Source organism: Pinus tabuliformis, chromosome 3_1, assembly GCF_031772625.1.
Source record: "Pinus tabuliformis cultivar Carrire ecotype Pingquan chromosome 3_1, CPIR1, whole genome shotgun sequence".
NCBI lineage: Eukaryota > Viridiplantae > Streptophyta > Pinopsida > Pinales > Pinaceae > Pinus > Pinus tabuliformis.
In genome coordinates, this window is record NC_142301.1 from 308,833,587 (window position 1) to 308,977,765 (window position 144,179).

The window sequence follows — 144,179 nt, forward strand, 5'->3', positions numbered from 1 at the left end:
CATGCAAGGTATATGCAAGGGCACGGTTATGATTTGTCCTCAACCAAGGGTTCGTGATTGACAATCAAAACATTGTTGAGACAAAAGTAAAACTCAACTGCAGAATGTAAAAAGGTATTCACAGTTATCTAAGAGATCTGTAGTAGCAACAAGAAATAAAGATAGCAAACAAAAAATACACACAACACAAGGAAACATGTAGCACCTGATCAGAAGAGTGGGCCCAGCTCTCTGGTCAGGGCTGCATTACTCACAACGAATGATAGATCAACAAAAGGGTTATATCTTATTAATCTAAATAATGCTGTTACAATGTCATACCAGGGTCCCCTTGATATAGGAATGACCCGTCTTTTATACAATACAAAGGAGAATAATTATCTTCGAAACCTGGCAACTCTATGCCCAAAGATATACATCAGTTGTATCGCAGCACTAGAGCTGGGAGAGCCAAGAATAGGAATGGTCAAAAATGGGTTGAGAGTAGCTGCAATTAGTTATGTTTTTTTGTCACGGTCAATCAGCTATTGTGAATCATGGAACTGCTGCAATATGCTACGCAGTCAACACCTATGCTCCATAATATGCGGTCATCACAAGTTTTAGTGGTTTGTATAGGTAAAAGCCTTCATGACTCTACTTCATTATTAAATATCCCAAAAGAAGATAAAGGGGAATTACCTCATAATGTTACACAGTAAATATGTGAATGAATGCAAAAAGGGTGAAAAGAGGAGTGGAAATGCAGGGAAAAGATAGGCCAATTTGGTTGCCATTAGTACACATAAGGATAGCTTTGATGGATGGCAAGATTACAAAAGGATGATGAGGTTACAGTTTGGTAGTCCTAGCACTCGATTGACTGAGAAATATGATGGGAGGGATGATCAGTGTGATCACCTAGCGAAATAGACTAAAGTTTATGGAACGAAGCTGCAGCCAGAGTGGGTACACTTATTTTGCCATACTTTGGATACAAACCCTATGAACTAGTATCTAGAGATGAAGCTCCGCCATGGTATTTCAAAGTGGTATATATTGAGGGAAGGATTCTTATTAACCTTTAGTTTTGAAGATGGCTTCACGAGCATCGATGAAGCCTTATAGGAAATCAAGGCAGTTATCTTTAGAACACCGCACGAACCTCTGGAATGGGTCCAACCAGATTGGAGCACATAGCTGCGCCATGCACTGGAATGTTATAATGTGACCACTAAAGTCAAGGATGATGGCCCAAGAAATATTAATATTCCAGAGGCTGAGGGGCATCACAAAGTCGAAGGTCCACAAATAGAGAACCCAGACATCACAGCGTTGTTGAAGAAAAACAAGTCAACATTGGTACCAAAGCAGAACTAAAGTTTACCAAGATTGGAGATTATTGGGACGATGCCACTGTGGATAAAGTCACTGAGTTACTCCGTGAATACCAGGATCTTTTTCCTACCAAGTTTTCAGACCTAAAGGGCATAATAAGCGATTTGGGCGTTATGAATATTACTCTGAAGCCAGATGAGAAGCCTATTAAGCAAAGGCCGTATCATCTTAATCCAAAATACAAGGAAAAGTTTCATCAGGAGTTGGATAAGATGCTGGAAGCAGGTGCCATAGAACCCGTGGAGGAATCTGATTGGGTAAGCTCGATGGTAGTTGAGGAGAAGAAACGGAAGGGTGAAACAAGGATTTGTGTAGATTTGAGGAAGCTTAATGATTCCTGTGTCCATGACCCATTCTCGACGCCATTTACAGATTAAGCATTAGAAAATGTTGGAGGGAAGGAGGCCTATTCATTCATTAATGGATTTTCTAGGTACCATCAGATCAAGATCGCGCCAGAAGATAGGAGAAAAACAACCTTCGTGATGGAATGGGGTTTTTTCTAGTATCCTATGATGCCGTTTGGACTCAAGAATGTTCTTGCAATATTCTCTCACGTATTTATAACAGTATTTAAGGAATTCATTCATAAGTTCTTGGAAGTATACTTTGACGACTGCACAATGTTTGGATTAGTGAAGCTCCATGTAGAAAGTCTACTCTTGATGTTGGATATATGTCACAGGTACCAGATCACGCTGAATTTGAAGAAATGACTATTCTATGTTCCCTTTGGAAATTTTCTAGGTCACGTGGTGTGCAAGCAAGGGTTGATGGTGGACCCTACAAAGATTGTGGTGATAGTAAATTTGGAGGCCCCAAGGAGTGTTAAGCAGCTGCACGCGATGCTGGGACATACTGGATATTACAGGAAGTTCATCAAGGCTTATACTCAGATTACCACGCCCATGGAGAAACTGTTGAAGAAGGATGCTACATTTTGTTGGGATGAAGAATGTGAGCACAGTTTGGATGTATTGAAAGAGAAGATGGTCACCGCACGGATCATGGTCTTTCTTGATTAGAAAAATGAATTTCACGTACATGTTGATGCCTCGTGCATTGCGTTGGGTTTAGTACTAACACAGGCCAGTGAGGGAGAAATGGACCATCCTATAGCCTTCGCGAGTAGGAAATTATCAAAGGCCAAAAAGAATTACTCAACAATAGAGCGCGAAGGGTTGGCTATGGTGTACACGCTTAAAAAATTCAAGCACTATCTGTTGGGTGGACATTTCAAAATGTACATAGATCATTTTTCCTTGAAATACCTAGTCGACAAGCCTGTGTTGGGGGGGAAGATTTGTTGATGGTTTCTGCTATTCCAGGTGTATGACTTTGAGGTTATTGTGAAGCTAGGGAGGTTGAATGCAGGACCTAACCATCTGTCACGGATCAAGACAGGAGAGGAGCCTAATAATTTGGAGGAAGGGTTGCGAAAAATGCAGCTCTTCATGGTGTGCGTAGTGGATAACCATTTTGTAGATATTATTCACGTTTTCGCTATGGGGATGGCACCGGAAGGGTATACAAGCCAGCATAGAAGGAGCTAGTAATGCATGCATCATACTTCTCGGTGATTGTGGGGCACCTATATAAGATGGGTGCAGACAAGATATTGCGACGATATGTGCCATATTTTGAGAGGGATAGCATCCTCGTTGAAGCTCATGGGGGGGTTGCAGGAGGGCATTATGCAGGAAAGGGGACTATATAGAAGATTTTGCGCACATGTTTATGGTAGCCTACGTTGCACAAAGATTCCAAAGCATATTGTAGGACATGTGATGCATGTCAAAGAACTGGTAGACCATTGTGGAGGAACGAGTTTCCACTGCATCCTCAAGTATCTTTGCATCCATTTGAAAAATGGGCAATTGATTTAGTTGGGGCAATTAAGACCCCAAAGAAGAAAACTCATGCATACTATAGCATCACCATGACAGAGTATCTAACCAGATGTGCAGAGGCACAGCCAGTTAAGGATTGTACAGGGGCTACAATGACGAAGTTTTCTTTGAGTATGTCTTAACCAGATTTGGTTGCCCCAAGGTGTTGATGAGTAATCGAGGTACGAACTTCTTAAATGAGGCAATCAATGTGTTAACATAAGAATTCCAAGTCTACCATCAGAAGAGCACTCCATATCATCCACAGGATAATGGAGCAATGGAGGCTTTTAATAAGATTTTGGAGAATGCACTAACGAAGATTTGCAACGTGTGGCAAAATGACTGGGATGTGTGCATACTCATAGTGCTATGGGCTTACATGACTACTTGTAAGAAGATGACAAGGTAGACACCTTTTTTATTGGTATATGGTGTAGAAGCTGTAATGCCGTTGGAATATATTGTGCCTAGTCTATGCATAGTGGCACTGACAAATATGGCGGATCGCGAGGCCTTCGAGAAAAAACTCACGAAGCTAATGGAGCTTGAATAGGATAGATTTTTGGTCGGATTCATCAACAAGTACAGAAGGAATGTGAAAAATCATTGCACGATCGACACATCAAGCTTCGCATGCTCAAGGTAACTAATCTGGTTTTATTATATGATAGTAAGTTCACTAAAATTCCAGGGAAATTTCAAATGCATTGGCTAGGGCCATATATTATCAAAGAAATTACAGATGGAGGCGCAGTTTAGCTCGCGAAGATGAATGGAGAACCTTTTCCGGGAAGAGTGAATGGAAGCTGATTGAAGCTATACACAGGGGATCTTGTGCAATGACTACATGGTGACAGGACAATCTTAGTGCTCTAGGCAGTTGCAAGGGAGCGCGGGACTCTAAACTACACTGCTAGGTTTGGAGTACTACATAGAAGGCAAGCTATGCAAAAAATGGTGAAGTTGCAACATATGAAGCTACATGCAGGAAGCTGCACCATAGAGGGATGTGTCACGCAACGCAAAAAGAAAGTGACCATTCAAGTCATTGTTCATGACTTGACAGCTAGAAGATGGTTAAGAGGAGTGGACTGGCGACATTTAATGTTAGTAAATTATGTATTACGGAGCAATGGAACACATAGCATATTGCAGAAATATAAACACAGAGAATGCACAAAACAAGAGAGACACAGATATATGTGGTTCACCCAGTTTGGGCTACGTCCACCCCGAACAGCCAGTCCTTCCTTTCTATTATCCAGCAAAATGAAGAGACACAACCTACAACAAATCCGCTGTAATATCCTCTATTTTCTCTCACAGTCTCACCTCTCCATTTCCCGCTCACTGAATACACATCTATCACACAGCCTCAAATACAATACCCTCATACAAAGAGAGGGGTTGCCTTCTAGGGCAAAAAACCCTAAACTAAACATAAGTTCTACCGTCAGATCATCCACCTAATGAACGGCCCAGATTGACTAGAAATTACTATACTTTTACAAGGCAATTTTACAGTTGTTTTTAGCTTCGGGGGCGCTGCCCCCGAAACCCCCCGCCAGGGGGGGGGGCTCCCAAAGGTCGCAGCCGCCCCCCCCTGGACCCCCCCACAGCAAATATTTTACGGGCAACATTGCCGCCCCCATTTCGAACTGGGGTCCAATGTGGCGATACCTTTGAATATAGAAGATAATCAGGCTCCACACCCAACATTTAAGGCCAAAATATTTGAATATCTGCAGCCAAAAGAGCATTAATTGTCAAAATTTGGGGGGAACAGTCAAATTTTAATTCAAACACCCCTATAAATTACGCATGCCGGTCCAACAAAGAACACTTTGTACCCTTAGAGTTTTTCCTAAAATGTGCAGTATGTCGATGAGCTAAGCATTTTGGGAGTAATTCTTCACCCACACAGACATGTCTCTTGAAGTCGTGAGTTGTTTGTGGAGAGGATGACTGCCACCAACCCCACTGAAGATGTGAGTTTGGAAGCCACTATATCCGATTCCCCATGACTTGAAATCTCTAGTGTTGAAGCTACTCCTCTGGTACCCACGGTGCCAAGGTCGCCAAGACCGAAAAAATCCATGGCAAAAGAAAAGAGACCTATAGCACGAGAAAAGCAGAAGAGGTTGATGCAGGTACGTGCTTCCCCAAGGAAGCATACCATGACACCAACATAGAAGAAAGACAAGCAACCAACAAAAGGAAAACAAAAGGTTTTAGACCTGGATACAAAAGAAGGAAAAGGAACATAAGACGTTGACACCGAAGGAGTGGAGAGCATCATGAAGCTCCCTTAGTATATCCCTCCATGGAAGGGAAAGGAAAAGATTACTAAAGACCCAGACTTAGAAAAATTCACCATATCCACACCCTTTCTTCCTGATCAGGTTCCTTTTGAAGGTCTGAAACTTGTGCGAGTCCCATTATTGAAGATGGAGTACTGGGACCTAGTGTATCACGCTAACTTCTCACACTTAGTGATGGATAACTTCATGAAACAAGTGTATTATGAAGACATGGGTGTGACAACACTGGAAAGGGAGGAATGGGTCTGCGGTGTTTAGAAATCCACGTTGCTCAACTTTCTTTGGCTTCCACATTACCACCGCACCCCAATTAACACAATTTGCATACGCCAGCTGCTCACTCTGGTGCACGATGATTGTTTATGGCTAGGAGGGCCTATACCCATCATTGACATGCTTATTCATAGGATTACACACCTACCACGTGAAGGTTCAAACCCAACCAAGTGGTTTGGTGGACTGATGGGGGAGAAGAAGCTTACTGAGCAAATGAAGAAAGAGATTGAACTCGTGAAAAAGTCACGCGGGTATTCCATTTTTTATATCACAGACCCCAGAGTTCAATTGTACGTGCAGATATTGGACAAGAAGGTAATGAGGAAGTGCCACGCAGATGAAGTTCCGATGCCGATAGTGTACCTGGCTGCTCAGTGCATGAAGAGTGTATTGTTCAATTAGTCCAGATACCTATGCCAAGAGTTCCTCGCGAATTACCACGAGACCCAGGATGAAAGCAAGACATTTCATTATGCTTGGTTGTTGCTCTCCATTATGTTGGTTACAGGGAGCTACCAGAGGACAACCAGTTTCCTCCATTAGAAGAAGGATGGAGGCAGCACAGTTTGCCTCCCTATGGGCTATGAAAGACCCCACGCGTGTCACAGAGACGAAGATCTTTTGGGTCCTAATGGAAATGATTTTTCACATGGAAATTAACCAGCGTCCAAGGTTGTCCCCAACCTTATACACATAGCTATCAACCTACACCATATTCAAGGTTGACTTCCACTGAGTATACATCCAAGCACGGAAGGATCCAACACAGAAGTGGCATGACTTTCCCTATTTGGTAACGGAGACCGATGTGTAGGAGGTAGTAGCGCGATGGCCAGCAGACTGGTGCGCTCCTTCAAATCTAGCTGATGGGTTGAGCATGGTTGTTGGGAGTGATGCTACGAAGAAGAGGATGGATGAAGCTAAGCAAGCTAAGTAGAACCTGGCCACGTAGAAAAATAAGGATGTTGTAGAGAAGGCTCAGGTTGAGTAGGAACACGTTGCCAAGAAAAAGGCAGAGAAGGAGCAGCGCGAAACCCAGAAAGGTGACAAGTCACCTTCATCATAAACTAAAACCAAAGAACTTACAGAGAAATGTAGTGGAGGTGAGGAAGGGTAGTGCAACCCCTTCATTCTGAAAAGGTGAGAATTGGAACAGCAAGCTAGATTAAGGAAAAAGAAGAAGGCTCAGAAAACATAGGTTTATCCCCTGGTGTGCATAGAAAATGATTTGGATGAGAACGGTGATAAAGTCAGTGACGTCGCCATGGAATTAATGTAGTAGTTGGAACAACAATTCATACAAACATTGGGAGGAGTCTTAAAGGAGCTTCGAGAGTTGCAGCTCCAAGCAGATGTTGGGAAAGTGAGCGACGTGAGGTCAAAGTACAGGCGTAGAGATAATTCTGTGGTCGTCGTAGGATGTGCAAGTCTTCCCCTTGCCTGTGTTAGGGCCTAGATCTACCTCTGGCTGAAGGAAGGCAGGTCTAGGGTAACATCAAACCACGCTTAACCTGGTAGCTAGCCCTACTAGGTCAGGAGAGGGCTCTCTCCTTGTCAATCTCAATTAGAATATTAGCGACTAGGGCTTGAGATGACTAAAATGAATGCTGATTTTAGGCTAGGTATAGTAGCTCAGGGTTTCTGGTTTGATTTTTAGGTTGTGGTTGCTGGATTAATTGGAGAAGGTAGATCGGGTCCGGGAAATCAACTCAGGGATACAGTCATGTTCCGTGGGGCGAGGTAGACAAGGGTTTATGTACTAGAAATGGATTAATATTGTAGATTAATATAGCTGAGGAGTTGAGGAGGGCATAAAGAAACTATGAATCCTCTTCAAACAGTTGAAAACATTGAAAACCAAATGCATTCCCAAGGCAAAGCACTGTTATCAATGTATTTTTCCTATTAACCTTGATTCATTTAGTTTTAGAAGAGAAAGATGAATTTGGATACATATCAAACATAAGAAAAACTCATTACAAAGAAGAAATAATACATAAACTCACTGTCACAAGAATCCCACAAAAATAGCTGTGAAACTTGGTTTTATTCCTTGCCAAACTGCTGACACAAATGTTCAATGAGTGCCATCACTTTCACCAAAGTCCAACCCTTTCAAATGATTAAGAAAAGGCATCATATAGACCTCCAAAACATCTAAGCTATCTATCATGGGTCGAATCCATGAGTTAAGGAGCTGTTTCAACCATATCTAAACAAGGAACCAAAAAGTAGGCAGTGGAACAACTTGCCCCTAAAACTAAGGAAACTGATATATTCAGTTCAAAACCACCTATGCTTTGATGTATCTACCTCATCAAGTGTTTTACATCAATATTTACATCATGTTACATCATTTACCATGCATACATTTACCTAAACAAGAAGAAAATTCAACCACTGAAGAAACTGGGCGAAATTTTGAGTTTTAGGCAAAATTGACAAAATCTTCCTAATGCGCAGCGCCCTGAGCCTGATGTGAAATGCCACTTCAAGGCTAATTTTGGAGGCCTTCCACTCATCCAAATCAGGCCCAAGATAGCTTGTTGGAAAGCTTTTCCTATCTAGTTTCTGGAACACTTTGAACTTTATGATTTGGAGTTGATTTTACCCTTCAAAAATGAAGTCTCCCAAGACTTCTTCCTGTGGGTCCAAAAAGTGGCAGAGAGGGCATTTTTTGAGTGTTTTTTGCCATTTTGGTGGATAATATCTTCTCCAAAATTGATGAAAATTTTTGGGTTTGCTTATTTTTTTATGCTGAATCTAAATGTATAAGCCATTTGTCAATATAATTCACCAATTCAATCCGCAACACTAGTGGCGCTACGCAACAGCCAGAATTTCTTGTGTTGCCTAATTCAAAAAATGGAAAATAACAAAATTGTTTCAAAATTTGCCCAAGTTTGGCTCAAAGCTGCATCATGGGTTACTTAGTTGGGCTAAAGTCACATCAGCCAAAATGTTGAGCTTTTCATCCTTATTTTTTTCTTTTAAGGCCCTCCTTAATCTTGCCTTAAGGTGCTTGATCCTCTTGTTGCAAACTCGATTCCAGGTCAAATAATGATGTGCCATATGCCTTAGCATCTTGTTGTCTCTATTTGCTTTCTTTAGAAGGCCCTCAAGGTGGATATTTACCCTTTCAAGCCATATCTCTCTATCATTTACCACTTCTTGTTCAATTGGGGTCAAGGGAACCGGATGCTCTTTGTTGCTTTGTCTCTGAATTTTTAGCATTCAGGATTGATATCTGAAACATGTGGTGGCTAGAGGGCAAGCAAGGAGTTCACTCATGCTGATAGGTTCCTCCCTGATGATTTTTCCACCTTTGTGAGGCTTCCTTTGCTATGAATTTCTTTCTCTTTAGCTATCACTAAGCGTGTCCTTTTCAAAATCTAATTCACTGCCTCTTTCCATGCTTGTCCTTATGAGATAATGTGGTGATGATATGGTAAATAATGGATAATAGGTGGGAACAAAAAGGTGAGTATGAAGAGATTTTGTAAATGGAACAATAGTAATGAGATGAGATAGGGGAATGAAGGGAAGGATTTAGGGATCTAGGGTTTTGATGTATGAGGGACTTAGGGTTTGATAAAGGGGATTAGTTTCTAATAGGGAAAAGGGGAAAGGGAATATGAGTGAAGTGAGATAGTATTAAAGGGTAGGTTTAGGGCAAGTGAAAATAGGGATATTGAGACAAGGAAGAAGATTTTGTAGTGGTGACAAATAAGATAGGAAAACACACTAGGGTTTTGAGTCTCAGGAGAAAAAAATATAATTGAAGCATAAAAACCCTACCTAGGCTCCGAAGTGAGTGTACTTACTTGTTAAGAAGGAAAATGAAGCATTTGGGAGGATTTGAGATGAATTTGTTTGGTTTTGAAGCCTCATTGGCCGATGTGCAGTGCACTGAGACCAATGTGCAGTGCCTCTTTGATGCACAGTTCCAGTGTAAATTTACACTCGAGAAAATAGCTTGATGCACAACGCTCCTCTGATGCGTAGCACCAACCTCCTGATGCGCGGTGCCACTATTCCTATGCACAACACCAACTTCAAGGTGGGTTTTGACTACCTTCCTGATGTTGAAATTGGACGTGTGATAGCTCGTTGGAAATATTGTCGAGTATACTTTCTAGAACATCTTGAATTTTTCAATTTCGAGTTCATTTTCCCTGTCAAAAGTCAAATCTCCCAAGACTGGTCAAAATGTGCAAAATGAGGCTGCCTGAATGCAGAGTTCTGTTGCAGTCAACTTTTGAATGTCTTCCTCAAATCAAAATTGAGCTCATGATAGCTTATTGGAAATATCTTTGTGTATAGTTACCATTTTACATATCAAGAAAGTCATTTGGCCAACTAGGCTAGGAGAAATCTTGATTTTCCCAAGGTCACTCAAGAGGTGCATCAATTCTCCTGAGGCCAATGATGTTTTCGACATTTCTCCCAAACCATTACACCTACATAAACATTGAAAGACATTTTTCTTCTTGGGTCAATGGTGGACAAAAACCTCTCTCACTTTTTTCAAATTCATCTTTTCTTACTTAGAAACATCATTTGAATAAAACCTATCCCGATGCGTGGAACAGGGGGTTTGTGGAAATGAAGGGAAGCGAAGGGGATAAGGGGCTTCTAAATTCTTGAGAAAATTTTAAAAAGTAGGGAGGGATGTTAGGAATCATGGGAAAGTGGAATTTCAAATATTGAGTGAGGGGAAGGGGTCCAAAAGGTCAAAACATAGGCCTAGCCTAGAAAATTATCAAATTGTAGCAATAAACTAGGGTTTGTGGGAAAATGATGAATTTGAGGGATATGAGTGATAGGAATCATTTAAGAAGGTATATTAAGGATAGGGGAAGGTGTATGAGCATCAAGATACAAGTTTTTTTGATGATTTTACCATCTAAGAAAAATTACCTTCAAAACCCTAGGAGATGGAAATGAGGCTTACCCAAGTACAACTGAAGCACGAACAACGTGTAAAATGACCCATTGGAACCTAATTCGATGATGAAAACTCTTTGAATGATGGTACACTCAACTGAATGGTGACATGGACTGACACTTGGAAAACTTTGAAAGGAGTGAAAACAAGACCTAGACCTAATACCTGGTGACAAAATTTTACTTGAAGACTCACTGAAATGACAAAATTTGACTCAGACACCATAAGACCACTTTGTAAGAGCATGTTTGATCACTGGTGGAAGGCTTCAAAGACTAACACTAATAGCCTGCAGGTTCATTCCATGCCGATAACGAGGAACATCGCGCCCTCCTTGATAGAGTCCTGAAGATGGGCCTGAAACTCACCTAAAGATGAGCCTGAAATTGGAGTCATTGCATGCACTATTACAGGGAGTCATGGAAGAGCTTCGCATCAGCGAACAACGAGCATTCAATGTTATCAACGAAATCAAGGTTAATAATCAGCAGATATTCACTGAGAAGACATCAATTCTGAAGGAAAAGGAGGCGCTCCAGGTGCACAACTCACGACTAGAGTCAGCAGTCACAGAGGCATGCAAAACGGTACCTGAGCTTCATATTCCTAAATATGCACAACTAGAAGCAAAGATCAAGAAGTTAGCCATTGGTGTGCGTAAAACAAAGACAGAGGTTGGCCGAGTTCAATTTGAACTCAACATGAAGATCACCGAGCTGAAATTGAGGATGAAACCATCGACTCCGCCAGAAGTTGTTAGAAAATTATATATTATGGAGCAATGGAACACATATAATATTGTAGAAATATAAACACAGAAAACGCACAAAACAAGAGAGACATAGATATACGTGGTTCACCTAGTTTCGGCTACGTCCACCCCAAACAACCAGTCCTTCCTTTCTATTATCCAGCAAAATGAAGAGACACAACCTACAGCAAATCCGCTGTATATCCTCTGTTTTCTCTCACAGTCTCACCTCTCTATTTCTCGCTTACAGAATACACATCTATCACACAGCCTCAAATACAATACCCTCATACAAAGAGAGGGGTTGCCTTATAGGGCAAAAAACCCTAAACTAAACATAAGTTCTACCGTCAGATCATCCGCCTAATGAACGGCCCAGATTGACTAGAAATTACTATACTTTTACAAGGCAATTTTACAGCTGTTTTTAGCTTCAGGGGCGCTGCCCCCGAAACCCTCCACCATGGGGGGTTCCTAAAGGTCGCAGCCGCCCCCCCTGGACCCCCCCTGTAGCGAATATTTTACGGGGGGCGTTGCTGCCCCCATTTCGAACTGGAGTCCTATGTGGCGATATCTTTGAATATAGAAGATAATCAGGCTCCACACCCAACAATCTCCCACTTGGAGACTTATTGTAGCAACTCCACCGCTGCTCCATTTGCTGGACAATGACTCCTCTTTGGACCTGGCTGTTTCTAATCTTCATCGTCATCCTTGAAGACCAACTGAAACTGAGCATATTCTCAGTTTCTCCCTGGTTACAACTTTTGTTAGCATATCTGCAGGATTCTGGCTAGTGTGTATCTTTTCCAGCTTCAACTCTCCATCTTCCAACACTGATCGTATGAAATGGTACTTGAGCTGTATGTGTTTAGTCCTGTAATGAAATGCTGAGTTCTTTGCAAGATGAATGGCACTTTGACTATCACTGTATAACGTGCCCATATCATGCTCCTTACCCAATTCACCCATAAACCTTTGTAACCAAATCATTTCTTTACTAGCCTCTGTAGTAGCAACATACTCTGCTTCTGTTGTTGAAAGTGCAACAACACTTTGGATTTTTGAAACCTAACTAACAGTTGTTCCTCCAACAGTAAATACATATCCTGTAGTGCTCCTCCTGTTATCTCTGTCACCTACCATATCTGCATCAACATATCCTTGTAGGGAGATGTTTGAACCACCAAAGCATAATGCTTGATTTGTGGTACCTTTCAAATATCTGAGAATCCATTTCACTGCCATCCAATGTTCCTTTCCTGGATTGTTCATGTACCTGCTTACAACTCCCACTGCATGTGCAATATCAGGCCTTGTGCAGACCATTGCATACATTAAGCTTCCAACTGCTGATGCATATGGAACTTTAGACATATAATCCATGTCTTCTTGGGTCTTTGGGCACATTTCCTTACTAAGTTTGAAATGGCTAGCAAAAGGTGTACTAACTGGTTTTGCATTGTGCATGTTAAATCTTTTCAACACCTTTTGTATGTACTCATTCTGAGACAATGTTAATTTACGATTTTTCCTGTCTCTAGTTATTCTCATACCAAGGATTTGTTTTGCAGCTCCGAAATCCTTCATTGCAAATGAATTTGCCAATTTTCTTTTGAGCACATTTATTTCCTGCATGTTAGATCCTGCAACAAGCATGTCATCTACATACAATAACAATATAATATAGCTGCCATCATTTTGCTTTTTCAAATAAACACAATGATCAGAGTGACATCTAGTATAACCTTGTTCAGACATAAACTTGTCAAATTTTAGATACCACTGCCTTGGAGCCTGTTTTAAGCCATACAAGCTCTTCTTCAACCTGCACACTAGTTTATCCTTCCCTTTCACCTCATATCCTTGTGGCTGCTGCATATATATCTCTTCCTCCAAATCCCCATGGAGAAAGGTTGTCTTTACATCTAACTGCTCAAGATGCAAATCTTCAGCTGCTACAAGACTTAAAATGGTTCTGATTGAAGTCATTTTAACAACAGGAGAAAATATTTCATCAAAATCAATACCTTTCTTCTGTGCAAACCCCTTCACCACAAGTCTAGCTTTATACCTCTGTTTTCCTCCATCTTCTTCCTTTATCCTATAAACCCATTTATTCTTCAATGTAGTTTTTCCTACAGGCAACCTGACTAAATCTCAAGTCTGGTTATGCATTAAGGAGTCCATCTCTTCTTCCATGGCTACCTCCCACTTCTTCCTGCTTTCAACCTACATTGCTTCTTCATAACATTCGGGTTCACCGGAATCAGTCAACAATAAATAATATAATGAAGGAGAGTATCGTTCAGGGGGTCTACTTATCCTGGTAGATCTTCTAACACCACTTTCAGGTGTTTGGGGTGCTTGTCGTTGTTGTGGTAATTGCTGTTGTTGTGGTTGTTGATTATTATTATTTTCACGCACCTTTACCTTTTCAGTGATTTCATCAAGAACTGCATATTCCTTGTTTTCCTTTTCCTATTTCTTTTCCTGCAACTGATTCTTATACAAGACCTTTTCATTGAATATTACATCTCTGCTCCTAATGATTTTGTGATTTTCGTAATCATATAAGCGATAACCAAAATCATTAACACCATATCCAATAAAGGTACATTTCTTTGACTTTGCCTCAAGCTTTGTTCTATTTTCTTTATCAATATGGACAAAGGCCTCACAACCAAAAGGCTTTAAAATAGAGTAGTTTACCTTTTTACCTGTCCATGCTTCCTCTGGAACACCACCATCCAAGGAACTTGAAGGCCCTCTGTTTATTAGATAAACAATAGTATCTACAGCATCTGCCCAAAATTGTAAAGGCAATCCTGCATGCAATCTCATGCACCTTGCACGCTCCATGATTGTTCTGTTCATCCTTTCTGACACACCATTTTCTTGTGGTGTTCTTGGAACTTTCTTCTCTCTGCGAATTCGATGTTCTGAACAGTACCTATCAAACTCTTTGCTGCAATATTCACCTCCATTTTCTGATCTAAGACACTTCAATTTCTTTCCTATCTCAATCTCAACCAAAGCTTTCCATTTCTTGAAAGTATCAAATACATCAAATTTATTCTTAATACAATAAATCCAAGTTTTTCTAGTTGCATCATCAATAAAAGTAACATAATAACGAGAGCCACTGAGAGATGATACCTGAGCAGGTCCCCATACATCTATATGCACAAGCTCTAATTTTTCATTCTTCTTTTCTTTCCCAACTCTAAGAAATCTGACTCTCTTCTGTTTTCCATAAATGCAATTCTCACAGAAGTCCAAATCAACATTCTTCAAACCTGGCAACAAATTCCTTGAGTGAAGAATCTTCATCCCCTGTTCACTCATGTGTCCGAGCCTATGATGCCATAATGCTGCATCTGCTCCTTTGGAAGTTAAAGCATTAATATAGTTAAATACCATTGCATAAATACAATGTACCAACCTTTTCGCCTTTTGCTATTACCAGGGCTCCTTTGGTGACCTTCCAAGCTTTATCTGTGAAAGTTGTCACACAACCTTCACCGCCTAACTGCCCTATTGAAATCAGATTTTTCTTTAGATCTGGAACATGCCTTACCTCCTTTAATAGCCATGGGTTTCCATTCTGCTGTTTTACAAGAACCTTACCCATTCCAACGATTTTACAGGGTTTATCATCACCCAGACGAACTTGTCCAAAATCTCCTTGAACATAGTCATGAAAGTATTTCTTATCAGGTGTGGCATGGAATGAAGCCCCTGAATCTACCACCCAGGAATCAGTAATATTTTCGAAAGAAAGAATCAAAGCATCTTGTAACACCTCACCTATCACATTTGCTTCATGATTGTTTTCTTGCTGTGCATCTCCTTCTTTTCCCTTCCGAGATCTATAACCTTTCTTTAGGTGTCATTTCTTTCCACATTTCCAGCACACTATCCCTGATCTGGACTTGGATCTGCCTTTCCTTGATTTACTGCAATATCCTGAGCTCTTTCCCCTTTCCATTTTTCTTCCTCTAGACTTTGCACTCAAAGCATTTCCCGATGTCTCACCGGAGCTTTTCCGTCGCATTTCCTCGCTAAGGATAGCACCGACAACATCATCAAACTTTAAAGTACTAGATCCAGAAATGGAATTACTAATGGCCATTACTAATGGCCATTACCAAACCATTCCAACTTTCTGGTAATGAGCACAAGAATAGCAGAGCTCTAACTTCATCATCAAATTTTACCCCTACAGAACTTAACTGACTTGTAACTGTATTAAAATCATTTAAATGGTTTGCAACAGATCCACCTTCTGACATATTCATATTAAATAACCATTTCATAAGAAATACCTTGTTTGAGGCCGAGGGTTTTTCATATAGTTTCAACAACGTCTGCATCAAACCCTCTGTCGTGGTTTCCTTCGAAATGTTGAAGGCGACTGACGTAGCAAGGCACAACCGTATTGTTCTGAGTGCCTTTCTATCGAGAAGGTTCCATTCTTCGTCTTTCATACCCATCGGCATCTTTGTTTTTCCGCCCAATGGTAGGTATAGATCTTTCTGATACAGATAATCTTCCATCTGCATCTTCCACAGCGAGAAGTTTTGGTCGTTGAATTTCTCGACCCTAAACTTACCATCTTCTGCCATTGCTCCGACTCGAACCAGGAACCCTTTTTTCCTGCGAGTTTATCAGCCAAATAGACCTTCGGCTCTGATACCAGTTGTTAGAAAATTATATATTACGGAGCAATGGAACACATATAATATTGCAGAAATATAAACACAGAAAATGCACAAAACAAGAGAGACATAGATATACGTGGTTCACCCAGTTTGGGCTACGTCCACCCCGAACAACCAGTCCTTCCTTTCTATTATCCAGCAAAATGAAGAGACACAACCTACAGCAAATCCGTTGTATATCCTCTGTTTTCTCTCACAGTCTCACCTCTCTATTTCTTGCTTACAGAATACACATCTATCACACAACCTCAAATACAATACCCTCGTACAAAGAGAGGGGTTGCCTTCTAGGGCAAAAAACCCTAGACTAAACATAAGTTCTACCGTCAGATCATCCGCCTAATGAACGGCCCAGATTGACTAGAAATTACTATACTTTTACAAGGCAATTTTACAATTGTTTTTAGCTTCGGGGGCGCTGCCCCCGAAACCCCCCGCCAGGGGGGGGCTCCCAAAGGTTGCAGCCGCCCCTCCCTGGACCCCCCCTACAGCGAATATTTTATGGGCAGCGTTGCCGCCCCCATTTCGAACTGGCGTCCTATGTGGCGATACCTTTGAATATAGAAGATAATCAGGCTCCACACCCAACAGAAGTCTAGGAGTAGAGCAGAGCCATGATCAAGGAAGGAATAGTTACTTTGGATGCCATAGTTGTAGACTGCACAATAGTATTCGAGCAGGCCGTGGAATTGGTAACAAATTTGCAGGAGGATCCAAACCTACAGACACTGAATGCTGAAATCAGGGAGCTACAACGACAATACGATGAGGTCAGGGAAACAACGTGCTCCATTCCACTGGTGTAGCGCCTAGCCAAATTATAGGATGGGAAGCAACTCCTCGCGCATATAGAAGCAACACAGAAGATAGAGGCCTTTCTTAAGGCCAGGATGGAGCCATGGTTAGAAGAAGCTTATCAGATCTCAACAACCATCCAGGATAAGATGAAGGGATTACAGCAAACACAACAGACAATGAGGCTGGCTGCAAAAGGACTAACTACAGAGAAGCTAGTTGAAGAGGTCAAGCAAGCAACCACTGAGAGTGCTATGAAAGTAGTTGTAGTTTAGGTGGAGCTGGGGGATATTAGCATCAAGATCGCAATGCCAGCTGAGTCACTTGAGGGCGAGTCACGATCTTTGTATTGGGGGCCTCTTGGGATGGGGCCCCCTAGGTTAGTTTTGGGGTTAATAAAACCCAAGTTTTAATGTAATTTTGTAAATTATGTAAATTCTCCACAATTTGTGGATGAAGAGTGTGTAGATGGTTAGGAGTGAAAGGGATTTTAGCCCTTTGTTTATGTCAAAGTTGAGTCCGTTTTGAGATCCACCCATGGTGCATGGACCATGGGGTTGTATGTAAAAAGCTATATGTAGGTGTGTCTTAGAGAGTCTAAGACAAAGATCGAAGGACATGATGGATAATGAATGAAGTCTTGGAAGTCTTAGCGTACAGAAGTGTGTCATATAGGAGAGAAAGGCTCTACAACTGTTGCAGAGGCCTAGTTAGAGCCCACAACTAAGTGCGTGGACCCCTACAGCTGAGTGCACAGGGTAGTGTCGAGTCTGTAAACGTGACTGAAGATCAACAAAGAAGAATACTGAAGAAATTCTGTGTATATCTATTTATCATTGTTTATTTCCACTTTCAATATATGATGTGAAGGAATATTGTGTGTATGAAATATTGATATAATGATGTGTGATTCGATTGAATAACTATTAAATGATGTACGCAAGCATGTTTGTGTAATTCCACGAGGACTGTGTTCAATTCTGTTATGTTTACTAAATACCTTAATTAGATCTACAGGAACACTAATCTAGGTTTGTTCTCTGGTGCACATAAATGGATGAATAGACTGTTAAGGCTCCGCAAAGACCAATGGTAGACCTTCGCGAAGGCCTGAAGGATATTTTAATAGAGTTGTAGTACCGAGCCCTAAGGGCTTATAAATTTGCATGAAGGTAGATCTAGGGTGCTAAAAGACATCACACTGATCTCTAGATGCAGAAACTTGGTTCTAGAATACCCCCATACTGCTTCAGGTGAGACTGTAGCCTGCACTACGCAAGTTGTTTCCGAAAGGGCCAGTAGTGTAGGGTTTTGTTAGTTGGTGCAACTAACTCTGAAATGGGTCAGGACCCCCTAAAACAACATTATGCTAACATGAAGAAATTTCCTACCAAAATGTTGGCAAGATGGAAAGGTGTTCGAATAGTTTTCAACCTAAATCCAAGGGATCATCACCCAATCAAGGCCCTAATTAGGCCTTTATCTGTTTCATGTGGTAATTCGTAGTAGTCTATGGGCTCGACTGTTATTAAGGGAAAGATTGCTCTTAGAAAGGAGACTTTCATTGAAGCTCTTCTAACTCATAAATTTGGTCCTAAGTTATTATGCAAAAAATAGAACGAATTAATCTATGTCTTCTCTATGCCTAACCTATATCAATTGGGATAAGAAAATAGTTTTTTATTCCATTTGGTAGCATGTAGAAAAAAAACAATTGAACATGAAATTGTAAGATGAATTATCGAATTATAGAAATAGTTCATAAAACTTAATAACAATTATTGCAAATGTACAAGTATACAATTACTCTATTAGGAAGAAAATTTTGATAACACAAATTCCTTCATGCAAATGGCTCGATCTCTCCACCTACAAAATCTTCAATGTTTTGGTCTATCCTCTGAAATCCAAAAGTCCTTCCAACAATCTATTTTCTTCAGAAGTTTCCTCTGCATCCTCCATTCGTCCAACACTTTTAAATAATACATTAGACCATAATTGGAGTCTGTTTGGAAAAATCAAATTTGGATCTCCATTTGACTTGAAAATCCTAATTATGGACTCTGAATTTGGATCTATCTTTTTCAAGTGAAAGTTTATTTTTTTTATTTTTGTCTTTAGTTTGGTTCTCTAGCGAGGTCATTATAGGAAATTTTAGTCAAAAAGTGGCCTCCTAAGGAAAAATAATAAAATAATAGTTAAAATAATAAAATAAGAGTTATGAATTTTGGAGGGAAAAAAAGATAACTACTTTTTTTTTTAATTGTATTTTTTGCTTATCTCCTTATATATTTACTCAAATTTCAAGTTTATACACTTGTTGGATGCATAATTAAATTGCACATCCAATGAGTACCCATTATGTATAATTTTGAGAAGACCCACGTTGATAAAAATTGAAGATACATTGAAAAACATATTCAACATGCTTTTTTAATGTATTTCAATTTTTATCAATGTGGGTCTTCTCAAAAGTATGCATAATGGGTACTCATTGGATGTGGAATTTAATTCCGCATCCAATGAGTGCCTACACTTGAAATTTGAGTAAACATATAAGAAGATAAGTAAAAAAATACAATTAAAAAAAATAGTTTTTCTTCTTTTCCTCCAATATATTTACATGTACTTCTTTTTAAATTTAATGGATTTTTATTGGTTTACATATTATGACATGGAAATTACATGAAAATTTCATGGGCACTTTTGGGTTAAAATACCAATTTTTCCTTATTCTATTATGCATCAAAACTACTCTGATTTTGGTCTTGATATGTTTTTTTTCTTTTATTGCATAAGGATTCTATTTTGTTGGTGGAAATGCTTGCCCAAAAGTCTATAATTCATTTAACAAGATTGACAAATGTCCCATTTTTTCACCTGCAAAAACATATTCAAACATTAATAAGAATTTTAATTGTTAAATTGCGAATATGATAGTGAATTTCTATTTCAATATAAACCAACTAATAGATGGGTGGATCTAGGAGGTAAGAGGACTTTGAACATATTTCATTTTATTTAAAAATGCACAGCCAATTTCATTAAATGCTTAGTAATAATGGGCATGAAAACGACCTTTCTGAGACGAGTAGGAATCAACATTTATTATATATGATTTATAATGTATTTATAAGTCAAGTTAATTTGAAAATAATACATGCATGGAGTTATCATAGTTTTGAATGGTTTATATAGTTTTATGGGTCATAGAAGTTTGGGTGAACATATAATAAAACCATATAGGAGATCGAATATGGAGCTTAGGTGTAATGTGACATGAAGCTCATAAAATAATAAAATAAAAATATCTAACAAATAAACCATGTAACATATAAAACATTCTTTAATCGTTTCACCGCCTTCTTGGACTGTGCCATCATGCCAAAACAATTGGAAACTCATTCATGTATTTCAGAGAAAATCATGGCAATAAACCCGTTAGGGTGTAGTGTGGTGGCACCAAACCATGTTTAAGGTGTAGTATATTTTCTAGTGAATGTGGAAGGCATAATCAATTTAAATAATAAAAATAAATCATGAATGTTATATAACTTTAATGGATTAAAATATTGTACCGTTGCAACATCCCACCAACCTACCTTGTGCCCAAAAATTGAGAGACTCATTTTGATTGTGTTGATCCGATAAACATAAGTTATGCCTAAACTCAAACCCAAAAAACCTTATTTAACATACGATACATGGTGGAACCCACATAGAGTGTGAGGTGGAACAAAAAATAATATAAAAATAAGCCTTTCCTTCCCATAATGTTATCACGGCATTTACAAGAAATATAAATGGTTTTCACCGAGGTGTTGATGGGCATGAGGAGTTGGAATCCCCCCACATCAGTAAGAATTTTGTTGACATGAATAAATAATTTTGTGTCTTCTGTATAATAGTGCCATTTGGCAGGTGAAAAATCATGCTTGGATGTTGATTTGGATAAGATGTAGTGAAATGTGGTGATGATGTGGAGGAAAAACCTATAATTTTTTTTCCATGTGACCAATTCCCAGTTAGTGATGCCACAAAATGACACCACGTGTCATGTCACCTTATCAAACCAGTGGAAAAACACAACTTCAATTGGCTATAAATTTTGAATGGGGAGCCAAAATAGGTAATTTTAATATCATTGATAGGTAATTTTAATATCATCAAAAAGGTTTCAATGAGAATAAGATGATGGAAATATAAAATATATAAAATTAGGAACCCGAGAATAACCAAAAATAGGAAATGAAAGGAAATATAAAGAGATATTTTCAAAATTTACATGGGGTCTCCCTTATTTTTGAGAAAAATTAAAAGAATTTGTTGAGGCCTCAACAAATGATGACATATTAGGATGAACAACTTATCTCTGGTTATTAATTTTATGGGATTAAGTTTATTAAAAATCAAATGATAAGTTTCATAAGATTCTCAAACATTGCATCACCTTTTATGGAGCCCAAATAAGACAAATCAAATAATATATATTCTAAAATTTTGAGTACATAGCACCTACTAAATATTTAGTCAATGAATCCAAGAATAGGGAAATTTATTTTTCATATTCTCATACTATTGAATAGAAGAAGTAGAAATCGTGGATTTTTATGATTAGAAAACATCCATTATGTGCATAGTTTATCTCTTTTTCACAAAATTTCTTCGCTGCCCACAAGCATCCATAAACTTGATGAATATTTTTCGTACCATAAAAGCATAGCCCCACTCCCAATGAGAATCCATACCCCCGACAAGTTTACTTGTACTTCCCACACTTTTCAATGCATTCAACTCTCTTGTGTTTACACCCTTTAGATTTTATTGGTTGAGAATTGCAATTTTGGAAATTGGGTGAAGAGAGTGGAGTAATATAAGAGATGATTTTATTCAAATAAAGTAGATGTAATACTTAATAGAATCGACTTCTCAATCCTTCCTTGAATATACAATTGTAAAGTAATTATTCATATGTCAGGATAAGGGTGGGATTGAAAGGAAATGACTAGAGTAGTCCCTTTCTTCTATTAAAAATGAAATATAATCTTTGATCACGTCACAGTGTTCCTCGATAGTTACTGGCCATTGTAAGGGAATGAAAAAAAGATAAAAATGATATTAAGATAAATAAAGTCCCATTATAATGATAGAATATAGATTTCCATAGCCAACAATGAGTGTTGCTTTAGAGATATTCCCCATATAAAAATTTGAAAAAATCATGACATAAAATTCTAAACTAAAATCAAATTTAAGTATGGGGGTTTTTACGCAGTGCATTATATTAGATATCATTTTGGGATTCAACTGCGTTAAGTAAGTCATTCACGTATGACCATTTCCATGAGAGGTAGTCGTAACTGACTAATTTCTCATGATTTTTGAATAGTTCACTTAGCACTCATTGCATCGGGTGATGCTCACAGGGGTGAAGAAGTGGGATTGAAACTAGTGAAATAAATCACATAGCATCACTCATCACTTCCGGGGCTTGCACCCGGTAACCAGGACTTCCCTGGAGGTCACCCATCCTAGAACTCCTCTGGCTCAAGCGCGCTTAACTGTGGAGTTTTCCCCACAATCAAGCCCACTTAGCTTGCTACCCCATTTGCAAAACCCTAGCAAGTATCGTGCCTCATGAACCATTCAAGTAGAGATCCCTTGACTCTTTTTGAATTTAAGTATGGGTGTTTTTACGCAGTGCATTATATTAGATATCATTTTGGGATTCAACTGCGTTAAGTAAGTCATTCACGTAAAATCAAATTGTTTTCACCAAAAAATTGATCATCTAGCCTAATTAACTAGATGGATCGAAGTACACCATGTAAAGACAATTTTACCATAGTAAAATTGCTTTCACTGTGAGAAATTACTTAATAAACCACTTTTGTTAAGTAATTTATAGTTAAACCCATGATGAATAATTAAATAAATCACTATTTATTTGATTTTCTTCTAGGAATAATTAATTAAACCATTGTTCAATTATTATTCATTGTCATATTTGACCCAATCATAAAAATTAAATAGATAAATCATTAATTGTCTTATTTTTCTCTAAGAATAATTAATTAATCACTAATTAATTATTATTCTTTGTCAAATTTTACTAAATCCCTTACGAATAATTAAATAAATCATTATTTGTTTATTATTCCTTAACTAATTCCTTTAGATGATAAATAAATCATTATTTATTTATTATTTCTAAATAAAAGTTTAAATATTTTTCCCCTCCTAAACAAATATAATAAAATATTCTAGGTGGTTACTCCAAGAATGGGATCAATAATATTTTATTATTGCTCGTTATTCGAGGATAACTCAATATTTTGTTCTAAATAGAAGGGTTTTCCATTCATTATTCACTTTTGATTATTTTCATTGTTGCACTCATTGTTGTAACTCTGGTTATTTTCATTGCTGCACACCACATTTTTGCTCGGTTTACACATTATAGAGGAGAGAGACTCTACACAAGCTAAAGACATTTGAGGACAGCCAAGAACCCATCCCATAGAGGGGGACTAGTAACATCTATTTGTTCCCTTCACAGTTGTTATAATAAAAACTATTTTTTGTATATATGGTTTCCATTGGATGATTGGAGTTATTACTCTTTCTTTGTGTTGTTTAACTATGATTGTGGCATAGATCTGGACTTTGGCAAGGTTTTGTTTCCATCAGTTGCTGTAGATCTACAATGTTTAGCAACCATTTATATTGTTGAGATTGTTTGTCATCCACAATCTAAAGTGGATTCTTTTCATACATCATTGAGAAGAAGACACTATACCAAATCCAGATCCAGAAACCTGGGTGACCTTCGGTTTTCAGCTTAGGGTTTCTTTTTTTTTCAATTCTCTTAATGTTTCCTAGTTTTTTAACCCTGGATATATTAAATTTATGACTTCCACAAGCTTTCTAGTCTTTTCTGTAGGTCAGAGGAACCAGCTGCGACAAGGGCAGCACCTTATTCCGAGATTTTTCGACCGAGATCCATAGAGAAAAAATCACACGCTTTGGCCCAAAAAGTGTGATTTGGAGGCCAAAGTGCACTTATTAGCCCAAAAATTGAAATCCCTATAGGAAAATAGGTTAGTACCTACCCCCTCCTCCTCCTCTTCGTAAGAGGTTCCGCCAGCGGTCCATCTTAGGCTCCTGTGGAACCCCATCTTGGATCAGCACATCAGGATAGATAGTGGGTATCTTCTCAAAGAAAAACACACATAGTACTATACCAAAACGGCAATAACGGTTCAGCTGCCTCCTGCAAAGACTCAACTATCATTTCACCGATGAAAGCGTCATCTGAGCCTACCCATAGTAGGTCCCGACCAAAACACTCTCAACCAACATCATCTACCCACCAGTGATGTGGTGGAACGTCTGGCTGCCAAGGACCCATAGCACATCTTCGGAAACAACCTATGTCTCTAGCCTCTCTAGATCAACAAGCGGGATATTCGTGCCCTTGACATGAACACTGTTACAGATCCATTTGTGTACATCACTCCCATCATCTAGATTAGTGTTTTAGGGCTCATCAAACCCTAATTTCAGTTGCTACATGCCTTAAACAAGTCAACCTATTGAATGCCTCCTTCCCAGATAGTTTCATGGCCTGAAGACATCTTGAAATGACTCCTTGAAGGACCAATGTAGGTAGGCCCATGTAAGGGTGCTCTATAGAGCACTTAGGCCCATGCAAGGGTGCTCTATAGAGCACTTAGGCCCACTTTGACTTGCACTGGGCAAGATTGAGCAAAATTTTCATAGGGTCTGTGAATATTCCTTGGTTCTAGATGATTCTATAAGGATCCCACCCCTCACCCCTCCTATGAGCTCGAAATTGGATAGGCTAAGGATCCATTAACCTCCTATCATCTCATCCCTTCCTCCATGGAAACTAACTCTATGTTTGGAAGGCCATTCAATACCCTCATTAATGACAAAACCTCCTCCATCTTCTTATAATTTGAGCACTCATCTAAGTGATCAAGGGCTGGACTTCGATGATTGTAAGGAGATAATGTTAATTTGAGATTTGAGACTATTGTAAGTGTCATTATGTTGTCGAATTGTCATTCTTATGATGTGATTTGGATGGAACCAAAGCTAGAGGAGTGACTTCAAATCATACATGATGGTCGTAATTCCTTCTTCTATTCAATAAAGTATTTGAACATTTTTCCCATATGATTATCTTGTTATATGATTCTTATATGTGTGAATGTATCTGATTCCATTTACTTGTATTCAAATAGATCTTTTGCCTTGATCGGTTATTTTTCTTCTGTTGATGTTTACAAGTACTATTCAAGCGTGTTAAGTATGGTAAGGAGCGACATGATCGATACAAAGGAGACAAGAGGAAAGCGAAACTACAAGTAGGTCTTCTCATGTTCTTTGTCTTATGTATTGCTTATAGGAAAAGGCTAAAGTTCTTTAAACTGTTGTTATAGATATGGCTACTTATCTAGGGAATTAGTATTTATCTGTAGACACCAAATTCTTCATAACAAATTGGCGACCATACTGGGGAACGATCATCGTTCCATGTATCTTATCCACATCCTAGGACACTCTAGCAGACCTAACTTCTTTTCATTGGTTGTATTTCGACCTTGTTGAAGTGTTTTTTAAGTCAAAAAATTGAGGGTAGATGACTCTTGAGTGGCCTCTTAGGAATCAATGTAGGCTTGTTCAGGGGATAGTGCTATGCAGAGCACCCTTGAGTGAGAGACAGTGCTCTGAAATGAAGTTAGGCCCTCTTTGACCTGCGCTGATGCACCTTAGGGAAAATTTTTACCTTTGGATTGGGTTTTTTCTCCAAATTTCCCTCTGTTTATGCTTGCTGAAATATCAATGATTATAGTATGTCTTTGAAATCAACCTGTATTTCCTCTTTCTAGCCCTAATTTGACTTGATTGATTAATGTTTCTTAATTGTTTTCTTTGTCATTATCAATCCATAGTCAAAGTTAGATTATAGTCTATTAATCTTTGTTCGAAAAAAAGTGTCGTAAAAGTCTCCTTTTCCTTTGAAACATAACTATCATAAAGTCTTCATTCTTGTTAAAGGTTGATTGATTATATGTGTATTAGTTTCATTTTTTTTTCATCATAACATTAAGGGAATCAAAAAGAAAAACTTGGATTGTTCATATTGTAGTTTGTGAATGCTTGAAAGGAATAGCTAGGGAAATTGCATTAGATGTGCTCTTTGTTCTTTGTTAAAGATATGATTGCTCTATCCCTACTAGCTAAGGTTTTCATTGTTCACTTGAATGAAAATAATGCTTATCATATTAGTTGCATTTTAGGAATTGCAAACATACATCACATGGTAAACCTTGAAAGGAAAATTCTAAAGAAGATCAACTTAAAATTTATCTAAATTTACCTAATCGAGCTTTGTCACCTAACGAAAAACATTTAGTGGTTATAGGCTAGAGACGTGTTCCGGCATCGTAAAACAAAGAAGTTGTTGCTAACTTGTCTGCAATACATCTCAAGTGTGATACCTCATTCCACGTACGTGAGTATATCGTAGCTCGTCCATGTACCTTCAGGTATATAGGGCGGTGTTATAGTACGTAAAGTATATGGGAATGCTCTCACTGTGCAGTTTTGCATTAGACAACGCTTATACAGATTGGGCCTCCACGTACTTTCGGGTATATATGGGAGGACAACACTAGGTTGCTATCCATCCTTAGGTAACCGAGTCGGCCACCTTGTACATTGTGATACACCGAACACAACATTTGGGGAGATTGCCTGCCTATACTTCTTGGTTCGCCAAGAGGTATTCTGCAGTTCATAGTTGCTTGGTAAACCTTTTGCCTAGATTATCCCTCTTTTGTTTTGTTATGTTACTTTGATTAAAATAAAATTAATTAACTACAGATAACATCCTACACGCTCACTCCTTAGTTGATCTTAAGTTGAAACATATGGCAACAAATCTAGAGTCCACTGATCAAGGAATTCCTTTTGATGGGAATCCTAGTCCTTTTCCTCCATCCGGAAATATTGGCGCTCCTTATATGGCTACATTTTCCCTTTCAGGATTTACCATTGACTTGCCAGTATGGTTGTTTTTAACCTCCTTGGTTCAAAATGTCATGATTTCTCCGCAATTGATTACTCCTCCAAATGGAAAAAATCAACCTCAAGTTGATCCTAAAGTTGACCCTTTGCCTTCTTCCTCGGTTGTTTCTTCCACCCCTTCTTCCTCTTTGCCTGGTGAAAGTATTAGTACTAGTACCCAGGTGGCTAAGAAGAAGACAAAAGGGAAGAAGAAGAAGAAGAAGCAAATTCAACGGAGGGGCAACTAAGAAACCATTGCTTTGAATGCAACATTTGATGAGAAATTGTTTTTCAAGCCTCACAAAGTTCGATATCCATGCAAACTTTGTGTAGGAGACCATATTCTTTGAAATTGTTCTGGTATTCCTCAGATCTTAGGAGAATGGTCTTCTCATTCAAATCATCCCATGTCATCCACTTTTAGAGATCATGTTGGTGACACACCATCAACTAGTGGTAGTAGAGTTCATGGAAAGAAGGGTAAAGTTAAGTTTCCCTGTAGGTTATGTGAACAGAATCAACCCATTCACCTTTGTCCCTATCTAGATGAATCCAAAAAAGTGTTGGATAATCGTCCTGCCTCTTCGAAGCGACTTCCATCTGGTTACAGGAGACTCTCCCTTAATCCTTCACTAGTTGATGAATTAACTAACCAAAAGAAACCATCGGTCAAACCCACTCTCTCTGAAATTGAATCATATGAGTCTATACCTGACCCAAATCAACAGGTCAAGGAAACAATTGACTCCATTTCACCTTCAGTGAATCGTACCTTTCCTGTAGAGAGTGAGTATGATACAACTCAGGTTCTTTTCATTTCTTCAGATTCCAATGCGCTTGGGGGAAATCCTCCTGTTCCATCAAGACAGGAGGAGAATCCTCCTACTCTCTTAACTCAAGTGATTAATTCTCCCATTTCTATGGTACCCCCTCCAAGTAGTCTGGTCACTTCCTTTGATTGGAATCGACTGGCAGGATTTTGTCTTCCTTCTTATGTGCCTTTCTAGATCATATTACAGGTTTGTAATATGATTGTATTGGGAACTATTATAGATGAAGGTGCATCTGTGAGTATCATTTCCTCTACTATTTGGCAAGCACTCGGTTCATCGCCGCTTATGCCAGTTACCCAGAATCTGTTGGCTTTTAATAGAGGAACCAGTCAACCATTAGGGATCCTTCCTCAGTTGCCTATTACTTTGGAAGGAAAAATTGTTTATCTCAATGTGATGGTAGTCCCAGGCCCTTTAGATTACAATTTATTTCTTGGGCACAACTATCTTTACGACATGGGATTTATTGTTTCAACACTCTTTCGAGTGATGTGTTTCCCGCATGAAGGTAGAATTGTCACCGTTCACCAGCTTTCATTTCCTGGTCCAAATATGGCTTCCAGTCAACCATCTTCCCCAAATGGTCCTTTTGTACCAATGGTATCATCCCTACCAGGAATTAATTATGTGGCAATCCATTCCATGCCTACATCAACGGATGATCAATTCAGTGATTTTGTACATTATGTACTGGGGGCATTGGAACTAGATCTCTCTAATGGATTCCTTACTACGGATCCCTTATAAAGCATTGTTCTCTCATCTGATGAGAACCTCTTGGAAGCCATGACCTCTTATGAGTCATGATCGAGGCATATGAGGATAGTTCCTTATCTTGTGTCAACCTTGTTAAAAAATGAAACAAAGGTCATGAGGATAGTTCCTTGTCTTGTGTCAACGTCGTTAAAAAATGAAACAAGGAATATGAGGATAGTTCTTTTACTGTCTCAACCTCATTAAAAAATGAAATAGCTCCCATGAGGATAGTTCTTGGTCTTGTGTCAAGCTCGTTAAAAAATGAAACAAGGAATATGAGGATAGTTCCTGGTCTTGTGTCAACCTTGTCAAAAAAGGAAACAAAGGGCATGAGGATAGTTCCTTGTCTTGTGTCAACCTCGTTAAAAAATGAAACCAAGGATATGAGGATAGTTCCTTGTCTTGTGTCAACCTCGTTAAAAAATGAACCAACGAATATGAGGATAGTTCTTTTACTGTTTCAACCTCATTAAAAAATGAAACAGGTCCATGAGCATAGTTCCTTGTCTTGTGTCAAGCTCATTAAAAAATGAAACAAGGAATATGAGCATAGTTCCTTGTCTTGTGTCAAGCTCGTTAAAAAATGAAACAAGGAACATGAGGATAGTTCTTTTACTGTGTCAACCTCATTAAAAAATGAAACAACTCCCATGAGGATAGTTCCTTGTCTTGTGTCAACCTCATTAAAAAATGAAACCAAGGGTACGAGGATAGTTCCTTGTCTTGTGTCAACCTCATTAAAAAATGAAACCAAGGGTACAAGGATAGTTGCTTATCTTGTGTCAGCCTTGTTAAAAAATGAAACTAAGGGTACGAGGACAGTTCCTGGTCTTGTGTCAACCTTGTTAAAAAATGAAACAAAGGATATGAGGATATTTCTTTTACTATGTCAACTTCATTAAAAAATAAAACAGGTCCATGAGGATAATTCCTTGTCTTGTGTCAATCTCATCAAAAAATGAAACAAGGAATATGAGGGTAGTTCCTTGTCTTGTGTCAAGCTCGTTAAAAAATGAAACAAGGAATATGAGGATAGTTCCTTGTCTTGTGTCAGGCTCGTTAAAAAATGAAACAAGGAATATAAGGATAGTTCTTTTACTGTGCCAACCTCATTAAAAAATGAAACAGGTCCCAGAGCATAGTTCCTTGTCTTGTGTCAAGCTCGATAAAAAAAAAAAATGAAACAAGGAATCTGAGCAAAGTTCCTTGTCTTGTGTCAAGCTCATTAAAAAATGAAACAAGGTCCCCTGAAGCAAAGTTCCAATTCGAGTCTTTGATTAGATCTCGTAAAATCCCAGTCGAGTCTTTCACTTGATCTCATAAATGAACCTTCATTCCATCCACCTGATAGCCATGAGTAGTTTACTTAGGTGAATGTAATGAACCATGGGGGGCATGCACCTAGTGGTAAAATTAATTTTCCCTATAAGTTATGTGAAGGGAATCACCCCATTCACCATTGTCCATATTTGGATGAAGCCAGTAAAGTGTTGGATAACCATCCTACTTCAGCGCAGTGACTTCCATCTGGTTACATGAGACTCTCCCTTTCATCATGTTGGGGGCATGTAAGCCAATCTCAAGCATAGTTCTTCATTTTAAGCTTGTGTAAAAATGAAACTGAATCCAAGCATAGTTTTTCGTTTCAAGCTTGTGTAAACATGAAACTGAATCCAAGCATAGTTCCCTATGGTTCAAGCTTGTTTAAAAATGAACCCATTTCCATTTTAACCCTCGTGATTTTCATTCTATCAACCTCTTCTGTTAGATGAGCCTTGGTTTTTCTCCTTCCATCATCACTATTTACTTGTCCGATCATATGCTTTCACTTGGTTGTTTTACCCTTTTCTAAGGAACAGTTGCAATGAGTGGTATTATTAGCTAACCTCTTCACATAAATCAACATGTTTGGAGAAGTTCCTACATCACCGGAACTAGTTGCCATCCTAGACACCACTCGTTCCTCAAAGTGGAGTCATGTTTAAGCTCTTTTCAGACTCTCGAAATATGAAAAGATTGTCGAGAACTTATCCTTTTCAACTCGTTAACGGACTGGAAATGAAATCTACTCAGTATAACTTTAACCCTTTTCTGGACTGAGATAGATTATTTATGAAAAAGGAATACATTGACCAAACATGGTCAATAGGTTGTCTCCCATATTGTTTTATGTTTTTTCAGACTTGAGAGACAAATCTATGAAAAATAACTTGTGGAGTTTTCTTTTTGTCCCTTTTCAAACTCTCTAAACATGAAAAGGATCAAGTTATCTTTTTCGTTAAACTCATTAAAACATCAAATAGCGACAAACTTGTCCATCTAGACAAGACCGAGTTTCACCTTCGCTAGACTCGTTAAAACATCACATAGCAATGGATTCACCTGAAGGGTGGAATTATACTACAAGCATACGTTATCCTCATCAAGCTTGATAAAAATAAAGAGGTTAGTCAGCAATGACTGGGGAAAATGGGAAAAGGGGGTAAACCACTTTATTGTAGCAGGTTGCTCTTGAACATGACACTTTCACTTCATCTCCGTGACTATTTGGGTTGGGTTATCTGCTTGACGGTTATCATACTTATGGTCTATCACACCATCCATCACTTTTTTTTTGTGTCAATGTTGCCAATTCATTCAGACTATTTGGGTTGGGTTATCTGCTTGATGGTTATCATACCTATGGTCTATCACACCATCCATCACTTTGGTTTTGGGTCAATGCTACCAATTCATTCAGTGTCATCGATATGTTCAAGAGAAGTCAATCAGTAAAATTAATCCTTTGCAATACCATAAACCTTCATTTTCATGACCACCATTCCCTGAACCTTGTGTCGTTAGTCACATTCTGTCTCCAAAATCATTGCACTCGTTTCGTGTTGTTGATGTGAGATATATCAAGGCCCTCCTGCGACGAGTTGCTTCTTATCGTCATCAACACATTATCCAAGAAGTTTACTTAGAAACACCCTTCCAGTACCTTAAGTCTTGCATACATCAATGGCAAGTTTCTCTCTTCCGGCGATAGGTTGACATCAATGGCCTTCAACTGAAAGACTTTGTATGGTGTTCGACATCAAAACATATATTCACACCATGCAGAATATACTGAAGTACCTTGAGTATCATTATCATTATCGGTGATTTATCTCGCGTCTGTTAACAAATTACATCATTGGCTGGTAATCAGAAGGTGTCTTCCTATGTTCGAATTCAGATCACATATTCACATTTTAGACTCATACTTGAGCAAACGATTGAACGAGATAGAAGACCCCAGATCTAGTTTCATCCATCCGGGCTACGATTTTAGGAAATGTACCAAATCATCTATACAATGGATTTACATTGATGGTCATTCCGATCATGGGTCTATATATGTAGATGACTATCTATGTACTAATAATGTCATTCCATCCACTTGATAACCAGGAGTAGTCTACTTAGGTGAATGTAATGAAGCTTGGGGGGAATGCACCTACTGGTAAAGTTAAGTTTCCCTATAGGTTATGTGAAGGGAATCACCCCACTCACCTTTGTCCCTATTTGGATGAAGCCGAGAAGGTGTTGGATAATTGTCCTGCTTCACCACAGTGACTTCCATCTGGTTATAAGAGAGTCTCCCTTTCATCATGTTGGGGGCATGTAAACCAATCTCAAGCATAGTTCTTCATTTTAAGCTTGTGTAAAAATGAAACTTAATCCAAGCATAATTTTTTGTTTCAAGCTTGTGTAAAAATGAAACTGAATCCAAACATAATTTTTTGTTTCAAGCTTGTGCAAAAATGAAACTGAATCCAAGCATAGTTCCCTATGGTTCAAGCTTGTCTAAAAATGAACCCATTTCCATTTTAACCCTCGTGATTTCCATTCTATTAGCCTCTTCCACTAAATGAGCCTTGGTTTTTCTCCTTCCATCGTCACTATCTGCTTGGTCGATCATACGCTTTCACTTGGTTGTTTTACCCTTTTTTGAGGAACAGTTGCAACGAGTGGTCTTATTAGCTAGCCTCTTTACATAAATCAACATGTTTTGAGAAGTTCCAACATCACCAAGCCCAGTTGCTATCCTAGACACCACTCATTCCTCAAAGTGGAGTCCTCTTTAAGCTCTTTTCAGACTCTCGAAATATGAAAATATTTCTGAGTACTTGTCGTTTTCAGCTCATTAACGGATTGGAAATGACATCTACTCAGTATAAGTTTTTTCAAACTGAGATAGATTAATTACAAAAAAGGAATACATTAACCGAACATGGTCAATAGGTTCTCTCTCGTATTGTTGTACGCTTTTTTGGACTTGAGAGAAAAATCTACAAAAAAAGAACTTGTGGAGTTTTCTTTTTGTCCCTTTTCAAACTCTCTAAACATGAAAATGACTGAGTTATCTTTGTCGTTAAACTCGTTAAAACATCAAATAGCGACAAACTTGTCCATCTAGACAAGACCGAGTTTCACCTTCGCTAGACTTGTTAAAACATCACATAGCGATGGATTCACCCGAAGGGTGGAATTATACAACAAGCATATGTTATCCTCCTCAAGATTGATAAAAATAAAGAGGTATTGGTCAGCAATGACTGGGGAAAATGGGAAAAAGGGGAAAACCACTTTATGGTAGCAGGTCGCTCTTGAACATGACACTTTTACTTCATCTTTGTGACTATTTGGGTTGGGTTATCTACTTAATGGTTATCATACTTATGGTCCATCACACCATCCATCACTTTTGTTTTGGGTCAATGCTACCAAAATTATTCAGACTATCTGGGTTGGGTTATCTACTTGATGGTTATCATAACTATGGTCTATCACACCATCCATCACTTTGGTTTTGGGTCAATGCTGTCAATTCATTCAATGTCGTTGATATGTTCAAGAGAAGTCAATCAGTAAAATTAATCCTTTGCAATACCATAAACCTTCATTTTCATGACCTCCATTCTTGAACCTTGTGTCATCAGTCACATTCCGTCTCCAAAATCATTACACTCATTTCGTGTCGTTGATGTAGGATACATCAAGGCCCTCCTGCAATGAGTCGCTTCTTGTCGACATCGGCACATTATCCAAGAAGTTGACTTAGAAACACCCCTCCAGTACCTTGAGGCTTGGATACATCAATGGAAGGTTTCTCGCTTCTGGCGATAGGTTGACATCAATGGCCTTCGACCGAAAGACTTTGTATGGTGTTCGACATCAAAACATCTATTCACACCATGCAGAATGTACTGAAAGTACCTTGAGGATCATTATCATTATCAGTGATTTCTCTCATGTCTATTAACGACTTACATCATTGGCTGGTAATCAGATCATGTCTTCCCATGTTCAACGTTAGATCACATATTCACATGGTTAGACTCATAATTGAGTGAACGATTGAATGAGATAGAACACCCCGGATCTAGTTTCATCCATCTGGGTTGTGATTTCAGGAAATGTACCAAATCATCTGTACAATGGATTTACCTTGATGGTCATTCCGATCATGGATCTATATTTGTAGACGATTATCTATGTACTTGTAATGAAAGTTTATATGTTGAGCATGGGTATGACTTCCCTCAGCAATTCATGAGAAAAAATCAAAATATCATGATACATGTATTGTAATCGATGCAGTTAACCAACCACTTCAGAATTTCCTCATCACATTGTAAATCATATCACTCAACATTATTATTTTCGACTTCATGCTTTAGGGGGCAGCTGTTATAGATCCATTTGGACACATGACTCCCATCATCCAGATCAGTATTTTATGGCTCAACAAACCCTAATTTTAGTTGCTACATGCCCTAAAAAAGTCAACCTGTTAAATGCTTCCTTCCCAGATAGTTTCATGGCCTGAAGACATGCTTAAATGACTCCTTGAAGGACCAGCACAGGTAGGCCCATGCGTGCTCTGTAGACCACTTAGGCCCATGCAAGGGTGCTCTGCAGAGCACTTAGGCCCACTTTGACCTATGTTGGGCGAGATTGAGCGAAATTTGAATAGGGTTCTGGGAATATTCCTTGGTTATAGATCATTCTAGAACGATCCCACATCTTATCCCCTCCTATGAGCTCGAAATTGGATAGGATAAGGAACCGTTAACCTCCTATCCTCTCATCCCTTCCTCCATGGAAACTAACTCTAAGTTTAGAAGGCCATTAAATACCCTCATTGATGACAAAACCTTCTCCATCTTCCTACAAATTGAGGACTCATCTAAGTGATCAAGGGCTAGACTTTGATGATTGTAAGGAGATAATGTTAGTTTGAGATTTGAGACTATTATAAGTGTCGCTATGTTGCCGAAATGTCATGCTTATGATGTGATGTGGATGGAACCAAAGTTGGAGGAGTGACTTCCAATCAGACTTGATGGTTGTAATTCATTCTTCTATTCAATAAAGTATTTGAACCTTTTTCCCATATGCTTATCTCGTTATATGATGCTTATATGTGTGAATGTATCTGATTCCATTTACTTGTATTCAATAGATCTTTTGCTTTGATCAGTTCTTTGTCTTCTGTTAATGTTTACAGGTACTTCTCAAGCGTGTTAAGTACAGGAAGGAGCGACAAGATCGATACAAAGGAGACAAGAGGAAAGCGAAACTACAAGTAGGTATTCTCATCTTCTTTGTCTTATCTATTGCTTATAGGAAAAGGCTAAAGTGCTTTAAAATGTTGTTCTAGATATGGCTACTTATCTAGGGAATTAGTATTTATCCGTAGATACTAAATTCTTCATAACAAGCACCCCGTCGACAATGGAGCTCCAAAAACTCAGTAATGTTCCTCCCAGGAGGTAACACTGGATGAATATCCCCAATCACTCCGAGGGGAGGAAATTGGTTCAAGAAGTAAATATCCTATAATGTGAGCTCAATCTTGTGTCCCTGCATGACAAAGACCTCTTAGTCTGGATCCCAATAGCTCAAAATTATCTATAGCAAGGGCTCACTTTCCCTCATCAGTGGGTTCTATACTAACTTGAGAACCCATAATGAGCTAATGCCCCTCAAACCACCTGATCCCCCTGGATCTCAAATCGAAGAGTATCCAAGTCTCATTCATGCTCGTTGATTTTCAGCTCTGTCATGCCTTCAAAACACCACATGTCTTGTTAGTTCAGAGAACAAAATAATGGTCTACAGTGATAAGCCTACAACCCCCACCAGGCCAACATACCAACTCTCTCTCCAGCCCCAAATCATAGTTTTCAGCCCAGAAAGTGCTAGCTCGTGGGTTTCCAGTTGTTTCCTACAAGCCATATCGCAATTCTGGGCCCAAAAAGTGCGATGTGATTGTGAGCAAGAGAAGGGGTCTCTCAGGGAGCCATCAGGTGCCAAAAATCAGGAAATAAACCACTGAAATTGAAAAGATGAGTAAGGCCACCTACCTGAAAGTCACAAATCTTGATTCCGATGGTCGGTTTTTCCGCTACGATCTATGCAAGATTTAGAGCCTTTTCCTCCTCTCCAAATTCACCACAACTTACTTAGCAAATGAATCCAAATTGAAGGGAAACATCCTTTCATAGAAAATTCCCCAATTCTTCTATCACCCATTGTGATTAGACTGTAGCTTAGTTTGGTAAACCATTAGAACCATTGGAAAGCTCTCACCGAGCTTTATAATGGGTCTTCCTCAGTTTTTGATAATTTGACACTTCACTAGGAAACCTTTTTTCCAAGAAAGGTCCAATCGTCGACTCTCAAAATCGAATTTGTTCATAAAGCGACACTTGTACTTTGAGTTCCACTTCCTATTAATACTTTTCGTACCGTATGTCTCCTTTTTTCATGAGTAACCATCATTTTCTCATGTGTTTATGGTCCCCACTGGGTGTAGTCCGTGTGGCATCATCATTGAGTCACCCTTGTTCAGAGCATCCACGATGAGTCACCCTTGCATTCTTGGAGTCTATTTCATGTACCATTATATCATGTAATAGTATTCCATCCATATTTGCATACCGTTCATCTCATGTTACCCATTTTGGCCCCCAGTCATACTGTCCCCATCCCCTTCGGAGTTGAGACAGTTGCTACCAGGTCAACCATGCACTTTATGCTCTGACAAGGGTAGTCGTCTATTTATCCCTCAGTCCCACTTTTTCCCCATCATCCCCGGTGTAAGTTCATCAGTCACATTACTATTTTCCCTCATGCTTTAGTTGAGGATCCTCATTGCCTCATCTATCGCAGGCCCTATTCTATCGACATCAGCTCATTTATTCCAAAAGAACGACCTAGAGGACGATGTATCTTGGTTCCAATTCCCATTCTTGTTTGACACCTTGGATCGAGCAGAGGGACTCATTATTTCCCTTTGAATTCATTGTTTCATGTCTATGATTCATACACTTGATGGTCCAGTGATGCAACAGATTGTACCAGTGATTCATGGGTGTGTGTGTGTGATGTTTTAGACCTCATGAGGGGGTGGCCCTTCAGGTACCCCCCCACATGCCCGGATGCATACCTACTATGCTACAAGCTTAGATTCAGTTCAGCAGAGTTGATGGGTTCGGTTCCTACCGATCGTAATGTCCATAGCATGCATGTATCCTCTATATGATCCATTTAGTTTTGTAGAGCCCTTCCTTGTTCAACAGGGCTTCTCTGATTGTTCTACCCTCCCTCCCACCCATTTTTTTTAGGGAAGGAGCTTTGTATCTCATGTACTCAAATATTATTGTATTCAGTTCTGGCTCATGTTTTTCCAGGTGCATTATGTATATGTGACACATTGTATTATTTTCTGGCTCTGTTACGCTAGCATGTCATGTACCATTCAACATGTACTTCGTTGCTCAGTTTTATATTTCTAGGAGAACCATTATTTTTTTACTAAGTTATCTCGGCAGGTATGGATATGCCTCCCCCGCCTCATTGAGGTCTAGTACTGCTGTAGGTTTTAACCCCATACAAAAATTACCTACATATGAATTCTAAAACACATAAAATAAACAATGCGAGAGCATAACACATAAAACACATATACATAGATATTTTCCCCTGGATCCCAAAACCGGGACTACCAAGTTGATTTTTCGCTATATTCCTTTAAATGTTATAATACATATTTATACATGCTGAAGCATCCAATACCATGGACTAAAAAACATCACATCCAAAACCATGGACCAAAAACCATCGCGTCCAAAAAGATGTGCAAAAGTCATGCACAAAACCATAGGTGGGTCTACCCAACCTAACATAGGTTCCAAAACCAAAATTTTCTAGGGCGCTACCATGGACCCCATAGATTGGGGTTACCTGCACCCCTCAAACCCCCTATGAGCCCCCCGCTATGCAATCAGTGCAATGAAGGGGGGGCTCCGCCCCCCTCTAACCCCATGGTTAACTATGTGGGCTAGTCGTGGAAAGAATATAACACAACTCAAAATTCTCCCACTTGTTTTTTTCTTTCCACGGGGGGCCACAAGAGAGCTTAGTTATTTATCCAGTCTTGCAATGCCCATTGTTTCTCTAACTTCTCAGAGCTCATAGATTTTGTCAATGCATCTGTAGTATTCTTCAAAGTGTCCACCTTTACCAGCAACACCTATTTGTATTCTATCATATCCCTCACAAAGTGATACTGAACATCAATGTGCTTTGTCTTTGAATGATATGCAGGGTTCTTTGCCAAGAAAATTGCACTTTGGCTGTCACAGTCTATCCTTATAGCTCCTTGTACTAATCCCATACTTGAACACAATCTCTGCAACCAAGCTGCTTCCTTGCTTGCATGAGTGGCTGCCATGTATTCTGCCTCTATAGTTGATAGTGCCACTACAAATTGTTTCTTACTCATCCAACTAACTGCACCTTCAAATAGGTTAAACACATACCCACTTGTAGATCTTCTCTGATCTAGATCTCCAGCCCAGTCTACATCAACAAAGCCACGAATATCCAACACTTTGTCCAATCCTGGTCTTCCTTGGTAGCATAAACCATAATCACTAGTGCCACACAAATACCTGAAAACCCGCTTCACTGTTGTCCAATGCTCCTTTCCTGGTTTTGACATAAACCTGCTCAATACTCCCACAGCATGTGCAATGTCTGGTCTAGTATAGACCATTGCATACATCAGGCTACCAACTGCACTTGCATATGGAACATGGGACATGTCCTCTTCCTCTTCTTGTGTCTTGGGACACTGTTCAGCATATAACTTTACACCTACAGGAATAGGAAACTTCACCGGTTTACTATCCTGCATATTAAATCTTTGCAATATTGTCTCGACATACTTCCTTTGGTTTAACAAGAGTTTCCTCTTTGCCCGATCTCTTTTAATTTCCATGCCCAAAATATAGTTTACAGCACCAAGATATTTCATGTCAAATTTGGAGGACAATTGGGTCTTCAAATCCTGGATAATTTTTTTGTCATTTCCAACCAGCAACATATCATCCACATACAAGACCAAATAAATAACATGGTAACCAGTTAATTTAAAATACACACAGTGATTTTCTTTGCTTATGGTGAAGCCAAGTCCTCGTATAAATGTATCAAATTTTTGATACCACATCCTTGGTGACTGTTTTAACCCACACAGATACTTCTTTAACTTGCATACCAGTTCTTTCTTACCCTTCATCGCAAAGCCTTCGAGTTGCTTCATGTAGATTTCCTCTTCCAGATCCCCGTGAAGAAATGTTGTCTTCACATCCATCTGTTCTACTCAAAATCAAAAGCAGCAGCAACAAATAAAAGTAATCTAATAGAAGTTACCTCGGAAACAGGAGAAAAAATATCACCAAAATCAATTCCCAGCACTTGGGAATAACCTTTTGCTACCAACCGAGCTTTGTATTTCTCCACCTTTCCTTCTACATTTGTCTTCTTCTTGACCCCCCTTGGCTGGCAATGGGTTTCCTTGCATCCATCAACTCCACCAGATCCCAAGCCTCATTTTTGTGCAAAGATGCCATTTCATCAACCATGGCCTCTTTCCACAGTTTTCCATCCTCTGAATCTACTGCTTCCTTCACAGTTCTAGGATCATCATCAATAATAGATAAAACAAAATTTAAACAGAAAGTAGATGGACTATACCTTTCTGGCTTCCTTCTTTCTCAAACTGACCTTCTCACACCCAGAGTTTGTGGCTCTTCATCTTCTGATTCCTCCTCTGTTGTAGAGTCCAATTCTTCCTCCTTTAGCTCAAACTCTATCTTTTCAGGTTCCTTTGGTTGGACTTCATGTTTAATAACATCTTTAACCTCTCTGAGCACCACATCTTAGCTATACACAACCTTCCTTGTTACTGGGTTCCAAATCTTATAACCCGTTAAACCATCCTTATACCCAATAAAGATGCACTTTTCATATTTACTATCCAACTTAGTTTATTTGTCCTTTGGAACATGTACATATGCATCACATCCAAATACCCTCAGATGTGAAAGAGAGGGTTTCTTACCAGTCCATACCTCTTATGGAGTTTTATCCTCCAACGCTGATGAAGGTGATCTGTTGACCAGGTAACATGTTGTCTCCACCACCTCTGCCCATAATTCCTATCCTAACCTGGCACCACTGAGCATGCTTCTTGCCCTTTCCATCAACGTCTTGTTCATTCTTTCTGCAACTCCATTTTGCTGAGGTGTATATGGAGTAGTCTTCTGCTGTGCTATACCACACTTCTTATAGAATTCTTCAAATTCCTTACTGTAAAACTCTCCACCACTATCTGTCGTCAACACCTTTATCTTCTTCTCTGTCTGGTTTTCCACCAGAGCCTTGAATTCTTTAAACCTGTCAAAGACTTCAGATTTCTTCTTAAGGAAATATATCCATGTATTCCTTGAGAAGTCATCTATAAATGATACATAGTACACAGACTTACCCAGTGATGGAACCTTCACAGGTCCAAACACATCACTATGCACAAGCTCTAATACATGTTTCGCCCTCTTACCACCATAGGGGAAACTCACCCGATTAAGCTTCCCATATACACAATATTCACAGAAATCAAAATCCAGAGAGCTATTACTCATACCTTCTACCATACCTTTACCACGAAGTATTCGAAGGCCCTTCTCTCCAATATGTCTAAGCCTTTGATGCCACATCATGGTCTTCTCTCCAGAGACCATTAGATTTTCTGCTCCACTTTCAAGAACCATAGAACTGTTTCACCCATCAACAACCGTGCTACCTTACAGCTTGTATAGAGTTCCAATCTGAACTCCCTGCATCAATACCAGTGTTCCCCAAACCATTTTGCAGGTATCCTTCTTGAACATTGTTTTTACACCTGCATCATCCAACTTGCTTACAGAAATTAAATTTCTGGCCAATGAAGGAATATTCAAAACACCTGGAAGTGTTCTAACCCTTCCACCTTGCAACTTCAACTTTACTTTTCCGTGACCAACGATTCTAGCCTTCCTATCATCCCCTAAGAAGACATCACCACCATCGTATTTCTCATACTCGCAGAACCACTCTCTATGGGGAGTGAAGTGAAAGGATGCACCTGAGTCAATCAACCATGCCTCATGATCTACATGCGTACTTGAAGAAGCCAAGTACACATTCCCACCTTCATCTGAGGTGGTTATTGCCTCTGCAGAAGGGACATCATCAGATCCCTTTCCTTTATCAGGAGCTTTAGATTTATAGTCCCTTTTGTAGTTCCCTTCCTTTTTTCATTTTCAGCACACCACCTTTACAGGTTTTCTTGGAGATTTAGATCTCCCTCTAGATTTAGATCTCCCACTCGATGACTTATTTTTGTTTCTGTTTTGGGACTATCCTTGTAGAGACAAGGAATCACCATTCTGGCTCTCCATATTTTTCCGTCTCATTTCCTCTGTCAGCAAGGATGAGACTATTTCATCAAATTGCTAGGAAGTTGCATTGCTAGCTATTGCAATAACCAAACTATCCCACAAATCTGGTAGAGAACATAGCAAAATGATGCACTTATCTTAATCTGAAATTTTAATATCAACATTTGCTAACTGACTTGCCACAGTATTAAATGCATTTAGATGCTCTGTCACCGAGTCTCCATCTTTCATCCTCAGGTTATACAACTTTTTCTACAGGAACAGTTTATTCACCAAAGACTTAGATTGGTACAAAGTCCCTAACTTGTCCCACAAAGCCTTTGTCGTAGCTTCCACTGATATATTCAACAATACTAAATCTGAGACACACAATCGTATTGTGCTCTTTTCCTTCTAATCCAATTTCTTCCATTCTTCATCAGACACTCCCGTTGGTTTAGTACATAGATATATTGCAATCCACGGGTCTTTATCCACCAACAGATCCTCCATCTTGAGTTTCCACAACTCAAAACTCTGGCCATTAAATTTATCGATCTCTATCTTTCCACTGCTCGCCATCTTCTTTCACCACCAAAATCGATCTCGCAGATATCCCACTGAACAGGGTCTACCACAGGCCCGAGTGAAACCCCTCAACAAAAAAGGCATCCACTTGAAGCCAAAACGGCTCAGATACCAAATGTAGGTTTTAACCTCGTACAAAAATTACCTGCATATGAATTCTAAAACACATAAAATAAACAATGCAAGAGAATAACACATAAAACACATATAGATAGATATTTTCCCCTGGATCCCAAAACGGGGACTACCAGCTTGATTTTTCATTATATTCCTTTCAATATTATAATAAATATTTATACATGGCAAAGCATCCAATACCATGGACTGAAAAACATCGCATCCAAAACCATGGACCGAAAACCATCGCATCCAAAAACATGTGCGAAAATCATGCACAAAACCATAGGTGGGTCTGCCAAACCTAACATAAGTTCCAAAACCAAAATTTTCTAGGGCGTTACCGTGGACCCCATAAAGTGGGGTTACCTGCACCCCTCAAACCCCTTGTGACCCCCCTGCTACGCAATCGGCGCAATGAAGGGGGGGCTCCGCCCCCCCTCTAACCCCCCAGTTAACTACGTGGGCTAGTCATGCAAAGAATATAACACAACCCAACAACCGCAACAGAAAATGAGACTTGCATTAGTCTCGCCCCATCTATCCCTATTCTCTTTCACTTCAACTTTATTGGTCTCTCTCTCTCTCTCTCTCTCTCTCTCTCTCTCTCTCTCTCTCTCTCTGACTCCCCTATGTTGTCTAGTGATTGTGTCTTTACAACGTACTTCGGTCATACGTTTTTCTCCTAACACTCGTATGTTGGGGGGCAATCTGTTATCACCAAAAAATTGGTCATCTAGCCTAATTTACTAGATGGATTGAAGTACACCATGTAAAGCCAATTTTACCATAGTAAAATTGCTTTCACTGTGAGAAATTACTTAATAAATCACTTTTGTTAAGTAATTGATAGTTAAAACCATGAAGAATAATTAAATAAATAACTATTTATTTGATTTTCTTCTAGGAATAATTAATTAAACCATTGTTCAATTATTATTCCTTGTCATATTTGACCCAATCATGAAAAATAAACAGATAAATCATTAATTATCTTATTTTTCTCTAAAAATAATTAATTAATCACTAATTAATTATTATTCTTTGTCAAATTTGACTAAATCCCTTAGGATTAATTAATTAAATAATTATTTGTTTATTACTCCTTAACTAATTCCTTGAGATGATAAATAAATCATTTATTTATTTATTATTTCTAAATATAAGTTTAAATACTTTTTCCCTTCTAAACAAATATAATAAAACATTCTAGGTGGTTATTCCAAGAATGGATCAATAATATTTTATTATTGCTCATTATTCGAGGATAACTCAATATTTTGTTATAAATAGAAGGGTTTTCCATTCATTATTCACTTTTGATTATTTTCATTGTTGCACTCACTGTTGTAACTCTCATTATTTTCATTGTCGCACACCACATTTTTGTTGGGTTTACACATTATAGAGGAGAGAGATTCTAGACAAGCTAAAGACATTTGAGAATAGCCAAGAACCCATCCCATAGAGGGGGACTGGTAACATCTATCTGTTCCCTTCACAGGTGTTATAATAAAAACTATTCTTTGTATATTTGGTTTCCATTAGACGATTGGAGTTATTACTCTTTCTGTTTGTTGTTTAACTATGATTGTGGCATAGATCCAGACTTTGGCAGGTTTCGTTTCTATGAGTTGTTGTAGATCTACAATGTTTAGTAGCCATTTATATTGTTGAGATTGTTTGTCTTCCACAATCTTAAGTGGGTTCTTTTCGTACATCTTTGAGAAGAAAACACTACAACACAAAGTATAGGAAAAGTACGTATGAACACCAAAGATATAGGAAACCTTGGAAATGAAGGAAATAATAAACATGAAAGAAAAGAAGAGTTCAAAATAATAGGCCATGAATAAAACAAAACTCCACCAAGACAAACATATGAAGGAATATCATAACATAAAAGAAAGGTACATTATTAGTGCCATATTAATATGTATTTTAAGTTGAGCTAAGATTATGATTCGTTTGTATTGTATTGTAATTATTAGTTAGGCTTTTATTCTAGGAAATCAATCATAAACAAACTCCTAAACTAATTGTACAATTATGATTACAAATTCAAATACGAGCATCTCATCAAAATGTTTCCCCTTTTAAAAATTATTGCTTCATGGTCAAATTCATAACATTAAACATTTACTAAATAAGTCCTAATAATTATCAAGTATGAGCCTCAATAGAAATATTTAACAAAATTGAATATGATCAAGATGATAAATAAAAGAAAGAAGAAAAAACCATATTGTCTTCCCTAATGATAACTTGTTTCTAGCATGAATGTCTTCATGACTACATTTGTTCAAGTAAATAAAAATAAAAAATAACAGAACTAAACAACTCCCAAACCTAATCTAATTTACTAGGTATGATTATAACTAAGTGAAATGAAACTTCCAATGGAAACATTCATGTTGTTTTATACTTGCAATCATATGTACATTGAAGATCAAAATCATAAGTTCAAATAAATTAAACAATATGGAAAACTTGATATATTTACACCTATATCAGGAATATACAAGAGAAGAATATGCTTTTTTATAAAAAACATTATACTAAAAGACTCTGCTAACCAAGACTCTAGCCTATCATGATATGTACATTGGAAGCGATTCATAAATGAGCATGGAACATATGTAAGAATACTATGAAGCATCCTAATGTGATTTATTTCAACGGACTTAACGAGATCATGAGAACTTGACATGACCATTGGTTGAGACCAAAGTGCGTTATTCACTTGATAATTCTCATTCTTCTTATAGATTTCCTTGTGTTTAATTATCATTTCCACTAAGATATAACTAATACTAAGACAACCATTAGGCCAACATTTATTTACAATATATACAATACCACCAAAAAAGGAGGGAAATTGTTTCACAAAGATTTGTGGAAAACAAGTATCCAATGAAAATTTAAAATGAACATTGTTGGTTACTTAAAGTGAATTCCAAGGAACAAAGAAAACATCATCACAACATAAAATTGAAGTTTCCTATTTATGCTTAGGTAAGGATGAAAAATGAGAGTTTTCTATGTCTAAAAATGGATGTTTCTCACTTTGCGTATCATCAATATTAAAACAATTATAAAAAAATAACTTCCCTCTAGTGCAAATCATGAAGACTATTAAATTCATTAACCTTTTCAAATGGATATGAAAGATATTACATCCACATGCGTATCATTTTCAACTTCATCATCTTTAACTAAGTTGAACGAAACTTCATGGAGATTATTTCGTTGATTTACAAAGTTTCCTTTTCATTGAAATCTAAACTAGTTGAAATAGATTTTTCAACATAAATATTAATAGGGTCTCTATTGTATTGTATGAATCATAATGGGAAAACATATTCCGATACATAAAATAATGGCTTACAAAGAATAAGCAATTATATGCTTCCTTACGAATTAAATGATTTTCATCACTGAGAATTAAAGCATCTTCCATAATATTATTAAATGGACTCTGATTGAAAGATAAATCTTGTGTTGGAATAGTAGGGATTAGTTCTAAATAAGCCTTTAAAGAAGAAAATATTATCGACATATCCATCAGTTAGGTACTAGGTTTGAATTTCATTTACCAAATTAATTTCTCGCTCACAAAAAACACTAATAGGACTTGCCACAACATTTTTAGATAAATGATTTGGATGCAAAGAGTCATCTTCTAATTCTCGAAAATATGTAAAAATTAAACCTGAGATGTGTGGTTGTGGAAAATCAACTAATGGTTGAATGTAATTATCATCCATGTCTTGATAAATCTCTATGGTATGTTCATCATTTTTCTTTCATCATGTATAATAGTAGGATGAACAAGAGTATTAAATAATTCAGTGAGATCTTCCTAGGTTAAATCTTGGGGATGAAGAAAAGTAAAATAAATCTAAAATAAAACTCATTAACAGATTCATTTTCATGCGTGCAAATATTACCCATTTCTAACCACAATTCATCGCAATTATAATTTTAATGATCAATTAGATCACTTCCATGAATTGGTTTCATGAATGAATATATTTTGTTGGTAATTCTTTGAACCATATTTTAATTCTTCCTTGGAAAGTAAGATTAAATAATTTCATAATTAATTTTCATCAAAAATTTCAAAACAATCACATTTAAAATAGTAAAATGACAAAGATGATCAAAAGCGAAAATTACACTCACCATCAAATCTTAATTTTGACAAGGATTAAAATGCATTTTTGGAAATGCTTCTAGTAGTCCTGCATAAACTAAAATCATGTTTTAAAACATAAATATGAAGAGGATCCATGAAATCTTAAATAATTAAAGCAAATAGCTCCATAGGGTTAGCTTGTTAGTGTACTCTCCTTCTAGCACCAAAAATGTTGACAGACAAAAATGTCCTACCATAATGTTAATAGGATGGAAAAGTGTTGGAATAATGTTCCACCTACAGTACCAAGGGATCATCACTTGGTCAAGGCGCCAATTAGAACTTTATCCATTTGGTGTGGCACCATCCACCAGTATGTAGGCTTGGTTTCCACAAAGCGAAATATTTCTCTTAGAAATGAGAATTTCGTTGAAGCTCTTCTAAATCCTAAATGTGTTCATGGGATATTACGTAGAAAATAAAGCGAATTCATGAATATCTACTCTAAGCCTAATCTATCTCAATTGGGATAAGAAAATATTTCCTTATTCCAATTGAGAAAATGTAGAAGAAAAGAAATTGAACATGATATTATAAGAAGAACTATCAAATTATAGAAATAATGCATATAACCTAATAACAAATTATTATAAACACTAGCCGCATCCCTTCTCTGGTTTTATATACCCCTAGAAAATATCTCCTTTGTCGTTGTTTCATCACCCCTCTTGTGTTTTTCGCAAACTTGTGATTACGTGTTGGATCCTTTTTGTAATCTATGCGCTCGCTAAGGCCTTTTTCCGTCATCTCCTTTGTTGGTTTCACCTTGTGTTTTTGGCGCCTCTCCTTTGTCTGCAAATTTTCCATTTGATTGTCACCATTTGGATGTTTTAGGCTTCTTTGGTCATGTCTTACTATTTGCCAATGTCTTGATTCCCTCTGCAAGCATCACCTTGTTGTTGCCATTCTAATGTTTCTTGTGGGTCATTATGGGTTGTCTCGGTTTGGGGTCTATTGATGTGTGCCCTGAAGCTACTCTTAGATTTTTATTTTTTCATTGTGGTGGTTTCACCATTTCCTCTTTTTTTCCATTCTCTACTCACTCTTGCTTTCAAGTGAGCTTTTGAGTTAGGTTTATTAGAAGATTTGTTGTCTGTTTCTAAATTTTTTTCACTGTATTATTTGCAATATGCTCTAATATCTTATTATATTTTTCATGAGTTATATGATTTTCTCTTTTGTTTGTGTAGTTCCTTTATTTTTTTAAATAATGTATGTTCTTATGTTGCGAGACATGTGGGGGTAATTGGTAAAGAAATTGATGATTTCTTTTTAGGAATATACTCTTGTAGTGTATATGCAAAATATCATTTCACGATTTTATTATGAATGAAATTACGAGTGTTTTTCTTCGGAAAAAACCTAATTATTGAAAACACATTTATTCCTTATCTTAATAAATAGTTACTAAGAAAATATAGAGCTACATGCTCTTGCTCAACATGAAGGATTAAGATAAATCGAAAATAAGACCAGCATATGCCATCAAATTATGGAAATAGTTCACATAACCTTACAAGAATTAGATCAAATACAATTTAATACACATCCTCATAAGCATTTACTAATATGTATACTCATATTCAAAGATTAACAAATTCAAACCAACCACGACAGATAGTTGACCATTGGTTTTAAGTACACATAAGTCTCAATAAACAAAAACAATGCACAATATATAAACTTGTATATATCTAGAGTGAAATTGTTCAACATAATGTAAAGCTTTTATTATATTAAAAAATATAACAATATCAAATCTGAATAAAACATGAACCTCAAAGACTTCTATAGGTCTTGTAAACTAGACAATAGTGTACAAATATACAATTAAAGTGTACAAATATACAATTAATCGATTAGGAAGAAAATTGTGATAGAAAAATTTCCTTCCTGCAATCAGCTCAATCTGCTCAATCTGTCCACCTACAAAATCCTCCATTTACAGGAGGTTCAACCTCTGAAATCCAAAAGTCATGCTAGCAGTCTCTTGTCTCCAAAAACCTCCCCCTCATCCTCCACTCCATTCCTTTTAAATAATACATTCGAACATAATTGAAGTATGTCTGGAAAAATAAAATTTGGATCTCCATTTGAATTGAAAATACCAATTATCGAGTTCACATCTGGATCTAACTTCATTAAACAAAGGATTTGTTTTGTTTGTTTTAGTTTTGCCTTCAGTTTGGGTTCTCTAGTGAGGTTTTCTGGAATTTTACCAATTTTTCCTTGTTCTTTTATCCATCACAACCGCTCTAATTTTTGTCTCGATATATTTCTTTTATGGTTGCATATGGATTATTTTCTATTGGTGGAAATTCTTTTTTAAAACTCTATAATTTGTTCAACAAGATTTGCAAATGTTCCAATTTTTCACCTGTGGGAACAAATTCAAACTTTAATAATAACTTTTTGCGTTACGTTTCGAACGTAATAACGAAATTATATTTCAATCTAAAGCAAATAACAGATGGGTAGATCTGGGAGGTCAGAGGATTTTGAACGTATTTCATTTTGTTTATAAATCTATCGTGGACTTCATTAAAATATTAATAATAAAGGGCCTCAAAACCACCTTTCCCATACTAGCATGAATCAACATTTATTATATATAATTTATAATGTACATATAAGTTCGGTTAATTTGAAAATTCCACATGCATGAATTTATAATATTTTTGAATGGTTTATATACTTTTTGTGGGTCATAGTAGTTTGTGTGAACATATAATAGAAACATAGTGGAGAGAGTGCATGATAACAATTTAACCCAACACATATTGCAAAATTTGAGTAATAAAATATAATAAAAAATCAACCCATAGTCAGACTAATCCGCAAAAGACTTTTATTGTGGAGAAATCAACGTGGAGCTAATAGCATAATAAAATATAAATATGTAACAAATAAACCATATAACATTTAAAACATTCTTTCATCTCTTTGTTGTCCCTTACTGCAAAATCCGTTTTCAATTGCCCAAAGTGAAAAACAACAGTGAAGTATGAAGCCATATTCTAATCCACATCAGCGTGCAAAATTCGTTTTCAATTGCCCAAAGTGAAAAACAACAATGAAGTATGAAGCCATATTCTAATCCACATCAGCTCTCAAACATAAATTGGACCATCTCCATTGGATAGTGTTTAGAATTAGCTTTCCAATGGTATGTGGAAATCCCAGAATGGACTCTGGAATCAAAAGCTAGAGAAGAATGAAGTCTCCCTTTGAAAATCAGAAAAAAGGAGAAAATGCTTAATTATTACATATTCCATTAAAATTGGAAAACTATTATTACATGGAGATCACTAGAATTGAGTTTTTTTGGTTATTTTGAAATTCTAAATCCACTATTTAATTCCATATTTAATGAAATATGTCTTCAGTAAGTGTAAAATCTCGGGTCTCGCCATATCAGCAATCCAGCAAATCGAAAGTCCCGACATATCAGAGGTCCCACACATCAAAGGTCTAGAGTGATATCATCATATCGGTAGTCAGCGGGTCTAGGCCATTGTGCCTTTAGTGTTAAAGTTCTAGGGAGGGACTAATGTAGGTTAACAAAGGATTTCAACATAAAACCTGCAGGACCGGGACTCTTCTCTCTCCTCCAACGGGACGCGTGGCAATGTAAGATTGGTCCCGATAAGCGACATGGGATAGCTGACATCAGCATGATGTGGCAGTATGATAGACACATCACATGTAGATTCCACATTTTGAGAGGTCATCAGGGGCCCAAATAGGGTGACATGTGTCACCACTCACAACATGACATGTGGCAGAGGATAATGTCACATCAGAGTTCACAAATCGGTGTTTGTAGGTTGAGGCATGTTGTTACACAAAGTCAAACCTCCGATTGTCATCTGCCGAAAAAGGGGATCAGATATAGAGGCTGGCCCGAAGTCACTTAAAGAGCCAAAGAAACCAAGGGCTAAGCACAGAGGGTGATCGACGATTGGGGAAATAAAAATGTCGCATCACTCCAAGTTAAATCCCCAATTTGAAAATGCCTATTGAGGGGCTTCTATCTAAGGGCTGGCCCTCAAGCAAGAGGAACTTAAAGGACAAGGGGAGCTAAACCACTTACAAAGGAAAAGTATCCCCTGGGTCAGAACAAAGGGCCTTAGCCACTCAAGGCTAAGCATCAGGTCACTGCTCCTAGTCATATGATGAGAACTACAATAAGGCGCTTAAGCAAAGGGGGCCAAGGGACATCAGATCTCACTATTTTATAATGGTTTTAAGACTAAAAGTCTCAATGCAGTGATGTCCTGATAGTATGGTACAGATATTTGAAGGTGTATGGGTTGGCAGCTAGGGCATTGAATGAAAGCATGGAGTAGTGGGAAATTGATATGGGTTGATCATGTGGAAGCCTTTGTAACAAGAAACCCAGGACAATAATAACCATAAGAATGAATTTGACCGCTTCACTTGCATGATTTCAGAGAGTAAATGAAGATATAGGACTCAGAAAGACTTAATGGATTAGCATGGAGCTCCACTCAGCCATATTGTGAAGGACTGCCAAGACACTCTCTGGTTCTTCTCTAAAACAATCAAATGCAGTTGATCGCTACCAACTCTAGAGAGTGGAGAAGCCAGGTAGTTAAGGCGAAAGCTATAGGAACCAGTCAAGCAGCAGGAGAAGCACACCAAGGCAAACACGTGGTTTGATCAGGGGAAATCTCAGAAATTGCATAGGGATACTTCCTCCATCATCTTTCCATTTTACTTTTTCTATTATTCTATAAATTCTGTGTATTTTCAAGAAACGAATCAAGTCCTTTACAATCATTTTGGGCCACAGAGATATCGCATGCCAAGATAGATACTCAATTGGACAACTAACCCTTGGCTAATATTTTTGCAACTATTGATTCAAAGCTCCCCCTCTCCTTATAAATAGGGGGAAGAAGCACTTAATAGAGGTTCTGTAATTCTTCACCCGCAGTGGTCCAAATTATGTGATTCCACTTTGATTCTAATTTCCTGTTCATGAGGGACTAGAGTGATGCATTGTTGAATGTAATGGACTAGTTATTTGGACCCTTCAATTATTAATGAAACTATTCTAGTGATTCCAAGAAGATCAATGTGAAGTATGTTTCCTCTTGGTAAATCTCATTTCATATTTGTTTTTCTTTCTTAAATAGTGTAATGAACCTATCGGTTTCTCTGTGATTCATGGATCTATCTAGGCTGCTAAATAGCGAACAATACCTGTGTATAAGAAATTACCCGTGTTAGTCTATAACCTACAATACCTGTGTACAAGACAGATTTACTTGTTTTATTCGATTAACCTGCAATACATGCATGAGCACATATTTATGCATGTTGTTTGGTGATAAAGGTACCCATGAAGTATATGGCATGATACCTTTATTTGCGCTCCAATCTTTCCGCTCTTTCATCTCCTTCCTCTTCCATATTTCTGCTGTAATATTGTGTCTTAGGATTCTACATTGCAATCAGCCCTACGCATCGAATTTCCTCCTTCATTTCCTCCTCTTCACTTTACTACAACTTCAATATTAAGTTTCCTATTGTTGTGTGTCAGTCACCAGAACCAGAAATTTCTCTTTGAGGTTGGCTCGATTTACCCCCTTAACATTTGGATCCATGTAGTGGCTTGAATCTACCTTGATGAAGGGTTATTGAACCAAGCCCCCTTTATTCTCTTTTTCCAACTACATGACAATTGGAGTGCAGCAAAAAGCCTCACTAATAAATTTCCAAAGCAATCCTCCATCTAAGATGTACTAGGCACTAGTCTACAATCAACCCAAAGACTGCCTCTTGGAAGCTTTCTATATCTCCTTAAGCACTTGTGCTACAGGTGCGAGAAAAAGCAACAACATATTTGAATTGAGGCTTCTGTGATCCATAATAGTTGAAAGAATAACTTCGGCATAAATCACATGTAGACAAACATTTGTCGACGCGTTTCGAACCAACTAGTGTGGTTCATCGTCAGGACAAGTTGAAGAAACAGATCCAGCTTAGCATGATAAATAGACTGAGCAGAGTCTCCAACGGCTAAATAGACTAACGGCTAATTTTGACCTTAGGACCCAGGTCTAATTATTTTAATATTATTATTATTTTTATTATTATTTATCTTAATATTATTTATGGAAATAAGTTAAATTAGGTAAAAATACATAACTAAATTAATATTAATGGTTTGTTTAAAAAGAAATTTAATTATTTATTTAAATTAATTATTAATATCTATATATATATATATTAATTAAAGTTATAATATTAGGTTAATAAGATAAAGGTTAGGATTAATAAGTAAAATAATTAAAAAAATAAAAATAAAATAAAAAATAAATAAATAAAAATAAATAAAATAAATAAAAATAATAATAATAATAATAATAATAATAATAATAATAATAATAATAATAATTTATTTAAATTAATTCATATATATATATATATTAATTAAAATCATAATATTAGGTTGTTAAGTGATGAGTAACTTAATGGTTAGTTTATTTTTAATTATTATTATTTATGGAAATTAGTTAAAAATATATAAAATAATTTTAATGGTTGATTAAGGAAGTAATTTATTTTTATTTAAATTATATATATATATATATATATATATATATATAGATATTCTAATTAAAGTTATAATATTAGGTTATTAAGATCAAAGTTAGGATTAATAAAATAATTTTAATGGCTAGATTAAAAAGATAATTTATTTATTTACTTAAATTATTTAATAATTATTATATATATATATATTAAAATCATAATAATAGGTTGAGAATTTTCATTTATTAATTTAATAATAATTTATAATGGTTAGTTTAAAAAAGTGATTTAATAGTTATTTATTAATAATCAAATATATATATATATATATATATATAATAAAAATTATGAAGTTAGGATAAAATACTATATAAATAAATAGAATAATTCAAAGGTTAGCTTAAAAAGGTAATTTATTTAATTAAATTATTTATTAAATATTGTTAATGTTGCATATATACATATATATTCTAAAAAGAAAAAAGAAAAAAGAGGAGGGGGCAGAAAAACCGACTAAGAAGAGAGTGTTGGAATCCAGCACCTACTGATTTTCCAGCCATCGTCTCTATCGAGATTGCTCGGCTTCTTTTCAATCTCAATAGCTTCACTCAATTTACGATGGTGGAACTGAGCAACTTTGGCAACAACCTTGGCCTCCTCAATACACAACTGATGCTTGGTCTTTTCCACATGCTCAGCTAATGCTGAAGACTTAGATCTCCCATGTCTCAGGTCGGCCGCATGTTCGCAGATCCTTTGACGGATGGAGCGCCCTGTTTCCCCAATATAGGGGGTCCCACAAGAACAAGGGATCAAGTAGACATCCTTCATGTCTTTAGGGTTAACGGGATCTTTCACTGATCGGAGGGGTTTGCGAATGGTGTTGAGGGGCCTAAAGGTTGAGGGAATATCATACCTTTTAAGGATCCGAGCAATCTTGTCTGTGGTTCCTTGAACATAGGGAAGATGGACACCTGGACGACAGTCTTTTGGCTCTTTCTTAATTAACGCGTTTTTAGAGGCTTTATGGAAAGCCTTCTGACCAGGAATCTACTATATCCATTCTCCACAAAGACATTAAGGAGATTGCATCTCTCCTTATCAAATCTCTCACGATCAGAGATCCTAAGGGCACGAGTAGCAAGGGTGTTAAGAACACCAAACTTTTGAGCAGGGAAGTGATGGGAATCGGCAAGAAGATACTGCTCAGTTGGCGGTCCAACCTATCTTCTGGCTAAGTTCCTTGCCCTTAAACTTATGCCCCTAGTTGGCCGCACTGAGTCCTTCGTGAAAGACTCTGCATCCTTCATTAATGAGCTTAAGGATATTAAGCTTAGCTTGGAGGACATTCTCGTCAGCTTTGATGTGGTCTCCCTTTATACTTTCATTCCTATAAAGGAGGCCTCGGAAGTGATCTATCGCCTAATAGATCCCGATACCGCGCATCTGGTGGAGATTTGTCTCACTTCCATGTTCTTCTGTTTCGAGGGTGAATTCTTTGAGTAGACTTGTGGTGTTGCCATGGGTTCCCCTCTTTCCCCTATTGTTGCGAATCTTTTTATGGAAGATTTCGAAGCCAAAGCTTTATCCTCATCTCGTCTTCTTCCTAAGCTTTGGAAAAGGTATGTGGATGACACTAATGTCATCTGGCCCCATGGCCCAGAGGAGTTGGATCGTTTCTTTAATCACCTCAACAGTCGGTCCTCTACCATTAAGTTCACCATAGAAAAAGAGGTCAATGGTTTCCTCCCTTTCCTGGATATTCTTATATCTCGGAATAAAGATGGCTTTCTCTCCCACTCTGTGTTCCGAAAGAAAACGCATACTGAGCAGTATCTTCTTGCAGATTCCCATCACTTCCCTGCTCAAACGTTTGGTGTTCTTAACACCCTAGCTACTCGTGCCCTTAGGATCTCTGATCGTGAGAGCTTTGATAAGGACAGATCCCATCTCCTTAATGTCTTTGTGGAGAATGGATATAGTAGACGCCTGGGTCAGAAGGCTTTCCATAAAGCCTCTAAAAACACGTTAATTAAGAAAGAGCCAAAAGAGCATCGTCCAAGTGTCCATCTTCCATATGTTCAAGGAACCACAGACAAGATTGCTCGGATCCTTAAAAGGTATGATATTCCCTCAACCTTTAGGCCCCTCAAAACCATTCGCAAATCCCTCCGATCGATGAAAGATCCCATTAACGCTAAAGACATGAAGGGTGTCTACTTGATCCCTTGTTCTTGTGGGACCCCCTATATTGGGGAAACAGGGCGCTCCATCCGTCAAAGGATCTACGAACATGCGGCCGACCTGAGACATGGGAGATCCAAGTCTTCAGCATTAGCTGAGCATGGGGAAAAGACCAAGCATCAGGTGTGTATTGAGGAGGCCAAGGTTGTTGCCAAAGTTGCTCAGTTCCACCATCGTAAATTGAGGGAAGCTATTGAGATTGAAAGGAAGCCGAGCAATCTCAATAGAAATGATGGCTGGAAAATCAATAGGTGCTGGATTCTAGCACTCTCTTCTTAGTCGGTTTTTCTGCCCCCTCCTCTTTTTTTTTTTTTAGAATATATATGTATATATGCAACATTAACAATATTTAATAAATAATTTAATTAAATAAATTACCTTTTTAAGCTAACCTTTGAATTATTCTATTTATTTATATAGTATTTTATCCTAACTTTATAATTTTTATTATAAATTATATATATATATATATATGATTATTAATAAATAAGTATTAAACCACTTTTTTAAACTAACCATTATAAATTATTATTAAATTAATAAATGAAAATTCTCAACCTATTATTATTATGATTTTAATATATATATATATATATAATAATTATTAAATAATTTAAGTAAATAGATAAATTATCTTTTTAATCTAACCATTAAAATTATTTTATTAATCCTAACTTTGATCTTAATAACCTAATATTATAACTTTAATTAGAATGAATATATATATATATATATATATATATATATATATAATTTAAATAAAAATAAATTACTTCTTTAACCAACCATTAAAATTATTTTATATATTTTTAACTAATTTCCATAAATAATAATAATTAAAAATAAACTAACCATTAAGTTACTCATCACTTAACAACCTAATATTATGATTTTAATTAGTATATATCTATATATATGTGAATGATAATTATGAATTAATTTAAATAAATAAATAAATTATTAATATTATTAATATTAATATTTTTATTTTTATTTATTTATTTATTTTATTTATTTTTTTAAATTATTTTACTTATTAATCCTGACCTTTATCTTATTAACCTAATATTATAACTTTAATGAAAATACACACACACACACACACACACACACACACACACATATATATATATATATATTAATAATTAATTTAAATAAATAATTAAATTTCTTTTTAAACCAACCATTAATATTAATTTAGTTATGTATTTTTACCTAATTTAACTTATTTCCATAAATAATATTAAGATAAATAATAATAATATTAAAATAATTAGACCTGGGTCCTAAGGTCAAAATTAGCCGTTAGTCTATTTAGCCGTTAGAGACTCTGCTCAGACTATTTATCATGCTAAGCTGGATCTGTTTCTTCAACTTGTTCTGACGATGAACCACACTAGTTGGTTCGAAATGCGTCGAGAAATGTTTGTCTACATGTGATTTAACGCCGAAGTTATTCTTTCAACAACAACATATTTCTCGTGCCATTACTGGGGAATGGATTAAAATATTTTCCCATGGGTACGACAAATTTTTACATTCCCTCTGGTAGGTGAGAAAGGGAAGTGTGGGTTGAAGATCTCTCACCTTGGCGACTCCACTATCCATATCTCTATTTGATCATCTTGGCTTTCTGTTGGGTAGCAGATTCCGCCATAGTATGTTTTTAGGGCTTGAAGCCCGAATTTTGGTCAAGTGTAATGTAAAGGCCCCGCGAAATGTAGGTGCGGAGCGTGACAGTCTAGTGTTGTCCGCCCTAAGATAATAAAATTTAAAGTTAAGTGTGTCGGCCTACCCATGGTCCGTGGACCATGTGATTGTATAAATAAAGTGAGGCTCTAAGTGTAAAGGGAGTATTAAGTTTGGGGATGCTCTGAGTCTGTAAATCCGATTCTTGGGTTGTAGTACTAGTAAGAGGCTCTACAGTTAAGTGCATAGAGGCCTGGTAGAGTCCACAACTGTGTGCGCAAACCCCTGCAGCTGAGTGTGTAGGGCAGAGTTGGGATTGTACTTGGACAGAGAATTAATAAAAGATAAGTTGATTTTGGAATATTTTGTGTCTATGCTTCTGTTATATTTATGCAACTCTTTACAGTTTATGATTGCATGCACTTGTTATGAATGTTGAAGGATTAATGAGAATATTGGGCCCACGTAATTAAGTTAAGATCTATAATAAAAGCACAGTAAGGAATAAGGATCTAGACAACACCTCTTCGTGCTCTTTACAGAGCTACTCGGAAGCAGCTGCACAAGTTGCGAAGGACAAATGGCTACACGGAGCAACGCAAGCGCGCAGGTTCAGTTGGCGAACTTCCCAGACTTCATCAAGACATCCCTAGGGTGCAAAAACCTAGTTCCAACACCCTCCCATACTACATCGGGTGAGACCTCAATCCGCGCACCGCGAACTGTTGCTGAAAGGGCCAGTAGTTTCGAGATTTGTTTGGCTAAATCCCTTCTAAACCTGGGTCAGGCCCCAATAAGCCAACAAATGGTTCTGTTGCCAGGACAAGGATCTGCCTAAGGGATGTCTGATGTTGTATCATTGGAACCCAATGAAGAAGGAAATTGAAGAGTGGTTGGATAAGAAAATTCACAAGTTTGTGACGCAAGAAAACAGGACTCCGTAGGTATTCGAGAAAAGGTCACCGGATCGCTACGTGTATACAGAAATCCACGAGATCTTCTTCGCATCATTTCCTTCTGAACTGTATGAGTGGATCATGAAGTTAGCCGATAGCCAGGGAAGGTGTAAGCTCAACCAACCGATAGTGTGGTCTCCAGAGTTAGTGCGCAGACTAGAGGCATCAGAAGATAAGATCATGCGAGCTGTGGACCATTGGCTTGACCGAATAATAGGGGGTTTATCACTGAATTTGTGATAGACACGACCGTGAGCTACAAGGAAGTAGAACAAAATTTTATCAAGGGACCGCAATGTAGGTGCATTAAATCTTTGGATACATGGATTAAGATGATGTTATATGAAAAGCGGGTTATGCGAATACATTAATGTTTTGAACGACGCGGAGTGGAAAGTTATATAAAGGTGGCGAGGGATTAGAAAACAGTCCCTTAATATCACCTTTGCGAGAAAGCGAGGAAGAGCTCACTCAGGTCTCTCCGAGAAGTGTAGTCAATTTGATAAGGCAGCGCATTCCGAGGTTATCACCTCCACTTACGCCACCACATGCTGCACCTCCTTCACCTCTATCCCCACCCACTCCACCTTCCTCAAACCCACAGTTCAGCATGGAGAGCACGATCAAGCTACCTATATTCAGAGTATTAGGAAATGAGGATCCGAAGCAGTTTTGGTTCGTGGTAAGAGCAGTATGGGAAGCATAAGGGGTCATGGATGACAACATTAAAAAGCCTACGTCGGTGAGTGCACTGTAGGATCGCGCGTTGACATGGTATATCAAGCATTCTAATGATCACCCAAATGTAGGAATAGCAGAGATCGAGAATGCACTGAACAGAGAATTTAGCTAGCCGAAATCAGAGACACAGTCAATCATTGGATTTAAAGAGATCGTGATGCTTCCAAGTGAGACCCCTTAGGATTTGGATTAGCGGCTAAAGAGTATGATCCGTGAGGCTAATATGATGCTCACGGATGCGCAGCATCACACATGGTTTGTGGCATCTCTAACACCACACCTGAGGATGGCGTTGTCGCAACAGAAACTTGCTACCCAGGCCGAAGCATTGGAAATGGTGATGAGGTTGCATGAGACACCGATACAGGATTCGGGGCTGGGAATTCAACAAATCCATGCGCAACTACAGAATCTCTACCTAGAAATGCAGAGCTTGAAGTAGGATAGTGCACCATGGCCAGGGGCATGCAAGGAAGTGTGGTGCGTAAAATGCAAAGGCCAGGGCCATGACAAGGATGACTGTCAAGTATTCACGAACTACTTGGTAGGAGGGGGGCCGATGCCATTGAGACTAGAGGCACAGGCAGGGCTGAGTGTGACACTCGTGCTATGGTGTGTAATCTGTCAGATAGGAGTAAAGCACACAACGAATAATTCTCATTTGTTGCAGAAGTATACACAGATTCCCCAACAGTTGTTTTGTAATTTCTAAAGGTTAGTAAAACACGACGAGCGTACTTGTCATAGCTACGAGTTAATGATGGATTGGACCCTAGCCTATTGGATGTAGATAGAAACATGAGCCCTCAACCTAGTGGTGGGAATAGCACATGGTGGATTTCAGGGGCAAGGTTGAGGACGAGGAGGAATGGGGCGAGGAAGGGGCCGCGGACAGTTAATTTGTTACAATTATGGAGGACCAGGGCACTACGCCCATGATTGTACCAACCCGAAGAGAGTATCCTATTCATACTATGCTCAGTTTGATCATGAAATGGTAGATTGTCCTACGCTGATTGCACATATACGCGAGAAAGGGGTACCCCAACCTACTCTGACTCAAAATATTCAAATGATGAGGTCTGAATCGCGCGAAGAAGACCCAAATGTGAATATAGTGCTCAGAAGTGGTGGGACTACAGCAGAAGATAAGGGGAATGAGCCTGGGAATGATACATGGGTTCGCAATGCTCCTACAAAGGAACCTGAGTTTGACTTAGAACATGCAAAGGAGATGTTCATGGAAGCTAAGAAGAGCGTCGTGGAAGCCTCCACTTCAGGTAGTAAGGATCAACCAGATCCAGGAATGGATCCTTCTATGTTTTCTACCTTTCTGGAGACATGCATGAAACTGTTGCGCGACAATAAGGTAGTTAAGGGACTACAGGAGTTGATCACTAGGTGCGCAAGGTCAAGGGAACCAGGTGTAGTTCGAAAACTGGGAAAGGATGCATTGCGCACCGGGAGGGAAATGAGATTGACGGCGCAGATTAGCGAGTATGAAATGGATCAGGTAATCATAGACCTGAGTTAGGATGCGAATGTGTCACCAAAGTAGACATGGGAACACATGGGCAGGCCCGTGTTATAGTGGTCCTCTATTCAATTATGAATGGTGAACCAATAGAAAATTTTACCCATGGGATGGTTGCAAGGGGTAACAGTTGATATCGAAGGCACGAGCACACAGATAGACTTTGAAGTAATAGAGATTGTCAATGACAACAATCCTTATCCTGCATTGCTAGGAATAGATAGGCCACCGATATGAATGGAGTCATCAACCTGAAGAAGCGGAAGGTGATATTCGAGAAAAAGTCCCTTCGCATACGTGTTCCACTAGACCCAACCGAAGGAGCACACTACACCAAACCTGTGCGTGACAATAGAAGTGATGATGAGCTGGATTGTATCTACAAGATAACTGTGTACGATTAGGATTGGGTGAATCCGACTGTAGATGGAAGGATCTCATCGGAGCACGCAAGTTCTTGCACCTCGGATTCAGACGAAGAAGACAAATGCTGGCACAATCGGTTGAATGAAGTGACAACGCTGAATTGTAACATGATGACTAGATCACTGCGTTGCATAACAACCCAGGCCCGAGATCTGCCAACATATGATGGATTGATAGCAGTGGATGAATTCTTGAGCAAGTTTGAGAGTGCAGTACCAGAACAACAGTGATTCGATGCATTGAAGTGGGCGCTGCATTCGACACCTTTGCGCTGGTGGGGAATACATCAAGGAAATGTTGAAAATTGGCGCAGCTGTAGGAGGATGATGCACCTACGATTTGGGAAACCGCCACTACGGATAGCAGATAAATACAATGGATGCGATGACCCATGCACTTACCTCGCGAAATGGACCAAGGCCTATGGAGAAGAACCTCAGCCTGAATGGGTACACTTATTCTACCATACCCTGGATGTCATACCCATGAATTGGTATACCGAGACGGAACTCCAACATGGTATGGGTGAATGGGATGTCTTGCACGAGGGATTTTTGTTAACATTCACATTTGAAGACCGATGGTTGGATACTGTTGACAACACGCTGCAAGCCGTAAAAGCTGCCATCTTCAAAATACCACAAGAACCACGGGAAGTAGTTCAACCAGCATGGGCAACCCAGTTAAGCAGTGCCCTAGAATGTTATAACGTACAAGTAGAGGAGGATGATGACAACCCCCGAAATATTAATATTCCAAAAGCTTAAGGGTGTCGCGAAGTTCGAGGACCATCAATTGAGGATCTCGACATCTCTACGCTCCCAAAAACAAAGTAGGTAAACCTTAGTATAGACACGGAGCCAAAGTACGCAACACTTGGGGACTATTGGCATGATTCTAAGGTAGATAAGGTCATCGAGTTACTCCACGAATACCAAGATTTGTTCCTAACCAAAATCACAGACTTAAAGGGGATCATTAGCGACTTAGGGATGATGAAGATCACTCTGAAACCAGGGTCAGGCATGTCGGACCGCGAAGCCTTGGAAGAGAGACTTGTGCAATTGGAAGAACTCAAGGAAGAACAGTTTCTAGTGGGATTCCATCAGCAGGTCCAAAAACAGTGTGAGAAAGCCTAGCACGATCACCATATCAAGTTGCGCACATTCAAGGTAAACAATTTAGTGTTGCTATATGACAACAAGTTCAAAAAATTTCCTAAAAAATTCAAAATGCATTGGTTGGGACCATATGTGGTAAAGGAGGTCACAGACAGAGGCGTGGTCCAGCTAGTCAAACTTAATGGAGAGCCCTTCCCAACAAGAGTTAATGGCAATCGCCTGAAGCACTACACGGGTGGGCCAACTGTCTGACTAACCGACCACAGCACAGTCTTTGTGACCTGACAAGCCAGACAGAGGTGCAGGAATATAAACACAGTTACTAGAAGTTGGCATCAAAGTAGAGAATCAAGTTAGATGCAGATGATTCAAAAGCAGAAATGGAGCAGATCCAGAGGACGACAAAATGGTGGGTTGCAGACCTTCGTGCCACACAGGCACAGTTGGATGGAATTTGCGCAAGGATCACCACACCAGCAGAGTGACTCGGGACAAGTCAGGATGATTGTGTTGAGGGCCTGTTGGGTAGCGGATCTCCCCATAGTATTCTTTTGGGGCTTGAAGCCCGAATTTTGGTCAAGTGTAATGTAAAGACATCGTGAAATGCGGGCACGGAGTGTGAGAGTCTAGGGTTGTCCGCCCTAAAATAATATAATTTAATGTAAAGTGTGTTGGCCTACCCATGGTCCGCAGACCATGGGATTGTATAAATAAGGTGAGGCTCTAAGTGTAAAGGAAGTCTTAAGTTTGGGGATGATGAATTAGCTCTGAGTCTATAAGTCTGAGTCTTGGGTTGTAGTAGTAGTAAGAGGCTCTACAGCTAAGTGGGCAGAGGCCTTGTAGAGTCTGCAACTGTGTGCGCAGACCCCTGTAGCTGAGTGTGCAGCGCAGAGTTGGGATTGTACTTGGACAGAGAATTAACAAAAGATAAGTTGATTTTGGAATATTCTGTGTCTATTTTTCTGTTATATTTATGCATCTCTTTACAGTTTATGATTGCGCGCACTTGTTATGAATGTTGAAGGATTAATGAGAATATTGGGCCCACATAATTAAGTTAAGATCTATAATAAAAGCACAGTAAGGAATAAGGATCTAGATAGAACCTCTTTACACTCTTTACAGAGTTATGCAGAAGTAGTTGCACAAGCTGTGAAGGACAAATGGCTGTGCGGAGCAGAACAAGCGCACAGGTTCAGTTCGCGAACTTCCCAGATTTCATCAAGACATCCCTAGGTTGTGGAAACCTGGTTCCAACACCCTCCCATACTACCTCGGGTGAGACCTTAGTCCGTGCACTGTTGACTGTTGCCAAAAGGGCTGGTAGTTTCGGGATTTGTTTGGCTAAATCACTTCTAAACCTGGGTCAAGCCCCAACAAGCCAACACTTTCAAGTAGCCTCATACTCACTCTGCTACTAAAGCAACTGAAAACTTTCCCTAACTTTGAAATTGAGATCACTCACCTAAGGAGTTTTCAAAATGGCCATTCCTACATTCCTGAGCAACCAATTTGCCCCACTGTATTTTTCTTCTATTTTTGGTTATCCCAATCATGACCCTTCATTTCATGAATGGAATACCTATTTTCCTAGATTTAGTGGAAACACAGATAGAATGTTGGACCAATGCCTTCATGATTTTCAGGAATGCATGGAAAAAAAGGGTATTATTTTTGAAGATGCGTAAGTGAAATTTTTCATGTACTCTTTAGAAGACGATTTTAGAATTTGGTACAGAACAATACTTCGTGGCAATGTATCTTCCTTAAAGAATTTTCATATGGAATTCAATCATTATTGCAAAAGATTATATCCATTGGATGCTCTATTTGAAAATTTATGTGCATATTTCAATAATGAAGATATTCCTCAGGTTAATGACCCTGTTGAAGATGTTCGTGGAGCTCCACTCCATGAAAACAACTACTCGCATCAAGAAGCATCACCCAATGATCAAGAAAGAAAAGAAGGAAACATCATCGAGCTAAAAATAAACCCTTAGAGATATTATTTGGCTGAATTTGTTGATTCTCCTTCTTATGATGTATATGACTCTAATGGAGAGTCAAGTGATGCAGAGCCACAACAATCCCAGTCATGGGAAGACACACAAGAAGAGGAGGCCCACGAGGAGCTCAACAAAGAGGCTACAGTCCACGATTCACATCCTTTGCTTGGAGAACAAGTTCAAGAACCTCCTCCAATTTATGATTCATATTATTTAGAGGAGGATGAGATGGTTATGTATGTTCAAAGGGAGTGGTTTACCAGCAAGTGGGGAAAAGGCTTCCAGCAACAAGATTTTCTTTAAAAATCTAAGGCTGACGAGTTAAACAATATTTGTGGCTTCCCTTACGAAGAAGATATTGGTTAGCAAATATTTCATGGAAATAGGAAAGCTCCAAATTATTCTTGTCGGTTCTATGACCCTATAGATGATTACATGAGCACATTCTTTGGTCAGTAGCAGAGGTTATTTCTGGAGCATGTATTAGGTTTTTTGTTTGAAGACTTTTCATGGTGCATGCTTGTTTTGATTTTTAAATTTCAGCAACATGGAGGCATAAGGTCCAGTACTCTGATGTTGGGTTGGTTTCATTGGAGGGTTGACTGCACTTAGGTGAATTGATGCCCTATACATAAGTAGGAGTTGTATATAAATAAGCTCACTAGCTAAGCATTTAATTTCCAGTTGTTAGAATTTGTATTTCTACGTTTCAGTTTTATGAGGAAAGAACTCCCAGCAAATAAAGTCCCACATATTTTCTGGTTTTATAGATTCATTATATTTTTGACTCCATTCCTAATGGTGAAGGATACTGGTCTACAGGTTCTCAACACCTTGCCGGCAAGGCATTGTCCCTAGTTGAAGCCAATGTCATCACTCACTGAAAAATGCTATTTCAGTTGCCCAAAGTGCAAAATAATAGTTAAGTATGAAGCCATATTTTAAGCTACGTAATCTCTCAAAGCTAAATAGTACCATCTCCATTAGATATTTCTCGAAATTAGCTTTCCAACGGTATGTGGAAGTCCCAGAATGGACTTCGGAATCAAAAGCTAGAGCAGATTGAAGTTTTCATTTGAAAATAAAAAAACAAGGAGAAAATGCCTAAGTGTAAAATCCCGAGTCCCAGCATATCGATGATCCTGCAAATTAGAAGTCCCGACATATCAGAGGCCCCACACATTGGATGTCTAGAGTGATATTGGCATCTTGACAGTCAGAGGGTCTATGCCATATCAGCGATCGATGATTGATGTTTTCAAAGTGTCAATCTTAACAAAGTTGCGATTAGTGAACACCGATAGTGTTAGAGCATCGGGATTGTTCCTTCAGTGTTAAAGCACTAGGGAGGGCCTAATGGAGGTTAACGAAGGATTTCAATGTAAAACTAGGTTGGATCGGGCCTCTTCTCTCTCCTGAAATAGGACGCGTGGCAACGTAAGATTGGTCCCGATAAGGGACATGGGATAACTGACATCAACATGACGTGGTAGTAGGGTGGACACATTGAATGTAGATTCAACATTTTGACGGGTCATAAGGGGCCAAAACAGGGTGACACGTGTCACCACTCACAAGGGGACACACGGGAGAGGATGATGTCACATTGGATATCGCAAATCAGCATTTGCAAGTTGAGGCATGTTGTTACACAAAGTAAAACCTACGATTGTGATTTGCTGATAAAGGGGTTACGATACAGGGGTTGTCCCGTAGTCACATAAAGAGCCATAGAGACTAAGGGATAAGCACAGAGGATTGTCAACGATTGATAAAATTAAAATGTCGCACCACTCCAAGTTAAATCCCCGATTTGAAAACGCTGATTAAGGGGCTCTGATCTAAGGGCTATCTCTCAAGCAAGAGGAACTTAAATGACCAGGGGCGCTAAACCATTTACAAATGAAAAGTAGCTCCCATTCCAGAACAAAGGTTCTTAGTGACTCAAGGCTAAGCACCAGGTCACTCTCACAGCCATGTGATGAGAAATGCAATAATGCGCTAAACCAAACGGGGCCAAGGGACATCAAAGTTGACTATTTTATAATGTTTTTAAGACTAAAAGTCTTGATGCAATGATACCTCAATAGTATGGTACAAAGCTTTGAAGGCATATCATTTGGCAGCTAAGGCACTGAATGTAGGTATGGAGCAGTGGGAAATTGATATGAGTTGATCCTATGGAAGCCTTTGTAATAAGAAACCCAGGAAAACAATAACCATAGGAATGAATTTGACCACTGCGCTTCCATGACTTCAGAGAGTAAATGGAGATAAGAGACTTAGAAAGACTTAATGGCTCAACATGGAGGTCCACTAAGTCATATTGTGAAGCACTGCTAGGAAAATCTCTCATTCTGCTCTGGAACAAGTAAACACAGTTGATTGCTACCAACACCAAAGAGTGGAGAAGCCAAGCAGTTAAGGCGAAAGCGAGAGGAACCAACCGAGCAGAAGGAGAAGCACACCAAGGCAAAGATGTGGCCTAATTAGGGGCAATCTCAATAATGGCATAGGGATACTTCCTCCATCATCTTTTTGTTCTTCTTTTTCTATTATTTTGTAATTTTTGTGTATTTTCAAGAAAGGAAACAAATCCTTTATAATCATTTTGGACCACGGAGCTATCACACGCCATGACACATATTCAATCGGACAACTAGACCTAGGTTGAGATTTTTTTAACTATTGATTCAAAGCTCCTCCTCTCCTTATAAATATGGGGAAGAAACACTTAAATAGAGGTTCTGGAATTTTGCACCTGCAGTGGTCCAAATTCTGTGATTCCACTTTGGTTCTAATTTCCTATTCATGACGGACTAGAGTGATACACTGTTGAATGTAATGGACTGGTTATTTGGACCCTTCAAGTATTAATGAAACTATTCTCGTGATTCCAAATAGATCAATGCGCAGTATGTTTCCTCTTTTCAAATCGAATTTCATACGTGTTTTTCTTTCTCTAAATTAGTGTAACGAAGCTATCATTTTCTCTCTGATTCATGTATTTATCTAGGCTGCTAAATAGTGAACAATACCTATCTATAAGATAGATTTACTTGTGTTAGTCTATAACCTACAGTACCTGTGTAGAAGATAGATTTACTTGTGTTATTCAATTAACCTGCAGTGCCTGTATGAGCACAAATTTACTCATCTTTTTTGGTGACAAAGGTACCCATGAGCTATATGGCATGAAACCTTTGTGATGTAGGAAAGTGTTCCCTCTGCGGATAGAGGCAACCCCTCTAGCCCTAGAGTGGGTCTAGTCACAAACAAGGATAGATCAACAATATCTTTCCTTAAACAGTCATAGTTGGAGGCCTACCTCAACCTGTGGTCGATGGAGTTCCGTTGCGCTGCTCCAGCTTCCGCTTCCTTCTCCTAATGAGTAATCAACCTGAAACAATGCAAAGGAAATACAACAAAGCACGTAACCGAAACAACAATGATATATTTACTCACAAAGTCAAGAAGTCATGAGCTATCAAGTACATTACATACAAGACATAGTAAAACATCATTGATTGCATTAATAATGAAATTAGAGTAAGCTTACAACCAAAGTCTGACATCACAAGCCTTCTCAGACGGGATCTGGCCAGCATGTTCCTCAAGCATTCACTCTTTGAAGATGGATCTCCCAACATACAAATCTCTCTCACTCACAAGTTTTACACAAGATTAAGGGCACTTCACAACCTTCCACAAGCTATCAACAATCCCACACTTGTCACACTCACACCAGCTATCTAGCAAACTCACAAACACTAACAACACTGCTCCACTAGCCAACTATCAGCAACCATTCCAAAAACTAGTAGCACATAGCAATGGTGAGAGTTTAAATAAGAGAAGGAGTCTCCACGAAAGGTGGAAGAGTGAGCTTATCTCCAAGGAAAGTAGCACAAATTACGAAACAAACATACTAGAGAAAGGAGGGCGACATAAACTATGCCAACAACCAGGTTTGGAGTCATCTGGAAGGCCGACTGTTGGAACAAATTTGCCCAATCTAGATCATCATGGGGGCATAACTGATCTTCTGCACTGACATCGCTATTGAACAATGTAGTTAGTCAGGTCATCGCTGAAGATTACAAACGACCTCACGCTGGCACATAAAATCGGACCATCGCGGGAATCAGGTGTACTACCGTGATTGAAGCACTTTCGGACTATTTAAGAGCACCCTTCAGCATGTTTATTTAGCTAACAGACGCGATGAGGCAGATAACTTAGGAAAAGTGGGTCATTTGGCAACATCAAAGAGCATTTGTCTATCATGAGCATGAATGACTTTGGACACATGACACAATAGGAAGACAGGGTTGAAGACAGTGACAAATTACTGTGTAACAGATGCCCCCTAAAGTATGAAGCCCGAGAGAGTGGGAGGGGTGAAATGCTTTACGAAACTGGCTGAGCTGTAACACCATTCGGAAGAACCTGTACGCAAATACAACTAATATCTCTGATAATGAAGTACATGTAGTCTAGGCATGGGCGCAACCATCCAAAAGACATATGAAATAGGTCTGTGGTATGGATGTAGCCATCCAACTAATGAGACCATGATGATGACAAAGGTATGGTCGCAGCCATCCATGAAGACTCAAGTATGGTCGCAGCCATCCATCAATGAGTCATGCAATCATAAACCAATCCACGCAGCCCGAACATGTGTAATTTGAGTTCGAGGTCTTGAACCTATCCGATCATAGTACAGATTCTAACATGCGAATAGATGTGTTGAGGTCGAGCATGATAGAAAGTCGCTTGATTACCGGTCAATGATGAAAATCGTTAACAAGCGCGAGAGAAACCACCAATAATGCCAATGGTTCTCAAGGTACTGTCTAGCACAATCCACGAAGTGTGAAAAAGGAGCTGAAGTCAAACACTCATGGAATCACCCAATCGATGACCAATGATGAAAGTCGACCGTCAGGTGCGAAGAACTTGCCATTGAGACATGCAAGTTCTAAGGTACCAAAGGGGATCTCTAGATCAATCTCTTAGATAATGAGCTGATGTCGACAGGAGACGACACGTCGTCGGAGGGCCATAATGTTTCCCCCATCAATGACACAAGATAAGGAACAAGTAGTAGATGGCGAAACAGAGTATCAGAGGAGAAGGCAAGGGTGTAAACTGCAGAAGGATTATACTCTTGAACATGTCAGCAACACGACTCTGGAGGGTGGTAGCATTCAGATACCAAGGGATCAGAGGCTCAATGGAGATGGCATGAATCAGATGGAATGAGGCTAAATGACAACCCAAACCCGCGGAAGGCCAAATGATGATGTATGGATGTCCCAACCCGACAAGAAGCAAAAGTTTCGATGTTCAAGAGTGACTAGCTACCATACACAATCAATGATAAACCTATTGTTGAGTCCAACCTAGTAATAATTTAATGAGACCTAGGAAGGAGAAGCTTGAGTCTTGTCATGGTGATGAGTCCAATGTCGTTAGGATTTAACGAGTCCAACATAGGTAAACATTAGAGTCTTTTTCATGTTTAGAGAGTTTGAAAAAGACACGGAAAAGAAAACTCCAAGGGGGTCCTTTTTCATAAATTTGTGTCTCTCGAGCCCGAAAAAGTATAAACCGATACTTGAAAGAACTGCCCGACCATTGCGATCGAGGAGTACTTTTCGTAACTAGTGACTTCGACCCGAAAAAGTAGAAAACTGGTCGGAATCACGTCATTTCGGAACCAATAACGAGCCTGAAATGACAAAGGCCTGGAAATCTTTTCGTTTTTACACGGTCGGAAAAGAGCTTAAAGGCGACTTTTCGGATCAAGTGTACACGAATTCCACTACCTGTAGCTCTGCACAAAGCACGTCAAACGTGAACCCAATCGATATAAAATGAAAAATATACATAAAAACATAGTTAAAAACCATAGTTTGACTAACCATGTGATAAGAAATGAGAAAAAACCCACATTTACAAAATATAATTTTCAAATTTCCAAAAATTACTATAAAAGGGGTTAATCCAACCATTTTTACCATAGTTACTGTTCATTTCACTATGGAGCATTTTGGAGCACCAAAGTTCGCGAGCTAAATTCGGCTTTGTTCGTCCATCATTCACCCCGAAACTTGTTCCAGGTAATTAGTCCTTGTCCTGCGCTTCAATTCCATACCTTTTTCATGCATTTTGAACCGAGATTATAGCCTTCGGGTCCGTGATGGCCGAAAAAATTGACACATAACACGCTCTGATCATCGCAGAAAAGTGATGTACTTCCGCGATGGCCGCGAAAAAATACAACTAGCGACCTCGCGTCATCGCGTCTATTTTTAAAACAGACGCGATGATGACGTGAACTTATTTTTTATGCAAATTACGCGTTGAATTTGTTGAACGAAGTGCTAATTCAATTTTTCTTGCCATGCAAGTGACAATGGCATTTGTCTGGCAAGAGCGGACACATGATGATAATGACATAGAAGCTTTCACCGATGCGGGGTGTCGAAATGTATTACGAGCATGTGGATTGCTCAAGTTCTTCCTAACTCCGCATCTCTGATCACAAACTAATTTGCTGGAGCTACTGATCCAGGCCTGGAATCCCACAGATGGGAAATTCATCATCTGAGGCCGGGATATCGAGTTTGATGCTACAGACATATATTTTGACTTGGTTGTCCCGTCGAGGTGAGAGGCCCATTCTAGAGGGGCACCAACCCGGGGGTGATTCCTTAGAGATGCTGATGGCTCAAGTGTGCCCACAGGCACGCAAGACAAGTGTGAAGGTGGCAATCCCAACAGTTGATGATGTAGTCTTTCATGCTATGCTTTTCATGGTGACACGGGTAGCGGGCTCCCAAGCCCAACATGAGGCTTCGAAGACCCATCTCCAGCTGGCTCTCGAATGTCTCAATCCAACCATGTTTAACTAGGCGAAAACAGTGACGACGAACATGAATAGGCAACTCACCAACTGTCGTCGAGGAGAGACGAAGTAGTTTGGTTATGGATCCATCTTAGTCCCGCTTATGCCGGAGTGGGTGCCGGCACTGCAGTTACAGGACATGGGTTTGGATCTGCCTAGACCATGTGAGACTAGGGCCACACGGTGGGCACATATCATGCCATGAGGAGGTGGCAGACGACCAGTGGCATGGGGGACATTGTTCTGAGAGTGGCTGGAGTGCTAGACGATCTTCGTGGAGGATTGGCCATATGCCAACATGGACTTCCACGGAGATCCTGACATGCAGCTTCCTGCTAGAGAGCAGTGGGATGATGGTGGTAAGACACTTGATCACATTTTTTGTATTATTATTTTTATGATGTTTTTTCAATTTTTTCATGTATATGTCCTAATGACGAATGCTATGTTTTGTAGATGTAGGACCAGTGAGTCCCGTCGGGCTGGCTCCAGAGGTGTGGAGGGATGTGCAGGGCATCATGGCACTAGCCTTGGCTCCTCCAGCTGATGATACGATGGAGACAGTGGCCCGAAACCTTGAGGACCTAACAGCGGGGATTCCAGATTGCATGGGGATCAAGGAGGTCCCCATAGCGTTCTAGATCCACATAGTAGGAGTGGAACCTAGGGTGCACCGCCTGTTGAGGTGAGTGGCACGGGTGGTGGTATGCTATAGGGAGCATAACCCACCGCAGTAAACACTTAGGTTTTTATTTCCTGCTGGTGATTTTTTGAGAGACATGTGTCTCAAATGTATGAAGAACACAGACTCTATTCAGACATGTACACTTATTTTTTTGAGCACCTCGGTGCGCCACACGATATATATATATATATATATATATATATATATATATATATATATATATATATATATATATATATATATATATATATATATATATATACATATTCCTATGGTTTATTATTGTGTTTTACATGCTTCTTGTATGCTGTTTTGATTACATGTTACGCAAATGTCTATCTAATACATGATTAGCCAATGCATCAGTTAACGTGTTTAATCGTCGTGGAATATGCTGATATGTAATGAAATCAAAATTCCTCTCTAACAATTTGACACGTAAATACAACCTTTAAATCCGATGGTCTCTGACAGAATATCGCCCATTGAGCTGGTGGACGACAAGCTCAGAATCCAGGTTCACAACCAATGTACGAATATTGAGATTAATCGCCTCGGCCAGTAACTCAATAACATGACTATATTCAGCGACATTGTTCATGGTACAACCTAAACGAATGCCTTGAAGGTATATCAACTCACCATGAGGATTGTAGATCACCCATGCCACAGAGGACAAGTTGCGGGTACTGCGGCAGGCACCATCAGTGAAACCAATATAAGGTGCACCAGACATCTGCACAAGAAGCAAAATACATAATAAGCAGCAATCATGCCTACACACCAAGCCAAAACATACACACACAACACACCTGCTAAAAACACACGTATGTACAAATCAAAGTACATGAAATTCACGCATAATACGTTTTCAAGTAAAGCCCATTCCGAGGCTTATTGAGAGGATTCCCTTCATAATCAATTAGCTCGTAGGCCCCTTTCTGCAAAACTCTCTTTACAATATAAGGCCCGTGCCACATGGGCTCAAATTTTCCTGCCCCTAGCTTATCATTCGCTTGGTCGTAGAGCAGGACTAAATCTACTTCAAAAAAAGAACGAGGATGGACAGTATGATCAAAGTGAGTTTTCACTCTCTTCTTTTGTGCTTCGATAGCTAGAGAGGCTAGCCGATGGGTCTCGTCCATCCATTCTAGGTAAAGAAGGCATTATTCTACTGGAGTAGTGTTGGGGAGTAATTCGACAGCTAATTTCAAAGAAGGGATCTCACACTTGATTGGAAGGATAGCCTCTAGTCCGTAAGCTAATTGAAATGTAGTGAAACTGGTGGCATCCTTCACAGAGGTTCGGTAGGCCCACAAGGTGGGGAACAACATCAAGTGCTAGTTAGACATGTGCATGCCAACAGTATGTTGAAGCATCGTAACTAGAATCTTGTTGATGGCTTCTACTTGGCCATTGGCCTGAGGATAGTATGGAGTCGAGCTATCATGCCGCAAGCCTAGCTGGGTTGTTAGCTCAGTCATCATGTGATTACGGAAATGCTTCCCGTGATCAGTGATGATAGCTTGAGGGACTCTGAACCATGAAATAACATGATTAAACAAAAATTGCGTCGCTGTGTGACCGTCTTCAAATAATGTGGGCATCACCTCAACCCATTTTGTGAAGTAATCAACGGAAACGATGATATACCCATGCCCCCCGGTCAAGCGAGGGTTACAGGTCATATAATCAATGTCCCATTTGGCAAAAGGGCTGACGGTAACAACAGGGTGCAATGGAGCAGGGGACACACGTATCTTCCGCTGGTATATCTGGCATTCGTGACAAGAGCGGATGGCAAGAATGCAGTCCTTAAAGATGGAGGGCCAGAAATAACCGGTGCAAAGGATCTTTTGAGCAGTAGCATATCCGTACCAAGGATAATTTTAGGGGCGAATGTTCGCCCTTTGGCGAAATTAAGGGGTTTTAAATTTTTAGTGGGCGAATATTTTGTATCATAGTACATTTTTACAAATTACCTCAAATAGCCCACCTTATTTTAAGGGAGAGGGTAAAAAAGGTAAATTTAGCCCTTGAAATTAGGACTTTCAACCTTCCATTCGCCCATTTTCAAGAATAGGTTTTAAAGTGAATCCTATGGGCCAAATACCATATTTATAAAAGAGGTATGGTAAATTAATAAAAATATAAATAAATGAGAGGTATGGTAGATAAATAAAACATTTTTTATATTTACTCCATAAGTCACCTTATATACATGTAAGGGTGTAAACAAATAAAACTAGCATTTGCACCAAATGTTGCAAAGGAAACGCCGTAAGGCATAAATTGAGGAACAATTCCGACATGGGAATGGGAAAATGTACATAAGATGCAGATATGTAGCATAAATGAGATTCTAAAGATGTATAAATTGAAGTTTATTTAGGGTGCTTAAGTCTATATTTTTTTTAATTATTGAATCAATATTGCATATAAATCTCATAAAATTCAACCAACTTATAATTGAGGGCTCTGATCTCTAAGTTTGACTTTGGGTCATTAACATGGTAATGCACTGTCTCAACCACTAAACCACATAACAACAAACAAAAGACTACAAAATGTTACGATCATTACTATAGTAAACCCAATGACTCTACACACAATAATTTATTCTTTACTCGAAGAGAATATTGCTTAACCATATCCACAAAAAGATTGCAAAGTGGAAAGTATTATGCAGAACAGAATCTCTGTTATTATAACTTGTAAGTTGTAGCATTGTTCCAACCAATAAAACTATCTTCACATTTTGGAAGATCAAATGGAAATAAGTTTTGAAGAATTCAATAAAAAACGTCCAAGATCATTGGATCACATGATTAATGGTACCCTATCCTATGAATCTAATATTTTTATGCACTTACAATTAAGGGAGAAAACAAGGTCCAAACAATGTATACCACAGGGACCAATAAATATTATATTTGCTAATCCTTGCTAGGATCAGAAAAAACAACATTACTTCTCCTTAAATCCTTCACAATCAAATTATACAATTGTTGTACAACACAAGGCCCATGCTGTTGTCAATAGTTCTGATTGAGAATGCGACTAGATTCCTTCAATCTCATACAGTGATTAATGCACCAATTATACAATTGTTGTACAACACAAGACTCATGTTGTTGTCAATCAAGCAATAGTTCTGATCGAGAATGCGCCAGATTCCTTCAATCTCATATAGTGATTAATGCACCAAACACAGATGTACTAGTTGCAACGACTTTTATATCATTTTGCTGATGTTGTCATGTCAAAATCAATGTGATACAATTAAGTAACCTTTAAGAAGAACCTCATTGCAATTTCTATACAAGGATGTCTGTCTTATCATTACTCATTCTAATTTCACCTCTTTTATTGTCAGACTTCATGAATTAGCCTCCAAATGCTTGCTTCATCCACAGACCAGTGAATTACCTTTTATAAATATTTTGTTTGAGCATTGGAACTCAATAACATTTACAAAATTATAAAAAGTTTATCTCCAATCAATTTCTTTTCTTTTCTTTTTCTTTTTCTGATTTCCACTTATTATTGTTATATAAATATCTAAACTCATTTTATAATACTTTAAAAATAAAAATTTCAGATATTATAATCCCTAAATCCTTTCTTCCCATTCTTAATGACTTTTGCAATTGGAAATAGGGCTTTGCAATTAGGTTCCCTCTGCATTAAACTCTGCAACTGACCCACCACGGTTAGTGTTGGAGTCCTTGGAGGGGTTTTATTCTCTTGAAAAAAAGTCAAGTGACAAGAAAGAGTCTGGGCTCCCGGCTCTACGCCGGGCCTGTACATTATTACTGGAATCTCTTGTACCTGTTTTGGCAGATCCTATTTTGGGTGTTGAACATCCAGTTCTGCCCTTAAATACAAAGGAGCAAGCCAAAAGTATTGCACATGAATGGAAGTCGAAGATAAACCTTGAAGGAGATGTTGCCAATGGCAATTCGTTGGAGGCCCAGGCCTTCTTGCAACTTCTAGCTACTTTTGGAATTGCGTCAGAGTTTGATAAAGATGACTTATGCAAGCTTGTTCTTGCATTTGCACGGTGCAGGCAGACACCTGAACTCTGTCGTTCCCTTGGACTTGAATCAAAAATGCCAGGTTGGTTGGCTGGTGTTCTGTAATGTTAGCCTCAGTGGTTTTTCTGGCATTCATGGCTAGCTTGGTTTTTTTGAGGGACTGGGGGATTTTATCAGTATACTTGGTTGTGGCTGATTGAGTTGAAGATAAATTTTGGTAATCCTGGCTGTAATAAACCTTCCCATCATTTTTTGTTTAGTCCAGTGAACGGGTTTCTAAGTTGACGGGGTTGGTAGTCTTTTCTTTAGATCTCAACATTTCATATGCAAGGCAGATACTGAGTGGCCTCTACTAGGTAGACATCTTTTTATGAGGTAGAAAGTTGTATGTAAGTTATTTTGTTGATATTAATAAAGGCACCTGAAGATGATCAGCTATGGTAAAGTGTCATAAGGCCTTTCTTGAGTGGGGAACTATTTACTTACGAAAATGGGCTCAAGCTGGCATAGCTGTTATCTTTATTGACAAATCCGTTGAAGTTGTCTGTATTGTTTTTTCTTTCACAGTAAACTGTCTTTTGGTATTTCAAATGTTTGTGACATATTCAGATTAACTGAAATTTTTTTGACAATTTCATGCAGATGTTGTAGAAACCCTGGTCAATAGTGGAAAAAAAATTGAGGCAGTCAACTTTGCTCATGCATTTGGGCTGACAGAGAAGTTTGCACCTGTTCCTTTGTTGAAAACAAATTGAGGCAGACAACTTTGCTCATGCATTTGGGCTGACAGAGAAGTTTGCACCTGTTCCTTTGTTGAAGGAATATCTGAAAGATGCTAAGAAAGCTTCTTAGGCAAGTTTAAAAAGTGGGAATAACTCTACTGTTGCACAAGTACGATTGTATTACTGTTATACAAAATGTCTTGTTATGTGATGATCATTTTGGCTTAGTATTGTTGGTTATATTGGAAGTTCCTTTTTTGACCGATATTTTTATTTGCTGCTACAGAATGAAGTAAATACAAAAGAGCTTTCTGCTTACAGAGCTGTTATAAAGTGCATTGAGGAGCACAAACTTGAATCGCAGTTCTCACCAGATCCTCTTCAAAAGTGTGTAGCTCAGCTAGAGAAAGCTAAGGCTGGCAGAAAAAGGTCTGCAGGTGCTGTTAAGTCTCAACCTAAGTGTCCTCGTGCTGTTATCAGTATACTTGGTTGTGGTTGATTGAGTTGAAGATAAATTTTGGTAATCCTGGCTGCAATAAAACTTCCCATCATTTTTTGTTTAGTCCAGTGAACGGGTTTCTAAGTTGACGGGGTTGGTAGTCTTTTCTTTAGATCTCAACATTTCATATGCAAGGCAGATACTGAGTGGCCTCTACTAGGTAGACATCTTTTTATGAGGTAGAAAGTTGTATGTAAGTTATTTTGTTGATATTAATAAAGGCACCTGAAGATGATCAGCTATGGTAAAGTGTCATAAGGCCTTTCTTGAGTGGGGAACTGTTTACTTACGAAAATGGGCTCAAGCTGGCATAGCTGTTATCTTTATTGACAAATCCGTTGAAGTTGTCTGTATTGTTTTTTCTTTCACAGTAAACTGTCTTTTGGTATTTCAAATGTTTGTGACATATCCAGATTAACTAAATTTTTTTTGACAATTTCATGCAGATGTTGTAGAAACCCTGGTCAATAGTGGAAAACAAATTGAGGCAGTCAACTTTGCTCATGCATTTGGGCTGACAGAGAAGTTTGCACCTGTTCCTTTGTTGAAAACAAATTGAGGCAGACAACTTTGCTCATGCATTTGGGCTGACAGAGAAGTTTGCACCTGTTCCTTTGTTGAAGGAATATCTGAAAGATGCTAAGAAAGCTTCTTAGGCAAGTTTAAAAAGTGGGAATAACTCTACTGTTGCACAAGTACGATTGTATTATTGTTATACAAAATGTCTTGTTATGTGATGATCATTTTGGCTTAGTATTGTTGGTTATATTGGAAGTTCCTTTTTTGACCGATATTTTTATTTGCTGCTACAGAATGAAGTAAATACAAAAGAGCTTTCTGCTTACAGAGCTGTTATAAAGTGCATTGAGGAGCACAAACTTGAATCGCAGTTCTCACCAGATCCTCTTCAAAAGCGTGTAGCTCAGCTAGAGAAAGCTAAGGCTGACAGAAAAAGGTCTGCAGGTGTTGTTAAGTCTCAACCTAAGTGTCGTCGTGCTAATGGAGGAAATGCTGGTGTATATATGCCTCCGTTAAGTGCAGATGAAAGAACTCCGACTCTTTATGCTTCTTCCAATGGTGCAGACAGAAGCTTTTATAGGTCTTTGGATAGAGTACAATATTCTGGTGCAGCTCCAGGTGTTACATCCTACAACCTACAGGGCCAAAATGCATATGACAGATCAAACCAAGGATTATATGGAGCAGGCTATGGTGTTGGAAATAGGACTCCAGTCTCGCTCTCAAGGCCATATATGTATCCATCAGATAACATGGGGCCTTCGTTGTTGGGTTCCGATTCTTACAATTCCTCTACTAATTACAACAACCATCACTTTGGCAGTAGACTGCCTGCCCCTCCTCCAGCTTATCAGTCTTCTTTTATACATTAGGTAGGTACGGTGCTTATCTTACCGTGGTCAGGCAAGTTCTGATCTTATCAGGCCCCATAAAACCTTTTCTATTGGATGTGGCTGGTAGTAAGCACTTAGCTTTGAAGAGGTTTTTTGACTTTGTTTCTGTAAATCTAAAAGATTGGCAAAGTTCATTTGGCAGCTTTTCACAATTTTCAGTGGTGTTTTCTTCTATTAAGGAATCTTCTATTAAGGAATTTTATTTTTGTATGGTATTGAGTGCTTCATCACTTTCCCAGGTTACTATATACTGTAGTGTTTACAGTTCAAAGATGATTCTATGCATAATTTTGGTATTTTTTTATTTGTTTGACAAATCAGAGAGGATCAATCTATCTCTTTGTGGAAGATTAAAATTTGGTGAATAATATATCATTTGTGATCTTGTTCAGAGCTCATAACACAAGACTTTCAATTGCATTGTATGCCGAGGGCTGGTCTTGTGCTGAATATGATTTAATTGTCCACTTGCACGTTACCTCATTGGTACATATTTACTCTACGCCTATGAAGCGAATCAGATTTTATTTTGATTAGTCCAATTGTAAGGCTCTTTTTGAAACTGGACCCTGCCCCTCTTAAGCTGTTGCATGATTTAAATCCCCCTTTTTGAGCAGAAATGATTTGTAGTGCTAGTGGTATAGTTGTTATACCCTGCAATAATATTTTTGTGTTCTCTGTAACGAGGACAAAGCACATTGGAGTTATATGTCCCATCTAGAACTAGCAATTGTCTCAAAAGGTACAAAGAGAGGCCGATAGGATTATTAAATTAGAATTGTTGAATTTCTCTAGAAGAGATGTTGGTTCAAGCCTACAAGGAGCAAAGAGATTTGATGTTTGGAGTTCACCCTAGTGGGCGAAATTGTTTTAGCCCAATCCTTTACCCGTGGAGCTACCGGGTTGCCAAGGGCCAAATTCCAAGAGTGAAGGGCTGATTATAGAGTTTGCGAGTTAATTAGGGTTTGCTAAGGCAGAAACAAGGTGTTGTGGTGCCTCTGTCTGAAAGTAGTACCCTAAAAAATATGGTGATCCTCTATGTGAAGTCTGGTCTGATGGGATGCTGAAGAATATGAAGCATATTCTGAAGAAAAGTGAATAATGAAGAGGTTTTTATCGAATTTTAAGAAAAGATGGTGCCATTCTAATTTTTGGGGCATAGAACAAAGTTTTAGAATGGCTTAGAGTATTTAGTTCATAGAAAGATAGTCAATTCAACTAATATAATAATGACCGAGGAATAACACATGATCAATATTTGGTTTGTGTCCGACTTCAAAATTGCTAGAGATCAAAGTCAGGTTTCGAATAACTATTATTGCTGGGCACTTCGCTAATAGAAGCCTATTTTAAAATGCCCTTAGGGATTTATGAAGCAAATCAAGCTGTTTGTTATCTGGTTGTTCTAAATATAGTGTCTGTATTTGCATGGATCATTTTCTGTTCCGATTCGATATACTCAAGCCTCAGTTTCAACATATTTATGTAGCTTGGATTATTGGCTCACTAGCTTGGATGGTGAACTCATTGGTTTGTTAATCCCATATCCGCTTTGGAGGGACAAATTTTCTAGAAGTTATTGTGTGGTTCCCTAATCTGTTACCAACGGTAGGTGCCGTATTGAAAACCAGTAACAAGCGATTTTTTGTTCCATTTTTAGTTCTGGCATTCACTTCTTTGGAGGAAGGCGAGGCTTCATTATGTCATCATTACATAAAATGTCGGGATTGAATTGGATATGTGGTAGAGTTCGCTGAGTAGTTCCAGCAAAGACAGTCCTGAGCTCCGATTCGACATTTTTCTTGGCTCTAAGGTTAAAGCTAGTGGACAAAATTCGAGTTATTATGGAAGATGGGTTTTTTTTACAGCAGCTTTTTAGAGCAAGAGATCAACTTGGACAGTTGACTGCATCCAAAGATGTCCTTAGTTCATTGGAGGAGGTGACAAGGAAATTACAAATGGCAGGACAACCACCTTCTCAGTTGACTCTAGCAATTATGGTTCCAACAATGATTAACTTGGGTGAGTATAGGCTATTGAGGCATAAAGATAGAAAGATAAGGCTCCTTGTTGCACATTGTCCGAGTGAAGTTTTAAGGGTTACAGTTCCTAAAACCCCTTGTAAGGGAAATATAATGCAGGAATATTTCAGCTGATTGTGGGAAGCTTCCAAGGGCTAGATCAAATTGACAGTCCCTCTTTTGGCAAGAGAGCCTAGATTCTAAAATTAATGGCAACGGTAAGGTCATGTAGGCAAAAAAGCCTAGATTCTAAAATCAATGGCAGAGGTAAGGTCATCTTCTTGACTATGATTTTCATGATCTTGTTCTACAGTTGTTTCATTATTTCCTCGATGCTATCAGTAAATACCATGGCAAATCCATTAATGATCACATGAGAATCATCATGGGTACAATTATTGATAAGTGTGATGAAAGTGATGTGATTTTCCGACCCATCATATCTTTATAATTGGTTGTCCAGAAACAGAAGCAGGTTACTTCTACAATTGCTTCTAACTTGGTACAGAATGTTGTCAAACAACATGAAAGGAAGCTAAACCCTTACTTGATGAGGAGTTGGTAAGGTTCAAGCCAGAGGAGATGGATGAACCTTGTGCGGAAAGTCAATCTTATATGGCAGCCACAACCTATGAGGACAATTGTATCACTTCACTGATCTCTTCTACAGGACTTTCCAATGGCAGTCGCCAAGAACATACTCAAAAAGAGATTGAACATCTTAAATAAGGCCTTCTAGAAATGGAGAGAACAAGATGCTCAAGGGCATCATATCACAGTAGGGAAATGGGCTTAAGTCCCTTGGAGTTAGATGTGCTAGGCCAGCTGCAAATCTTACCCATGTTGGGAAATAGTGAAGAGTTTCTAATGAGGCAACAAAAGAAGCCTACTCAGAAGCTACAAAGCATCCCTCTTCAGTAGTACACAAACAAGGCTTGCAGTACCATGAATCCAGATTTGCATAGTCGGGAGGTGAGTTGGTACGAGGAAGGATCCAACTACGTCTGGTTTCTTTTACAGGAAAATCGGATCATGAGATAGAGCTTCAATCTATTAGCATTCCATTTGAAATCAAAGTAGCGCAGCATCAGTATGGTGGAAATTTTCCTTTTGTTGGAATTTATACACAAGGTCTTTGTCAGGGGTTGTTGATAACTAAAGATGATGGAAGGCACATTCCATGGGGGGTTATGGATAATTGCTATTTCAGAACTTAGAAGTCCATTTCAGTTGGGATGGAGGGAGATTATGAGTCGGTATCCCACTAAGTTGATGTTTCCTAGGAGACACTTCTAGCCAAAGGCATAGTGCAACAAGGACCATCACATATTTGGGATGGGAAACTCCCGAATAAGCAAATGGGAGCCAGGTGGATCACGTCGTCATACAACAGAGCTTGATAGTGAGTCAAGGGTCCATTTGATGTAGATGCAATTTCTCAGATTCAGTCGAAGGAGGATATCATGGGCAGCAGGATCAGATAGATCTTTTGACGGAGTGGTGGGGTGCACCATCCGATTTATGGGGAGCATGGATAACATTATTATCAGTATTTTATCTAGGAGATCAGCAACATGCAGAGAATGGGTATTCTAGTTGAGATGGAACATTCAGAAAACAAGTTTGCCTCTGAGTTGAGGGATGGACACCTACAGGATGAGAAGTATACAGTAGAGGACGACATCACACACTGGGTCCCTGAGTCCACACTCAAGGACAAGACTATGAGAGTGGTCCATGCTTCACTATTGGCACTTCATCCTGACGATTGCCACATTTACAATCAAGTTAGAGAGAGGTTTTATGGAGAGGGCCTCGAGGGTGTTATGCCAAGTAATGAGATGAAGTATATGACTATTCAGCAGAACAAATCGAGGCACGATTGTTCGGCAGGCTTACTATAGGACTTTCCTAATCTAGATCTGGAATTGAGTGTATCTATGGGCATTATAATAGGTCTAGCAGGGGTGCAGGACTATAGTTACATTGATAAAAAATTTGGCTAAGTGAATGAGTTTGCACATCCTTTCATGATCCCATCGGAGTACAGGTCAGCCCAACGGGCAGGATTGTCTGGCAAGGAAGTGTGCAGGCCCCATGAAATGTCTACGTATACTCTCAGCGACCAGGATAGCAGGATACAGTCTGTATGCAACAGATTTCATCAATGGATTTTACAAAAGGAATTAATATGGCATGGAAGGTGAGTAAAATTAGAATTTATATTTATACCTCTGGTGGTTGATGGCATTCAGGGTAGGTATGAAGGGATGTGAAGCCTTTCTTATCTTATCTTTTGTTCAATACTCAATGTTGTTTTAGTATTTAACAAAATGGCTTTAAATATAAGCATACCTAGAGTTACTTTGTAAAGACGCAACTGAAGAAGTTGAAATCCCAAAGTAGTGATCTCAAGATCTGCTATGGCAGCTAGTTTGCTCCACCCAATTCCACTTTCGTTTCCTTTCAATGCCCGTATGCAACAGATTTCATCAATGGATTTTATAAGGGAATTAATATGGGATGGAAGGCAAGTAAAATTATAATTTATATTTATACCTCTGGTGGGCGATGGCATTCAGGGTAGGTATGAAGGGGATGGGAAGCCTTTCTTATCTCATCTCTTGTTCAATACTCAATGATGTTTTAGTATTTAACAAAATGGCTTTAAATATAAACATACCTGGAGTTACTTTGTACAGATGTAGCCGAAGAAGTCGAAATCCCAAAGCAGTGATCTGAAGATTTGCTATGGCAGCTAGTTTTCCCCACCCAATTCCACTTTCGTTTCAATGCCTGCATGCAACAGGTTTCATCAATGGATTTTACAAAGGAATTAATATGGAATGGCAGGCGAGTAAAGTTAGAATTTATAACGAAGCAGGCGAGTAAAGGAAGCAGTTGATAACGTTTCGGTGGAATCAATCCGAACCCAATTCCACTTTCGTTTCAATGCCTGCATGCAACAGGTTTCATGAACGGATTTTACAAAGGAACTAATATGGAATGGCAGGCGAGTAAAGTTAGAATTTATAACGAAGCAGGCGAGTAAAGGAAGCAGTTGATAACGTTTCGGTGGAATCAATCCGACGGCTCAAACCATTTTAATCGTCTAACCATTAAATCAAGGGCTCACAAATGGACACGTAACCTCAGAGGAGAGTTGGTTTCAGAGGGGAACGCCTTACGGCGTAAATATAAGTAAAGTGGAGGTATGGTAAATAAATAAAACGTCTTTTTATACTTACTCAAAAGGTATGGTAAATAAATAAAAATATAAATAAACTAGACGTATCGTAAATAAATAAAACCTCTTTTTATATTTAGTCCATAACCCTCGTTCTATTTATGAAGGCTCAAGAAAGAGGTTTTATTTAAGTGAATCCTATGGGCCAAATACCATATTTGTAAAAGAGGTATGGTAAATTAATAAAAATATAAATAAACGAGAGGTATGGTAAACAAATAAAACATTTTTTTATATTTACTCCATAAGTCACCTTATATTTACGAACACTCAAAAAATGGGTTATATTTAGGTGAAACCTATGGCCAAAATACTATGGGACAAATACCATGGACTAGATTGTTATTAATACCATGAAAAAAACCATTATTAACCCTAATATTAGAATTAATAAAAATAAAAATAGCACATGGTATTGACCCATGGTATTCACCAAAATGGCACATGGTATTGACCCATGGTATTCACCTGGAATGTAGCCTATTTAAATGGGGGAATTAAACCAACATGTAGCCTATGCTAAGATTCACTAGGACTTTACAAAGTTTTATTATTTAGTGAAAGACTCGCCAAGATCTTACAAGATTTTATAATTGAGTAAAATATTCGCCATGCCTGGTGAGAGATTCGCCAAAAAATTATATATACATATTATATTATTGATAAAATCGCCTTCCATTTTTCCTATATACCATGGAGATTCGCCCATTTATTATATTTATAAATTTAGGGGGGGTTCTTAAAATTTTCCCTGATCCGGACATGTGACCACCACAAGCACCAGAATGGCAGTCAATTTAAACTCGCTCAGCTTCCTCAAATGTTAAGCATCGGCGGAGAACAGAGTCGGCGCAGAGATGGTACAAGGTGTCCCCAATAATACGGTAGGGCTGATACTGATGATGAATCCATTGCCGAGCATTCTTGGACACATCAGGATGAAAAGAGGACGTCTGTAGATAGACAATGATACCAGGGATCGAGGGTGCTAATTAGGAACAGAGTTTCGTCCGGAATATGGTCCTCTGACAGAGAGGGCGCAGAAGAAGATGACAAAGAGCAAAGTAGCTCAGCAAAAATGAGGGATTTTTTAGACTTGGCGGTGGTGAATTCCAAGTTGAACTCTTGGAGGATAATGATCCACTTCGAGTACTTGTCCCCCAGCAGCTGATGTGACAGGATGTACGTCATCGTGTTGCAATCAGAAACCACTGTCGTAGTACGCAACAAGATATAATGGCGGAAACGTTGGATGGCACAAACAGCGGCCAATGCTAACTTCTCGACATAAGCGTATCGAGTTTCCGTATCTAGAAGATTGTGGCTGAGATAATAAATGACATGCTCGGTGTCATCATCATCATCTTGAACAAGAACCATGCCAATAGTGGTAGCGGCAACGGCCAAATACAAAGTGTAGTCGTGATGATAATTCAGAGGACGCAACAACGGAGCCGAAACAAGGAGAACCTTGAACGCTCAAAGGACTCCTGATCAGCGTCATCCCAATGAAAAGGGGTATCCCACTTCAATAACCGTTTGAAACCTTTGGCCACTTCGGCATAGTTCGGAATGAATCGTCGTAAAAAATTCACTTTGCCCTGCAAGCTCTGCAATTGCTACAAAGAGGCAAGGGGAGGAAGATTCAGAATAGCCTCGACTTTTAAGGGGATCTAAATGGATGCCCTCTCAGGAGACAATAAACTCGAGATGTCTGCCTGACTCAACGCAGAATACACACTTATGAGGATTAAGCCTGATATGGTAGTGTCAACAGCGGAGAAAGATTTCGCGAAGATGGGCGAGATGGTCCTTGCGCTTTACTGAATGAGCTGGTAGATCATCCAAGTATGGTTGCACAACGTGTCGAATATCATGGAATGCATAAGACATTGCACGTTGGAAGGTAGCACTGTCATTTTTCAAACTGAAAGGGAGATTTTTGTAGGCGAAAGTGCCCCACAGACAGATAAAGGCAATCTTGTGCTGATCTGCGAGCGCAATATTAAACTGGTTATATCTAGAAAAACCGTCCATGAATGAATACATTTCACTCCCAGCACACTCGTCAATGAGATGGTCAATGAAGGGTGCGGGGAAGTTATCTTTAGGACAGGCCCAGCTAATATCACGATAATCAACACAGACTCGGATAGTACCCTGTTTTTTTGTCACAGGGACAATATTGGAGACCCAATCCGTGAGTGGGATGGGGTAAATAAAACCAGCCTTAAGAAGATTTTCAACTTCCGCTTTAATAACCGCAGCCTTTTAGGGGTGCACGGGGCGTAGACACTGGTGGACAGGTTTAGCACCTAGATACATAGGTATCTCATGCACCACGATGCTGGGATTAATGCCGGGCATTTCTTCATAAGACCAAGCAAAGACATCACGAAATTCAAAAAAAAGATCAGTATAGAGTTGAATCTCCTCCGGAGTACAAGTTACTTCGACATGGATATGCTCGACAATCCCTGGTTTAACAGAGACGTCTATCAACTAGGTTTGCGTGATGTTCCCCATGTTCCCTTCATAAGACACTTGATGAACTTGAATGGGTGTCTGAAGGGGTTGGGATGGGAGACAAGGAGCAAACCGCTCGAGATAGGGAAGCATTTCCTAGTGGGCAGGGAGAAACGAGGAACGATAGTGATGATCGGACGAAGGGGGTTCCTCGAGAGACATGGTCTCAATAATAGCTTCATCAGAAGGAAATATTTCCTTTAAAGGGTCTAAAGAAGCATCATCTCCAAGCCAAACGGAATAAGCGTATGAGTCGAGAGCCCTACTCGAAAGAGCAGGTTCAGAAGGCAAAGCCGATGCAGTAACAATTTTGAGGTAGTTGAGCTCAGTAGGACTCAACGGCATCTCATCGCCCCATGAATCTATTTGATCAGCGGGAGGAAGAACCCAAAGATCAGAATGAATAGAAATCATATTAATAGGAGCGTTGTTCAGAGGTGGGAGTGAAAAAACACCCATAAGGGCAGGATCTTTAAAAAGTCTAGCTCCCACACTCTCACATGGGATAGAGGTATGCTCCACAAAAGGCACGTTGCCTTCGGAAGAGGAGGCGAAGAAAGACAACTGGTCTACTGTGACAATCTTCCCTTGATGAGGGAAACAAATGACACAAAATAGAGATGAAGGCATGGCTCGCATGGCATATGTCCAGCTGCGTCCCAGAAGGAGGTTGTAAGTAAGATTAGCATCAACAACTTCAACTTCCACTTCGACCATCTTCCCTTCCAAAGTAATGGGCAAACATTAGAGGATACCATAAGGGCAGGACTCTCTTCCATTAAAGGCTTCCAAAGTCGTAGGAGACTGGCTCAGAGTCGGAGAACCAATAGCCTTCCAACAGGCAACAGACATGATACAAGTCGAAGCGCCTTCATCAATGACTGTACGATGAATCATTTTGGAATTGATGATGACTTGGATAAGGAAGGCAATTTGGTGAGGCAATCTCGGTATATGGCTTTCTAGGTCAAAAGTAATCAGATCCGAGTCAGCCGGGTCTATGTCACCAATGGCCGATAGCAAGGACTTCCTCTAAGAGGGGCAACTCTAGAGAACTTCTAGAGCGGACATAGTGTATGGAGCCTAGGCTAAGTCCTCAACGATGCTATAGTGCTAGGCAGCACGAGCATTAGGGTTGTAAGAAGATTTTCGGAGTACACCTTTAGGAGGGGGTCGAATGGGCACCTCAATACTAGGTATCTCGATCTAGAGCGGGCCAGAACTGGGAGGAGGAGCACTAGAGGGAACCTCAAGCTCTTTCCTGGCAGGCGACAGATACTCTTTTGCCCGAGTACTAATGTGGATGGGAATCATCCCAGCCATAAACACTTTAGAACCAAAGGGAGAAGAGGATTGAGATGGATCAGACACCATTTGTGTTTGCTGCGAGGGAAAAGGCTCTTTGAGCACGGCAGGAGTCCCGGAGCACCTTTCAACAAACGACTAACTTCAGACTGCCTTGGGCAGTCTTTGGTATAGTGATCCTCATCACAGATAAGACAAGGATACTTGGGCTTGCATCTGGTACCTTCCTCGGGTGGAGGTTTAGGGGAATCCTGCTTAGGTTGATTTGCTTTATTCTTTCCTCTTCCCTTCTTCTTTCCTTTCGAGGCTTTGTCTGCCGTGGTGGACTGGATGGTGTTAACCTTGGAAGTACTACTAGAATTGGATACAGCTTGAGAAGTATTCTCATTCGGAGCGTTCGACTTTTGCTTCCTAGGGTTTGCAGAAGATTTCTTAGAAGATGGATTAACATAACCAATGACACTGTCAACGGATGGTGTTGGCGGGGCTTTGGAAGTTCCAGGTCTCGAGGCATCAGGAAAATAATCATATAGCATACCGGACTGGGAGTAAACCAAGTCAAGGTATTGAGCGTGCGCAATAGCCTGTTCTTCAGTTACACATGCCCCCATAGCAATGTCCCGTGCTATCGGACTGACGAATGAGGTCGTGAACCAGTCGGTGAGAAGCTGATCGGGAATCCAAAACTTAATCAAACGGCGACGACATCTCCATTCATGGATATGATCGGAGATATGTGTAGCCGTTGTTTGTTTTAAGGATGTCAGGAGGTGTGTGCCCGTTTCATATTGAATCGGCAACTGAAAATGAGTTAAAAATGCCATAGCCAACGAGTTAAAGTCCTGAAAAGATCCACGAGCTAACTCAATATACCATTTAGCAACAGAGCCAGTGAGGGTCCTTTGGAAAAGGTGGAGCCGGATGGAATCATCAAGCCACGAATTCGACGAGCACCATAGATGATAAGTCATGACGTGAGCTTGGGGATCTTCTCTAGCTTTACCATTGAATTTGGGACAATCACCGGGAAACTTAGTTAGAACCGGCGGCCAATACAAATGATGAAGAGTAGGATCATTTGTCAGTTTGGACACATCTGGTAATTCCAACGTTGCTAAAAAGGGTAATTGAGGGTTAAAGGACATCTGAGGCCGTGGGTAGGAGATAGTACCAGAGTTCCAGCCAGCTGCTGATTGCCCCCATTGATTTTGTCTGGACGAATTTGGCCCAAGAGGGTTTTGTCCGTAGTGATTTTTTCCATAGGGGTTATAGGATGGCTGACCCTGGATTTGCCCCCCAGCATTCCATTGATTACCAACTTGGCCTATAGGAGCAACATAAGGTTGCTGGTAATTTTGATAAGGACTTACGTGCAGTTGTTGATAAGTTTGATACGGGGCAAATTGAGTTTGCCCTTGGGATCGCTGGAAACCATAAGGTGGCTAGGCTCCAAACTGAGCCTGGGAGGTAGGCTGCGTTTGATAGGTCGGTTGGGATTGAGATCCAACCTACATTTGAAGATCAGATTGGGTCTGGAGCCGAGCCTGGGGCTGAAAACTGGGTTGATATTGAGAAGCAATAATCATTTGAGTGCCTAGTTGAGCAGGCCCAGATGGATGTCCTTGAGAGATTTGAGGTTGAGCCATCTGGCCAGAAGGTTGACCTAGTTGAGACTGAGATTGACCCATTTGCCCAGAAGGTTGAACTTGCTGGGTGTTGGGTTGTCCTTGCACAACTGAGGGCTGTCCTGATGGACCAGATGGCTGAGTAGACTGGACAGTTGGTTGACCTGACTGGATTTGAGGCTGACCAACTTGTCCAGATGGTTGACCAGACTGGACAATCGATTGGCCTTGCTGAATGTAGGGTTTCCCGACTTGCCCAGAAGGGTAGCCTTGCTGGACACTAGGTTGGCCTTATTGCATGTAAAGTTGTCCCGGATTACCAGAAGGTTGCATGAAATAGGTAAAAGATGGACCACTAGAGGCCGAAGGTTGTCCCTGGAAGGGTTGTCCTTGTGGGCCTCCAGGTTGCCCTGGATAAGACTGCTCGTAATACTATTGCCCATAAGAGGGTTGCATGTAAGACGGTTGGCCTTGGTAAGGTGGTCCTTGAAGATGTGTAGGCGATACTTGACCACTGCCATAACCAATGGTGGTCCAAGCAACGGATAACGGGACCGTGACCTCAACCGCAGGCTGAGGTGGCAAAGGTCTGTGGTGATAGAGATGAGCCCCTCTAGAATCATAATAATGAAACGGATTTTGAGGATCCGGATTCTGAAGATCATGTAGATATTGATCGTATGCCCCCCCTGCTGGAATGAAACCAGAAGAAGTTGGGGCACTTAGTGTAGGATCAACAACTCCGGATACAGATGCCGATGGGCTACTATTTGCCGACCCGAAAGAAGGTCCAACAACAGTGGTCATAACTAAGGATGCAGTAACAGCACTAACCACGGGGGTCGAAGAAGCCACACAGACAGTTGGAATAGTTGGGACTGAGGTGACAGACACATTGTGAATTTGAGGAATAAAAGACTTCGAGGTCAGAGTGACAGTGTGAGACCACATAGAACTCGTAAGGGGGGTCCTAGAACCCATAACATCCCTCAGAGCCTCATAGAGTAAAGGCAATGTAACACCAAGAGGGGTGATACAAAAAGGTGTAGTTTCCATTGAGGTGGGAATTTCACCACTCGTCGCAACGAATTCTTCACTCGTGACAGGGGATGTGTCCTCCATATCAGAAGAAGACATTGGGATAGAAATGCTAGGAGGAGTACCGGGAATATCTTCTTCGGAAGGCTCTAAAACGGGGTTCTAGTGGATATCGTAAGTCTTGTCCTCTGGAGCGCGAGAGTTAATCGGTTGGATACTCGGAATAATAGGGAGAGTATCACTGAAAACCGATACCTCAGGAGAAACAGAAGAAGGAGACCCTTGGTCACCTGGAATGGGAGATGGGACCGGTGATTCTACTAGGATGATGATTCAAAAATCTCTAGGAAAACTAACAAGAAAGGACCCTACTTAAGCTAATGCAAACAAGATCTAACAGGGTAAATGTGAATCGTGGCCGAATAAATTTTAAGACATGGGAACAAAACTTGACCTTTTCATCTTTAAAGAGTCGAGAAAAGGACAAAAAGATGACTCTAGTCACCTTCGAATATTTAACGAGCCTAAAGTGACAAGTGCTCAGATGGACCTTTTCTTTTAGGGAGTCCGAAAAGGAATGAAAGTGACTACTCTAGAGAACTAGGCAAATGATTTACCAAACAAATCCGTAAAACTGCATATACACCTTGCAGTCATATTAAAACCAAGGACTTTCCGTACGGCAGTCAATCTTCCCGAATGTTGTGTTTGGTGCATTACGGCTTGTAAGGTGGCAGATATGGCTTACTATGGATAAAGGATGATAACCTAGTGGGGTCTCCCAACATATACTCGACGGTACATGGGAGCACAATTCTGTGCTAGACCATTATTGAGTCACAGAAGGAGGAATCACCCAACCTTGAGTGGAAACAAAAGTGACTAGGTTTAACGACGCTGGAGCACGTCTCTAGCCTAGACCTCTAAATAGTGTGCGTTATGTTCCAATGCGTTGTTAGATTTATTCAGTTCATTTTAGAGTTGATCTTGGATTATGTTTCAGTTTTCAGGCCTTACCGTATGTATATAACAAATCCTAGGATGCAGCTAGAATGAATGAAATATCCTTTTTTTTCGATGAACACCTACCTACGGGAGGGTAGAGAGATCATTCCCAGACTAAGAAAACCAAGACAACAAAACAGTCACTCAATGCAAGCAGACATCAATTCCTAAAGTGCACGGATACTAGTAATGAGAGATTTAAACATTCGTTTTCCAATATGTAGACTTGAAATGCAAATTCACTTTCACTTTCGCATACTAAATGAATTCAATCCTTTTGAATTTATTGTCTCTAATTCTAAAAGAAGCAAATAAGCAACAAGCTAGTGTGTAAAAATGGTTGATCCAAACAATTGTGATCTATGTTCAGGGTAATGAAGAGAAATCAAATCAATGCCAGAGATTGGTTCAATAACAGTCACTAAACAATCAACCAAAAACAAGGAAAGGGGAAGGCTCAATCAAATTGTTGAGCCTCAAACCTGCACCTTCCTATACACCCTCTCAGCCTTCTTTTTCCACTTAATTCATCCATCAAGCTATTAAATCATTGCATTATAGTCTAAAAATAGCTTCTGACATGGTTTTCTAACTATGCTTATGACTGTTGTTTGGTTTAGATTTTTGTTCAGGCAGTTGCGGAAACTTGTCAGTTTCCGCAGCCAGCACAGGATTCTGCAGCTATTTTGTTAAAAGCTATGCTATAGGTGTCCTATGAAGAAACGAGCCACATGGGCAAGCTACAGGTGACGGGTACATGGAACGTGTCCCTTCAAATCAGCCAAATCATCCATAGAAGGTCACGGTCAACAAGGCTTAGAGGTAAAGCCAACCAAGGAATTTAGCACTGGCACGTCTCTGTTTTGAGCACGTGAAAGTTTACGTGGCACAGTCCTCAGCCTGCAGAGACATCGGCACACCTGGAGATCATCCCCGTAACCTGAATCCAATAGCTACCACTCCGAAGATTTAATAGACATGATGACAGTTACGCTAGATCTCGGCTGAGGAGATCTACGTGTCTCTGGCAACGCAGTTAATAGCATAGGATTCAGTTAGTTAGTTTCAGCACTTTTTCATTATAAATAATGCGTTGATGAACGCTGTGTAGGAGCTTTTTGCGATGTAATTTTTGAACAGTTGCTATTATCACCCCACTGTACTCTGTTTTATATATTTTGCTGCTACTTTAATACATGAGAAGACTACTTTTCTGAGCTCGTTCTTGTGACTGTTCGTTGACTGGCTGAGGTGGAAGAGGGCCCCTGCACACTAAAGCCCTGTATAGTTGTCATTTGATTTCATTATGTTTTTGTTTTCATAATCAGTAGCTTGTATATAACATGCTATTTTGATGTTTTTAATTCACTGTTGTTTACATTTTCACTTATGTTTTCCTTATAGCTGTCAGCTGATCAATGCTTTTCTGCAGGTTTTCTTAGGCAGCCTGGGCAAATTTTCATCTTTTTGATAACTATTGACATATGAGATCATCTTGTCCTTCCTGCTAATTTCCATTTTCTGAAGTTTAATTCCAGCACTGTCCTTTTTCAAGTTGTGATTTGCTTATTTATTTTTCTGTTACTTAGACATCATACTACTCATTTGTTTATGGTTTCTTTCTATAGTCAAGTGACTCTATTAGTAAGGAATCAGAATATTACTTATTGTAGTGTGATTTAGTTATCATATTGCTTAAACTTATTCATGATTGCTTCCCATAAGGTAGATTGAGCTGAAGGGTAAAGGATCAGAAGAGTTGGAGTAGTGTGATTAGTTTCTTTTATGCAATTTAATTTCTTTCCATTTAGATATCATATTGCTTAAACTTGTTCATGATTACTTCCCACAAGGTAGATTGAGCTGAAGGGTAAAGGATCAGAAGAGTTGAAGTAGTGTGATTAGTTTCCTTTATGCAATTTAATTTCTTGTCATTTAGATATCATATTGCTTGACTTGTTCATGATTGCTTCCCACAAGGTAGATTGAGCTGAAGGGTAAAGGATCAGAAGAGTTGAAGTAGTGTGAATTAGTTTCTTTGCTTTTAGTTTGAGTTGCTTTAAGTTCAGTTTTTACTTTCTTTTTCATTCAGCAGCAAGGATACTGGGCCATTGTCATTAGTTCAATGTTTGATACATTTACTTCCTCTTAAGAATTGATTTCATTACAGTTGTTTTAAAGCTTTCTTTTTGAACATTTTTAAGTTTGGGAAAATCACTGTAGAAATCACCATCACCATCCATACTTAACTTTCATTTTCGCCATCACACATTAGGGAAAGATAAATCCAAAAACAAACTAAAAAACTAAAAAACGACAAAAGACTAAGGAAATGGTTATCTTGTACATATAGTACACTTCACTTCGTCAGTTTACGAATCTCGGATTGACATTTTAAATAGCAATTTAGAACACACTAAATTGACCAAAAATTTTGGCGCCGTTGCCGGGGAAGTGAAATTAGGTAGCCAATTTCTTAAAAAAAAAAAAAAAAAAAAACAAGAAAATTTCAAGGAAAATTGATAACCTCTCAAAGTATGTTCTCCTCTTACACTTAGTGTGATCTGGAGGATCGGAAAAGAGAAAGTTATTGGTTTAATAGTTTCTTGAGTATGCTCTCTTCTTGCACCTAGAGTGACCTGGAAGATCAAAAAGAGAATTATTATCCCGAATCGAAGAAAAATAAAAAAATGACATGCATAGAGCAAGAGATTCTAGGGGAAGGTTTTTAGCTAGAGCCAAGAGTTCGATTTTTACAACTCCTTCTACCTCAAGGAATAGACAAGAGACACCTCCATCATCTCCAACCTACACTCCTAGCCCTAGGATTCCTGGAATTCAAGAGACAGTAGTTGATTTAGGAGACTCTTCCTCACCATCCATCGAATCTGAATTAGGAAAAGATCCTTTCTTTTCTTCTACTAGGAGACACATTGTAATTGAAGAAGTAGAATCACCTGAGGAAGAAGAGGGAGAAATTCCTCCTCGTTCGCCATTAGTAGAGGAACCAGAGGACTCTAAAATCTCTGAGAAAACTACCATGACAGAAGAGGGAGTTAACAGATTTGGTAGAAGTAGAGGTAGAGGAGGGGGAGGAGGAAATAATGGAGGAGGTAGAGGTAACAATGGGGGAAATAGGGATGGAGATAAGTCATTTGGATTTCCTATAGTCGATGAGGATTCTCGAGCAACAATGAAAAATATTTCACCATCTGTCCTCCCAAACTTTCATGGGTTAAGAAATGAAGATCTTGAAACATTTTTATTTGAGTTTGAGGTCATGTGTCAAACCTATGATTATCTGGAAGACTCTCAAAAACTCAAATTGTTTCCTTCAACATTGAAAGGAGCTGCTTTGAAATGGTTTATGGGATTACTCACTCAATCCATTAGGACTTGGAATGATATGAAACAAACATTTTTGGATAGATACATGGATTATTGTATGCCTACCAACCACAAGGATGAAGTATTTAAAATGGTACAAAAAGAAGATGAAAACCTGGAGGATTTACTTGAAAGATTTCAATATAATCTAAAAAGAGCAAAAATGAGTAACTTAGATGAGGAGACCTTGAAAGACCTTCTATTAAAAGCCATTAGAGATGAATGGATAGATATTTTGAACATGATGGGAAAAGGAGACATATCTCAACTTCCACTTCATGACATAGCAGAACTGTGTGTCCATCTCTCAAGAGGAAACTCTAAAACTGGAAAACGGCCTAGAGATCCTTCTCTCATCAGAGCAAAAAAATCTGCAACTGGATCAGTAAGTAGGGCTGAGATTGGCAATATGCTTGATGAATTCAAAACTGATATCTTAGGGAGTCTTAGTGAGCAACTAGACACTCTTAAGATCCACAATAAGCAAAAAGCAGAAGCTGAAGCTTTAGCCATCTTTTGCCCAAAATGTAGAAAAAAACATGCTCTCAGGGAATGTCCCTTGGATGCAAAAGTTGTAGAAACATGTGCAATCTGTTCAGAGAATCATGAGACCAAGGATTGTCCTTCAATTCCTGGGCTCAAAGTTGTCTTTCACAAAGATCCAAATACAATTGAGTCTCTCTGTTTTGTTGCAAGGAGACCTTGGCAGGGGCAACAAAATCAAGGGTTTAACAACTCTATGAACTTTCAACCCCCACCAAATTGGAATCCTTGGCAACAACCTTGGTCCCAACCTCAAAATCCTTTTCAATCATGGGTACAAGGTATGCAAAATCCTTATGGGAGATTTGCTCAATTTTATCAATATCCTCCATCTTTTCAAAACCAAGAGGCTCCACAACTTCCAAATCAAAACTCACAACTATCATTTCCATTTCAATAGCAACAACCCTCTCAACAAAACCCAAATTCTCAACTATTGCTTCCATTCCAACAGAAGTCAAATCAACTTCCTTCTCAGCCATTGCCAAACCCCAATAATAAAAACCCTCAAAATGCTTACATGATAGAAGGTCAACAATTTCCTGCCTATATGATTGTTCCTCTCAATGATGTACAACTTAGATCTGGTAGAGTTCTAGATAAACCTTCTATAGATGCCCAAAATCAAATCATTTCTAAGGAAGAATCTCTTGAAGCCAATAAGGGTTCTGAAGCATCTCTTCAAAACCCAAACACTCAGAAAGAAAAAGAAAAAGAGCTAACCCCCCAAAACTCCTATAGTTGAGCAACCTGCATCTTCATCCACACCTCCTTTTCCTAAAAGATTACAAATTGACAAAGGGGTGGAAAAACAAATCTTGTTGCCTGACTATGATTTTCTAGATGAATTGAAGAATGTCTGTATCAAGATTCCCTTGTTACAAGCCATTAAAGAGATTCCTATTCTAGCAAAAACAATAAAGGAGTTGAGTCTTAAAAGACCAGGAAGGAAACCTAGAGACACAAGAAGAATCCACCTGGTAGGGAAAATTGCAGACATCATGATGGGAAAAATTACTATGCAGAAGTATGTAGATCCCGATAGTCCAATTGTCAAAACACATATCAATGGGGTTGAAATTCCAAATACTTTGATTGATTTAGGGGCTGCTATCAACATTATGAGTAGACAGACTATGGAACAACTGAAACTTCCTAACCTTCTCTTTACACCTACTTTACTGCAACTTGCAGATCGATCAATTATTAAACCAGATGGTGTATTAGAAGACATTTCAGTCTCCTTAGACTCTTGGAAATATCCAGTGGATTTCATGATTTTAACTCCCAAGAGTAATTTACGAGGACATCCTCTCATCTTAGGAAGACCTTGGCTAGCCACATCCGATGCTTTCATCAGTTGTAGGTTTGGGGATATGTATATTTCTGATGGTAATTCGACAAAGAAATTCAATCTGTATCCTCCAGCAAAAGCAATTACAGAAATAGGATATAATGAGTGGATTGATGATGAAGATACTATACAACCTGTCTTTACCATTTCTGAAGTTAGTGAAGATAGTCAAATTCTGAACACATTAGAAAATTTTGAAACATATTCAGAATATGACCACACACAATTTCAGTTAGATTCCGACATTGAGTATCTATCATCTAGACAAATGTCTCTTTTCTCTATGGAAGAATTTGGTAGTTCCGCCATTGAGATCTTTCCAGGGAAAACATTGAATATCAACAAAAAATTGGAAAGATCACAATAGGAAGAACTAACCAAAATCTTGCAAAAACATTCTACTGCATTTGCATGGGAGTATACCGATATGAAAGGTATTGACCCTAAGACTTGCATTCATCACATCTACATTGAGGAAAATAGTAGACCAATCAGAAAACCTCAGAGAAGGATGAATCCAAACCTTAGGGAGATAGTGAAAGAAGAGCTCCAAAATTTACTTAATTTGAACTTCATTTATCCAATTTCAGATAGCCGATGGGTTTCTCCTTTGGTTATAGTACCTAAAAAGAATGGTAAATGGAGGGTATGCATTGATTATAGGGAATTGAACAAAGCAACTTTGAAGGATCACTTTCCTTTACCCTTTATCGATCAGGTATTAGATACTTTAGCAGGAAAAAAGTATTTTTCATTTTTGGATGGTTTTAGTGGTTACAATCAGATTCAGGTAGCACCTGAAGATCAGGACAAGATCACATTTACCTGTCCATGGGGAACTTTTGCTTACCGAGTACTTCCTTTTGGATTATATAATGCACCCGCAACATTTCAAAGGGAAGTACTAGGAATCTTTTCCGATCTAATCCATGATTGTGTAGAGGTTTATATGGATGATTTTATAGTTTATGGTAATTCGTTTGAAGAGGCATTGGAGAAATTGGAAAAAGTCCTTATAGGATGTAAAGAAACAAACCTATCATTAAGTCATGAAAAATGCTTTATGATGTTTACTGAAGGGATTGTTTTAGGACATCATATTTCAGGAGATGGGATTAAAGTTGATAGATCAAAAGTTGAATTCATCTCCAAGTTGCCTATTCCAAATTGTCAAAAATATGTTAGAAGTTTTCTTGGATTTACTGGATACTATAGAAGATTTATTGAAAACTTCACCAAAATAGCATTTCCACTCTTCAAATTATTTACAAAAGATTGTGAATTCAAATGGGATCCTGATTGTCAATCTGCATTTGAAACTTTGAAAACAAAAATATCTGAAGCACCCATTTTGAGAGGTCCAAATTGGAAACTTCCTTTCCATATTTCCACAGATGCTTCAGATACAGCTCTAGGAGTTGTGTTGGGACAAAAGGATTTAGTTCCTTATGCCATTTACTACACCAGTAAAAATTTGACTCCCACTGAGTTAGACTATACTGTGACTGAGAAAGAGTTCTTAGCTGTTGTTCATGCAATCAGTAAGTTTAGACACTATATAACCGGCTATGAAACTTTTGTCCATACTGATCATTCTGCAATTAGATATCTCATGAATAAACTTGTTACTAATGGCAGAGTTACAAGATGGCTCTTACTTTTACAAGAATTCAATATTACTGTGTTGGATAGACCAGGGAAACAAAATACAGTAGCTGATTTCTTGTCTAGAATCCAAAATACTAACGAAGATTCTCCTGTAGAGGATAAGTTTCCAGATGAATATTTGTTTGCAGTAACTACTAAGACTCCTTGGTATGCAAATATTGCTAACTATTTGGTTACAGGGAAGCTACCTCCACATCTATTTCCTGGTGAAAAAAGGAAAATTATTCAGGAGAGTTCAAGTTATTCATGCATTTCTAATGAATTGTTTAAAACAGGGCTAGATTGTGTGATCAGAAGATGTGTTCGGGAAGATGAAATGCCTGACATCCTCAAGGCATGTCATGATGAACCTTGCGGTGGACACTTTGCTGACAAAAGGACGGCCTATAAAATCCTTTCTTTAGGGTATTATTGGCCTTCCCTTTTCAAATATGCAAAACAATATGTCAGAAGGTGTGACAGTTGCCAAAGAGTTGGGAGACCGACTCTTTCAAATGAAATGCCATTACAACCACAGGTACTCATCGAACCCTTTGAAAAATGGGCTTTAGATTTCATTGGACCCATTAATCCACCATCTAAACAAAAGAAGTATATATTGGTATGCACTGACTATGTCACTAAATGGGTAGAAGCCAAAGCATTGCCTTCTGCCACTGAAAATTCAGTTGTTCAATTTCTTTTTGAGGATATTTTTACTTGTTTTGGTGTCCCAAGAGAAATTGTGACAGATCAGGGAAGTCAATTTACATCTAACTTGATGGAGAAGCTGATGGAAGAATACAAAATCAAGCACAAAAAATCTACTCCTTACCATCTGCAAGCAAATGGCCAAGTAGAGTCTACAAACAAAGTTCTTGAAAGCATCATCACCAAAATTGTTCATCTACACAGAAAAGATTGGGAAGAAAAGCTTCCTGAAGCCTTATGGGCCTACAAAACTACGTGGAGGAATACAACAGGACATTCCCCCTATGAACCTGTTTATGGGAAAGAGGTCCTGCTCCCCATTGAGTTTCAAGTCAAGACTTTCAAGATGGCAGTCCAGTTGGGGATGAATCTATCAGAAGCCCAAAAGCACATAATGGAGTAGCTGAACAAGCTAGATGAGATCAGACAAGATGCAATTTTAAGTACTAATCTAGTTCAACATCAAAGAGCTAAGTGGCATGACAGATACATCAAAGAGAGAAAGTTTCAAGAGGGAGATTGGGTGTTACTGTTTGATTCCAAGTTTAAAGACATCAAAGGAAAATTTCAGACACATTGGCTTGGGCCATATGAGATTGACAAAGTCTTTAACAATGGAGCGGTAAGAATCAAGACTATTGATGAATTTCAAACTCCTCTCATTGTGAATGGCCACCGATGGAAAATTTATCATAAGCCACTCTCAAAAGAGGAATTTGTCAAAATGTTCCAGGAGAATTCTGCAATAAGGCTGGTGGAGAAGAATCCTTCTCCCCCATCAGCCTAACCTTTGTTTTTTCTGAAAAAAAAAAAAAAAAAAAAAAAAAAAAAAAAAAGGAGAAAAAAAATCGTATAAGTCTGAAAACCAATCATAGATTGGCGGTCTTATACATAAAATGTAGAGTGAAAATCAGGGACACCTGACACTCTATATTTTCCAAAAAAATCTCCTCTCCTTCTCTTTCCATCTTCACTCCATCTCATTTGCCATTTCACTTCACCTCCATCTCATTCTCATTTCCATTTCACTTCACTCCACTTCATTTTCATTTCATTCCACTCATTCCATTTCACTTCATCAATAAAAGTCCCTTTCAGGACTATTTTCATTCAGCTAGTTCTTCTCTAACTATCTTTGTGCAGTTAAGGGGGTGCTGTCTCAGTTTCGGCAGCTGAAAACCGTTTCCGCAGCCAGAAACGATTTCCACATCGAGCATCACTCTGTTTTCAAATTCACAGTCAACTGTTAGTACAATAATCATGAAATGCAGGTGTAATTGAGCTAAAGAAATGGGGCATCTCCAAGAAATCAAGGAGGAGCAATTGGTTAGAAGCCTTGAGCAAGAAATGACAAAGTTTCCAAAGGTATGATTAAAAATCTTTATCAAATAACAATTCAAGTCATAATTACGCATAGTTATCAAACCATAACAAGTTCTACTATGTGCAATGATTTGATACGATAGCTCCACTACCACTCCTATTCTACGTTATCACTCCACACACCTTGCATTCATGTCTCCAATGGTCTCATGATTATTCTGAGTTTAAACTCAAGACTGACTGCACTTCCATTTATTACCCGTACTCTTGAGACGTGACCTATTGTGTTATGGCTCTTCTTAGCCGTAATTTCTACAGCCGTCTGTTGAGACGTGTAAAAATTTCATACACAGTCATCCGATTCAAAATAATCCTGACATTACTCCATTCATTTAGCACTCCACTAATACCATACTCCTCGCATGCATCCGCATTGTATTTTGAACTTGTTTACTGCTGCTCACCCTCTGTTCCTCCGGTAATTCAGGTACTTCCATTCCATGTTCTCCATTTCCGACTGCAGCCACTACAGTTTGTTCTCCATTTCCGACTGCAGCCACTACGATTTGTTCTAAACCCCAACTGCAGTCACTATAGTCATCCTAAACCCCGACTGCAGCCACTACAGTTTGTTCTAAACCCCGATTGTAGCCACTACAGTCTATCCTAAATCCTGTAATCGAGCCATTTTTTTTCTGAACCCTCACACGCAGAAGAACTCTCAGTTGGAATTTAAAACAGAGGATGGGAAAATTACTGAGAGCCGCGCCGGAAGGACCGAAATACTTAGAAGGTTATCCTCAAACTAAGGAATTGCAGAAGAAAGCCAGATGGCTACGATTTATCCAAAAGTTTAAAGGCCATAACAAGGAGGTGACCAAAGCTTTTGCACAGTCTTTTGATGGACAAACAGTGGAGATTGGCGACTTGAAGTTCACAGTGACTGAGGCCACCATAGCAGCTACCACAGGCCTACCTAAAGAAGGTGAAAGGTGGTTTAAAAATAGAAGTGTGGACGATCAGATATGGAGAATCATGCTACAAAACCAAGGTATGGATACCACCGTATTTACAAGAGGCATCCATGTTCATGCACTAAAAGAGGAATGGTCTAGTCTATTGTTAGTTATCTAGAAATTTATCACGTGTGAAGGTCATTTTGGTTCTATGTATATGTATCATGCTAGACTGATGATGAATTTCCTAGAGGGTCACACTCTTAATTTTCCTCATTTTCTGCTATTGAGTTTAAAAAAGATGAGTTTTACAGTTCAAAAACACATAGGCAACATTGAACCTCATCTCTACCATCATGGACTCATAAAAATTCTTATTGAGGACCAGTTGAAGAAAACTAAAGATACTTGGGAGCAATTCTTGACAGGAAACTACTTCCAAGAGCCATCTGAGGCCTCTGGAAGTAGTCCACCAAAGATTCCAAGGAAAAGTAGGAGGAAAGAAAAGAACATTACAGTCCAAGACTCCCCTACTATAGAAACTCAAGAAACTGTCCAAAAAGAAGAAGAAGATAGAGCTAAAAATAAGAAACAGAAGAAAGGAAAAGGCAAAAGAACCATTCAAGAAGTCTATCCATCCCCTGAGCAATCCGTAGAGGAGGATTATCAATCACTGTCAGAAATATTAGTACATCTTCAGGCTGCTGCTATAGCAAAGAAAAAGCAAAAAGGAAAACAGAGTGCACAAGAAAAGAGTACTAATCCATACTTAAGGAGGAGCAATAGGCTAAAAGGAAAGGGAAGTAAAACCCAAGAAAAACAACCTCACTTTATTGATTTAGGTGAAGAGACACTTGAGAAATCTCCAGCTCAGCCAAGCATTGAACCAAGTCCTCCACATGATGAAAGCCCTTTTCGGCCGGAAAGAGAGAGCAGTCCTCCTCCTCCACCAGATTTTGAGCCTAGTCCGAGAAAGACACCTGAGGTAGATCCTAATCAGCAAGAGGTATATAACTACCTGGAATCCTTAGAACAATCAGCTGCAGGACCGAGTACCACTCTGCCACTAGATGCACAAGTTTAGTCTTTGAAACAGGAAGTATTTGAATTAGAAGTCCTAAATAGGCATATCAAACAGGAAAATGAAGCACTCAAAGAGCAGAGCAAGGTAGACAAGATTGTCCATGATAACACTATGCTCCATTTAGGACTGTGGAAAAAGAAAAATAGGAAATTGAAGAAAAAGTGCAAAAAGTTAAGCAGAGCATTGATTAATCTCAAGTTCAATTGTCTAGTCAGGAAACCCAGGATGATGTTAGCATCAAAGAAGAAGAAAAGAGGGCTAGATGTCCTAGCAGAAGCCTCAGAGCATATGGATTAGAGGGAAATAACTAAATTTTGGTTGCATGAGGACATGCAACACCTTCACAGTGGGGGTATGTTGAGCCTCAAACCTGCACCTTCCTATACACCCTCTCAACCTTCCTTTTCCACTTACTTCATCCATCAAGCTGTTAAATCATTGCATTATAGTCTAAAAAGAGCTTCTGACATGGTTTTCTAACTATGCTTATGACTGTTGTTTGGTTTAGATTTTTGTTCAGGCAGCTACGGAAACTTGTCAGTTTCCGCAGCCAGCACAGGTTTCCGCAGCCAACACAGGATTCCGTAGCTATTTTGTTAAAAGCTATGCTACAGGTGTCCTATGAAGAAACGAGCCACATGGGCAAGCTACAGGTGACGGGTACATGGAACGTGTCCCTTCAAATCAGCCAAATCATCCATAGAAGGTCATGGTCAACAAGGGTCAAAGGCAAAGCCAACCAAGGAATTTAGCGGTGGCACGTCTCTGTTTTGAGCACGTGAAAGTTTATGTGGCACAGTCCTCAGCTCGCGGAGACATCGACACACCTGGAGATCATCCCCGTAACCTGAATCCAACAGCTACCACTTCGAAGATTTAATAGACATGATGACAGTTACGCTAGATCTCGGCTGAGGAGATCTACGTGTCTCTGGCAACGCAGTTAATAGCATAGGATTCAGTTAGTTAGTTTCAACACTTTTTCATTATAAATAATGCGTTGATGAACGCTGTGTAGGAGATTTTTGCGATGTAATTTTTGAACAGTTGCTATTATCACCCCACTGTACTCTGTTTTATATATTTTGCTGTTGCTTTAATACATGAGAAGACTACTTTTCTGAGCTCGTTCTTGTGACTGTTCATTGACTGGCTGAGGTGGCAGAGGGCCCCTGCGCACTAAAGCCCTGTATAGTTCTCATTTGATTTCATTATGTTTCTATTTTCATAATCAGTAGCTTGTATATAACATGTTGTTTTGATGTTTTTAATTCACTGTTGTTTACATTTTCACTTCTGTTTTCCTTATAGCTGTCAATTGATCAATGATTTTCTGCAGGTTTTCTTAGGCAGCTTGGGTAAATTTTCATCTTTTTCATAACTATTGACATATGAGATCATCTTGTCCTTCCTGCTAATTTCCATTTTCTGAAGTTTAATTCCAACACTATCCTTTTTCAACTTGTGATTTTCTTATTTATTTTTCTGTTACTTAGACATCATACTACTCATTTGTTTATGGTTTCTTTCTATAGTCAAGTGACTCTATCAGTAAGGAATCAGAATATTACTTATTGTAGTGTGATTTAGTTATCATATTGCTTAAACTTATTCATGATTGCTTCCCATAAGGTAGATTGAGCTGAAGGGTAAAGGATCAGAAGAGTTGAAGTAGTGTGATTAGTTTCCTTTATGCAATTTAATTTCTTGCCATTTAGATATCATATTGCTTAAACTTGTTCATGATTTCTTCCCACAAGGTAGATTGAACTGAAGGGTAAAGGATCAGAAGAGTTGAAGTAGTGTGATTAGTTTCCTTTATGCAATTTAATTTCTTGTCATTTAGATATCATATTGCTTGACTTGTTCATGATTGCTTCCCACAAGGTAGATTGAGCTGAAGGGTAAAGGATCAGAAGAGTTGAAGTAGTGTGAATTAGTTGCTTTGCTTTTAGTTTGAGTTGCTTTAAGTTCAGTTTTTACTTTCTTTTTCATTCAACAGCAAGGATACTGGGCCATTGTCATTAGTTCACTATTTGATACATTTACTTCCTCTTAAGAATTGATTTCATTACAGTTGTTTTAAAGATTTCTTTTTGAACATTTTTAAGTTTGGGAAAATCACTATAGAAATCACCATCACCATCCATACTTAACTTTCATTTTCACCATCACACATTAGGGAAAGATAAATCCAAAAACAAACTAAAAAACTCAAAAACGACAAAAGACTAAGGAAATGGTTATCTTGTACATATAGTACACTTCACTTCGTCAGTTTACGAATCCCGGATTGACATTTTAAATAGCAATTTAGAACACACTAAATTGACCAAACACAAACCAACAGCAAATTGCAAATGAATCTTTGAGCAAACAAGCAACCAAGCGAAACTAATCCAAGAGACTTGCAACAATGAAACTAGGTCACAGAAGTAAGAAAACAAGATTCATTCAACAAAGCTCACAAGAGAGTGCCTCAACCTATAAATAGTGACAAACAAGTCATCAAACAAGTGAGAAGAGCAAGGGACTAGCAGGACTGATGGACTCAGGAGGCAGAATTAAAAAAATCAATTCTACAGCAATCAGCGTGGGTAATACACAAGCAACAAGCACTAATAAAGAACACGCTGCAGCAATAGAGCGATGTCAGCGTGGAAGTACACGACTTTTCTGCGATGGTCCGATTTACAGAACCGTCGCGACTGTTAGGCATAATAATGCGATGAACAGGATATTACAAAAGGGCGGACGCGATGACAGCGCGACTGTTAAATTTAAAGCCACGATGATGTTCAAAACAGTAACAGGCGAACCAAAAACTCCCAAATCAAAGACAATCAATCCTTCAATCAAATAGGGGTGTTCCCAGATCAGGCCAGGAAACTCAGAAGACTGGTAACTAATCCCCAAAACTTCAAAAGAGACCAAAACACAAATCAAGACAAGAGTAAACAAGAAAAGAACAAAGGCCAAATCTCCCCAGCGGAGTCGCCAATTTGTGATGCAGGAAAGTGTTCCCTCTATGAACAATTGCAACCCCTCTAGCCCTAGAGTGGGTCTAGTCACAAACAAGGACATATCAACAATATCTTTCCTTAAACAGTCATAGTTGGAGGCCTACCTCAACTGGTGGTCGATGGAGTTCCGTTGCGCTGCTCCAGCTTCTGCTTCCTTCTCCTAACGAGTAATCAACCTGAAGCAATGCAAAGGAAATACAACAAAGCACATAACCAGAACAAAAATGATCTATTTACTCACAAAGTCAAGAAGTCATGAGCTATCAAGTACATTACATACAAGACATAGGAAAACATCATTGATTGCATTAATAATGAAATAAGAGTAAACTTACAACCAAAGTCTTAACGTCACAAGCCTTCTCAGAAGGGACCCAGCCAACATGTTCCTCAAGCATTCACTCTTTGAAGATGAATCTCCCAACATACAAATCTCTCTCACTCACAAGTTTTACACAAGATTAAGGGCACTTCACAACCTTCCACAAGCTATCAACAATCCCACACTTGTCACACTCAGACCAGCTATCTAGCAAACTCACAAACACTAACAACACTACTCCACTAGCCAACTATCAACAACCATTCCAAAAACTAGCAGCACATAGCAATGGTGAGAGTTTAAATAAGAGAAGGAGTCTCCATGAAAGGTGGAAGAGTGAGCTTATCTCCAAGGAAGGTAGCACAAATGATGGAACAACCATACCAGAGAAAGGAGGGCAACATAAACTATGCCAACAACCAGGTCTGGATTCATCTTGAAGGCCGACTGTTGGAACAAATTTGCCCAATCTGGATCATCGCGGGGGCATAACTGATCTTCTACGCTAACATCGCTATTGAACAACGTAGCTAGTCAGGTCATTGTTGAAGATTAGAAACGACCTCGTGCTGGCACATAAAATCAGACCATCGTGGGAATCAAGTGTACTTCCACGATGGTAGCACTTCCAGACTGTTTAAGAGCGCCCTTCAGTGCATTTATTTAGCCAATAGATGCGATGAGTCATATAACTTAGGAAAATTTGGTCATTTGGCAACATCAGAGAGCATTTGTCTATCATGAGCATGAATGACTTTGGACACATGACACAGTAGGAAGACTGGGATGAAGACAGTGACAAATTATTGTGTAACATCCTTTATTTGTGCTCCACTCTTTCCTCTCTTTCATCTTCTCCCTCTTCCATATTTCTGTTGGAACATCATGTATTAGGATTCTACATTACAATCAGCCCTACGCATTGAATTCAATCCTTCCATTTTTCCTCTTTACTTTACTACAACGTCAGTATTAAGCTACTTGTTGTTCTGTGTCGGCCACTAGAACCAAAAATTTCTCTTTGAGGTTGGCCCGATTTACCCCTTGAACATTTGGATCCATGTATTGGCTTGATTCTACCTTGATGAAGGGTTATTGAACCAAGCCCCCTTTATTCTCTTTTTCCAACTACATGGTAATTGGATTGCATCAAAAAGCCTCAGTGATAAACTTCCAAAGCACTCCTCCATCTAACATGTCTTAGGCATTGGTCTACAATCAACCCAGGGGATGTCTATAGGAATATTTTTATATCTCTTGAAGCACTTTTTCTATAGGTGTTAGATAAAGCGACAACATATTTCTGGCACTGATGTCAGGGAACATATTATAATATTTTTCCTTGGGTATGAATTTTTTTTACATTCCCTCTGTTAGGTGAGCAAGGGAAGTGTGGTTTGAATATCTCTCACCTTGGTGACTGCACTATTTCAATTTTATGGTAAACATCCTGGTGACTCCGTTGTCCATATCTCTATTTGATCATTTTGGCTTTCAAGCAACCCCATACTCACTCTGATGCTAAAGCAACTGAAAAATTTCATTACCTTTGAAACTGAGATCACTCACCTAGGGGGTTTTTAAAATGGCCATTCTTGCATTCCTAGCCAACCAATTTGCCACACTCGATTTTTCTTCTATTTTTTTTTATCCCAAGCATGTCCATTCGTTTCACTAATGGAATACCCATTTGCCTAGATTCAGTGGAAACACAGATAGAAGTCCAGACCAACACCTTAAGGATTTTCATGAATGCATGGAACAACAAGGTATTACTTTTTAATATGCATAAGTGAAATTGTTCATATACTCTTTAGAAGATGATTTTAGAATTTGGTACAGAACAATACCTTGTGGCAGCATATCTTCCTTAAAGAATTTTCATATGGCATTCAATAATTATTTCAAAAGATTATATCCATCAGATGGTCTATTTGAAAAATGTTGTGCATATTTCAATGATGAAGATATTATTGAGGTTAATGACCCTGTTGAATATGTTTGTGGACCTCCGCTCCAAGAAAACATCTACTAATTGCTTCAAGAAACATCACCAAATGATCAAGAAAGCAAAGAAGGAAACATCATCAAGCTACAAATAAACCCTCAGAGATCTTATTCAGCCGAATTTGATTATTCTCCTTCTTATGATGTATATGAATCTGATAGAGAGTCAACTGATGCAAATCCACAAAATCCCAGTCATGGGAAGACACGCAAGAAGAGGAGGCCCACTATGAGGTCAACAAAGAGGCTAAAATCCATGATTCACATACTTCTCCTGGAGGACAAGTTCAAGAACCTCCTCCAATTTATGATTCATATTATTGGAAGGAGGATGATATGGTTACGAATGTTCAAAAGGAGTGGTTTACTAGCAAGTGGGGAGAAGGCTTCCAGCAACAAATGTTTCTTGAAAAATATAAGGCTAAGGAGTTGAATAGTATTTGTGGCTTCCCTGACCAAGAAGATATTGGTTAGCAGATGTTTCATGGAAATACAGTAGCTGCAAATTCTTCTTGTCAATTCTATGACCTTGTAGCTGATTACATGAGCACATCCTTTGGTCAGCATCATAGGTTATTTCTAGAGCATCTATTAGGTTTTTTGTTTGAAGACTATTCATGGTGCATGCTTGTTTTAATTTTTAAATTTTAGCAACATGGAGGCATAAGGTCTAGTACTTTGATGCTAGGTTGGTTTCATTGGAGGGTTGACCACACTTAGGTGAATTGATGCCCTGTACCTAAGTATGAGTTGTATATAAATAAGATCACTAGCTGCGCATTTAATTTCCATTTGTTAGAATTCGTATTTCTACATTTCAGTTTTATGAGGAAAGAACTCCCAGAAAATAAATTCCCATGGAGGTTTTTTGGTTGTATAGATGAATTATGTTCTTGAATCCATGGCTAATGGTGAAGGCTATTGGTTTGTAGGTTCTCAGCACCTTTCTAGCAAGGCACTGTCCCCAATTGGAGCCAATGTTGTCACTCATTGCAAAATGTGTTTTCAGTTGCCGAAAGTGAAAAATAAAAGTGAATTATGAATCCATCTTCCAAGCCACAAAATCTCTCAAAGCTAAACAAGACCATCTATATTGGATAGTACTCGTAATTAGCTTTCCAATGGTATGTGGAAGTCCTAGAATAGACTCCAGAATCAAAAGCTAGAGCGAACACCGATAGTGTTAAAGCGTTGAGATTGTGCCTTCAATGTTAAAGCACAGGGGATGGCCTAATGTAGGTTAACAAAGGACTTGACGTAAAACCAGGCAGGACCGGGCCTCTTCTCTCTGCTCCAATGGGATGCGTGGCAACATAAGATTGGTCCCGATAAGGGACATGGTATATCTAATGTTAGCATGACATGGAAGTACAACGGACACATGGAATGCAGATTTAACATTTTGAGGGGTCATAGGGGGCCAAAATAGGGTGACATTGTCACCACTCACAAGGTGACATGTGGCAGAGGATGATGTCACATCGGAGATCACAAATCGGCGTTTGCAGGTTGAGGCATGTTGTTACACAAAGTAAAACCTTCGATTGTGATTCACCAATAAAGGGGATCTGATACAGGGGCTGGCCTATAGTCACATAAAGAGCCAAAGAAACCAAGGGCTAAGCACAGAGGGTGATTGGAGATTGGAAAAATTAAAATGTCGCATCACTCCAAGTTAAATCCCCGATTTGAAAATGCTGATTGTGGGGATCCAATATAAGGGCTGGCCCTCAAGCAAGAGGAACTTATAGGACTAGGGGCACTAAACTGTTTACAAAGGAAAAATAGCCACCGAGCCAAAAAAAAGGGCCTTAGTGACTCAAGTCTAAGCACTAGGTGACTTCTCCTGGTCATATGATGAGAATTGCAATAGGGCATTAAACCAAAGGAGGCCAAGGGACATCAGAGCTCACTATTTTATAATGTTTTTGAGACTAAAAGTCTTAATGCAGTGATGTCTTGATAGTATGGTACAAAGCTTTGAAGGTGTATGGGTCAGTAGCTAAGGCATTGAATGCAGGCATGGAGCAATGGGAAATTGACATGGGTTGAGTATGTGGAAGCCTATGTAACAAGAAACCTAGGACAATAATAACCATAGGAATGAATTTGACCACTTCACTTGCATGAATTTAGAGAGAAAATAGAGATATGGGACTCAGAAAGACTTAATGGCTCAGCATGGAGCTCCACTTTGTCATATTGTGAAGGACTGCTAAGACAATCTCTGGTTCTTATTTGGAACAAGCAAACAAAATTGATCGCTACCAACTCCAGAGAGTGGAGAAGTCAAATAGTAAGGCGAAAGCAATAGGAATTGATCGAGCAGCAAGAGAAGCACACCAAGGCAAATACATGGCCTGATCAGGGGCAATATCAGAAATGGCATATGGATACTTCCTCCATCATCTTTTCATTTTACTTTTTCTATTATTCTGTAATTTTTGTGTACTTTCAAGAAAGGTGTTATCACTGAAAATAGTGTAGTCAAAAATTTTTAGCCTGGCTTAAAGAGTGGGTGTTTTCGCAGCGCCAGAATTATTTTTAGCAGTTTCGCAGCGCTACCTGTTGGCGTGGTTTCGTAGCGTGCTACGAAATTGGGAATTGGTTCGAGTTTTCAGCGAAGGTCCAAATCCTAGCATGTTTATTGTATAGAGTTTTGCTTCCCTCCAGGAATGTTGATGAGAGCAATGACAGTATGTCCAAGGAGGCACCCTATGATGATGCAGCTATTGTGGGATTGGCATCAAGTACATTAAGGGAGTTATCTCTGAATTCTGGCTCATGGGTGATTGTGAAAGATGTACATACTAATGTGGGAGACTTGCAAGAGTTTTTGTGTTGAATCCTCCAGACAAAAAATCTATTAAAATTCCACAAATTATAGAGAGTATTATGTTCTCAGCTGGCATGCTTGAAGCATATGGGCCTTCTGTCAGCGTTCTGTTTGTCTGAAGATTATGCTTTAGTCATTGATCCACTTCAACTGGCCTTTGATATTGAGTTACATTTAGCATGCCTAAAAACATATAGGGCGAAACATCAGGTGTTATAAAAATGCTTCAGGGGTCCTTTAATAGACTACTCAACAATGTCATCAAGCTCAGCTATGCTCAAAACAATATCTTCAACACCTCTTTGAATGTTCAAGAAATGCTTTTCAATGGTGACTTCAAATCTGCTATTAATCTGTGATCTGTACTTCTACAAGAGGAAATCTGGTTTACAAATTCAAGGCTCTACTTCACCAAAGGAGGACTTGCTTCTAATATAAGGATAGTTCCAAAATTCTGAACAAATCCGAAGCTGATTTCCCCACAGATTTAATTTGTTGTCCAAACAATGATTCACGTGTTCTTCATCCTCTTTAGCAGGTTCCTTCAAATCCAAGTTTTGGTTAAATATGAGGCCAGATTGGAGGACGGAACTGCTGTATAAAAAACAGTGAAAGGATGTCAAGAAACAAATCATTAAAATGGGCATTCAAGGCCCCGGCTGAGTTACTAAAAGAATGTTTTTGTCTTATGTCATGTTTTCAAGAAGAGGGGACTTGGTGCAAAAAGTGGAGAACAGTGCACGGCACCACTTGAGAAAGGCGATGTAAGGAATGCAGTTGAAGCCACTTCGATGTTTGCTGGTTTTAAGATTGTCCCGAAATTAACTTTGACATGCGAAATCTGGGTAAAACAGAGACTGCATTTATTTCAAGTAATGGACCTGTTGATGTCATTAATGTAATGGTGGTTTTGTTTCTTTCTGGAATAAGTGTGAGCAGATTCATGAATCTTGTTTTGATATGCATTTTAGTAATGTAAATGACGGGGGTTTATCAGCAATGTTTGAACGCCAGAGCAGAGAAGTAGTTAATCATGTTCAAGTTATTGTGGCGCCGTTATAGCTGCCAGATGTTCAAAGGTTGCCACGCGCCAAATTGTGCATGCATACATTGAATTTAAGAAAAGGGCATCTTGACACGGCAGGCTATGTCGAGTAAAGGCAGTTGTTCGATTATATGGTGAATTTATATGACTGCTCAGCGCTCTCCACGATTCACTTGAAGAACTTGGCAATCTTAAGCTTTAACGTTTGCCTCTTAAAAGCTTACATACCTTTTGGAAGGAAGGAGTATTTGGACACGTTTCACTTAGCATATATTGCTGTACAGAAGCATTTTCGACATGGTTCAGGGTATAATGAAACAGATGCGTTCTTGCAACTCTGTTATACAAGGGAAAACAACTCGTCTTCACACAAACGGATTCCTGATGAAATTGCTCAACGTTTTCTTAGCGATTCTATGCTGTCAACATCATGTGATAAACAATCTTTTGAGGTAAAGGTATCCATGTATGATGCGCTGAAGAAGCGGAGGTAAGAACAAGATAAAGAGCACTTGCTAGAAGCAGCAGAGGCGTATAAGAAAGCTCTTGTAGTGGATCCTACATACAAGCTTGCTGCGGAGTACGTGGCAATTGTTTTGACAGACCTTGGGACCAGTTTCAAACTTGTAGAAAATGTCCATGAAAGAATTTAGAAATACTCTGAAGCTCTAAAAGCAGATAGCTGCTATATTGTTGCTTAGTGTAATTTGGGGTGGTTTATTAAGAAATGAGCATATCGAGCCTAGGTCTGGCTGAGGCATTGACAATGGATGGAAAAAGGAAGCCTTTGATATTGGCTAGCACCGATGGAGTTGTTAATTCCGCCTTGTTTTCTGGAGAACATGATGGCACAAGGGGACCTTTTTTTTTTTTATTTAGCCTCATCATTTAGATCTCACATATAACTCATATGCTGGTGATAAAAACATCATTAGGTTCGAAGGATTCACACAAAATGACATCACTGAAGATGCCAATGATCATTCCCACTCTAGTAGGCAAACGAGATAAAAGCAGTGACACCATCCTTGACAGAAATTGTAGTAATACTGTAGCAGTATTTCTCACAGGCAACCGAGTTCCTGATTGTACTTTGGCTAGATTTGCTCGAGTTTCAATTTCTATAGATGATGAAGAAAGAGTGATCATGGAAGCTTGCCTCTTTTCAAGATTTGGAAACTGGAGAAGTTTCTCAAAATGAAACCTCCCAACTTTCAGTTACTATATCCTGTAAGAAAGCTTCACTTGACAAAGTTAAAGCACAAACCGAGACTTGTTATAAACTCATCTGCTGAAAGCAACCCATCAATAAGCATATCTAAAGGAAGCCATCAATAGAGATGGAGTTAAGGTTGTAGAGGAAGGAAAAAAGGAAGCATGAACTTTTTGAAATAAGTTGATGAGCAGATTTCATGGTGATCCCAGAGGTTTCTATTGTGTGGCCACAGTTGATTTTAGATGACCAAAAGGCCCATTCAAGGAAGGTTTGAGCTCCCAATGTCACATTCATTGGTAGTCTAAGCATTCAATGTTGAAATTTTCCAACAGTCTCTTTCCATCTATATTTGACATTAGAGAATGGAATTTTTGAGAAAAGACACAACCCTCTATAATAGATTGATGCTTCAAGAGATTAACGCGCACCTTTTAAGAATGTTCTAACAGTTCTTATGGGGAATTGAACTCATATGCGAAGGCTTTGTTCTATACCAACAGAAGGATCAAGACATTATTATTCACCTTCTGTGGATGGTCCAGTACGCAGTAAATTGCCTTACATGGATGATGTGGGAGATTCCAAGAGTCTTTTAACAGAGGAGACAAGTTTTTCCTCAGGAGAAATATTGGTTGTAAGCAAACCTTTTCAAAACAATCAAGTGCTTAAGTCATGAACACTGATGATTATTTAGAAACCCAGAGAGGAAGAGTGTATTTTTTAAATCACACAGCAGTTTCGTAGCGCGCTACGAAACTGCTGTAGGTGATGATTTTAAAGTGCAGAGCAGCTAGTGTGATATTGGGAGCGGGAGTTGAGGAAGAGAAGCACCTGTCTATTAATATCACTTACAGCACATCTGAAACATGGCAGCATTCCATGTCTGGGGTTATTAAAAGATTTGGGAACAGGCTGCTATACTTTGGGAGAATGTGGGAAACAAAGACCGTGAAAACAGAGCATTCTTCTTGATCAATTAATAAGCATACACGTAACTAGAATCCAAAGCTAGTTCGTTCTATGTACTCTCCTTCAAAGATACTTCAACCTAAACAGCTAAAGGACATGTGTCAAGAGCCAGAAAAGCATCATGCGACAAGGAGCAAAGATTTAGGATTTTGATTAAATGAAAACCATTTGTGATTTCAGTTTAGACATGTTGTAATTAATAAATTAGTTAGGCACTAGATAGGGATAATGAATAGCCACCTTCGAGGCTCCCCTCATGCTGGAGGAGGAAGCTCGAGGTGGATAAGTTTGTTTGCCTATAAAAGGCTTAGATTAGAATGTAGAAAGGGTTGGATACTTAATAGAAAAAGTGTGTTGTTTTGGGCCATTGTAAGATCTTTTTTGACAGTAATAGTTAAACAGAGTTATTCTCTTCTCAAGATTCTCGAAGGATTGTCATGGTCAAATGAAGTGATGATGTGTTATACCTTATGTTATTTTATGGTTTTGTTGTATGCAATCACTCAGAATTCATACTTATATGCTCTGACTTCCTGTGTATACAGCAAGCTATGTGTGGTGGAATATGTTTGACTTGTAATGCTAAGAGCCTTGATTTCTATGAGTTCACTGTGTTTTTCTTGTTTACTTGATATTATAGACTCCATAGCCCAATGAGATATCTTTTGGTGTGTTTCCAACCAGTTATGCTTTCATTAAATCTATTGTACAAGAGTTAGCCCTCTTATCAACATTCAAAATCAATAACCTTTTCTTGAGAGAGCCCTCTCAGGCTAGGGAGGCTAATCCTTAGTCAAAAGCTTGGTCTGAAATAGTTACACAGAGTCTACCTGATCAGCAGCCCTTCAGTACTGGTTTTGTGATAACAAAAGGAATCAAATCCTTTACAATCATTTTGGCACACCAAGATAGATAGTCAATTGGACAACTGGCCCTTTTCTGAGATTTTTGTAACTATTGATTCCAAGCTCCCCCTCTCCTTATAAATAGGGTGAAGAAACACTTAATAGAGGTTCCATAATTCTGCACTCGTAGTGGTCCAAATTCTGTGATTCCACTTTGGTTCTATTTTTCTGTTCATGAGGGACCATAGCGATACATTACTAAATGTAATGGACTAGTTATTAGGACCCTTCAAGTATTAATGAAAATATTCTGGTGATTCCAGGAAGATCAATGCACAATATGTTTCCTCTTTGTAAATCTCATTTCATATGTGTTTTTCTTTCTCTGAAATAGTGTAATGAAGCTATCGATTTCTCTCTGATTCATGGATTTTTCTAGACTGCTAAATAGCAAACAATACATGTGTATAAGAGAGATTTACTTGTGTTAGTCTATAACCTACAATACCTATTTTCAAGACATATTTACTTATGTTATTCAATTAAACTGTAGTAATTGTGTGATCACAAATTTACTCATGCTATTTGGTGATAAAGGTACCCATGAGGTATATGGCATGAAACTTTAATTTTTGCTCCACTCTTTCTGCTCTTTCATCTCCTCCCTCTTCCATATTTCTGCTAAAACATCGTGGCTTAGGATTCTGCATTGCAATCAACCCTACATACTGAATTCCCTCCTTTATTTTCTCCTTTTCACTTTACTACAATTTCAATATTAAGTTGCCTGTTGTTGTTTGCTTGCCACCAGAAGCAAACATTTCTCTTTGAGGTTGGCCCGATTTACCCCCTAAACATTTGGATCCATGTATTGTCTTGATTCTACCTTGATGAATGGATATTGAACCAAGCCCCCTTTATTCTATTTTCCCAACTACATGATAATTCGACTGTAGTAGAAAGCCTCATTGATAAACTTCCAAAGCAATCCTCCATCTAAGATTTCCTAGGAACTGGTCTATAATCAACCCAGAGGTTGTCTCTAGGAAGCTGTCTATATCTCCTGAAGCACTTTTTCTACATGTTCTAGAAAAAGTGACAACAAACTTCATCACCTTCTCAGATCATACCATTGCGCCAAAATAATTAGAAACTCATTCCAGTAGCACTCAAAAACTCATAGCAATAAACCCCAATTAGGATGTAGTGTAGTGGAACCAAACTATGGTTAAATTTGTGGTAAAGTGTACGTGGAGGTGGTAGGTAGAATAAAATAAAATAAAACAAATCATGTATGTTATATAAGCTCTAATGGATTAAAATATCTATCTTCGCGCCATTGTGCCAACCTACCTCGGGCTCAAAAATGAGAGACTCATTTTGATTACGTTTATTTGATAAAATTAGGTTAGGTATAAACTCAAACTTGAAAAGCCCCAGTTAACATATGGTGCATCATGGAACCCATGTAGATTCTATAGAATATCTGTGATAGGTTAACCCAATAATGCAATATAAATCAAAGCAGAATACTATAACCTACTTCTACTATCAATTTGTAGAATCTTAAAGATCGAGCTGAACAATATAACCAGAAGAAGAAGAATCAATGGCACAATACACATGAAAATACTTTGGGGAAAGTCTCAGATAAAACCCCACATTATTGTATTATCATACATGGTGGGTATACATAGGAATTATAGAAAGCCTTAGCTCTCACATCTAGCCATCCCACATGTAATCTTGGCTTCTCTCCAACCTTCCTCTCTGCCCTCCAAGCTCCTATTTCCTTGCGATGTTCCTTGTGGATGATTTTACCTATTACCAAGTGGAAAACCAACCTTCAAAACTACGCAATCCTCAAGGATGAATCCTTGACTGCATGCATGCGTTTTATCCATGAGAAAGCACACGAAACTAATAATACACTGTCCTTGAACATTAATCTCAATTGGGTCTTTCTTAGAGTAGACATGCATGAGTTTCTGACGAGGGAATCTTCAGTTAACTGGAGTAGCACTAGTTGAGTGCATTAATGCATCAACTGACTATTAACTCACTATTGGTTCCTCAAATAGTTTGGAACTAATTTAACTAGACTTAAGTCAGTAAACCGAGTTAACTAATTACAACTCAAATATAACTCAATCTTTTCTTCTTAATTTAAGGGATAACTCTTGCATGACTTCAGAAAGACTTCTAACTTGAATTTATCCACCTAATTAATTTAAAATAAAGTAATTAATTATTTCCAAGTATATGTTAAGACTAAATTTGATTTCAATTCACAATTTAATTCGAGGACAAAATAAACTGGAATATTCTTGTTGCCATATTTCAACACTCCCTCTCAACAAGAAAGGGATTATCTGCCACTTTGATCTTGTCTCTATGAAACTCAAATTTACACTTTGACAATGCCTTTGTCAAAATGTTAGTATCTTGCTCCTCTGTCGAAATATACTGCAACAACATGATCCTCTTGACCTGTGAAAAGTCATGGGCAACAAATATTGCCTTATGCTTCTCCACACTACCATCAACAGCTTTCTTTACCTTGTAAAGCCAATGGGAACTCACAACTGACTTACTCTCTCGTCTCAAAACTACATCCCAAACACTGTTACGAACTATGGAGTCATATTCCTCCACCATAGAATCAACCCAAATCGGCTGCTGCAATGCTTCCTCAAAGTAAGATGGCTCAGTCTCAACACATTCCCCAGCAAGGGCCATATATCCAGTGTACCTCTCAGGTGACCTCCTCTATCTGTGCTGAGAAGATGGTGCTCCCACATTCTCTCTCGCATCCTCCAACAATTTTTCAGCTTCTCTTGTGTGCTTCCGTCCTTCTCTCGAAGACTTTGCTTGAGTGGATGTGTCCATTCCTGGAACCTCTGCATGTGGCTTATCCAGATCAGTTTGAGACTCCTCCTCCTCAGGAACCAATAGTTCCTCCATAGCCTATATCTGGAGCTCCCTCTCAAGGGAAACTCGCATGGCCTTATACTCATCAAACTTGAGATCTCTGTGAACCACTGTCCTCCAACTGGTAGGTAAGTACACCCGATAGTTGTGAGGTGTATCAGTGTACCCCACAAATATCCCCAACTCTGCTATCGGCTCAAGCTTCTTCCATGCATCCTTTGTCACATGTAAATATACCAATGAGCCAAAGATCTTGTAGTGACCCACATCTGGTCTCTTACTGGAGAAAGCTTCCTCTGGTGTCTTCATCCCAAGTATGCGATGCGAGCTTCTATTCTGCAAATAGACTGCTGTGTTGCATGCCTTAGTCCACAAGTGAAGTGGTAGGCCTTGGTCATGTAGCATTGCCCATGCTACCCCTACAATAGTTCTATTCTTCCTCCCAGCCACCTCATTCTACTGTGGTTTATGAGGTGTCGTCAACTCTCGTTTAATTCCTTTCACTACAAAAAAATCCTTAAACCCTTGAGAGACATATTCTCCACCATTGTCACTTCTCAATGCCTTGATCTTATTCCCTAACTCTTTTTCGATCAAATTTTTGAACTCACAAAACTTTGTGAAGGTTTGGTCCTTGTGCATGAAATAAATCCAGCATTTACGAGAATAATCATTAATGAAAATCACATAATACCTTTGCTTTGTTGTGGATGCTGTCAAGAATGGTCCACACAAATCAATATGAACTCACTCTAAGACAGCCTCTACTTGACTATCTCAATCATGAAAGGAAGACTTGGTGTACTTTCCCAAGGTACAACCTTTGCATGTGTCAAATTGCTCAAGTTTACCTTTGGGAAGTCCTGTAGATATCTTTTAAATTATCTTCAAAGCCCCATGATGCAAATGGACAAACTACCTGTGCCATAACTCACCAATGTCTTGGCATTGCACCAATTCTGCTTTCGTACTCAACGTTGCACGATCATATACCTCTAGTTTATAGAGATTCTTCACCTGAATCCTTATCCTCTTGGTCTGACCCGTGGCTATGTGTCTTAGGAACACCTTTCCTTTACTAAATACAACATCGTAGCATTTGTCCTCCAACATCGCGACCGATACCATGTTCTTCTTCAGTCTGGGCACATACATCACATCTGTCAAGTTGAGAGGAGATCCATGCTCCCTTTGAAAAGAAACTGTGCCCACTCCTGAAACACTATACCTTCATCACTCATCTCTATACGCATCTTGAGGTCTTTCTCCTCCAAGGAACTGAATAAATTTTTATCACCAATCATGTGGAATGAGGCTCTGCTATTAAGATACCAAACACAACCCATCATCGATGACACCATGCATGCGATGAGGGTAAAGTCCATTTCGAACTGAGAGGCTAATGCCTCACCTTTTGATCCTTCCGAGGATCCCTTCTTGGACTTACTTGATGGGAAATTAGTCGCATAATGTCCCATCTTGTGAGAATTAAAGCATCTTTAGACATGTCACCCTTCTTCCCTCCATGAGAAGAATTCGATTTGAAATGGGAAGCCTTCACCTTCCCTTTCCTTTCCTTGCTTGCTAAAGCTAAATTTTCTTCATCATCATTGTTGGATGAAGAACCATCTTGTGTGCTCCTCCTGATCTCCTCCTGCATAAGATCCGACCACAGTCATTCACAATCCGACAATTTCTCCCTTCCATTCATAGAGTCCTGGTAGCTATTCCAACTCTTTGGAAGGGCAAGGAGAGTGAGGCTCACCATATCATCATCGGCAATGGTTATTACCAAACTTCCAAGCTCATCTGTGTAGGTGGTGAGCTTGTTCAAATATGTGGAAATAGTACCCTTCTCCGTCTTGATTCTTCAAAGCTTATCCTTGAGCACCAATTTTCTCTGGTTGCTACTGTTCTGGTAGAGGTCCTTCAATGTCTTCCACATTGAAAATGTAGTATCCTTCCCATGGAGACTCGAGACAATATGGTCTTGAACTCCCTCAAGGATGATCTGTCTCACCTTCGCCACACACTTCTTCCACTCAACCAAATCTTGTGCATTAGTTGAAGCTAGCTCCTATTTCCTTGCGCTATTCCTTATGGATGATTTTGCCTATTACCAAGTGGGAAACTAGCCTTCAAAACTGCGTAATCCTCAAGGATGAATCCTTGATTGCATGCATGATTTTTCTCCATGAGAAAACACATGCAACTGATAGTACACTATCCTTGAACATTAATCTCAACTGGGTCTTTCTCAGAATAGACATGCATGAGTTTCTAATGAGGGAATCTTTAGTTAACTTTAGTAGCACTAGTTGACTGCATTAATGCATCTACTGACTGTTAACTTATTATTAGTTCCTCAAACAGTTTGGAACTAATTCAACTGGACTTAATTCAGTAAACTGAGTTAACTAATTACAACTAAAATATAACTCAATCTTATCTCCTTAATTTAAGGGATAACTCTTGCATGACTTCAGAAAGACTTATAACTTGAATTTATCCAACTAATTAATTTATTTTTTCCAAGTAATTGTTAAGACTAAATTCAATTTTAATTCACAATTTAATTCAAGGACAAATTAAATTGGAATATTCTTGTTGCCATATTTCAACAGATTCTGAGGTGCAATGGTGAGGTGGAACAAAATTAATATGATATTAAGTCATTTCCCACCACAACACCATCACAACATCACCAAAAAATGGAAATGGTTCGCGTCAAGGAGTGGATGGGCAATGAGATGGCATACCTGGCATGTGGGTAAGATGCTATCATGGATAAATGATGGTGTGTTTTCTATATAATAATGCAATGTGGAAGGTGGAAAAGAATGCTTGGATTCTAAGTTGGATAGGATGCAATTATACATGGCAGTCAATGTAGAGATGACACCTATAATTTTTTTCCCATGTGAGGTGTGCTACAACATATTATGCCACCTCATCAAACAAATGGAAAAATGCAAAAATTCAAACAACCATAACTTTTAATGTGGGAATCGAAATAAGGAAAATTTCGTATTTGTAGGAAGGTCTTGATGAGGAGAACACAATAGAAATATCAAAAATGGAAAATTATGAAACCCAAGAATAACCCAAAATAGGAAGACAAAGGCAAACCAAAGCAATATTTTCAAAATTTACATGAGGGCCCCCTTATTTTTGAGAAATAATAAGGGGAGTTGTTGAGGCCTCAACAGATTCCTAAGCACGTAGTGGGTGACACTTTGGTCATTATTGGACACCAAAGTCATCAAATCCACTACTTCCACTACCAAAGTGGTGGCCAAATAGAGCTCATCAACATGATTATCATGCATATCTTTCATATGTACAACTCCAAGCTTCTACACACATGGGATGAAAGTATCTCCTATTTTCAACACAACTACAACAAAGCCTTCCATAGTTCAACCAACCATAATCCTTTTCATGTGGGCCTATAATTTCAACTATTGGGTCCTATTGATGTAGCACTACCCATTGGTGGAGTCTTCTCATGCTCACTCTAAGGCTAAAAATACCACCAAATTTGTTCAATGGATTTAGAACATTCTTCATTAGGCACATGATATTTTACAACAAGCTAATGCTAAGTACCAGTAGTGCCATGATCAACACTAGGTGCCACAAAAAGTGTAGGTGGGAGACAAGGATTGGTTACATTTGTAGAAAGAAAACCTTAGAAGACCCCATTGAAATATTTTTCCACATCACTATGGACCTTACACCATCACCAAGACTATGAATGACAATGATTTTGAGCTAAGTATTCCCACCTTCCTTAGCTTACACCTAGTGTTCAATATAGATCTCGTTCAGCCATACTTTCTACCATTATTAGACACATCAAAGATAGTAGAGTAGTTGGAAATTACAGAGAGAAACCCTAACTACATGGAATAGGAAACCATTAATAATATCATGGAATCATAGGTTAAGGTCACTCGCCAATATAGGATCTGTGTTTACTAGGTTGTCAAAGAAGGGTATCTCTTTCACCAAGGCAAGCAACTCACCCAAGGACAATATGAATACAAATTTCCCCATATAATGGGGCCCTCAACACAATGGATACCATTTCTTCCTAAGGGGGGAGGACTAATATAGGTGGATATAAGTGGCCACCCACCTATGCGACTAGCTCAAAGCATAATTGTCCATCTTCACATTTTTTTCTATAGTTTTTTGGGTCATAAATTTGCAGGACCGTTTTGAGGCCCTAAATGATATTTTGTTGACATGGAAAGGGCCTAGTATATAGACATATGCATGGCTTGGGATTGGTCATAATATTTTATTCTTAGCTATACCTTTCCAATGAGTAGACGAGCACACCAAACTGACATTGTATGCAAAAGTTACAACCCCAACAATTTGATGTACTAACTAACCCCATTGGGGCCACAAATCTTTTGGTGTTTCATCTCGAAAAGTTATATTTTTGAATTTTGAGGGTTTCCTCATTACTAATTTATGTTAAACACGATCTTTCATCCTCATTGTAATAATATTTGGTGAATGCACATAGTTGTCACATCTCTTCTTAGAGATAAGCTACCACCATTTGAGTGAGTTTGTTTCATTCTGCAATATTTATAATTTCAACACATTCCATTTACGAACATAATTCAAGATTTATTGTATCTCTATGTTTTTTTTATAAATTTTATTTCATTTCATTCTCTCCATAAATCCATACCAATGTCCTTATTGAAGACCTTCCTATGCCACATTTTGTAAGAAAAGTTTCATGTGAATGGATTTGTTTATATTTCTATTATAGCCACTACAACTCCCCTCAAAAAATTTTCACATGCCTTAATTTTGGAGCCTACCTTCTATCCACAAGGACCCATATTTCAATGCCATCACATATTTTGTCTGAATTTGAAGACTTATCTTTGCATGTAGAGCCTGTCATAACTTAGTTTGATCTTAAATGACCATTTTCTAACACAAGCCTTTCCTTCCTTGATCTTGCACTTCTTTCCTTCCTTCCCTCTTGGGATTATGTATTCCACTGTCTTTGGAAACTATGCTAGCACCTTGAGGTTCACAACTACGCAATCTTGGAAGGCAGGTAGTCATTGAGCTCAAAAATTTTCACTAAGCCTCGTCCTCCAGTTAGAAACTGTATAATTCATTGAGGCAAGGGATTTCAAAATCCCTTGATTATGTAGTCCTCTGTTTCAGTGTGAATAGGAAGTTTCATAGAAAAGGATAAGCTTTCATCCCTAAAAAATATGGATTTCCTAATTAATTTCTTATTAGGTCCACTAGGTTGCTAATTATGAATTTCATACAAGTGACTCTTGATTTTAGGCATGTACATCATAAAACCTAACCCAACTAGATCTATTTAATAGATGTCTCTAGTGATCATTTCCGCATTCAATACTAGATTTTTATCCTTCTCAATGAGATCAAGGAACTTTCGGCTAATTTTGCGGCTATTTACTTGGTGAGTTGTGCATGTGTCACTTTTTGTAGCTTTTTGTGTTGCTTTTGTCGCTTTTGCTTCTATGAGTGCTATTTTTCCTGTTTCTTTTCATGGTTGCCAAATGTTTTACTATTATTATCTTGGGAAAGTGTTGGTTCATTCCATTGTTCACATTTTCTAAGTGTCACATAAACTTCTTGTTTTTTCCCACTAGCAATTGTTGTTGCTCAGTCATTTTATGCATGTTAGTTTTTCATGTTTCATGTTTATTTTATGCACTTAGTTTTCACTGATCTAGCTTCCCCTCAATCCAATCTACATTCCTTCCTTCCCTAGCACTTAGATATGTCATTTTTCTCTCTCCTTCAGGGGAATATCTGCATAATCATGGCTAGTAGTTACCCCTTTCAACTACGCAATTCATAATCTCTATTTGAATAAGGAATTCCTCAGGGGGGTGGGATTAGTAATAATGAGATTGTTAAATAATTTTCATGAATATTATTTTAGCCCTTTTTATTTCCTATTACTTATGAGAGAATTGATATGTTCATACAACCAATCACATGAGCATCACACACATTTTGACACTAGTGTTTTCACTTGGGAACCGAGGGAAAAAACCACAAAAGTGTTGTCTGTTTATGATGTAAATTAAGCACCTACTTAATTACATAAGTTGTTTTGTGAGAACCCACTCATAGGAGGCACCAACCCCCTTAGGTTATAAAGAAACAACGTGCCAAGAATCACCAACCTCTTATGAATGCAGGATACAACTTGCTCTTTCCATTGTTCTACTATTTCATACAATTTTCAAACTAAAACAGAGGCATATACAATTATGAAAATACCAATGAGGTTGATTGCAAAAACAACTTTTTTTCTCAGTCAACTATTGTTCCACAAACTCCCCTTGGCCTCATACAACTTCTCTTTTCCCACTTCTCACAAAAAAATATCCTCAACACTCTGCCTTCTCTCCCACGGGCTCTCTATTGCACAATCTTAAGCTCTTCTTACATTGATATTCTCACAACAATCCCTCTACTTTCACTACTCAACACACTCTATACTCTCATAGCTCTCATACCTTAGCACTTCAACAATATGCTATTCTCCCCCATAATTACTCGATGATTTTCATCCTCTGATGCACACTACACAATGATGTCTCTCCTGCCTATGTCCATACTGCCTGAGTGTATCTCAGTATGGCTCCTCCTACTACTATTGCATCTGCTGGTTGAGATCTACCATGGACTTAAACACAAAGATGGGATGATGGATTATCCATTAAATCTATGCATAATCCTCCATATCGAGAATTTAATATCAGGTGTATTTTACACTCTATCGTGACTCTCATTCTTATTCATTGCTCCACAGAGCTTGACAACACTTAGGAATGGCCACTTTGTTCCTCATTTAGATCTACCAGATGTGCATGTGAAGCAGGTGATTTCTTTCTCCATGCCTTCATTTCTTCTTTGTTAAATTTTTTCCTCGTTCCCTTGTCTCTATGCCTTCTGTAGATAAAGCTAACTTCATAAACCAACTCCACTAATATGCATTTAATATTCATCTCCCGACCCATTCATCCATTTAACTCACTGTATTTGTTTCATTGGAACCCCCTCATATCATAACTTAAACAAACGAAATGTTTACAATATTACACAGCCCCAATATCCTTAGCCCCCTTGGCACTTATCTCCTTGAGTGTTTACTTTCTCGTATGACTGGGCCTGTGGCCATCAACTTAGCTTACCAATGTAGCTTTATATTAGAGCCCATCTGTATTGTAACTTCTGCAAAGTCTCAATTGTGTCTTAGCTCCCTCTGTTTATCCCTTGGTTCCTTTGACCTCTATAAAACCATGTGCTAGATAATATCAAAGCCCTTATATATCGCAACTTTCCAAATGCCATTTTCACAGGAGTTACGATGTCCTCATTCTCCAATATACTGACCTCTAATATGCTGACATCACTTCTACATATGGTGACTCCTGAGTTGCGACATGTGCCACCTTGATTTTCACCATTGGACCACAGAAAGTGCCAAAACAAGATTCCATGTTTCCACTGTACTATCACATAATGCTGACATAAATTGCCACTTCAGCTTCTCGGAGCCAATGACATGCCACCATATCTCCTACTGGAGGAGAGAGAAAGAGTCCCAATTAGCCTTGGTTTTGAAACAAAATCCTTTTTTAATTCTACTAAGCATCCCTCGGCACTTTAAAAATATTCGCAGCAATGAATATTGTAACTTCTCAAAATATGGATGTTAAGAAGTTGTAATATTCTAATATGCCTTGACCTCTAATATTTCAATGAAATTTAGATTTTGATATCCCGATATGACTTGCTCCGAGGTTCTAATATTCCAATCTCCAATATACCCTACTCTTGGGTTCTGTTATTGTTATCGGGAAATATAGTGTCTATGCAGAGCTGCTAGTCCCACTAAGACAGGTAGATATCTTAGAAACAAACAGATTAAAGTTACTTTCGTTTTCCTTTATGAGAAGTAGATAGGAGAGGATCAAAGCATACCAACCTCGATCTTTCGCTCAGTTCTTTGCTTGTTCCTTCTCCTCACCGACAGGTCTTTGCCGCTTCTCCCTCGACCACTCCGCTTCAAAGAGTACCTATAAAGTCAAAGCAGCATAATACCTTCAAAGTGCAGAGATCTACAATAATAAGCAATATACGACCAGATATATATTGACTACACAAATGCATATACTATCAGACATACAAGAATGTGGAGGAAAACTTGAATAGCTTTATTGATGTAAAGATTAGAAGAGAGGATTACAACCCATTGATCTGACCCAGTGTCATCCTCCCAGCATGAAAGCCCTTCTTCACCTCATGAAAAGCTTAGGTCACCCAACACTATGATATTCCGCCAGGAAACAAACAACACTTCCTTACAAGATATAAAATTCTAGCCTCTGGATCTCTGGGATGAGGGATCCATATATAAATGATTGCAGGGAGGTGAGTCAGCTTCTGGGATTTTGATTAGTGTCTTCTCTCTGATAGTTCTTGATTCCACTTGGAGATTGATGATCTCTTACTCATCCCTAGGCGAATTCAGAGAGGCAAGTGTCACAAGAGAAGTTTTTGGAAGATTCCATGATCATCCACCTCTCAAATTGTCTCTGCCATTTGTCCATTCTCATCCATCACACCCTACAGAAGGGCTTTCCAGCATGCATCGCACCTTTTACATTGGGCAGGTGAGATGCATCGCACCCTTAGCACTGAGCAGCCTGTATGGTCCAGTTTTGACCAGTTCTAAGCAGTTTTCTGTGGAGAAGTTCTGGGAGATGATGTAATCAGCTGACCTTGTTCCTTTAGGGCATGAAACAACACTTTTAGGGACTTAAAAGCCCTTGGTTTATGGACATATATGATTGGGGTTGTAGTGCCCAAAAATGTCTATAACAGTTTCCCCCTAAAGCATGAGGTCGTTAATCTTTTGATGTCAGGTGAAATGCTTTATCATGAGGATCTGAGGTTTTTTGAACTGGAAGGTAACCTGTAATAAGATACAATACAATACATTATATTCATAACATTTTCATGATCTAGCTGAGGCAGGCATTCCCATGCTCAGCTTTAGAAATTCATTTTCATGTACATAGGATAGATGACCGTCTGTGCGGCAGACTGATGATTCTGATAGAGCCATCATCCTTTGATTTAGATGATCATCTGTGCAACCATTTTCGATCTGCCGCGAAGGGTTTTGGTTATTTATTTATAGTGGATGTGGCGATCTGATCCGCACTCGCTGTTTAGGTGAGATCTGGTTAGTCACTGGCATCTGAAAATTTTGAGTGAATAAGTTTGTTTGTACATTTTGGATTCTAGATCTAATCTTCTGCGGCTAAATCTAGATCTAGGCGGCTAAGTTCTAGATCTAATCTTCTGCAGTGAGATCTAGATCTAATATTATCTTTTTCTTTATTTCTTTGCGGCTGGGTTCTACGGGCAAGTAAAATATGGCTCCCAACTTCGCGAAAATAGCTGCTGGCTCATCCGCTTCTGGAGAGCAAGCTCCTGCCCATATCGTCAGTGAAGCCCCAGCTCCCAGTGTCCAGGTGGGCTAGGCCTCACTCGATGAGGCTTTGAAGTTTTCCGAAAGTGCCCTAATCTGCCGGTTCAATGGTTTTTGGCCGCGACTGACAGATCTTCACAACTGGATCTCGGAGGTATGGAAGCCTGTCATTTCTGATGAAATTAATATCTACCCCTGTGCTAGGGGTTTCTTTATAGTAGATTTTGAAAATCCTGAAAGCAGACAATGTATTTTAGATTCCAGCCCTTGGTTTTGGGAAAAATCAGGCCTATTCATGAAGCCATGGAACCCATCATTCGATCCCTCTACAACATTCATAACTTCAGCACCAATTTGGGTGAGATTGCCAAGCCTACCTTTCCATCTTTGGAATCTCTCCTCGCTAAAAGCCATTGGAAATGCAATTGGGAAATTTTACTGCAGGTGCCCAGAAACAGAGGAATATGCAAGAACCACCTATGCACGCATCTGCGTGGAAATGGATTTCAGCACCGGATTCCCAGCTGAAATAAATCTAACAAGTAAATACTATGTGTGGAACCAGAAACTCGATTATGAAAGTGTCCTCTTCATATGTCGATCCTGCTTTGAGACATGGAATCTAGCCAAAAATTTCCCAAAAGCCTCCCAGAAAAATTCTGCTAGAAACAACCACCACAGATCTACATGGTGGGAAGGAGGACAAAAAGAAAACTACACTGTCATCAAAGAAGAATACTCTAGAGAAAAGTCTGAATCACAAGAAAACGGGCAGGAAAGAAACAACTCTCAAGACAGGGAGGGAGAAAGCCCCGCCCAACAAATCAATAGTTATGAGGATTCGATCGCACAAAATAAATCTTCATTTAACAGCAAAGCAGATCTCCTAGATCAAACTTCTTCTCCGACTATCTTCAAAAGGACGAACACAATAGATCGCAAAGCTAAGACACCAATGTCCCAAGAACCAAAAGAGATGAAGGGGATGCAAGATAAAGGAAGTTGGAAGACCGTAGAGAAAAAAAAGAAAGCTACAGCACCAATCTCGCCAAGAAAGACGAGGAGCCAGATAATTAAAAACTAAGAAAATTATAGGTCCGATAGACCAATTTGGTCTCAGTGGACGTTAACCAACGTCATCATCATCATCACATTTGATGTATTTATTTTCCTGAATATATCGCAGCCCGGATGGATGAAACTAGATCCGAGGTCTTCAAACTCGTCCAATCTTCTCCCAAAGTACAAGCCAATCCATGTGAAAAATGTTCTGGATTCGAACATGGAAAGACATTGCCTGATTACCAGCCAATGATGTAAGCTATTAACATGCACGAGAGGAATCACCAATAATGATGATGAACCTCAAGGTATGACAGTACAATTCACGTGGTGTGAAAATGGGACTTGGCGTTGAACACCACGCAAAATCTCTCGGTCGAAGGCCATTGATGTAAACCTGTCGCCGAAAGTGAGAAACTTGCCATTGAGGCATGCAAGCTTCAAAGTACTAAAAGGGTTGTTCCTAGGTCGACTTCTTGGATAATGAATTGATGTCGACAAGAAGAGACCCATCGTAGGAGGGTCTTAATTATTCCCACATCTATGACACAGAATGGAGCAAATGACATTTGGAGGTGAAAGCGATCTGATGATACAGGGTTCAGGGTGGCGGTCATGAAAGAATGAAGCGTAAAGGTATTGCAGCGGATGAGACACAATATGGGTTGGTGAATTCTCTGATCGACTTCTCTTGAACATATCGGCGACACTGAAATGGATTGGTAGCATTAACCACAAATATGGATGGTATGGTGTACCAATGGTAATATGACCGGTGAATGGAATAAGCCAACCTGACTTAATCATGGTGATGGAGCGAAAGTGTCATGTTCAAGAGCGACTCGCTACCAATAAATTTTCTTCAAGTTTTCTTCCCAATTTTTCCCCGGTCATTGCTGACTAGTACCTCTTTATTTTTATCAAGCTTGAGGAGGATAAAATATGCTTGTTCTATAATTTGCCCTTCAGGCAAACCTGTCGTTATGTTTTAACGAGCCTAGCGAAAGTGAAACTCGTTCTTGTTTGCATGGACAAGTTTGTCGCTATTAGTTTTAATCAGTTTAACGACAAAGACAACTCGGTCCTTTTTCAATTTTAGAGAGTCTGAAAAGGGATGGAAAGGAAACTCCAGTGATCCTTTTTCGTCATGTTATCCCTTAAGTCCGAAAAAGTATAAAATAATACGAAAGGGATGAATTTTTGGTAGTTTTAACGAGTCAAACAAGACAATTGCTCGATCTTTTTGTGTAATAATCCCTCAGGTCCAAAAAGATTAAACTATAGAGGAGGGATAGCACTCCCGGTAGCTTTAACAAGCTAGAGAGGCCAACTGCTTGGCCATATTTTCATATTTTACGAGTCAGACGAAAAGAGCTTAAAGGAGACTCGCCTCTTGAGGAACGAGTCATATTTTCAGGTAACAACTAATTCCAGGTAAGGTTTGGAATTTTCCAATCATGGCAGTGTCACAAGGATGGCTAACAAAATCACTCTTCGCAGCTGTTCCTCAAAAGGGGTAAACAATCAAATGGAGGCGAATGATCGACTAAAACAGAGTGGAGGTGACGGTAAGAACACGACCAGGGCTCAAAAAGTTGGTGATAATGCGTTTGAAATGGTTATTTACCAAAGGTTGGTTCAGTTTTTAATGAGCTTAAACTCTGGGGGGAACGTTTCGTCATTGCTTAGGTTTAATTTTTAACGAGCTTGAACTTCACATAAAAACTGCTCGTGCCAATTGTATAATAAGGATGTCTCATCGATAGGTTCAATTTTTAGGGAGCTTGCACCATTCAAAACTTTGCTCCGCTGCCTCTTGCATGTAAGCTAGGAACAACCAACTATTGTCTTAGGGGTTAGTTAACTACTGAGGTCAGGTAGGAAATTTTTTCCTTTATTTCACTGGTGCCATTTGGCCCCTGCGAAGGCGAATGGTCGATTCGACCACTCACCTAACTTAAGCAGTTGAAGTTAGCGAAACTATGGAGTTAGCGTTACACTGGTCACTTTTCACTTGCGCACAAAAGGTTTGCATGCCCCCAGGTATAGCGAAGTAGATATTCCCATGTTACCCCTCAATTTGCAGACAAAACAATTGTTCTATCGGGAAAGGCCTACCTTTTCTAGGTTACCCTTCAATTTGCAGACAAAACATTCGTTCTATCGGGAAAGGCCTACCTTCTAACAGAGGTACCTTATTCTGGTCTAATCCCATTTTCCTATATGGACAGGTGTGTCAGACTAGTCATATATCCTCTGCAGAAACCTACCCTATACCTAAAGTTTTTCTGCCAAAGCAGACCAGGGTGCATGCCCCCTGGGTTTTAGTCATGGCCACCGAATTACTCGCATTCTTCAGGTGGATGGACTGGAGATTGATGAGACATTGCTTGCATGAAAAGACCGCTTAGGGATGGTATTTGACTATTAGCTATGTGTGAGCTGGGGAACGAAAGCTGGTCTACAAGCTGGACCACTCGGTCTTCATGCGGAAAACACATTACTCGAAAGAGTGAGGAGACAATGGCTCCCATGTTATAAATATAGTCGTGCCCAAGGAGCATATTATAACCTAAAGGTCCTTGGACTACCATTACGTTCAGATACATGGTTTTCCCTCTCAAGGTTATAGGCAAACTTGGAAGGATCCCTAACGATCGACTGGTTCCTTTATCAAACCCTATTAGATTTCGCATCTCAGGCAGAAGCGATGGTGAACCAAGCACTTTCCAAGCAGTTGAGGAAAGGATACTCATAGAAGCCCCCTCATCTATGATGGTACCAACCATGACCATTCTGTAGGTTTGAACAATGATTCGGAATGGTACACTAGCCGGTAAACGGGGTCTGCCTAGTAGATTCCAATCGAAGAAAATGACTAGGCTGCTCAGAGGTGGGACCGAATAAACGGCTGGGTATGACTTTGACAGACTTCCTTCCCGCGGTAAAGGAACGGGTAGATTTCCCCCATATTGATCAGAGTCTGTTTTTATGAAAATAATTTGAACGGTGTCGTTCTCATTCTCTTCAGTGATTGTATCATCTAAAGATGGACCTTCCAAAGACAAGACCAGGTCGACTGCCGCCTCAACCTTTTGACTTTCGTCTAGTATGGATTCAGCGGGTTTATCTTCAACAATAGATGCTTCGATCGACCAAAAAATTGTGTAGGGCAGATTTTCAACTAGCGATGGACTTGGCAAGAGTTTCTTGTATCCAGGAGGAAGCCGCAGTGGTGAAGTGGGATGGTTATCCAAGACTCTTTTAGCTTCGTCCAGGAAGGGACAACAGTGGATAGCATGATGGCCTTCGCACAGTTTGCAAGGAAATTTACATCTTCCTTTCTATCCAGAGACTTTGTTTTCACTAGTTGATGGTGTGATTTCAACATGATCGTCAGAGGTTGATGACACTGGATTGTGCAAACGAGGAGACCAGTCCCTTAAGATCCAGGGGATACAAGGACAATCTCGATGATAGTGGTCCCCTTTGCAAATGACACATGGAGATTTAGGTCTCGATGGTGTCGTGTGTGGATTTTCGCTAGATGATGCGTGGCTACCCCTTTTTGCCTTTAGCTCCTTCTTCTCCTTCCCCTTCTTCTCCTTCTTAGTTACTTGATTTTTTTCTTTACCAGCTTCATCAAGCGAAGAGGAAGGAGGAGAGGGAGAAACGGAAAAAGTAGAAGGTTGGGGGGTAACTCTAGTATCATCTAGTTGCTGACTTGATTTTTCAGGAATCACGGTATTTTGAACGATGGAGGTCGAGAAGAGCCATATTGGCAAGCCAATCATCAATCCTGGAAGTGACAATGTGGCCATATGGGGTGCACCAACATCTCCCCAAGAGGAGAAAGGACCAGGATTTCCTCCAAGGGGAAATCCTTGGTTGGTTGACTTCATTTTCTCAACCTAAGACCAATGAGGGAACAGTGACGTTATTCCAATTAAAATAAATTTTAGATGCTATGACACAACCTGCTTTTTCAATTTTTAAGAGTCGAGGAAAAATAAAGATGACTCTAGTCGCCTTCGATTTTTAATGAGCCTGAAGTGACAAGTGCTCAGATGGACCTTTTCTTTTAAGGAGTCTGAAAAGGAATGAAAGAGACTACTATGGAAATCTAGACAGAGGGATTACCAAACCAATCAAAAAACTACAGAATACTTTTTACAGTATGGCAGTCAATCTTCCCGAATGCTGTGTTCAGTGCATTGCGATCGATAGGGCGGCAGACACAGCTTCCTATGGATAAAGGATATAGCCTATTATGGTCTCCCAATATATACTCGACAGTACATGGGAGCACAAGTCCATACTGGCACTTGTCGTCTCAAAGAGGAGGAATCACCCAACCAACAATGAAAGCGATAGTTACCAGGCTTTACGACGCCAGAATACGTCTCTAGCCTAGACTTCTAAATGTTGTGCGTTAGGTTCCAAAGCATTTTTATGTTCATTGAATTTATTTTACAGTTGATCTTTCTTAAGAAATTTGCCTTTCAGGTTCACCATGTGATGTAGATATATAATTCCTAAAATGAAATCTAAGATGATAAACAATCATTTAATCTTCTTTTTGCAATGAAAATCCTAGCTACTAAAGAAAGAGAGATGATATTCTTTCAACACAGAGCAGAGAGCACACACTAGATGCACTGTCCTAAATCAAACCAACAAGTAGTCAAAATGCAAATACACATGCATGTATTTGTTTTCCACTTTCTTAATGTGTGAATGACATAAAGAATGCTGAGTACAAATCTGAATTATCTTTTAAAAGCGACAATACTAACAAATTTCTCTTCAAAAACGAAAGGAAGATAATGACGACACTTTGTGACTTTGAATTGAAAACTAGTTTTGACACTTGAAAAACTACTAATTCAAGTCAAATACAAGAGTAACTGTATAATCGACCATCAAGAACGATAGGATTCTTTTCTTTGACTGAAAACGACACTTCCAAATCAAAAGACGACAGTTTGATTACGCTACTTTTTGTAAAAGAGAACTGTAAATGGCACACAATACATAAAAACATTCACAATTCTTTGTACTATGGAGGCAGAATCATGCAAAGGAAGGGAGTTTCCATAGTGGTATACTGATCACAGACAGCAAAACTCCTTAATAAAGCTGAAGAGAGTGAACAAAGAAACCAAAATCTGGAAGCAGAAGAGGTCTTATCTGATCAGCGCACCTGCAACAGAAGGAAAGTGCGATGCAACACATCTACTGCACACGGGAGGTGAAATGCATCCAGATTCCCAAGAGGAGAAAGTGCAATGGTCTAGGGACGAGACTTCAACTTCGTTCTTGATCACAGTTTGCGGCTTCGTTCAGGGATTTAGGCCGAGCAAATGATAGTCAGTAAATAGAAATCACAGGGGCTAATCTAATGAGGTTACTAGAGCCACCACTAGGGCAATTAGGATGTTTGAAAATCGATTGTTCAGTTTATAAACAAAACCTAGAGATAGATTGAAGCAGCATTGATCTACTTTGTACTTGCATAGCAAATGCAGTTCGAAGGCTAGCTGGCTTAACTTCAGGCTCCGTCTATAAGTTTATAAAGAAAACAAGTATAAACAAGCAAACAAGATATTCACTCCCCAGTGGAGTCACCATTTTGTTATCGGGAAATATAGTGTCTATGCAGAGCTGCTAGTCCCACTAAGATGGGTAGCTATCTTAGAAACAAATAGATTAAAGTTACTTTTGTTTTCCTTTATGAGAAGTAGATAGGATAGGATCAAAGAATACCAACCTCGATCTTTCGCTCGGTTCTTTGCTTGTTCCTTCTCCTCACCAACAGGTCTTTGCCGCTTCTGTTATATACGTAGGGGGGATAATATGGGGTACCAAGGGAGGTACCCAAGGTAATAATGTAATAATGGGAGGGGCCATAGTAATAAATAAGGTGGTTAACCCATGTCATGTAAGGGACCACAAGTAGTTAATAATAATGTAAGGGGCCCATGGTATTAGTTGATGGTATGAGGAAACCATGGTAATGATACATGGTATTGTATGTATGAGGCCTATATAAAGGCTAGAGACTCCATATGAAGATGAAGATAAGTATTCGTGTATGAACAGGCATATGGCTTGTGGAGTGTTTTCCTTCCTTAAGGAGTGAATGTATGGTGTTTCCCTACCTTAAGGGTTTTGATATTAATAAAGAGAATCATTTCTATCTATTTCAATCTTATTATTCTTGGGTTTATTTCTGTTATCATATATCTTTTGGATTAGATCTACAACAAGTGGTGTTATATACCTAGGGGGGATAATATGGGGTACCAAGGGAGGTACCCAAGGTAATAATGTAATAATGGGATGGGCCATAGTAATAAATAAGGTGGTTAACCCATGTCATGTAAGGGACCACAAGTAGTTAATAATAATGTAAAGGGCCCATGATATTAGGAAACCATGGTAATGATGCATGGTATTGTATGTATGAGGCCTATATAGAGGCTAGAGACTCCACATGGAGATACATGAAGATGAAGAGAAGGATTATTGTATGAACAAGCATATGGTTTGTGGAGTGTTCTCCTTCCTTAAGGAGTGAATGCATGGTGTTGCCCTACCATAAGGGTTTTGATAATAAAGAAGCATTTCTATCTATTTCTATCTTGTTATTCTTGGGTTTATTTCTGTTATCATATATCTTTGGATCAGATATACAACAATTGGTATCAGAGCTACAGCAAGTGGTATCAGAGCACTTTCTTGGGCAAACCGTGGAGAATTTTTTTTTTATTTTTTGCAGGGATTTTTGGGTGGCGAATTTGCAGATCAGATCTGTACGTTTTGGTTCAATATCTGCAGAATCTAATTGCAGATCTGTATTCCTTGTGAAAAAATAGCCGATTTCAAAAAAAAAATCGGTTGAATCGGAGTCCGGATGAAGGAGATATCGCTGATCTAAAAATCAGTGGGGTTGCAGAGAATTTTTAGGGCCAGTGAATTTGCGGCGCAGATCTGGACGTCCTTGTGCCAGATCTGTAAGATCTAATTGTAGATCTGGAATCCTTGTGACAAAACACCTGATTTCAAAAAAACAATCAGGCGAATCGGAGTTCGGATGAGGAAGATATCGCTGATTTAAAATCAGCTCTTTTTTCAGAAATTTTGGGTGACGGCGGGAAAGTTGCAGCGCAGATCTGGAATTCTAGTGTCTGGATCAAAATTTCTATCACATGGGCAGATGCAGAATGATGGTTCCATTTCTAAAAACAGGTCATAATAAGGATTTTGAGCAATATTGACGGATTTGTGGCCATTTCAAATTTTCGCCAAGTTTTTTCAAAACCCTCTTCATGGCTTCTAGCAAGATTCTATATTTTATAGGAACAGATGATGGTCCTACTATTGAAGAATTTATACAAAGATACAAGTCCTCACATGGGAAATATTGGAGGCTTCCAATAACATGTAGTATGAGAGATGAGGCTAAAAATTGGTGGTTATCACTTGACCACCAGCAGTTGACCAACATTTCAGATGCAGAATTTGAAAAAGTCTTTTTGGACAAATGGTCTCGGGCTAGAAAAAAGGAGAATGAGACACATAAGGGTTTAATTGCTACGGGTGTTTCCTTATTGCAGGTTCATGGATTGATTCAGAAGGAGAAAATCATTGTGTATATAAATCTGAGTTGCAAGCAAAATCTCATAAATATCAACTTGGCAAAGAAATTGCAAGTCTCAGCAAAACAAATTGAACATACACAGGTTGATGATAAGGATGTTCAAATCTATAAGGATTTGAAGCTTTCTTTGGATAAATATGTGTTGCATGGTGATTTTTATGCTTCAGAGATGGATAATATGGATGTTGTTTTGGGATATCCTTGGATGGAATCCGTGGGTACTATCAATATTAATGTGCAGAAGAAATTCCTGAAGCTCTGGTATAAAAAGAAGAAAATTACATTACAGGATATTTCCATTAATAAGCAGGTAGAGTCCAAGGAGGCTGAAGCAGAAGATGTTCAAGGGACTGACACATCAGATGATGAGCCTTTGATGATCAACAATCAAACACAAACAGAGGCTGCAGAAGAAAAGGTTACAGGTGACGATACATCAGACGAGGGCTCAGTGGTTGAAGTCATATTGAAAAAGAAGACACCACAACAGGCACCATAGCAGGGTGAAGTAAAGAAACAGCCATCGTGGGTTAAAACTTCAACATATCATCACCCACATCACCCAGCGAGACAACCATCAAGATGGAAACCAAGTCGTCACATGACGGATTGCGAGGAGAGAAGATCCACCCACTTCACATCAACACAGAAGAGCTGCCATGGTCAACTTCCATCTCAAGCGAGCGAGGCACCAGCAAGATCGAAGGTTCACCTTTCTCTTGGATGGCTAGATGCACGTGCATGGTATCAGTGAACTACTCTTTTGAGTAGATCTTATTATTTGTGTTCTTCCCATGTTTCGGGGACAAAACATGCTTAGGGGGGTGGAATGTTATATACCTAGGGGGGATAATATGGGGTACCAAGGGAGGTACCGAAGGTAATAATGTAATAATGGGATGGGCCATAGTAATAAATAAGGTGGTTAACCCATGTCATGTAAGGGACCACAAGTAGTTAATAATAATGTAAAGGGCCCATGGTATTAGGAAACCATGGTAATGATACATGGTATTGTATGTATGAGGCCTATATAGAGGCTAGAGACTCCACATGGAGAGACATGAAGATGAAGAGAAGGATTATTGTATGAACAAGCATATGGCTTGTGGAGTGTTCTCCTTCCTTAAGGAGTGAATGCATGGTGTTGCCCTACCATAAGGGTTTTGATAATAAAGAAGCATTTCTATCTATTTCTATCTTGTTATTCATGGGTTTATTTCTGTTATCATATATCTTTGGATCAGATATACAACAATTGGTATCAGAGCTACAACAGCTTCTCCCTTGACCACTCCGCTTCAAAGAGTACCTGTAAAGTCAAAGCAGCATAATAACTTCAAAGTGCAGAGATCTACAATAATAAGAAATATAGGACTAGATATATATTGACCACACAAATGCATATACTATCAGACATACAAGAATGTGGAGGAAAACTTGAATAACTTTATTGATGTAAAGATTAGAAGAGAGGATTACAACCCATTGATTTGACCCAGCATCATCCTCGCAGCATGAAAGCCCTTCTTCACCTCATGAAAAGCTTAGATCACCCAACACTATGATATTCCACCAGGAAACCAACAACACTTCCTTACAAGATAGAAAATTCCAGCCTCTGGATCTCTGGGATGAGGGATCCATATATAGATGATTGCAAGGAGGTGAGTCAGCTTCTGGGATTTTGATTAGTGTCTTCTCTCTGATGGTTCTTGATTCCTCTTGGAGATTGATGATCTCTTACTCATCCTTGGGTGAATTCAGAGAGGCAAGTGTCACAAGAGAAGTTTCTGGAAGATTCCATGATCATCCACCTCGCAAACTCTCTCTGCCATTTGTCCATTCTCGCCCATCGGACCCTACAGAAGGGCTTTCTAGTATGCATCGCACCTTTTACACTGGGAAGGTGAGATTCATCGCACCCTTAGCACTGAGCAACCTGTATGGTCCATTTTTGACCAGTTCTGAGTAGTTTTCTGTGGAGAACTTCTGGGAGATGATGTAATCAGCTGACCTTGTTCCTTTAGGGCATGAAACAACACTTTTAGGGACTCAGAAGCCCTTGGTTTATGGACATATATGATTGGGGTTGCAGTGCCCAAAAATGTCTATAACAGTTATCATGTCCCAATGTGGTCTGACCTCTGATATTCTTCCTTCCTCTCTGCTAGCCTCCGATATATCCTCCTTCAATGTTTTGATGACCTCTACCTTCTGATATATCAGCCTACATAGGACTTCAAAACCATGACTTCGGCAGACCATAATGTTTCATCTAGGAGTCTGTTTCTGGACTTCCACACAACATTGGAAATCCATTTCAGAGCATTTTTGAATGGAGATGGTCTGATGTAAGCTTTGAGCCCATTTGATACATAGAAAATGTATGAAAAATATCACACATTCATTTCTCCCTAACCCTTCGTCTATGTGCCTGTAATCTCGAAATCCCAACCATCATAGTCATATTTTTATGGCTTCTTTAGCAAGCTTGCTATTCTGATGATTATCTACATGAAGCCTTTAACTATCATAAGATTTCTCCTGAGCCTGGACTACCAATCACCATAATGTTGATCCTATTGACATCAAGACCAACATTATCACAACCACTAGCCATCGAGACACTGTCAATTGTCCAACAATCTCCACCTTTGGAATTCATGGACACACCATAAGCTCCCCATGAAACTAGGCATGGTCTTCTCTGATTAAGCTCCACCTCAGACTAGGCATGGTCTTCTCTAATGCCCCAATAATATTCTCCCCCTTTGACATTAATGGAAAAGAATACTTCTTGAATGCTCCCTGTAAACTACTATATCCTACTCTTCCATTGATCCCACGTGCTGATTAGCTACCAACACCTACCAAAATGGAGTCATTTGGAAAGAGGAGTCACAAATCCTATCCAGTACCTCATATATTCAAAGGGTTATCTCGTAAGTCGCTTAGTAAATATATCTACAAATGGATCTTTCATGGCCATGTATTCAAGTCTGACAACATTGGCTACAACTGATTCCCTTAAGAAGTGGAACTTGATAGGAATATGCTTAGTCTTTGAATGCATGACTGTATTTTTGGAGATGTTGATGGCACTTGTATTATCACACATCATTGGAATAGGATCAATCAGCTGTAACTGAATATCTTTTAAATTCTGCTTCATCCATAGAATCTACATGCAACAGGTAGTAACAATAATATACTTTGTTTTAGCAGATGATAAATAAATGGAGGCTTTTTTCTTGTTGACCCATGACACCAAGAATTTCCCCAAGAAGAAAGATTCACTAGAGGTTCTTTTCCTATCATCAAGGTTGCCCAGCCTAGTCAGCATCAGTGTAGGCCTTCAACATAAATTGTTTTCTTTTATCATACCACAGTCCATATTCTACTATTCCTTGAAGACATTTGAAAATACTTTTGACAACAACATGAGTTTCACATGGGAAGGCCTGAAATATGGTCAAAAGGCCCACAACTTGCATGATGTATGGCCTTGAAGTTGTAAGATACAATAATATTCCTATCATGGATCTGTATTCATTTGGATTTACCAATGGTGTTTTATATTCCTTTCACAATTTTCAACCTCTAACCATAGGTGTGCTCACTGGCTTGCAATCTTCCATTCTGAATTTCTTCAGGGATTCTCAAAGGTATTTCGATTAGGACATTAACTCTCCACTTTGATACTGAGAGATTTTCAAACCCAGGAAGAAAGAAAAATCTCCTACCCTAGACATTTCGAACTCTTCCTGCATACATTTTGCGAATTGATACCCAAATTGTTCCATGGCACTGCCAAAGATTATATCATCCACATATTAGTAGATGCCCCCCTTCAGAATTTATGTATAAATTGTTGTCAAACATAACTTTCTTGAAGCATTTTTGCTAAAGGTATTTATCTAGCCTTTCATACCAAGATTTTGGGGCTTGTTTCAGTCCATATAGAGCATTTTTCAATTTGCATACAAACCCTTCATCTGTGGTGAATATAAATCCTCTTGGCTGCTCAATATAAACTTCTTCTTCCAGATCTCCATTGATAAATGAAGACTTTACATCCATCTGATATACCTTGACTTTTTTATGGCAAGAAAGAGAAAGAAAGATTCTGATAGCTTCCAGTCTTGCCACTAGTGCAAAGGTTTCTTCAAAATCTACCCCTTATATTTGGGCATACCCTTTGTAGACCAATCAAGCCTTACTCCTGATTACTTGACCTTACTGATTCAAATTTATTTTGAAACCCCATTTGGTTCCAATAATATTTTTCTCTTTAGGCATTGGAACAAGCTCCCAAGGGTCATTATTTTCAATTTGGTCAAGTTCTTCATTCATAGCTTTCACCCAAAACTTTTCCTAAATTACTTGGCTGAGATTCTTGGGTTCAATCCCTGACAATAGAGCGAGACTTGTATAACTTTTATTGCCAACAAATTTCCTCCTAGTTTGAATACCATGTCTTTGATCTCTGAGTATCTAACTTTGCGGATGTTCTTTCTATACACACATGTAAGATTTCTTTGGTTTTAGGGTTGTGCTTTTTCCCTCACCTTCACTATCTGAATCCGTTTCTTCTATATTTGCAGACCTCATATCTGCATTTTCTTCATCACCTGAGTTCATATTTCTTTTACAGGACTCACGTTGTGAATGTATTTCATCTAATCTTACATCAATGCAATCCTCAATCTTCTTTGTCCACTTTTTGTAACAATTATATCCTTTACTTCGAGTAAAGTACCTGAGTAATATTCCCTCGTCGGAGTTACAGTCAAATTTTCGATTCTTATCATTCCTTTTGATGAAGCACTTGCTCCCAAACACCTTGAGGTTTTTAACTGATGCAGGTCTTCCCTTCCAAAACTCATAGGGATTTTTATTACTATTAGGCCCGAGTTGAATTTTGTTTAACAGGTACATTGTTTCCTGTGTTACTTCTCCCCAGAAGATGTGAGACACGTCTGCTTCATCCAACATTGCTCTATCCATTTCCTAGATGTTTTGTTATTTCTGTCCACTACATTTTATTTTTGGAGTTCTATCCACTAAGTATTGCCTCCTGATGTTGTTCCCTTCAGAGAATTCTTCAAACACTCTTGAAGTGTACTCCCCTCCTCTGTTTAATCTTAAGCATTTTATCTTTAAGTCTTTCTCATTTTCTACTTGAGATTTTTTTTAAATGCTTAAATGCTTCCAAATTTTCTTTTAAGAGCACAATCTATGTGGCCCTGGTAAAATCATCAATGAGAAACATGAAATACCTTTCTCCTTTTGGTCTTTTTCTCTAGTTGGGCCACAGATATCTATGTTAATGAGCTCCAGTGGTCTATATGAGGATACTTGTTTTGACTTGAAATGAGTCCTAGTCTGTTTGCCAAATTGACATGACTTGCAGATTGAGTTACTAGGCCTTGACAGTCTCGGTAATCCTCTCACATCTCCCATTTTGCTAACTTTTATCAAACAGTAAAAATTCATGTGCCCAAGCCTATTGTCCCACAATCATGCTTCATTCATTTTCCTTAAATAACAGTAAACCATGGAATCATCAAAAACATATACATTACTGTGGGATCTGATTTCTTTTCCCGCCAACTTTCCATTCTTCATGTTGTGGATCTCATAGTCTTTGGATCAAAAGGTCACATCATAGCCATTATCACACATTTGGCTAACACTAAGCAGATTGTGCTTGATACCTTCCACATATAACACATTTTGTGCTTTTGTCTTTTAATAGAGATTGACTATGCCTTTACCCTTGATTCTTGTTGGAGAATTGTTTCCAAAGGTGGCATCATTTCCTCTCTCCTTTTAATTTAGTGACAAGAATTTTCTTTTATCCCTAGCCATATGCTTGGAACAACCACTTCTTGTATACCTTCTGTTCTCTTGATCATGAGCTGGTAGAGAAACTCCACACTCCATGCTCTTTTTATACTTTCATTTCCAGCTCCCCTTATCTTTTTGGATAGTCGATTGTCCAATATATTGGGAGTTAGATAGGTATTCAAACATGCTTCTGCACTCACTTAATTTGCTCCAAAATTATTACATTTGAAGAATTATACTTCTCTTAACAGGGGAGAGAAGACATTTCAATCTATGAGAGGGGATTTTTGAGATCTAAAATTCTGATACTTATTATATCTAATATTTTCATCTCTTTCAACTTTGGTCCTTCTACAATCAAGAGCTTTATGTCCAAAGATATGAAACTTATAACAATGGCCATAAAATAAATAGGCATTCCTATTATTGGAAGTCTTATGAGATTGTGCATAAAGGTACCTTGGTTTTCTGGCTGATTGATTGGTTCTCCATTGATGATCTCCGATTTTCCCTACTACTCTTTTGTCTTCATTTATTCTTTCTTGATTCTTCTTTGCATAGTTCTGTGATTCTTCAGATCTTGCAGACATGAAGTTCATCTTCTCTATAGAATATTCCTATGTTTTTTAGTATCCCATACCTATTTTGATTCCCAAGGGCATTTGAATATTTAGAATCTAATCTATTTTCCTGGTGCCTTTTGCAAAATTTTCATTTAAACCCTTCTTGGTCTTAATTCCCTCAAGATTTTCTCTTAGAGAAACAACCTCTTCTTACGGAATCTGACAGTTCTCTTCCCATTCATGGATCAAGCCTTGAAGAAACTATTTCTTTCATTTAACTTCTTCCAGTCTAAGTTTCAAAGAGAAAATATCATCCTTACATGTCTTTGAGATCATTTCCTTCCTTAACTTGAGCAGCTCCTATTTTAATTTCTTGTTCTCTTCTTCTATTTTCTCTCATGTTCCTTGTTTTATTTTAGTAGAAGGACTAAACTACATGTGCTCTTGATAACTTTTTCAAGTTCTTTTGTTTGATAAGAAAGCTCCTCATTATTAGAGTTATACATACTTTATACAACACATTGTAGCTATTCCTTCAGCTGCTTATTTTTTTCCTTTCTTTCTTTAACTTATCAAGAGCACTGATGAGTTCCTCTTCAAGGTCTATTATTCCTTTTTCTTCTTCTTCTTCAGATTCCATAATACTTTGTTTCTTGGATTCTTTTCCAAAATCCATAAGTAAATACTTATCTAAATCATCCTTCGAATATTTTTCACTGTCTAACTCTGGTGTTGAGCTCTTGTAGCACCCTCATCCCACATCTACCCAAGTAACTAGCCAACCAGGAAAATATGCAACAAGAGGCCACTATAATGGGATTAAACCTCCTAGGTTACCTTAAGGAAGTAGAATCAATGAAAACCCACAAAAAATACCTTCTATACCTACTACATGACTCCCATAAGTCTTCCCAGTCATCCCCCTGACCAGTCCCTAGGTCCCACTACGTTTTTAAACCACTAAACCCCTAGAAAATCCCTTGAAATGGACAAGGGTGTGTCTGGGAGGCTCCAGTTTCTCCCACAAGGCATGGGTGTGTCTAGGGAGTTTTCTCCTCATTCCTGTTTCTGCGACTCTGATATTTGTGTAACTATTTCAGGCCAAGAGCCCAGGTCACTACCCATAAATGAATGACACTTTCAAAACTGAAAGATAGCAACAAAATCATGATACAAATGCAATTACTTGAACAAGGACTTGAGTGGACCCCTACTAGCCATGATAGGCATTTCGTCAAACATTTCACAAATATGAAATCTACAGGTCGAGCATAGGGGTCTCATACTTACCTAAGAAACACTAAGAAGCATTGTTCCCTTATATCATTAGTTGCCTTATCATCCATTATGTCATAAATACATTTTTCATTCATTTATAAATCAAAACATGAGGAGATCCATACATAATCATTGTCATAATACATGCTCATAACCAACATAATAACATCAGAAATATCAAGGATACATAAGGCATAGAGTCCACATATAATCCAGTAGATTTACACATAAGGTACCAATGAAAGAACCTTTTATTAATGAATGCAAAGTCCAACCCAGGACGGGACTACCATGTTCCACCTGACCATAGGCTAGGCCAAATTTCTCTTCATCCAATCATCCCCGTGCCATATTCCAAGCATGAATGTGGGACTCAAACCAAAAGAACCAACCAGGGCATCCCAAGGCTAAACTACCTAACCCTCATCAATAGAACCAAGATTTACTGCAATCCACACCATGTCAAAACAATAAACATGTAGTAACAGGCTTTACCACGATCTCCACCAAATCACTAGGCCAAAACAAGCATGGATTTCACCAGATTTCTCCACCTACACTATGAGGAAATTTTCTATATCCTAGTCTTTAGGCTTTAGCACAATCTACAGTGGATCACTAGGCCCTAACCAAGACTCCATCCTCTAGGATTTACCATATATTGTTGGGATGGGGTCCCCTAGGGTCAATTTTGGGGCAAAAGCCCAAGTTTTGTTGTATAAAAATTTAAATTCTCCGCAAATTGTGGTCGTGGATTGCGTAGTTAGTTAAAGAATCATAAAGGGTTTTACCCTTCTTTATGTAAGTCAAGTCATCTTTTTGAGGATCTACCCATGGTCCACAGACCATGGGATTGTATAAATAGGTGTGTCTTAGGATGTATAAGGCAAGAAATAGAAGATGAAGATGAATGTAATGGGTCAGTAGAAGGAAGATCATAGAATTTTTAGAGTAGAAGAAAGGATATGCATCTATGTGTTCAGAGGCCTAGAGTAGAGTCTAGAGATGAGTGTGCAGACCCTTGCAGCTGAGTGTGTGGGGAAGTCTTGAGTCTATATGCTGAACTGAATATTAATAAAGAAGATTGTTGGAGAAATACCCATGTTTATCTCTTACTTTTGTTTTATAAGAATGTGCTTTATGTTATGATGGGTTTATGAAATAATTATGTATTGATGCGTGACTTTACATGATTTATATTATTATATGAACACAATTGATGTTAACTATTTA

At 38.8% G+C, this 144,179-nt stretch overlaps 1 protein-coding gene across 1 annotated transcript; it reads left to right on the forward strand.

The window, feature by feature from the left end:
• The first annotated feature begins 11,233 nt into the window (after positions 1-11,233).
• On the forward strand, positions 11,234-78,333 carry LOC149187017 (uncharacterized). Its single transcript, XM_089409528.1, has 8 exons — positions 11,234-11,488; positions 70,940-71,033; positions 71,131-71,297; positions 75,034-75,478; positions 76,039-76,127; positions 76,405-76,597; positions 77,064-77,152; positions 77,430-78,333. Exons 1-8 carry the CDS (start codon positions 11,234-11,236, stop codon positions 78,006-78,008), a joined length of 1,911 nt encoding a protein of 636 aa, XP_089265654.1. The 3' UTR covers positions 78,009-78,333.
• Positions 78,334-144,179: the final 65,846 nt, after the last annotated feature.

What these genes read in the sequence shown, in the direction of transcription:
- LOC149187017 (XM_089409528.1), top strand. Translation starts at nt 11,234, where the DNA reads ATGGAAGAGCTTCGCATCAGCGAACAACGAGCATTCAATGTTATCAAC. An exon ending in TGCGTAAAACAAAGACAGAG is followed by an intron (nt 11,489 to 70,939) that starts GTTGGCCGAGTT and finishes CTGGAGTGCTAG; the next exon opens with ACGATCTTCGTGGAGGATTG. An exon ending in GTGTCCTCGTGCTGTTATCA is followed by an intron (nt 76,598 to 77,063) that starts GTATACTTGGTT and finishes AATTTCATGCAG; the next exon opens with ATGTTGTAGAAACCCTGGTC.